The sequence below is a fragment of the Onychostruthus taczanowskii genome, unplaced genomic scaffold (assembly GCF_017590055.1).
Source record: "Onychostruthus taczanowskii isolate IOZ18803 unplaced genomic scaffold, ASM1759005v1 scaffold46, whole genome shotgun sequence".
Taxonomy (NCBI): domain Eukaryota; kingdom Metazoa; phylum Chordata; class Aves; order Passeriformes; family Passeridae; genus Onychostruthus; species Onychostruthus taczanowskii.
Window position 1 is genome coordinate 6,321,522 of NW_024502125.1, and position 121,896 is coordinate 6,443,417.

A 121,896-nucleotide genomic window follows, 5' to 3' on the forward strand; every position below is an offset into this window, starting at 1 on the left:
TATGCCTTTTAACTTCAGGTTCTTGGCTTTTCTTTTTGTCGTTTAATACAAGTTACTATTTGGTTCTGAGGTTCCGTTAGTTAATTATTAGTTTTTAAAAAGAGAAGCCTCAGAGATGAGAAGTATCATAACAATAATTTTTTTAAATGTTATCACTTGAATTGCTTACACCAAATAACAGAATAATGGCAATATTGTTTGTGGAGGACCTCTAGAAGATATCTAGGGTAGCCACTGGCTTATAGTAGGACTATTCCCAGCTTTAGGGCAGGATAGCTGTGAGTGCTTACAGCCAGGTTTGGAAAATCTGTCAGGACAGAGATTCCACAAACTCCCCATGGCAAGCTGTTCTAGTGTGTCATTAGGGTGAAAAAAATGATTCCTAATGCATAACCTGAATCTCGCATGCAGTAATTTGCGGTCATTTCTCCTTGTTAGGCAAGGTGCTGCTATCAACAAGAATTTGGATTCATCTTTCAAACTTCCCTTCATGGGGTTGAAAGCTGCCTCTTATCTTCCTATTCAAGCTGAACAAGCTCTAGTTCCTCCATTTCCATCCATGAATCAAAGTATTCTAGGACACTGTCCATCCTTGCTGCACTCTGCTGGACCTTTCTCCTGCATCTGTTTTGAACAGGGCATTCAGAAACAGGTAGAGTATTCCAGAAGGTCCAATCTTACTGCAAAGATACAGCAATTTCCCTCAGTTCCTTGGCAACATGCTTCTTAATGCAGCTTGGTGTACAACTTGAGACTTATTTGGACTATGAGCATGCTTGTGGCTTAATTAAATTTATTTGGCATTAGTGGTGTAACTGATTTGGGCTATTACATACAGCCTACACATACACCAGATACAGAACTTTGCACTTCTTTTCTTGGAATTTCATGAGAGTTCTGTTAATCCAAACTTAAGGACTGTAGCTCTATCATTAGATATTGAGGCCACTCCCAGCTGGTATATGTTACACATGTGTTTTATCTCATCATCCAGGTCAATAGGGAGGAACTAGTCTCAGCATATTGGTTCCAATATACTCTCCTTGAGACTTTCTGGCTGCCAATCAGATATCAAGCCATTGTCTACAATTGTCCAGTCTATTTTCAATTCATCTGGCTGCCATTCATCCAGATACACTTTGTCAACTTCCAGACAATAATGCTATGGATATTGATGTCACAAGTCTTATTAAATACAAATATTTTTGTAATTCTGGATGTCACTTGGAAATATCAAAAGAATATCCAAGTTTGGAGCCAAAAATTGACTGGTTTGGGTATTATAATGTCACATTTGTGGTTGTCTCAAGATCTAATCATATTACAGGCGTAACTGCTTGTGACTATATGCTTGTTGCTCAACCAGTATAAAGATATTTCAAAGCTGGTAACAATAATCCATACATAAACAAGTTGTACCATAGTGCCACAATTACATGACATTTGGGATCATGAAGCTGCTATTTGTCTATTCTTGTACTTGATTTGGATGGCAAGGTTTGGGGTACTAGGGGGTTGGAAGGGGTGGGGAATGAAGCTACAAGGATAGCCAACAAAGCCTGTGGCAGCCAGCTGCTGCTGCCCAAGGCCCAGCCCATCAGTGACAGGGGAAGCACCTGTGGGATAACATATGTAAGAAAGGCAGGAAAAAACTGTGCAGCAGCAACTGCAGCCCAAGGGGAAGGTGAGAATATGCAAGATGAACAGCTCTGAAACACCAAAGTCAGTGAAGAAGGAGGGGCAGGAGATGCACCAGGCACCCGAAATGAGGTTCCTCTGCAGCCAGTGGTGAAGGTCATGGGGAGACAGCTGTGTCCCTACAGCCCATGGAGGACCACGGTGCAGCAGAGATTCACATGGAGGACCCTGTGCCAGAGCAGGTGGATCTCTTTGAAGGAGGTTGTGACCCCATGGAAAACAGGAGTCCGGAGGACCCTGGCAGGATATTTGGACCCCTGAGGAGAGGAGCCCATGCTGGAAGAAGTTTGCTGGCAGATCCCATAGACCTGTGGAAAGAGAAGGGCGTGCTGGAGCAAGTTTTCTGGCAGGACTTGTGACCCCTTGGGGTACCCAGGCTTGAACAATGTATTTCTGAAGGACTGAATTCAGTGGGAGGGACCCACACTGGAGCAGTTTGTGAAGAACTGCAACCCACAGAAAGGAGTCATATTGGAGAGGTTTGTGAAGGCTGTCTCTTGTGGGATGGTCTCCACACAGGAGTAGGAAAAGAGTGTAATGAGTCTTCCCTGTAAGAAGTGTGCTGCAAAGACACGTGAGGAATTAGTCACAAGCCAAATGATCCACTCCTCTGTGCCACTGGTGGGGAGGAGGTACAGAAAATCAGGATTGAGGTTGATTAGGGGATGGTGGTTTTTAGACTTTTCATTACCCTATTCGTAACTGAGTATCAGATAAAAATTATTTGCAATAAGTTAATAAGTTGAGTCTGTTTTTCCCACGACTGTAAGATGTGAATGATCTCTCTTTATCTCAACATGTGAACTTTCATCATATTTTTTCCCCTGTCCAGCTGAAGAGGGTAGTGCTACAAGATTTAGAAGGCATCTGGCAGCCATACAGGGTCAAGTCATCCAATCCAGGTTAGCAGAAGGAATACAGTGTGCTATTTACACCCACCATTTTATCTTAATGCACTTTTATAATGATTTAACAAGTATTTCTCAGCTAAGTGCATAACAATATTACTTCTACTGGCTACACAAATTACTTTTTTCAGGTTCACATCAATAGCTAGCCTTGTAATTTCTTTGATTATTGCAAATTCATCTTGCATTTCACTGTTCCTTCAGATTAGATATTTAAACCACAGAGTCTTAAATCTCTTCTAGCTGTACTACAAAAAACCAGTTCAATTGAATTAATTCAGTTTGTGCCTGTCTTGTTTGATGGACCACACCTGAGTCTCTGGATAAGGGATTTAGTGTTCTTGAAAGGTCAGCATCACCTTCTTTCAATCAGCCCGCAGGAAGAAAGTTGAATTTCGAGTTCATTAGGCTTTTCCTTGACAAAAGATGCAGTCAAACCATTTAACATAATGCACAGTTCATCATCTCTAGCACATATGATTTTTTCTTCTTCATGAGATAACAGAGATACAAACTCTCCTCCTCTCAGAGGTTGACTTCTGCCAAAAAGAAATGTGAATATGTGCCAGAAAAGATCCACAACTCATCTCAGACCATCGGGATTCCAAGGCATGACATAGTATGTACCTATAATTCAGTCAAAATTAATTAATTTTAGCCTCATTTCCTTCTGTTAAAAGCCTAATATTTTCTTTTTTTCTTAAGAATATGCAAATTTACTCCAAAAAAAGGCAGTGCACCACAAAATATGTACTTGAGAAAGGGCTCAGGGATCAACATCTTACTGCAGGTATAACCCTACTGAAATGTTCACTTAGTGCCACCCTTTTCTTTCTTCTGTGCCACAACAGACAGTAATAAGTACGTGGGTGGAAGGAATCACTTGAAGCTGACAATTTGTTGTAGCTCCTTAGAATTGCACAGAGTTTTGTCTTGATTACTGGTATCAGTGCTTCATTTTTCTTTGCCACAGAATTTCTCTCAGCACATTATAGCATTTCCAATCCCATGTACTTCAGGGAAAAAAAAAAAAAAAAGAAAGAAAGAAAAAGAAAAAAACACTCATTCTTGTAAGTGGCTGAGAAAAGAAGAAATTAACATTAAAAAGCTGCTACATTAAAATTACATTTTTCTTTCCAATCTCTTATTGTTCTAAGACCTCTTATGTTTCTTAGATTACAAGAGTACTCTATTCACTTCACACTGTAGTCTTAGAGAAGTTAAAGGAATTTACCTATTTATTTGACACCATGAAGATCCATGCTCAAAATACATCCCTTAAAATTCACTACCTAAACCTAGGGGCCTATAAGTTTTCTCATTATAATTGTCAGGGTTCTACATTTCTGCTACTGGTGAACTACTGAGTCACCTATGGACTGACAGGACCAGTTTATGCCATATTGAACTCAGTCAGGAGCCACACAGAAGAATTTCCCCACATAACTTACCTCTGGAATCCAAATTCTACTAGTACAGCTTAGAAAATTACAAACAGTCCCAGAAAACATTGTCAAAAGGGACAGTACTCTGCTTCCTAATTTCCACTGCTGAATAGAGCATTTATTCAGAAACTGAAAGAAGCTGAAATTTCTTCTGTGTGTATATAAATCTTTCTCCCAGAAATGTAGCCTCAGTGAGGTTTTCCAGACACCATTCCATAAGAAAAGTTTGTGGAGAAAGATTGTTTCATTGAAAAATTGTTTCAGAACAAACCATATGCAACTCTTATGGAGTACATCTGACCCACAGCACCGCTTGATCATCACCAACCATAGTTTGGTTCAAGTGTGGGAAGGTATAACAGCCTCATAAACAAGGGAAACACACTGTGTGGTTTCCTCAGAACTATAGCACTCCATTTCCACATTTCATCTTTTGACTTCATTCATTCTTCTCAGTGACATTTCACTATGTAGTGCTCATATAATTTGGAACTAGAAAATTCATACCTGGAACCCATATCCCCTTTCCACATAGGGAATAAAATTATTTCTTTTAAAATAAATCTACAAAGAAAGCAGGAAAATACTAGCTGGGGGAAAAACCTAAAAGGTAATAAATGCATGAGTTTCAAAGAGGCTTTGTTTTTAGTGGACACATTCAATCATAAAAATGTGAGTAGAAGTCTGAATCTAAAACTTTAGTTCTATTTGTCTGTCCAATAAATTACACAAACACAACTAAATAGAATTAATGACACCACAGAGAACTGTTGCTTAGTACCAAGTTAAAACACTAAGACAGTAATCATGCTTCTTCCTTTCTCAATTCCATGTTTGTAATTCTGTTATTAGTCTTGTTCAATACTCTCACTATCTTAGGTTGTATCATTTCATGATGGCTGAAGCAGAGACTGCCATGACCTTTGCAATCCAAGCCAGTACTTTCTGAGAAGAACAGGTCTGACTATTCTCTAGTCAGCTTATCCATCCAAAAATTTTATTAAATGTACTCCAGGAATCTCCTGGGTTGCTTTGGCCTCAATATCCTTTAGTAGTTGTTAGAGTAATGACACGTCTCTGCCTAGAATCAGACCCTGCACCTGTAAGGCTTCTTCCACTTTTCTAAAGAAAGACTTATCAATTTTTTGCTATTAGGTGGTTTGTAGTCAAAGCCTCTCATGGAGTCATTTTAGTTGATACTGATGCTCCTTTACCCACAGAACACCAATTAGATCTTTGTGCATTTGGCCTTCTGGCCTCTGTGTATAATGCAAGTCCTCCTCCCTGCCTTTCTGATCTGTACACCTAAGGACTCATTTCCCATTCTTTACAGCACTTTATTCAAGAAAATCATATCTGTGATCCCAATGAGACTGAAGATCTGCACGTGGACTTCTGCCCTTGTGATCCCCATGCTGTGTGCACTGATACACAGGTGTCTGAGACAGGCCTCCAGTAACACTGTTTGAAAAACAGTGATGTTACTGATTGAAAATCAGAGACCTTCCTTCATGTTGCATCACCAGGCATTTCCTTACTATCTGTCATGTCTCCTTGCACCTCTCTTCAGGCCTTTGTCACCATTCCCGAACCTAGATAAAAATCTTCCTCACATTTGCCATTGCTGGCAAATGTGTTCATGCCTCCATCTCTTCACTATCATCCTTGTTCTTCAAAGTAAACTAAGGAAAAAACAAATAAAAACCAAATCTTTGCATATGACATGAGCTGTTAACCCAGCATTGCCAGATGCCTTGCTGCTCCACTCGCAATCAGCCTCCCATCATAACCTATCCACAAGAGATCATTTGTCTCCTGAAGTCCAAGTACCCTATGAAAATCAGTACCTAATGTTTCTTAAGTTCAAATGTATATCACTCTTAAGCCATATAACAATGATGGGAAAGCCTGCTTTTACACAGCATAAGAGGCAGCAACATTTGTTTGAGTACTTTATTTTCATATTGCCCACTGCTGATCTTAAATCTAAACTCACTTGCACGAATAGCATGTGAAATTCATGCACACAAAGCAGAGTAGACCAATGTACAGGACACGTGAAGAAAAACATACTTTTCATTATTACAAGTATGGCTTCAGCTGTAGTACCATGTTGCATGCTGTACAGTACCTCAAGAAGGATACAACACTTTCAGAAAATAAAGCTCATAGAAGAGTATCGTGGATGATCAGAGGCTTAGGAAAAATGACATAGGAAAGATGACTGAGAACTGGATTATACAGTTGAGAGAAGACTGACAGAGTCGGGACAAGAGTCTTCAAATACACAAAATGTTTTCCAGAATGGAATCATAATTTCTCCATGGCCCCATAAAACATACAAGAAATACTGGACTAAGTGAGATTACCTTAAGCACCAGGAAAAGTCTTTCAAGGTGAGATAATGAAGTACTGGGACACTTGACCTTGGACTGTAAAATTTTTATGATTGGGGGATTTTTGAAACATATTTTGTTTGCAGACTACTTATGTAGAATTTATCTTGCTTTGAATTCAGAAGATGCAAAAAAATAATATTCTGCGGTCTTTTCCAGTTCTACTTCACAAGATTAGGTATTTTTATTTTATTAAGAAACCAAAGAGCAAACAAGACCAATAAGGAGACAAGCATAAGACATTCAATTTAAGTCTTTAAAATAAATATTTTAAAAATTCGGAAAATCCACTATTTTTTCTACTGTGAGTGTTCTCAAACCCAGTGAGGCTGTGGAGTCTCTGTCCTTGGAGATATTTTGAACTGAGTTAGATACAGCCCTGAGCATCTTGCCCTTGATGGCCCTATTTTGAACTGGGCCTTGGACTCAATATCTCCATAAACCCCTTCCATCACCACCTTATGCATATGACATGAAACAAAATATTTCTAACATATTTAAACTAGTGATTCCCATCTTTCATTCCACCAGCAACCAAGGTCTTGATCCAGCTTTTTAGCTGTAAGTTGTATTACAATTCAATTATTCTAGCCTTTGTTATAACCCAACTTGTTTTGTAGAGAAACTGCAAGAAATTAAGGATTTGACAAATGCCTGAAGTATCAATAATTGCAGTTATTATAAATCACTTCTCACCTTGGTCAGCAGGGAAGAAACCTAAGTATAGGGGTATTCAACCACAAATTTGAGAACTGAGTGTTTATTAGAAGTTGGAAAATATTCATCTGACCTGCTATCAGATACACAAAAAACTGTGCTATAGGGTGCTACTACTGTGCTACAGAAGAATCTTCCCAAAAAAGCACATCTTCGCATATTTTTATTTAGATATTTTTATTATCAGTGCACCTTTCTTCATTAATCTTTTAAATAAATATCTCCTGAAATCTGAACACAGACTGTCATTATCATGGAATAACTACTTAATTAAAAATGCAAATTTAATTCAGTATTTGTCTTTAAATGTTAAGTGTTAGTGCTAGTAAAAGTGTTAGTGTTAAGTGCGTTAGTAAAAAGAAACATAAATATGTCTGTTTGATAACTTGTATATGCAAAAAAAAATATTTTAGGAATATACAACCCTTTTAATTTTCTTAAGACATATTGAATATTAAGACTGATGTTTGAAAATTTTGAAATACATTTATGGTTTTTGTGCAACTATTACAATAACTCATAATAATAGAGAAATTTATAAACTGGGAAACATTTAAATTCAACTTCAATACACTTCATTAACACATGAATGCAAATTCCTTTTCTTTCTTTTTTCAGTGCTGTTTGGTGATATCCATATTTAGATAAATATAAAAAACTGCTGATCATCAGCTTTTTAGCATCTTTCATACTCTAAACTCTAGAGATTCTTATTTTATAAGAGTCTATATGAGAATAGGATTCTTTTTAACAGTGGCATGCCCTACCATAATTCTAGAGTTCTGGATGCAAATTAGTCAGAATTTAAACAATTGCTGTTTTTCTAATCAAAAGTGAAGCCTGTCACTAGCTATGGAAAGGACTAGAAACTGTTTAGGATAAATTTCTGCAAAGACATGAATATTGTGACTCTCACACACAGCAGTAATGAAAATTTGAGAGAAAAGCACATAGAAGTCCTTAAAATGGCAGAAAAAAAAATCTACATCTTCTCAGGAAATGAAATCAATCTTCCATTGAATAGAAAAGCAACATCTACAACAAAAAACCTGATTAATTTTAACATATATGGAGGCAATATGGACCAAAGCCTAAAGCTTCAAAGTAGGTAACATTAGTCAATAGCATTTTAACAGGAAAAATAACTAACAGCTGGAGCAACTTCAAAAACCTAGGCTGGGTGTTTCATCTCTGACATATTCAGGTTAAGCTTAGACATTGTTCTGAGGTTTGCATAGCAATTAATCAAAGGAGGACTCATAACCTGCAGGGTGGAGGCAATCTGTAAATGTAACTACAAAGGTACTGTCTGGCTTCATAAACATGGAACATGTAAACTCTAGTGCCTTTTACTGGAAGTTCTTACTGGAAGTTCAGCCGTAATTGGTTTGTCGGCAAGAATCCATCTAAGGTGGGCTTTACAAAGTGGCAAATCTGCCATGGAGCTTGAGAAAATCAGAATTTCTCTGGGACAGTAGCCTTTGTAGTACTGAAAAAAAAAAAAAAAAAAGCACGTACCTTTGATTGCTTCCCCTAGCCTCTAAAAAGAGGCAATGTAATGGTGGTTATTAAAATGATACACGTTTTATCAAGATATCACAGTACCAGGACAGGGCAGTTTTTTTCCAAAGCAGGATGCTGCCTGCAAGAAACCAGAATTAACACTATTTTCTGTTGACAGCACTGAGAGTCCTGTTACACTTATTACAATTTTCTTTACCTCATAATTTATATTAATTTTTCGTACTTGACTCAGAAATTGGAAATATTCAATAAAACCCATTCAAGCAACATGAAAGATCACATAAATTAAAATAAATAAGCAAAGATAAAGTAGAATTTGAACTAGTTCCAGGCTCCTGAAAGTTTTTCAAGGGTATTAAGTAAACTATTGATCAGATGGACTATTCCTAGCACTTTCTCTCTACTGCGAGGTTTATTTCTCAACATGTTTTCTACATGAAGGCTCTTTCATTTAGACCTGTTACATATTCCTTTAATTATCTAAAGGTGTTACTACCATTTTAAAATCATACCCTAGATACTTCCATCTTCTTTCGCAAATAACAGGAAATATAGGAATGCTGAAATTTCTGACTGGTCCTATCTGTCATGAATTTATTACACTTAATACTAATTGGTTTTTTCAGACACTTCCTTTGTAAGGCATCTGTAGCTTTCTCTTTAACTAAAGATTTAGAAATTTCCATAATTTAATAGAAGACATATGTAGGTTCTAGATTTTTATTTGCTCTTGGGTTATACTTAATAAAACCCCAGTTTTAATGTCAGGTTATGATCTGCTCTTTTTCTGGGCATTCATATGTTACTACCAAATGTATGACTTAACTCTTTTTGTGTTCTTTTGTCATTTTTTGGAGATGATCTTTTGTGGGATTTTACTGAAGGCAATTTCTTTTCATAATGGTTCATTTCTTCTATCATTAGAGTGATGAGAAGAATTTGTGGTCTTTATTTATATGGTGACTGAACCAATGTGCAAAAAAGCTGCATTTTGCTAATGACATGCAATTTGTCTTTTCTTCTTCTTATCTTTTTTTTTTCCTTTAGAAGAGCAGTAAGAGAATGCATTAACATTTGACTATGATATCTGTGTTAAACCTTTCATTTAAGGCTACACTTTTCTGAACTCTGAATATTGAGCCATGAAGAAAGTATTCTTACTGAAAAAATATATGTTTTTCAAAGCACTCCAGCTTAGAAAATGTTTAACTTTCTTTTAATAGTAAGAGAAGCTCATTTTATCATGCTCAAAAATAAGTTGAAAGTATCTCTTTTTCATTTTCCCATTAAAAATTATCACTTTTGATGAAGAACATGAAGGAAAATACCAGGCAAAATAGTAATTTTGGGGAGGTCATAAATCACTGGAAAAACGTTTGCCTGAGCCATAATTATATCCATCTGAGAACAATGTGGTACCAAAATAAATCTCACTGCCAAATTGTGAGGCAAACCTTTTGTTACACTACATCTGAAAACATTCTTTGCTCACTGCCAGCAAGCATAGCATTTTGTTTTCAGCATCCACCCACAGCTACTCAGAAGAGAAAGTATGTGCACTGCAATTGAACCATTAGCCAGTCAGATAGGCTGTGAGAGACTGTTCTGCTCTGCCAGCCAGGCAGAATGGCATTATAAAAACTCCTGTTAAGGTATAAGTTTCCTTTCTCTCCATTTGCTGTGAATCTTCACAAGTCCTCTAATACAACAGAATCAAAAGTCAAAAGTGAAGTTACATTGCAGATTTCTTGCCCTTTAAAGGGCAAGGGGTAGTATCCAGCATTAAACAGACTACTGCAAGGATGGTGATTTGAAGTGGAAATTAACTCAGAGTGGGAATTTACAGTGAGAATTCCCTGCTGTTATTTTTCTGACCATTCATGGGAAGATCTAATGGCATTAATGAAACCAAGTATTTCAAGAAACACTAATTCTGGTAAAGGAACAGATTTTGGTGTCACATACAGGCACAAGACTCTAGAAGATGTGTTGCAATGCCAAAGATGGGAAATGTCTTTAAAATAAACTATGAACCTGAGGAGAAACTCAAAATTAATGACCAGTCTACTCTGTGGAAAAGCCACTTCAAGATCCTGCTTTTTCTGTGTCCCAAAAAGAATGATAAATTTTTCTTTCAAAATACTAGGATTTCCATCTTCCCCTTTCCCTATTCTGCTACAACACAGGTCTATCCTGTGCAAGGCAAAATAGTCAAAAAAGTGCACACTTAGACAGACTACCGACAATGTTGGTTCAAGTCTCGTAATCTGACAGTGCAATGAAGAATTTGTGTCTCCCACCGACAGCCATTCAGTGCTACCAGGTTCTGGGTGCTGTGATCCACATACTAGAGGGCAGTATCTTACTCAAGGAACAGCATAAACTCTCTTAAAATTGGACATCATCATTGAGAACAGATGCGAAATCCGTATTAAATGCCATTCTATAGCCACACAGTGAAGTTACAGCAGGTATTTGTTGACCTAGCTCCATGGCTGAGGTGCTTCCTGTGGTGGATACACTGAACAGAAACAATTATTTTAGAACCAGTTTAAGTTACACTGCCGTTCTTTTCACTGTCTCCCATATGAACATGCCTGCAGTTAAAATATTGTCAGCAGAGCTGGATCTTTTACTGACCGCTGCCAGTCTCCTTACTATGGTATAATATCAAAGAGCAGAAATCTTGTGTAATAAATTCTGTCTTATGCTATTACCTTTGAGAAAGTATTACTATACTTTTAGGTCTCAGTGCAAGTTTCTCTATTATATGTTTGACCACAAATCAGTACACATATAAGACTTTCATTACATTCCATCTGTAGTGCCTCCTATCCCAAATAAAGAGAAGAGAATATAGTGTTGTGCTCATATACAAGGAAATCCTGTTATATTTGTTAAATATTTGCAGGGAAATAAAATTAATTCTTCCAGATTAGTGTTTTCAAGACTCAAAACTGTAGATTATTTTAAAGCAGTAAATAATAAAACTTTAGCAAAACTGAGTAGAAATTCACATTATGTTTCCATGTTTGACATCCATTTTGATGTACCTTACTGACAAAAATGAGGTCTAGTTCACATTGCTTACTGCTCAGTGAATGCTGTACAACATGCTTCTCAGTAATTAGAAGTTTAAAACTCCCAACTTTCAGCTATCTTCTATCCCTTTTTCCTGATCAGATTTGAGTTTCACTGTTACTGAAGTTGAATATGAAGAATAGAATACTAAAAAATATGGGAAAACATATTCTTCCTTCCTTGAAAAGGCCTTCACCCCCTGGAGTGTGCGTTTCGAGGTCTTCTGGGTATTTTTGTGAAGGACTGTATCCAACCCACCTCATTTAAGATATGTCCTTTGACTTCATTTTTGAAAGATGGGACTGTCTGCATGAGAAGAGATGGACAGGATCAAATCCCTGGTATATAAATTTTTCAAACTTTTGAAGCCAGCAATGCTAAATGTATGCATAAGTGTTCAATAACGTCAACAGAGAGAGCTGATGGACTAAGCCCATGTAAACATCTCACAGGCAAATAAATATAAAAGCTCCTTGATGCAGCTTTTAAAAATATAAGGACTACAATGTAACTAGCTACAGTACAGCTGTGATAGCAAAGAGCAGAAAAGGGAGAGAAAGCAAAAAGCAGATCAGAAATTGCACATTGTTTCACTAGCCATCAGGAAAAACAAACAAAAAAACTCCAACAAAACAAAACAAAACAAACAAAAACCCACCCCAAACCAAGCAACCAAACCAAAAAAAAAAAAACAACCTGCATCTAAATATTATTCCAGACCCAATAAGAAAACTGAAAAAATAAAAGGCAAAACTTCAGACATGGCTGGGCACTGATGGCCTCAGTTCTATCTTGCTTCATGCCAGAGGTGGAGTAATAGTTCTCAGGACAAATCACTGAAGGGCAAATAGTCCAAAAAAGACCTCCAGTGATTGGTAGAATGTGTCAAGGGGGACTGTGTTCACTTCAGCAAGGGTGAATGCAAACATCACTACCTAGGACGGAGAACACCCTTGAACCTTTGGAGATGTATGGTTGCATCATGTGCAGGGGTTACTTGGAAGAACAAAAGCCATGACTACAAAGATACCCTTCTTCCTTCTTCCCACAGCTTTATGTGCCAAACATGATATTTTGTAGTCTGGAATATCACTTGGGTCGGCTGGGGTCAGCAGTGCCAGCTGTTTGACCTCCCAGCTCTTTGTGCACCCCCAGCCTTCTCACTGATGGGGTAATGTGAGGAGCAAAAACGCTTCCATGATGCTCTAGTTCTGCTCCACAATAATGAAAACATTCCCGTGTTATCAACACTTTTGTAGCACAAATACAGAACATAGCCCTACACTCTAAAGAAAAGTAACTATCCCATCCAAAATAAATCTGGAGAGACTCTAAATCTGACTGGACACATCCCTGAGCAACACACTCCTCTTTGAGCTGGTGTGAGGATGAACTGTGCAATCTCTCTAAGGTCCTTCAAAACCCAGCTCATTTGTGGTTGTGTGCAATTTTGCTGGATGTTGTGTAGTTTATCACTTGACTGTATAAATTTCTGAACAAGCTAATCTAACCTCACAGCTGCTCCTATTTTGAGCAGGAAATGGACTAAGATCTCCTCAGGTCCCTTCCAAGCTTATTATCTTTTGATGCTATGCTTGGCAGCAGAGCTAGGTACTGCAGTGACAAACACTAACGATGAGCCAGCTAAACAGTTTAGGAAGCAACAGCACAGATAGAATGTAAACGCCTCTCAGAATAAAATGATTTTTTCTGCACCTCTTTAATGATTCTCTAATGCTCAGCTGTAGAAACTCCACAAGTCACTGCAACACTGGAAATAATTTAATGGCACAGTCATGTCTGAACTTCCTTTTAGGTCTACTATTGTCAAAATATAACAAACATCAAATATAAAGCATTATACTTGGACCCACTAAAATCAACTGAAACAAATATATGTATTATCAGCAGACCTCACAGCAGATTTCACAGTAATATTATTTGATGAAATCATATCCGAAATAATGAAGAAAAATAATGAAGCAAATATTTTCTTATTTACTGATCCCATATGCAAGACATCCAATATGAAAGACATGCTTGACAGAAGATGGAAAGATGATGGTAATGTCTAAAGAAATTACTATAAGCAAATTATGAGGTGTACCTTTGGAGGAGTTTTTTATTCTGGGAAATAGCTTTTTTGGCAGACATAAAAATGAATGTCAATAAAACTTTTGTCATGGGTTCAAAAAGAAAAAATCCTGCAATTCCTGTATACATCCTTTGTGCAAAAAGGTATAAGTGGGCTAAGTCTTGCTCAGTTATATACACTCAAACTCCAGATTTTTGAGGTGGGTTGAGTGCTGGCCCAATGCCAGTGCACCCACTAGAATTATTTACTCATTTTCTGCTGCAAGACAAGGATTAGGAGGAGAGGAAAGCAAGAAATCAGAAACCTTCAGAATACTTCTCCTCCCCCCAACTCCTCTTTCCCCACTGAAAACATAGAGACATCTTTGGTATTTTCAGTCAGTCTACCACTTTAAAAATAATCTTTCTTCAATCCACTTAGAGAGAGAAGTCTCTCCTGCCATGCCATGGAGACTTTACCACAAGAAACTCTTCTCTCATGGTCTTAGTTTTCATGAATAGCAACCTCCCAGAAATCTGCCTCTCCCATGATTTAATAATATTCCCACAGTTATACCATGGGTCATTTCAGCTTATTGGAGTACAGTTTTAAGGATGAGCTGTTCAAAAACACAGAAATAGAAATTTTAAAAAGGGAAACAAAAAATAGAAACAAAAGTATTCTTCTTTTATCTCTGGGAACAGAGGTTTTCTTCTTCTATTCCTGGGGCAAGGTTTATCATCTCTCTCATTTCTCTCTTCGAGCTTCTCAATGGATCACAGTTACTTCAATATCGGTTTACTTCAACATGGGTGCCTTTGCTCACGGCTGTGGTTAGAATGTTGCATCCCCCCAGTGCATTCCATGAGTTACAGGGGAAAAAAATCTGGTGTATTAATTATATCTTCACCATAGTCTTACAAAAGAATTTCAGCACAAGACTAAGGCATCTCCTCAAACTCCTCCCATCTAGATTTGGCTCCTTCTTCACTGGCCTCAGTATCTCCAGGTTGTTTTCTCTACATGTCTTTACCCTTTCCTTTTCACTCAATCAACAGGATTGACAATGCTTCATCTGTGCACTACAGGAGTTAATACCTCACCCTGGCCTATAGATGGTTACGTGATCTCTGCCAGGCAGCGGCTGTTCTGGCTGCATGGCTGTTTTCTGGCACCTGCCACATTCAATTCCAGCTGTGAGGTTGCTTTTCTGCACGGGGCTGCAGGGCCACCTCTGTCCTCAGCTGCATGATTTTCCATAGTGCCAGCACGATGGCTGGGCAGCTCATGGCTGGAGTGGGACCCAGCTCAGCTCCACCTGGAGCAGAGCAGAGCCGGCCTGGCGCACCGGCCGTGGTTGGAGCTCAGCGGTAGCAGAATCTCAGCCGAGCCATGCCGCGGGCTGAGCCAGCTAGGCCGCACGGCAGAGCGAGCCCGGCCCGCCACGCAGCTGAGCGGGGCCTGGCCAGCAAGCATCCAGTCACCTGTTCAAAGGCTGGAAGAAAGAGAGCTTTTCCTGAGACCTGTTTGTTTTTAAATGTGATTTCACGGAGGCGTATTCAGCTTTCTTAAGTGGTTTGACAGGGTGCCAATATTCAAAACTAGCCAGCTGACTGGTTCTCTCAGGTCTGAAGGAAGCTGCTAAAATCCTTTCAAGGAATCACTTCCATAGCTTGTGGATTTTTTCCTTAACTAAAAACTAAACTACATTAAACCATTTAATTCTGTAATGTAAAATTTGATGATAGAAACCATCCCTTAAAAAGAAGAACAGAAACAAAACCCAACACAATTGTCTAGTCAAAATGAGAAAGAGACAAATGTGCTCATCAAGTCTAGGTAATTGTTTTAAGGAAAAGAACAGAAAATTTATCAACAAGTCACAAAGTTTCCCTAACTAGGGAACACTGACTGACTAAAAGCTTTGCACAAAAAGAGAAATCACAGTAATAGCTGCCTTTACAGCAAAGTGGTAGATCTACATATTTTAAACATAAGCTTAGGGAAAAACAGTCTGCTTACCCATCTGAACATATCCTACATGAAAAAGGCTTTGGTGAATAAATTCTAAATCCTTGGTTCATCCTCCCTAGAAAGAAAATAGGTTTGCACAAGCTACAGGGGACAATAGGGACCAAATGGTTCTGGGTGCGGGGGAAAAGTCACTAAAATGGATTGATCCAAAAAGATACATAGACTTCAGTCAGTTTCATGTGCCTGTACTAGTACAGCATTTTCTGTGAAGAAAAAATGGAAGGGAAAAACATAACAAAAAAAAAAAAAATCCAAAGAACAAACAAACAAAACCCAACAACAACAAAATAATAAATAATTGGAAGTTATAGCTTACCATCAAAAGAGATGGAACTGCCGAGAGAAGTTGAAAATGAGAAGGAAAACATATTCAAAGTATTCTCCCAAGGTTGGGGAAAATACCAAGCAAACTATTCACTGGAAATATCATTAAGTTCAAAATCCTGAGAGCAGTGATAAATAGGAGGGCTTGCAAGCATGCATGGTTGAAAACATAATCTGAGTGATTCTTACTACCACTACACCTAAATGATGTAGGGGTAGTAAGAGCAAATGATACTCGCTAAGAAACAAAAATATAAAAAGTTGCTGCCATGAACATTGTTTCATGTTAAAATAGAGACAAGCTATCCTTCAAGAGCACAGTAAGCTCTAATTAATGCATAACAAAATAATACATAACAAAATCAAGAATATGGTTTCAATGAATATATATACCTCTTTGAGATGTAAATAGTTAAAAAAATAACAAAAAATCAAGTTTATTTCAACTTTTGAAGTTTAGACAGAAAGTTCAGGTCTGTCTTATTGGATTAACATCATCTCCTCCTCCTGAATGTAGTTTTACTGAGTATGGCTTTTTATCTCCTCTTACATTACTATCATAGTTTCCTTTGGACAATTTCAGAAATACTTTTGGCTTCTATTCTATTTCTATTTTGGTTTCTAAATTAACCTTTCTTTTTGAATCCTCATGGTAATCCATAACAACCATTTGTCCAGATGAAATTTCAGTTTCTGAATAGAGAAAAAGCAATGGCTAAAATTTTCCCACATATTTATCTCCTATTGGAATAGGTACTCTGTCTCGTTGAGTGCAGATGAACAGTGAAAGAATATTTTAAAACCTATTAATACAACTACTGTCAGACAGTATAAACTTCAGCTTCTGCATGGATTTTGAAATCCAGATTTAAAAGCCCCAACAACATAATAAAAAGCCAATCTATTTTTAATGTATTGAAATAAATTAAAGCTGTAACGTTAGTGATTTATTTTGTGAGAAGTCAATAAAACAAAATCAATCAACTGCAGAAAAAAACATCTCATTAAATATCCTGGGTGTCACAGTCATTAGATCTAGGGATCTCATGGTCTAGACAAATCTGACGAGGACCAAGTGTTAAAACATAATAGAACTATCTCATTATTAAAAGATGTCAAAACAGAATAGAATTATTACACTGAACTTCAGTTGAATCAATGCTTCACCGATAAAGAAAATTTTCAGTGAACCAATTCACTGAAGCAGAAGCTACAAACCATGACAAACTTATTTTCTAACAGATTACAAAGTCAGAGCTCATGTACAATTTACTTTTGTATAGCACTTGAAACTACTTTTTTATCTTCTACAGAATTGCGGTACCCTTTCATTTATCTTTAAAATTCCACTGTCTTTCACACAGAAGAATAAATTTTCTAGCAGGACTGTCTGACTTGTCACAAAGCACTGCTGCTATACAGGTTGATTTGGTTGATATTGTTTGAATGAGTAGGCTAACTTGAAAAGGGCTTGGAAAGCCAGGGCATGGTATGAAAAAATGTCCCAATCTACCTGATGGGTAGAAATATTATAAACCTCAGAGTGTGAAGGAATGAAGTAAAATTAGTATGGGTATTTTTTCATCTGTGCTCCCTGTCATATACCTTATGACTTCTTTACATTTCAAAAACCAGATCCATACTCATATTTTTATATCAAAAAACCATCTATCCCCCACTTTCAAATTGTCCCAGTGAAGATTGCTTCTCTACCCCTGGTCCTTTCTTTTTCACTCTGACAGCTTTGAAAAAAACATACAAGCATATAACAGAATAAACAGTCTTTGCATTGTTCCCTACTTAATTAATATTATGGGTCAAGTGCCCAGAGAACATAAGCTGCTCTACAGGTAAAAACCTGGCATTTGCCAGGGCAAATGATCAACAATGGATATTTTTTTTTATGTTCTCTGCAAACATTTATTCTACAGTAGTATTAAATCAACATTCTCTTCTTACTTTGAGGAAACTGTAAGTTATGATCTACTGTAAAATAGGAATCAGTGATTTTAATGAGCAGAGTCAAAACCTTCAAAAAGAGTAAAAACCCTGTGATTTTTCTTCTGAGCCCATTGCTAAAGTTGAATTGTATTTCTTCCATTAAAACATTATTTTTTATTGTTAAATAAACAATTTTCTCTCTGTTGCAAAGAAAAGAAATTACCCTAAATTTCTCCTCACAACAGTTTTTCTCCAAACTAAAAGTCATTCTTTGAGGCTGATATAAGTCATAAAAGTTATGGTATTTCCAAAATGTTCACCTCACTGGCACTTCAATTTACACTAGCAATTCATATAGAATGACTTGGTCTAAAAAATCTGTTTAGTTCTGCTTCTTTATAACAGCATTCAAACACAAAATGGGAGAATTATAAACTTACATGCAACTAATAGGAGTGAAAGAGAGAACTGTTCTCAAAAGCACCATTGGAGACATTTAAAGGAAGTAGAGTGCACAGTAGCATAAAAGCAATTATATTTGTACATGAACTAGAAATACCAAGAACTCATCCTTTTCACCAGTTATGGTTGTTTTTTATTTGAGTTGGACCCCGCAACAGGTACTATTTATGAGGAGATGTCTTTTCTTGTTCTTTAATACTTGCCAGCTTCTGTCACTCTTTTTCCTCTATATAATAATCCTCACAAAAGGAATAACTTCTGCCAATGCATTTCTGATTTAGAGAACACGCACAATTTTTAGTCCTAACCGACAATATTTTTTGGTCCCAATTTTGATCTTCTATTAAACTGATTCTCCTCTGTCATAGATCTGTAAGCCATAAAACTACATAAAAATTTGAAGCATCATTCAATGCATTGTTAATTTGTAGACAAACAAGGGAGCTGTGCAATACAACCAAACGTCCTTATCTATTCTTCTGGGAACAAATATCTAGCCAGTCTCCACTGCAGTCTCAAAGCTAAACCAGTAAAGCCAGTGCAATACTGACCTGCCAAGAGTAGCAGAATACGGCTAATCATAAGGTCAAGTTTGTGCTCTAGCATGGGGGTCAGCCAAGGGTTGCAACTTCCCCTCATTTTTGACTGGTCTCAAAGCTGGAGATTGTTCTAAATTCAGCCAGCTGATTATAATTATAGAAAATCAGAGGAAGCTAGCAAGTAGGACTCCTTGTCCTATCTCTAAACCCATCAGAAATTTCTCAGAGATATGGAAATTGTTATATATCTGTGCATAGGTTTAACATACACCTACAGTCTATAGCTGGAATAGAAGTGAAAGATTTGCACATATTCTTACTATACACTCTCTCTGAATTTTAAGGTCTGCTGAAGAGGGATGGGCATTCATGTGCTTTTCTCCTTGTAAGTACTGTCACAATATTCGACACACAGTGAATATATTTGTGCTCAGAAATACTGTGCCTTTCCATTGCCACAACTCAACATGGAAGTTCTTAACCTTTCATTTTTTTACTTTCTTGGGACAATGATTGTGCTGTTTGTTTATATTTGTGTCCTATACCAACCTCTGTGCACATGTGTGTAGAACTGGAATCACTACAGGTTTATGAGTGAGACAGAAGGTCAATAGCACTAACCCAGCTGAAGAGAAGATAGCCAATGCACTGCCCTCAAAAGTGATTGCTCGTGACGCGGCTGATTTTAGAAACAAGGTTACAAGTAAAACTCTTGATTGATATCTTTAAAATGAAAATACTCCCTATTTCTAATGGGGATTTCTAGCTTTTTTCAAGTATTCTTTGCAAACGTCACATGAAAAATTTAATTAAACAATTTTGCACAGACACAACACATTTTTCTATTTTATTCTTTCTTCTAGCACATAGGTAAAAGAGGAAGCAAATAGCAGAACAGGGGGAAAGAAGAAATAATAAAAATTTCCTGTGCTTAGAAAGATGGAGACATAGGTTAGACACTTTTTAAAGTCACAATCTCGTGCTTTCCTACTTGAAGTCCTTAAATTTTTCATGATAAGGTCTATTTAGAAGCCAATTGTCCTGCAAAAGAATTTTTAAGGCTACTGATTCTGGTGCAGAAACACTGCTTTTGTAGAAAGTGGGAGGATACTGCATTAATAAAATCCTGTTGGAAGCTGATTATATTTGTGATTATAAAATAAATTGCCCTAGAGGTTGTCGTAGGCAGAATTAGCCACCACAAAGGCAGGAAGGTTTAATTATATATTATATATATCTTCTGTGCAATGTAATCTTGACAGGCAGTGACGATTATTGGCAACATTTCTCTACTTTTTGTTTTTTGGTTTTTTTAAATATATTTCTATTATGTGTATATCTCATCTGCCAGGAGCAAGACGCCAAACAACTCCAAAGCTACACTACAGCTAAAGATAAAGGGTAAGAAGGGGATGGGGGTCTGATACTGATGTGCTCCTCTTTCTTGTGTGGTTAAATCTAGGACAGCTGTTGTCTGCTTAGTGTGTGAATACCTTGAAGAACACAATTACTACATAAAATCACAGCCGGTTTCTTTTCTCTCCTCAAAGAGAAACCGTTTATTAGGGAAGAACATAATTCACATCAGAGGTGTGATTTTAAGAAGGTATTTCCATTGCAAGCTGAAATTTCACTCTTTGGCTGGGTGTCCCTTCAACAAGACTTGAGAGCCAGAGGATAGTCCAGAGCATCTGCTTGAGAAAAAAAACCTCAATGGCTTCATAACAAGAATGTATACAGATAGAAATTATTTCAACCATTCTGTTCTCATTGCTTTCACAACAAAAAAAAGAACACAGGATAAAACACTTTATCTGCCACATCACAGTGAAGCATGAACACAAAAAGCCATGACACGAAGTAGCAGTTCACAAAACAAGGACCCATTTAAAAAGTTATTACTGACTTCTATTGGATGCCCAACAGACATGTGAAGAATCAAGTTCTTTCAAACTGAAAAATAGATTCTGACCATCTCTTATGAGTTCCTAGTCCATCACATCACCATTTTCACAATCAACACTGTTTTTTCTAAAATTGCAAAGTCTACCCAGGAGATCTTTGGGAGGAGAGCTGGAAAATACCCTAGCGATCAGACAAAATTATTTGAAGCACATTCTGCAGAGCTCACATACACATTTTGATATACTTTTCCATTCAGAAGTATTGAATCTTCAAAACCAATCTGGTTTGAAATACTCTTTCCTACCGCAGAATGTATATTGTATCAGGGATAGGTGATTAGCTACAGGTGACCTTTTGCAGTACACAGTTCTGAATTGCCTAGGAACATCTTCTAAAAAACATTATTTGATAGCACACAATCGGGCATTATCTTTTTCAGAAAACACTCCTAATTTGACTCTGTATGTTGCACAAACACACATAGTCAAGTCAACACATTTTTGTCTTCTAATCACAGTCCTTAATTTATCCCTAGAAGAAAAGCACAATTTTTAAAATAATGATCTTCTGTGATAGTCTATAGAAATCTTTTGAAACCTGGACATTCATTGATGCATCATGACCAATACTAAAATATTAGAAATAACTGCCACTTGGTTTCAAAATACCCATTTTTGCAGTCCTTAATGATAACTCTTGGGCACAACACTAATAAAAGTAGCTTAAAATTGTCTGCAAATGTGTCTCACAGTTTGTAGATGACATGAAATTTCATCTTCCTTTCATCCTTAAAGATTTCATCAGCTGACTACTTAGTACGAGCACTTAATATCAGAAAGGTAATGCACTCACAGCAACAGAAATGTTACAGTATTAAGACAAAAAGCAGCCAGAAGTAGAGGGCAGGAAAACAATTTATCAGTCTCTGACAAAGGCTAATTTTATTCACAATACTTTTTTTGACATCTGAAATATTATAAATTCCGTGGTCCACACTGGAATATAGCTATTTAATAAAAAATGATAGGACTATTCCTGTTAAATGTGTGATGCCCCAAAGGAGCCTTTGGAAGGGACATCATCACTAGGCAGTTTTCTAGGCTTCTGTAAGGGTAAAATGTTTAAATTTTAGCATTTTATTTCTAGCTACTTCTTACACAGCAATAATTCTATGTAGATAGTTTCTTTTTACTCACATAAATAAAATAATGAATTTTTAAAATTTCCACTGATTTCCACATGAACAAGAATACTCTTGAAATAATCTAAATTTAGTTCTTCACTGACAGAGGCTAGTAGAGTTTGACAAAAGTCTGTTTTTCACATCCTATTAAAATTATTGTGTTTTATATCCCAGAGTTTACTGCTCTAGATTTTATGTGCAAGAAGAAATTAGTTTCATAATCAAAAGAATTTTTAGATTTATATATTATCAAGTTGGCAGGGGACCTGAAGGATCATCTGATCCAACCTTTCTTGGGCCTCAACCAGATGCCCCAGCACCTTGTCTAGCTTGATCTTAAAAGTGTTCAATTTTGAAGAATCCACTATTTCCCTGGGGAGTTTATTCCAATGGCTGATTGTTGTTATTCTGAAAAATATTCCTCTTGCATTCAATCAGAATCTATTCAGGAGTAATCTGTACCCATCATATTTTTCCACGTGACTCCTTGTAGAAAGGGAGACTCTATCTCCTCTGCAGCTGCTCTTTAAATACCAGAACACGGTGATAAAGTCTCCCCAAAGTCTTCCTTGTCTCAAGGCTGAACAAACCCAGTTCTCTCAGTCATTCCTCACAGGTCAGGATTCTCAGGCCTTTGATCATCTTTGTGGTCCTCTCTGGACCCTCTGCAGCCTGTCCACATCTATTTTGTACAGTGGGGACCAAAACTGAACACAAGATTCCAGGTGAGGCAGACAAGCACTGAATGGAGCGGGATAACAGCTTGGTCATCTCTGCTGGTGATGCCCGTGATGCCACCCGGTCTCCTGGCACCTTTCTGTGCCACAGCAGCCCACTGGTCACTCACACTGAACTTTGTCCACCAGGACCCCAGGTCCTTTCCCACAGAGCTGCTCCCCAGATGGGCAGATCCCAGCCCATGCTGCTCTCCCAGATTATGCTTTTCCGGAGACATGACCTTACATATTTTCTTGTTGAGCTTCTTGTTAACCCACTCTTCCAGCCTATCCAATTATTCCTGCAGGATGGATTTCCTTTCCCAAGTGTCCTCTTTCCCACTCAATTTGGTGTCATCAGCAAATTTTACTGAGTCACTCTTGATCCCATCTTCCACATCACTTATGAATACACTAAACTGTCCTGGGCCAAATATCAACCCTGAGGAATTGCAATTGTGACAGGTTGCTGTTTACCAACATCCCCTGGGTACCAACCTGCCAGCCAGGCTCACATGCCTTTTGTCTAGACCATAATACAACAGTTTCTTTAAGAAAAGGCTGTGGGAAACCATACTGAAACTCTTTAAGAAAACCAGATAGGACATGTCTACCCCACATCAACCAAGCAGGTCACTTTGGCATAGAAGGCAATCACGCGTATCAAATGTGATTTGCCTGTGGTGAATCTATCCTGGCTTTTCTCACTCACATGCTTCCTCTGCCTTGTGATAGCCTTCAGGAGGGTTTGTTCCACAACTGTTGCAGAGAGTGAAGTAAGAGTGATGGGTCTATAATTTTCTGGATCCTTTTTTAGGAGCTTGTTGATGGGATGACATTAGTCTTCTTCCAGTTTTCTGAGACATCCCCCAATCTCCACAACATTTCAAAGGCCATGGAGAGTGTCCTCACAATGATGTTAACCTCCTTGTAATGCTCTAGGATAGGTATCTTTAGGGTTCATCAATGTGAAGGGACAAGGCTACTGCAATATCTCACACATCAGCTCTTTTACCTCTGATGGCAGGTTTGTTTTTGTACCCACCTAGATAGCTTTTTCCAAGGCCAGGAGGCCAGCAGGGCCGGTAAAAGCAGAGAAGAAATTTTGAAAAACTCGTCCTGTTCAGTATTGTTGGTGAAGGATTCACTCTGCTGTTCAACAGCAGGCCAGTATTTTCCTTCTATTTTTCCTTGTTGCTTATGTACTTGAAGAACATTTGCTTCTGGTGTTTGACATCTCTGGCCAATTTTAATTTGAGATCATCTTTTTCTTTTCTAACTGCACCTCTGCACAAGACAGAAATGTCCACTTTTCCATATCTCTTATGTTTTCTTCTAGTTTGAACAGGCTCAAGAGCTCACAGTTAAGCCAAAGGGTTTCTTGCTCCCCTTACCTCCCTTGACCATCAGAGGTGATGAGCTGTCTTTGTGCTTGTAGAAGAGCATTCTCAAAAAACTACCAGCAGAACTATTTGCAAGCTCTGCTATCCTACATGGAAGCTTCCCATGAAATAGCTCCCAGGTGAGCTCTGGGTGGCATCAAGTTTGTTCTCCTAAAACCTTTGTGCTATTACTAGCCTTCTGCACCTGGCTGAATTCCAAAGCCCTCAATATTGTGATCACCTCAGCCTAGGCTATCACTAGCCAGGCTATTACAAAGCAGGTCTTTTTCCTTTGTAAGTAGCAAGTCCAGCAGCACTTCACTCCAGGCTGGCACATTCAACATTTTCACCAGGAAGCAGTCCTCTACACATGCCAAGAACTTCATGGATGATATATGGTTACTCTATTGTTCTTCCAACAAATGTTTGGGTAGTTGAACTCACCTATAAGTACCAGGTTCTGTTGATGAATCTTGCTTAAGAAACATCATACAGCCATCCATCACAGTTCTCCATTCAGGTGAGTTGTCCCACCATGCTTCAGTTACTCCTAAGCTGTAATTGTTTTCTGACAAGGCACAGAGCTCCAATTCCTTGTATTGGTTCCCCAGGCTGTGTGCATTGGTAGACACATACTTGAGATGATTGGTCTTCTGATTTTCACTTTGGGAGGCATTTCTCACAGCTCTGGTTAACCTGCCTTACTCCCAGCTGGCTGTAATGGTGTGAGCATTGCCACTTTGGGCCATGCTTCTCTTCTGTGCTTTGGAAGTGCTTCATCTTAGGTCATTTAACTTCCTACAGCTTTTAACATATGAAGCTAAGCAATTATTTCTCACAGGTTTCAGACTTTACTTACAAGTTTTTAAACCTGATGTTTTTCCTTAATGTTTACAGTAAGGTCCAAATCTGTCTGTGCATCCATAATAATATCCATCTAGTTAATGGTGAACAAACTTAATTTTGAATAGAAGACTGTCAAACTTGCAAATGTTTCACTCCAGTATCAAATTTGCAAATATTTTGTTCCTGTACCATAAAAATTATCTCATGTACAATAATTTCAGAGTTTAATCTATGCTATATATAAACTCTACTTGAGTGAAAAAAGTCTGATTATGATGACAACCATATTAATATTTATTAGACGGCTTGCCGTAGAAAGTCCAAGCAAATGAATAGTTCAAAGTTTCAAATAACCTCCCCCTCTATTTATTGATATACTCAGAGGAGTTAAAGACAAATTTATTGCTTCAAAATCAAAAGAAATTAAACCAATTTACTTTCTTCTGAAGAGAGGCCATTGCGTTTAAGAAAGTGAAGAAGACAGTTACCAAGCAACTGTGTTCAGCCTACATACATTGTCTGTTCATAATCCCTAGCACAGTACAGGAAATGACAGGCTGTCACTACAGAAGACAGAAGTGCTGAATTATGCCATTTCTTTCCTGTGCTACCTCCTACAGGAGAGAAAGCAATTATATCCTACATATCCAGATTGATTAGGTCAAATAACTAAATAACTGCAGTAAGTTTGAAATATTTGGATGTCTAAGAGCAGTCACATAATGCAGGGTGAATGCTTCCAAAAATACAGCAAATTACCTCTAGAGTGCTAGTACCAGATAGGTTGGACAAACATCTCCTGCATAGCTGTCTGGGTAAAGACAAGACTCAGTTCCCCCAGGGTTTCAAAGGTAGAATTAGCATTTCAGTTTGGCCCATCAGTGTTTTAATTTACAAGTCATTGTCCTGATCCTACAATTACAGGAGGTGGGCAGATTGTTGTGACAGCATGAAACGCTGTTAACTTCACTCAGGCTCTGCATGCATGTAACCTTCAGCACATACACAGTAAAATAGAGGACCAGGGCCTATGATGACCTTTTCTAGGCTTCTAATAAATGAAAACAGCACTTCCATGAACATCTGACAGAATTGAAGTCTAAACGAAGTCAGTAAAAATTCCACTATTAACTTCTATTAAATTATTATTAAATTTCTTCATAATCTTTATGCCTAGAAGAAGCATGAGAATAGGGGATATTTACTTTCAAAATCAAGCTGGAAAAAATAAAAAAGAAAAATCCTGAAAGCTGGTGTTGCTGCAATTTTATTAGTGTGGCTTGGATAAAAAGAACTGATTCCTCTGCTGCAATGATGATATGAACTCAGGCAGCATGTTTCTCACTGTCAGTAGCAAACAGACACTTTGAAACAGAATTTAAAATTTTGTAAAAACATTTCATTTTATTATATTGTATTTTTCCTCTCTTTTCCCAAATATATTCTTCTTGTCTGGACCAAAAATAAATAAGAAATACAAAACCAGCTTATTAGTTAGTAGTTGAAGGAAAAGAAGACACACACTCTCTTCTGTATTAGAGAAAAACCACAAAAATCCCATGATTAAATAATTAGCAAGGTAATGGAATGAGAATATTGATGTTTGCTCATCTTTACAGCATGGAGTTCATTCTTGGTTTTCTTTCACTTTTTCCTCCACTGACTGTAGGAAAAAATGTTTAGAGCTTATTTACTTCAGTCCCCACATGGGTCATTTATTTTAGAGCTGGACTGGATAATCATCAAGTGATTTTTTGATTCTTATCACTGCATTCATAGAAAGTTTGTCTAGACAGGAAAAAAAATCTTACCTCTCTTCAACGGTAGGAACAGAGGTATTTACCATCTTTTGTACCGAGATCTACAGATCCCACACAGAATTAAGGTTATGCAAACATCACTGTTCAAGGGGTTAGAGAAAGGCCAGCAGTATGCGATCTGTTTAGAGGAGGAACAGAACATTTGAACACAAAATACTATTTGCACAAATAAACAGTATTTGCAAAATACTATTTATTCCCAGGTGGAAATAGTAGCTGCTTTCCAGGACTCCACAAAATGCTGATCAGCTGCTTAGATCAGGCATAGGGAAAAGGCATCTTCTTGGACCCGCACTTTGTTCCAAATAATATAACCTGAAAGCAACTGAAATCTATTTGTCATAAATATTGGGAATATTAAATAAATTTTCCAAGGCTGACAGATCAAGCTAGGAGGATTTGGGGAAAGGGGAAGTTCAACTGCATGAGGAAGCATTACTTTTTGTGGGGCTTCTGAATTAATTGCTAATAGCAAATTATTTCATTTTACCTATTTACTAGTGATCATGTTGTTCTGGAACTAGCAGAATTCATCATTTACACATACAGTGACATCTAAAACATTTAACATACTAAAAACCTAAAAGTAATCTACAGAAGATTAATCCCTAAAAGCAGGTCTGATAAATACCTGGTTTAATTGCAAGTTTTTAACTGAATCATCACAAATCATGAAAGTGAACAACTACAGTAGTTTTAATCACCCTTGTAATCAAAACCAGAGGTGTCTCAAATTTTCGCTTGAGCCATTGACAAATCACAGAAAGTGAATGACAATAAATGAATGACAGTGTCCTTTTTCTTGCAAAGAATAGGGTTAGATCCTAGGGAGGGAAGAATACAAAGGAAAGGCAGTAGAAACAACAGAAGCTGCTTGTTCAAAGGTTGCAAATAAATTATAAAGGACAGTCAGTAACCATTAACCAGAAGACTAGAAACAGATTAACAAGATAAAGAAATTACCAGTTTCTCATGCACAAAAAACTTATCTACTTTTTTTGTACCATTTTTGAGATCAAGTCCACTTCAGAAATTTTAAAAGAAAATAAACCTATTTTAAAATCTTTCATGTAGTGCAAAACTGTTTTCATTCTTTCACTTAAGTGGCACTGCTTCATGGTCAGCTCTTTATTATAGGCATTAAACAGATATTATGTGTATATTATACAAAGTGGAACACAGCCTATGCCCTGGAATGCCTCATCAGCACAATTCATGTTCAGCTTCATTAACTAATTGTACAGATAATCCTAGCTACTCTGAAGAAGCCAAAGAGCCAATTTCTGCTCCTCAGCAGAAATACTTAAAACAGAGAGAGTATAACAAGTGTTGCCTTTAACCTAGACATTCCAAATTTTTTGCTAGTTAGGGTTGCTACTAGGACTATTCAAGAAGAATGTTCTGAGTTAGTTCAGAATATAAAAACTATATAAAATATATATTCAAAATAGAAAAAGTTCCATTATGATAAACACATGGCAAATGTGTTTGTTGTTCTTCTATCATCCACAAGTTGTTCATTCAAATATAACAGAAAGATGTTCTCTTAAGTATCAAAATATCTTTAAAACTGGTCTGAACTCTTTTACAGACAATTGCATAAAATAAAATTTCTTAGATTTACAGACTGAGGCAGATATGTATTCCCAGTAGATAACATCTGGGTAACAGCTGCTGCTATGAAATGACCTGCAGAATAAATTTTTTCACTATTTCTTTAAATAGTGAAAAGTGGAAAAATTCAGAAGGAGTACAAAGAGTTTTAGAAAAAAAAAAAAGGCCAGAGCAACACCAAACAGCAGGAAATGTCTTCATTATCTGTTTTCATTATTATTTTTTAAGTTATTACAGATTTACTGCTTCTGAGAAAGTATTTTTTTCTAATTAGAGATGAGCTAGCAGAGTGAATCAATAGCAGCTGTTGCAGTCAGTCTTACGTTGTCAACCCAGGCAGTGAACTGGAGAAAAAAATAAAACAAAATATCCTGGAAATTGCCTTTCCTGCTTTTCTTTTTTAAGTTTCTGAACACCATTTTTGAAGGGAAAAAATGTGTTACTAGGGTTCAACATTAAACTTGTCTTACCACTGTGGATCTAGGGCTGAAGACAAATTGAGCATTAAGCCTTTTCAGAGTATTAGGTCTCCAGCTTAGAGTTTATTTCACTTGACTTGCAGGGAATCCATTTTATCAATAGACTCCTGAAGGCTAACAGTCCCAGATGGAGCTTGGGATTTCTCCAACATATAATGCAGACTAGAAGATTCATAGAATCAATTTCTCCCTCATTCCCTTTCTCCAGCTTGTTTTGCAAATCTTGGAACCCTGCAGAAGTAGAACTCAAAAGAAGACTGTATGACTAGAGTAATCTAAGAATGATGGACCTCACACATGAGGAGAAAGGAGTAGATTATATTCTTAAAACCTCACAGCTTCACTGATTCTGTATTAATAATAAGCACATATAATAAGCATAAATAATGTTTTAAAATGGCAGCTTCCTAACAGTTTTATTTTTAGTATCATGGCAGTGCTTAAAAAGAGTGAAACGCAATCTAACAATTAGATGTTCTACAAAAATCTACATACTTCTTTAATATTGTGAATGCTGTCCTAATATAAAATCCAATAGAACAGCAAACTCTCCAAAATCTGAAAGAAAGTGACTTCAATACCTGAGGAAAACCCTTATAGAAAGTTAAGTAAAATAGAGTGGCAGTTACCTTTTACTAAATCCTATTTACTGAGTGAAAATGTTGAATCTTTTACAATCATGCAAACTGGGAGAGTGGAGAGGTTTTTTAATAAGACTGTTACAAATAAACAAACAAACAAACCTTTCCTAATTTCTTCTCTAATATGAACTGGTTTTGTTCCACTTCATATGGAAGTGGATGCATAATCAGGTTTGTGGTCTGCTTCTTTTCTAAAAACACATGCTGAAGGTGGCCTTTGGTTCCCTCTCCATCCAAGCCAGACTCCAGCCAAGTTTAATACAGCATTAGAGGTAGAAGCATGAAACTAGACCCAGACAGGATCTTCCAGAGTGATACAACACTTTTTCAAATAACCTGCAGGACTAGAAAGTAAATGGCAAAAAGGAATTCACAGGAAGAAAAAAGCATTCCTTACAAGTGGTCAGTATACACTTTCTCTACCAGATGTACACTAATCATTTAATAAGAAGACCTGATTATCAGATGTGCCTCTTCCCTTCTATAGGTTTGTTAATGTCACGCAATTAAAAGGTCAACCAGTCATCTAGAATGCAAAATAATACACAGGGACAAGGCTGCAAAATGTTATTTGGAAGGCATACACTCCTTTGTTCATAGAAATTAGATGTAAGGTCTACCATCTTTTAAAGTACAAAACATTTTTCCAGCCAGTTTAATCACAGGATGTTATTAATTTGCTCAATAGCATGAAAAAGAATACTACTTTCAAAACAAAGAATAATAAAATATGGAACTATGTAAAAAACCTGAAATATCCAGCTTGTTGGATGGGCTAGGAATAATGCAAAAGTAGACCACACCAAATGTGCAAAACATGTCCAGTCCTGAGTGATGCTTGTCTACCCATGGACTTTTGCAGTCGCAATCCACACTGGGGCAATAGTCAGGCACATATCACTTATCAAGTTCTTCTTGCTTCATTCCCTTGTGCTGAAAGGAGGCCTATATGCAAGGGCTGGCTGGAAGAGAACTGGACTATTTACTGTCTTGTGAGCAGAAAATTGGGACCTCTGCCCTTACATGGTAACAGAAGATTTAGGCACTGGCCACAATGACAGAATGACAGGGACAGAACACAGAGTCATCTTTACATTTAAAGATGACTTTACATTTAAAGATGACATACATCTTTACAGTTTAAGAATACTTCTCTCCAAATAATACCGCAAAACTAGTAGTGTTTGAACAAATCCAACTTTTTAAATAAAATCTAACCTTCCTCTGGATGTTTCACGAAGAGGTAATAACTCAAATAGCATGATGGAGAAGAGTAGTATATCATTACTGCTTTACCTTAAAATCTCCATTATTGACATGAGTTAAATTAATAGCTTATTTGCTATGGCATTTCATTGATCTCAATACACATGAACATTTCTGAAATGAGAGGGGGTAGGAGGGAGTCTTATAATTTTTGTGACAAGCTGGTTCAAATTCTTTTGTGGTGGAACTTAATTTATGTCATTTATGTCATAGAAAGGATAAATTTTGTTTGCTGCACTCTTTCCATTGAGTGAATTGTATCACTCAGAATTTTAAAATGCATTTTCCCAGTTTGTGTCTCTCTGAAGGCCTGAGCCTCAGGCTGAATCAGGTTAGCTTGTTTTACCTCTATGGCCTATATAAAAACACTTAAAACCAACACAAGTAACATGGCAACTAAACAAAAAACACATTTGCTTGGCAGAAAGAAAAGCAAAATACTATCTGTGATACTGCTTGTAGAAATCTAGGCATTGTGCAGAGGGATATATCACAGACAAAAGAAATGCATACTACTGGGAGGCCTGAAAAATCTTACAGCATTTTATAGGTCATATTGGGGTATTTTTGCTAGTAGATTTGCCAACAGGTTCTGGTGTGGGGTTTTTTTTCTGCAGGATTGCAACCATTTGGCAGCTTTGCTCACACTTTCATTGTGATTCAGAAAAATTAAATCCTAAACATATTATTATTTTTTTATTATTGAGGTTAGATAAGGAAGAGCTGTGGGGGAGAAAGCCCAGATTTTACTCTGACTCAATATGTAATGGTCAAAAATTGTCAGGAGAAGAAATCTAGACAAAAAAAATGTGGACCTGTTAAAAGAGTACATCATGCAATGTAATTTCCTGCTCTGCTAGAGGAATCTTATTGCATTACTCAGTACAAGGATGATAGTTATAATACATTTTCTAACTCCCCAAAAAAAGAATATAATTTACAGTGATTGTCTTTTCCATGTTACTCTGCAAGACAGAATTTCCCCAAGGGGGAAAAAATAATTTAACTATGCAGTAAGTAAATATATTGGTTCTTGTCAGTAAGATAGTGTATTAATCAAATTTCCATGGACAATACTACTTATTCTGAATATTTCAAATCTTGAGTCTGTGTAAACCAATTTTTATTTTAGCTACACCCTGACTAATGAGGTCAATCCAACATATCTGAAAAATGGCTCATAAAAATTCAGAAAACAGCAAAAAAGCAAAAGAAGAACCCAGTTTTTAAATTCTGGACACACCAAAGAATTATCAATCCAAACACCAAATTTTGAGCCTAATTCTACCAAAGCTACACTATGAACACAAAGTATTTCTGAAAATTAATTCATATTAATGGATCTGACCAGTCTAATATTAGTGCACCTTGACAGAACACAAAAATAATAATACTGGGAACTGGATAACAGATGTCAGTGTTGTGAAAGAGAGACATATTTGAAAAGGACAGAAGCAGGATCAGATAGCAGCAGAGAACTGGATGACAATAGCAGAACTATCACAAGCACACACTGGTTTTGCTATAGGTGCATCACTACATGGATGGTTTTGGGCCATGTATTTTTTACTTTTTTATACAGAAGGTCATGGGGCAAAATAAGCCTTCTGAAAGTCAGTCTCAAAACAATTAGCTGAACAGGTAATGACTTTTTAAGTAAGACACAGTTTTTACATGTCCATGTATACACTTCACAAGCTGCAACAAATTGCAGTAAACTGAGGTAAAGACCATTCAAAACACGTATACTAAACAACCTAAAACAACAAAATAAGGTGCTTGACATAAATGCAGAGCTCATACTAGTCATAAACAAAATTTCAAGTTGACAAGTTAAGAAGAGGCAGTAAAATTGTCATAGTTGATCTGAGCCTTAGAAAATATTTAATACTACTATGACCATTGAGAGATCAATCACCAACTGCCACTAGGGAAAAGACAGGAAGGAAAATTATCCCTTCCAGTAGCCTTAAATATCACTTTTGAATCTTTCTTTCTCTTGTGGCTTGACTGTCCAGAACTCCCACTTTGATCTGCAGCCCAGTTCCCACCTTTTTCTTTCATTAAACATACCAGAAACTGTTAAGTCCTAATTTAGTTTCAATCTTCCACCATTTTTGTGGCAAAACTGTATTACAGGTACACCACCAAAAAGTTTTTGAGTGGGCATTTCTAAACCTAAACTACAGTGGAAAAATATAAACTTGAAAAAACTCTTCAAGATAGAGTCAAAAATACTCAGTAAGATTTCATATACTTAAAATAAATCTCATATTTAAATTAAAGCATGACATAAGGACTTGTTCAAGTTCTTTCTAAAGTTAGTGATACAAATAATTTGCATTGTGATAATTTTTGAAAATTTCCAACTAGGGCAAGTGATAACAAGGGAGGCAGTGGCTAACTTGATAGACAACATGAGATGTACTTTTACAGGTCCAGAACGTCTGTATGTTCTCCTTTCAGTTTTTCTCATTAGTGCATTCAAATTCTCATCAGATGGAAGACTGGTCACAAACAGGCATATGTAAGCATGCTAGAAGACAAATAAAAACCCTTCCTAAGCATTCATTTTATAATTTATTTAAAGGCTTCAGTCAAGAAATCATCACTTAGAGGGCTTCATATGCTGCAGAACCTGAAAAAGCCAGTTTTGAGAAGACAACTGGGCATCAAGCAATTTTGTTTTCAAAAGCTGTTTGTAGGAAAAACATCAGACAGTTGGCTGCAATGTTAATTTGACCAAAAGGTGTCTGACAGTTCCATCCAAAACCCAAGAAACAAACAAGTTAATTCCTACACAGCCTCACAACAAAGCTTGATTTCTCAACACAAATATTGCAGTTATCACTAGTTAATATTCTGTTTACATGTCCCTTAGAGAAAGAAAAAAACTGCATTACATGACTGAGTTTCACACAGTAAAAATCAGTTTATGGATGGATTTCAAACACCAGTAATATCCCATGAAAAGCTGAAAGCAGCAGGACCTTGAATACTGTTATTTCACCATACCATTTTATCTGTCATTTAAAGCAAAAAAATATCTCTTGGTGTACCCATTACTTTTTTTTTCCTTCTCACCTCTTTCTCCACATCAGGAATGTCAGAGTTTCAGTAAGAAAAGAAACCTGTAAGAAGTACTCTCTATTACACTTCAGGGCTTAAAAAAATCTCTTTCAGGTGCCTTTGTGGAAGTTAAAATGCTGACTATGAGTTCCATAAAAAGTTCATGTATGTGAGTATTAAGAAGGAAAAACTAAACCAGTATACTATTATCCTGCCCAGAATCTGGATGAAAACATCCTTCAGGTATTACTGGCTATATTTTTTCAATTCTTGCCCATCACTTTTGTATTTTAACAAACCCTATAACTATAAATTAAGAATTTCTTGTTAATCTCCTCCAGTATCAGCTGCAAACATAGTCTTCCACCCCAAGCATGGAACAAGACTTTAAACAAAAAAACAGTTGAACTTAAATGCCTATGAAATGAACAATCAGTTCCTTATCTTAATGTCCATAAATATTAAATATTTTGTACTAGCACAAAATTCTCCAACAATATACGAAATGAAGCAGCAAAAATTCATGTATAGCCTTTGAAACTGTCATATTTGAAACTGCCATTTGATTTTCTCACTGCCATGTGATATAATTCACATCTCTAAAGTCTGATTTTGATGCTCCCCTCCAGTTTTCCCCTGATAACTGAAGAGCTGACTCATGGCATTTCTATCTCCACTTTTTCATTCTGGGCCATCAAGCAGAAAACTTCATCAAAAAAGAAAGGAAGAATATATACAGCTTCTTCTCTCTGAGAAGAATTGATGATTTCCTGCATTAGAATAAATTATCTCCTAAGTTAAAAAAAAAAAAAAAAAACAAAACCCAAAAACAAAAACAAAAACAACCCAACATTTCATAGATTTCCAGAAACATAAAATCAGCAGATTATTAAAAATAGAAGTTTCAGGAGCAAAAAAGATTGAGGATTACCTCACACAAAGTTATGGGGAACACATTTATGAAGAAAACTCTTCCTACCTCCATTATGTTTCAAAGTGTGTATATGTGTGCGTGTGAGTATACATGCACACATGCAAGATTAATTCCTGAACAGCAAATGGCAGGGAAAGAAAACAGCTTTTGTTCCCTGGAGCTGGCTCCTGCTGCTGCAATCAGCACAGGCTTTCATAACACACATAAGTATATACACACACTGCTGGAGAAAACCTTTCAGCACTCTGGGCCCTTCTTTAGATTTTCAACCAAAAATGAGTGAGAACTAAGGAAGGGAATAGAGACAAAAAGAAAGGAAAATCTGGAGGCCTAAATTAATGTTTTATTTGCAATTTTTCCCAAATCATGTTTCTCCAAGTCAAAAATAGTGGTGATTTTTTACCAATAGAAACAAAACTTCTGCTTCTGACACATTTTATGGAACTGACCTCAGGTATTAGCCCAGAAGAGAAACAACAACTACCCTGAAAACTTAAGTAGTAACTATTTGGAGATTTCATATTTTAAGGGAAATCTTGCTTACTGTAAAGCTGGCCTAATTTCTTATATGGCTGTTCCCACAAAGTTGGAGAACATGAAGGGGCATTTTGCAGTCTGGATGTCAAAAGTGTGTAGCTGGAAAGCTCATGTCCCTTAGTACCACACTATAGTCCAGCTGTCAATAGCAAATTCATAGTGGTTGCTGTAACTGGATTCAACTTGGAATGGCGCAGCACTTCCTCAGGCAGATCACAACGTAAGGAAGTATTGGGTGTCCTGAGAGAAGAGACAGAAAGAGTAAGTGTCACCTTTCAGCCAGGTGCTCAGAATACAAACAGGAGGGATGACTACCTCATTCAGTATTTATGAAGTAAAATGTAATTGTTTATGTGTATGCAGGAATTTCTTGACAATACAGCACAGTGCAATAGTTCCATACCTCCTGTATTTCCTGATATTAAATGGCTCTATGTGGTTGTTCACAAAAGCTGAAAAATGCCCTTTTGGGTCTTTGAAATACCCTCTGCTGAAGCAATCTATGCCAAGGAACAAACAGGAACTTTGAGTCAGTCAGAATGTCATGGTTTTGCTAATGGTCAGGCTCATTTCAACTTCCAGTACAGTCAGCTGTTGGGATCCCCCTGCCACCTGAGAAATACAGATGGATTCTGCTCCTACATATCTTCATGCCATCAGTTGTGCCATCAGATCCACCTAGTCCAATAGATCAAATTGCCACTTTCCTCCACCTGGCTGGAGGCAGGGATCCTCTAGTTCTGCTTCAAGCACTTGTTGCTCGTGTCTTGTAAATATGATTTGGAGGTCCTTTCAAGAGGATCAGAAGCCCTTCTGTTCTGTCTGAGAATTTGCCCACTGGACACTAGATCAGCTTGTATCCTTGAAGAATTTCCTGTGTGGTTGTTTTTCCCCTCAGCTCATGTACCTGTGCTGCTGGGGCACAGATGGGTTCTCCATCTCACTTCATCATATCCTCTTCATGGCCACACAGGTAAAACCACAGTGTGCACCTTATCTCTTGGGCAGGGGAGAACTTGATCCCAATAGCACTCTGGTCTGTACTAGTAGGGCATAAGACATTTCCTCTCTAGTTTGCTTAAGTATTTCTACTCTGTAGTCTTGGACAGTCTCGACAGTGATCTGGATGGTACAGAACAACTTATATATGCCTACAGTGCTCCAGGCTCTGCCCCCTCATGACTAATGCGAACAATTAGAAAAAAAATAACCTGGTCCTGGCCAAAAACCAGGAAAATCTACCAAAAAAAAAAAAATTCACTTCCCTACTAGACTGAGAACATGCTCATACGTTTGTGAAGTTTATGAAGTAGTTTCAGCTGATATTTTGGTCAATGACTGTCATAGTTTGATAGTCACAAGAGTCCACAGCCACCCACAAGAGTCACTCGCTCACCCTCCCCTGCCACAGTTCAGCAGACAAGAAAAAAATATTAATGAAAAGTTCACAACTTGAGATAAGGACCAGGAGAAGGGCAAAACAGGCTCAACTTAAGGTTGCAAAGTGAATTTATTACTAATCAGAGGAGGATGAGAAGTAAAATAAGCCCTCAAAACATCTTTTTCCCCCCAGCCCCTTCCTCCTTCCCACCAACAGCACAGGGAGACAGGGCGTGGGGATTTTGATCAGCTCATCTCCCAAGGTTTTCTTCTGCTGCTCAGGAAGAGAAGTGCTTCCTCTGTGAGGCGTGGGGTCCCTCCCACAGGACACAGTTCTCTGTGAACTTCCCCAGCATGGTTCCAATCTCATAAGCAGCAGTTCTCCCAAACTGCTGCAAGTCCTCCCAAAACTGCTGTGGCGTGGTCACTCTTCCACGGGGGGGCAGCCCTCCAAGGACCGGCTGATCCAGCCTGGAAGCAGGGCCAAATCTCTCAATAGAGTCTCCCACTGGACCACAGCCTCCTGCAGGCATCCACCTGCTCCAGCATGGGCAGCTCCCCCATGGGCTGTGGGTGGATCTCTGCATCCCCCGTGGATCCCCATGGGCTGCAGAGGCACAGCTGCTTCACCCTGCTCTCACCACAGCCTGCAGAGGAATCTCGGCTCCGGTGCCTGGAGCACCTCCTGCCCTCCTTCCCCACTGCCCTTGGAGTCTCCATGTTGTTTCCCTCACACGTTCTCACCTCCTCCTCTTCTCTGACTAGAAGTAAAAACTTTATGACTTTATTTTGATTTTCTTCTTAAATATGTCACCACAGAGGCATTACCAGCCTCTCTCATTGGCTCAGCCTTGGCCAGCAGCATGTCCATCCTCAGAGCCATCAGGGATTGGTTCTGCCAGACATGGTGGAAGCTTCTGGCAGCTTCTCACAGGTGCCATCTTTGTGGCCCCCCCACTACCAAAACCCAGGCCATGCAAAACCAATACAATGACTACATTTAAGTCCCTATTCATTCATTCATCCAACTCTCCATTCACAGCTGTCTGAATCATATTTTCTAAGATATAAACCCCTATGTCCCTTGGCTTTCACAAAGTACTACCTCAGAGCCAATAAATGAACGGAACAGAGTCCAACTGTCCACTGTATAGCATACATTTGTTTCCTTTCTAGATCCTTTCTGTTTCACCCAAACACACACCAAGTATCACTGGTTTCAAATTGCTATCCAATTTTCAATTAAACAAATTTGTTATACAAAATAGGAAGAACTGGCCAAATAATTACTATGACTATTTCACAGTCAAATAATGCTGCAAAACAAATGCCTTGCAATCAAAGCTTACATTTTAAAGGAGACTGTCTCAATATTTTTATAAAATAGACTTTTCTTTTTCATAATAGAATAAAGAATTGAATACCAACAATGAAATTTATTTCTTCAGCAAATTTCTCTCTTCCCTCCATGCATATACACTGCATGTTTCTGTATGGTTCCTCAGGAATAATAGATTGCTGGCAGATATTCAATTTTTTTAGAAAACACCATTTATTTAGGGAAGAAAAGAAGACATAAATACTGTAGTTTTGATTATGCTTGTTTTTATAAAAAGAGAAACACCTATGGCAACTCACAATACATTATCTTCAGAAGTTTCTTTCTGTTCCGTAATAGCCAATACTCCTCCAAAAGGACTACAGCATTAATTCCAGGCACTCTTAGCTACCTTGTATGGTACCCATCACATTTCCATGAATCCCAGCAGAATAAGGCAGAAAAAGGACACCCAGGGAGTTCTCTTGACCAGTATTTTGCCATTCATATCAGAGGTCTCCCTTGAAATTTGCTGCAATTATTTTTCCATCAAAACACAAATATTTTCTCTTGAATCTGAGACAAAATTAAGGCTGGTTGTAACAGCATTGCATGTATTTAGTGTCTGGCAGATTGAGAAAAAAGCAGCCTGCAGGAAAGACCAAAGACCTCAAGCCACACTTTGCATTTTTTGGACCTACTCGTATGGCTGAGACAGTAAAGCTTAAGGCTATTACCTACAGAACATGTTAGTATCATCACAGCAAAACAACTAAAGATTTGAATTGTATGTGAATTGAAACCTAACCTAACTTGTCCATTGCAAGTCAAATATAGGAATGAGCTGGGGCTAAAGTGCTAACCAGATCAACCTTCCTTGAAACTCATTTTTCAGTATGCATCATTTGAGCAGATTTATCTTACATAGTTAAATAAAGCTCTCCACAGTACACATGGAAAAATACTGGAAATCTTCTACAGCTCTAAACTGCTGTGATCAGTTTGCTCAGATGACATTAATTTTTGAGGTACTTCATTCCTCTATACTGAAAACACATTGAAAATCACATAGGGCTGCAACTTTAATCTAGCATCCTTTATTACTGTATTTTTTATTTAACTTGAATCTGTCAATAAGCTTATGATCTCACACCTGATTTATTACCTCTCTTGCAAAACTCAATGGAGTTAGAGTAGACCAAAACAGGTTTGATCTGGCAGAAAAATATCAAGCTTTCAATCTACAGAGACAGCCTTTTAGATCATGAACTCCATTATCTCTGAAGTCAACATGAAAGACTTTTATTTTTCTGTCTTCTCTTCATGTAGATTAGGTTTGTGATCAAGAACAGTAAAGAATTAATACAGGAAATTTTTTTTCAGATACAGTTTTATGAAAATCTACTCCTCCAGGGTGGGGTTTGTTTGGATGGGGGAGCTGGGGGTGCTTTTCTGGTTTTTTGACTGGGCAAGTGAAACACTTGGTAATTTTTCAGGGAAATTATCACAATTCTAAAGGAAAGGCAAGCATATGTTTTGCCTGGACTGGTAAATCTTTGTGTCACTTTTGCCAGGCACTTGAATATCTTTCTCTCTCTTTCTCTCTCTCTCTCACACACACACAATTACAGTATCACATGTAACTGGGAACAAAGACTACAGGGAACAGAGTTTAATGGACTGTGATTACTGTTCTGGAACAGATTGAGTCTTTTTATAGCCTATGAGAAGATGATGTGAACTGAATTCAAACAAAGAACTGATAATGGATTTTACTGAAAGCTACACAGTTAAAAAGACACTCTCATAATTCATAGCCATAGAAGGTACCTCAAACAAAAAAGGGATTTTAAAAACTAAGAGATAAATTACAAGTAAAACAACAGATTAAAACACTTTATCTCTATATTGCACTTTACTTTCAAGAAAGGAAAATCAATAATTATATTTACTTTTATTTTAAATATTTTCATTAGTAAATAGGGTTATGTTTTGACTGTTTTGCACTAATACAGTAACTGACCCCTTCTTGTTGTTCAGGCAGTTCTGTTCATGTTTCCATCTAACATAAGCCTCTGTTATTACTAAATCAAATCAACTCTACTTCAACCATTGTCTTAAAAACAAAGCATATTTCATGTCAGCCATTCTGTTTCCCCATACTTCTTATTCCAAATCACCTACACAGACATTTTTTCTTATCACAAGAGGAGGAAAGAGGGGATTTTTCAGCTATTTGTAATGATTCTTCTTAACTTGTTCACAGCATGGGGGAGGGAAGCACCTCATCCCTGCATAAATACCTCCCTTTGTGTCATTTCTGATGTGATGTCCTAGGTGTCTGTTTTCTTTAATCTGATATCTCTCCAAGCAGTGGAGGCTGCCTGTTTCTGAGTAAACAGTTTATTAATTTTAGACAGTAGATGAGAAAAGCAATTTAAAATATATTAACTATAGCGCTATCTGCTTCAAATTCTACCTTTTACACGTGAAGGAAAAATACTGTTTCTGTAAATCAGAATATGCCTTATGAAAATTCTTATTAAATGAGATTGAAAGATTAAAACAATGCATAGATATTGCTGGGTTGTTACTAGTAAAATTGATCAGTTAACTAATAAGAATCACCAAACATCCCACTTTCTGATTTCTGAGACACATTTTCAAATGCTGTTTTATTAATGTCTGTCTTAAGAAATGATTCAGTATTAAAACTGGGCCCCAAATCTAGCCCAAACAGATGAATCTTCATGGTCTTTTTCACTAAAGAGGATTAGTTCTGCATATGAACAATCATTTCCATACCTCTAATTACATTGTACAAATATTTTAAAATTGAAATACTGTCAAGTTTGTAATAAGCAAGCTGAAGTTTTTCTAATAGGTAATTTTCTTCTAACTTTGAATCCTCCCACCAGACACCCACATTGTCCTCGTCTTTTTGTACTGCCTGTGCTACAGACATCTCCACTAGAAAAGACTGAAACAATTACCTAATGGTGCAGAACTACCATGACAGCACTTGCTGCTGTGCACCCCATTTCAATGAGAATGTGTTTTGTATGACTCAGAATGCATCAGACTAAGGAAAGAGAACTGCAGTTCCAGAAATAATAAACAGCAGCACACAATTTGAAAGAAAGACCCTATGCTGCTTAATCATTACTGCCCTACAATTAATTGCATTGCATATTATATATTGCATGCCTAAATAGGACAAACTTGTGGATGTATGACTGTGTTTATAATGAGTTGCACAAATATTAATCAAGGCCCTTTGTTGAAAATATCAAGCCCTAATCGCTCATAAACAGATACTGATATAATTCTAGATGCCTTAGCAAAAGACACCAAGACATTAAGAAGTACACTGCCATACCCATGCTTCTTCCCCACAAGCCAGACCAGTGCTGTGAAAGCACCTGTGAAAGGGGTCCAAATAGCTTAGGAGGCCCAAAACCCTTTCTTCTGACTATCCAACACATCAACATGATGAATTGTGGACTCAAGATCCTCCAAAGTGGTGTATGTTTATTCATACAGCCCTTTCACATGGTCACACCCAAAGCTAACAGAATGCTGCATGTTTTTAGAGGATCAGCTGGGCTGTCTACCCAAGTCCTCCAAAGGAACAGGGAGATTGCTACTTGTTTAACAAAGCCCAGCCGCCAGGTCTTCACAGCAAAGCCACATACATGTTATGAGACACCTAATAACATCCATCCTTAGCCATGTGTGTATAGCTGGGGCATGGCATAGATGGGTACTAGCAGACCCATAACTCTGTCAGTGAATCTGACCTCACATGAATCTTCTCTGTGGAAGTACACAACTTATAGACAGTGTTACACCAGAACTTGTCTCTAACCAGTAATCAAGGCTGTATCACTTTCAACATGTTCCCCAAACTGGGTGAGATTCATTTTCTAGAATGGTGATGTTAAATCTCATGTAGGATACACATTCTGAAGGTATGCCTTAACCTAGCCAAAGCTTCTACAGAGTCCTCCAGCTGAGTGCTGCCCTCTCACTCTTCATCACATACTGGTCAGAACTCCACTACCACGTCTTGGGCACCAGATTTGTGACAGCTGTTTTTAATTCAGAAAATCATACTCTCTTTCTTCATAAAAACAAAAAGGAAGTACTCTGTACTATCAGCATAGAGTACTTTCAGAAGAAAAGAAAATTAAAAGCTCTCCTAAAGAATATAAACAACAATAAAATTACTGCACTTCCATGTCATGTTTCATTTCTTCGCTACCTAATCCTCCATTTTTACTTTCTGGTAAACAGGTTTGGTTTGCCTAGACTTTTCCTTCATATATTGATGCTTCTAAGATCAATGGCTATTAGTCTGCTTCATCCTACACAGTAGAAGCCTACATATAGAAGCCTCCCATTATTTGCATAATGTATCTTGTTTTCATGTATTTTTAGACAAATAGATTTTTTAGATCAAATTTTAACAATCCGCTGTGAAGAGCAATTATCCTCAGTAAAGTCACCAAGTCCAGTTCCTTCACTTTTAGGAAGAAGTCCAATATTTAAAATCACTGCACACAGTCAAAAATCCTTGAAATGTTCTGTACTGCACCATTTTATGGTCAACTGCATTTGTTTAAAAGACTTTAAAGTACTGCAGCACTCCTTAACTTTTCAAAAGAGGATTGCCTTTCCTGAGGTAGTGTCTCAGGGGCATCACAGCTGCATAGATTTCCTCAAAAACATTTACTTGTGTTTTCAGTTCATTACCTTTGGCCATGAATTACGTGACTACTTCTTAAATCCCTAGGGCTATAATCTCAGGAAGGGCTTCCTCACAGGATTTCAGCTTTCTCCACAGGATAAAAGGAAGCCAGGAACATGCTGCTTTGCCAATTTTACTCCAACATTTATTTAATTTTAGCAATTTAAATGTCAGCACTTTTTTACTTTCAAAGGTGGAAATACTGAATATACAGGATAAATTATCTCAGCAGTCAGCAACTATGACTGCTTTTCTTTTATACTGTCTTTGGCAACTTTGTTTTCCATCAGAGAGGACTGCCTATTGGTTTTGGTTTCCTATCTAGCTACTATTCTGTACTTCCTTACAAGATAAGAGAAAAGAGCTCTAGGACCATCCCTGATAGATTGATAATGGCTCAGAGGCCACACTCAGAGGGCCCCATTCAGAGGCTGTATTACTAACCTCCAAGACACTCTCTCCCTATGGAAAACAACAACAACAACAACAACAACAACAACAACAACAAAAAGAGGATATTGGAAGGAACTGCAGTTAGTATACAGCTATCTTTACTTCATTTGTTCTTTTTCTTGTCTTTCGCTTTTCTGTCAGGTAATCTCTGGAATATCCAAGAACCAGATTTAGAGAGTGGTTTGGGAAGTGCAGATACATTTTGGCCTTTCCTTGCAGACCTCAACTGAGAGCACCCCACAGCATGCATCACATTAGGCTGCTTCCAGGGAGGCTCTCAGAAGCTCACTTAGGGAGAAAATTAGCAGCAGGGAGGAAATGCAGACCTGGACTGGCCCTGCATTAATCCACTGGACTGTCTGAACACACAGATCCCCTTGAGCATTCAAAACTGAACTAGTATTTGTAGTCTCATTCCTGCACGCCCTTTGAGCAAGGCTTTGACAACAATGCTGAAATTGTTCTGAGAAAAGAGGCTAGACACACACAGAGAAAATAAGTTTATTGGTACGTTTTTCATTTAAAATAAATAAAATAAATTTAAATCTAAGTGATCCCTGTTATTATTGTATTTATTGTAAGACTTTTTTTTTGATCCATATACCCTGTCAAATCAACACTTCTCTGTGACCAGGCCATGAATTTCACAATAACTAATACCAAGAAAAAACAAGTGTGTATTTATTCTGTGCTAAATAAAAAAGCTAAAATAAAAGCTAAATAAAAGAGGTTTCATGACTGAAGGGGACAATTATCATCAGATCTGTTGCTTAAGGCAGTTCACTGAACTTCCCCAGTGAACTTCACCAGCTGAGTTGAGTACAAAACTTCTGTCTGAATCTTGAAAAATATCCAAGTAACCAAGGGAAAATGGAAATATTATCTACTATGCAGATAGCCATAAAAAAAAATTTTAAAAAGAGCTGGACAGATGCAAAATTTAAAAACTATTTTCTGGGTTGAAATTACTGGTGGAATACTGTAGTGGGGTTTTGTGGACAGCAGGGAATACAGGGGTGGCTCCTGTGAGAAGCTGCCAGAAGCCTCTCCCATGTTCAACAGAGCCAGTACCGGCTGGCTCTAGAACAGAGCCAAAGCTAGGCCAGTCAGAGATAATAACCTGTGATAACAGATTTAAAAAGGAAAATAAGTTATTGTGCAGATGTAATTGTGGCCAAAGGAGAGTGGACTTCGAATATGTGAATGGAACAACTGTGCACACACCAAGGTCAGTGGAGAAGGACGGGGACAAGATGATCCAGGCACCAGACGGGGATTCCCCTGCAGCCCACAGTGCAGACCATGGTGGAGCAACTCTGCCCCTGCAGCCCATGGAGACCCATGGTGGAGTAGAGATCCAACTGCAGCCCCGGGAGGAGTCCCTCATCAGGGCAGGTGGATGCCTGAGAGGCGGCTGTGAATCTGTGGGAAGCCCATACTGGAGCTGCCTCCTGGCAGGGGCCTGTAAATTCATGAAAGAGACACCCACGCTGTAGCAGATTTCCTTGTAGGACTTGTGACCCTTTGAAAAACCCATGTGGGAGCAGGCTGAACCTGCAAGACTGCATCCCATGGAAATGGACTCATGCTGGAGCAGTTCATGGAGAACTGCTGCCTGTGGAAGAGACTCACACTGGAAAAGCTTGTGGAGAACTGTCTCCTGCAGGAGCAACCCCCCACTGGAGCAGGGGAAGGACCACTCTCCCTGACCAGAAGTATAAACAACATGTGATGAACTGACCCTAACCCCTACTCCCTGTGTCCCTGTGCCACTGGGGGGAAGGAGGTAGAGCTGTGAAGGAAGGAGGCATGGGAGGGAAGGCGTTTTTAAGATTTGTTTTAGCTCTTATTATCCTGATATTATTTTGATTAGCAATAAATTCAGTTAATATCCCCAATTCAAGACTGTTTTGCCCTTAACAGTATTCAGTGAGTGATCTATCCCAATCCTTATCTTACACATGGTCCTTTGTTATCGCGGCAGTTTTCAGCCAGGCTATGCCCAGTGGGCTGCCTTGGCCAGGATAGCTCAGGTAGGCTCTCAGCACAGCATCCAAATTCCCAAGCAGCTCCCAGCCGCAGGCAACCTAAGCGAGCTTAAGTGATTTCAGCTCTTAGTGATTATCAGCTCTTTGTGATTTCAGCTCTTCAGCTTGCTGGTGCCGCCACAGCAGACGCAGGGAGAGAGATGAGAAACCTGTGTGAGGTTCCCAAGAATCCTTTATTGGTCCACGAAGGTTCTCAGTGACAGCTGTTCTGCCAAAACCAGCAGAATTAGGGGTTTATATACTTTACAGGGGTTTTGGAAATTGTCCAATAGTAAGGGTCGGGGGAAAGTGACCTATAGGCTTACAGAGAGATAAGCAGGGTCTGAAAGGCAGAAGAGGTCTTCTAAGGCCCGAGTCATCATGACTTGGCATTTCCTAGCTCAGGCTTCTGACCGCCAAGGAGGCCTTGCAGGCCCTGGGCCTGCTACACTTTGTGATATTTTCTCTCCCCTTAAAAGGGAATGATTGAGAAGCTCTGGTGAGTGCCTGACATCCAGCCATGGTCAACACACCACAAATACTGAAGAGCATTTCCATGCTCTGGGGTACAGATATTTCAGAGTTCTGCAAAAATATTGTCATCCACATCTTAATTCCATGTGTCATTATATCAGACTATAACTGCTTTTCACTTTAAAGATTTTGTTTATTTAACAGATTAAGTATAATTTATATTGAGAGAAACACTGTGCCACTATCTACATACAATAATGGGGAAAAGATTTATTTGTACTTTAGTAAGTAGACCAACAGTAAGAGTGTTAAAATTTGAAGAACTACACTCAGAAAAAAAACCAATAACCACGGACTAAAGATGCTGTCACTTAGCAGAGTCAATTCAAAAGTGCTGTGAAGTTAATGACTAAAGAATGGGTTTGAAAATGCACATTCTTAAAATTATGAAAAAATATAATTCAGAAAGCCACAGTTCACAAAAGATTTTTGACATCATCTTTATAAGCCTGTGAGACACTGCTCTGTTAATGGTTAATGACTCAATCAATGTTTAACCTCTCAAGTGCAGAGGGCATGCACAGCCATCATCAAAGGCTCACTGTGAAAACTCCCCTCTGGACAAGCACCTCACATGCAGCCTGAAAGTACTCACCCCTGCTGACAGGCCATAATTAATTCAACTTCTCTGATGTCAGAGGCAGCTGTAATGTCTTAGGAGGTGTTACAAACCATCAAAGGCTTCCACGTGTCCTGTGATCCAAAGTATTACATCACCCAGTGTAAAATCCTGAGTTAGGGAAAGCACCTGGGTGTTCCCACCAGAACATAAGTGAATATACACTCAGTGGATTCTTTGTTTCATGGGGTTCCCCCACCCTTGAGAGATCAAGACAATGGCCATCACTTCAACAAGACTGAAACCATCATCACTAAGAAGACCATAAGAAGAGGGCCAAGAGGATCCATGAAGTGGGACTACTAAATCTATCTATCTGAATCTGCCCCCCAGCCTTTTCCTGTTTCTTCCTATCTCTCACTCTCTCCCTCACACTTACTGTTAAATGAAAATCCATATTAACCTTGGCATATGGTTTCATTTGCACATTAATTCAGTCAGAGACATTCTTCTACTAATTTTAATAACTGGATCTTAAAAAAAGCCTTGAGGAGAAAATCTTACATCACTGTTTGAACCAAAACTTCACACTCTCTAAAACTGCCTTTCATGCAAAAGGTGCAGTCTAGAGCTATCAGTCCAGTGTTTCACTAAAGATTAAATTAAGGGATACTTAGAGCAATGTATACACTAATTGTTGTAAATTACGAATTTCAACCACTAAGGGGATGATTTGGTGAACTTTTCATGCTGGGAGTAACATCAAATACAAATTGCCATGGTGCTCATTGAGATCCTGAAGACAAGAACCTTTCAGCATCTATTTGAGATTTAAACCAGAAATTTCCTTGGAAGGTGAAATGCAATTTCCTTAAGGAAAAATATGGGCCTGGAGGAAATTTTCCAGATACAGAAAGACTGTGAGAAACCAGATATATTTCAACATGTCTAAAAATTTCCATTTACAAATATCTAGTGATTAGACAGAAATAAGAACAGAGTCCCTTTCCTAAAAACAAAATGTTCCTGTTTTTCATTACCATACAGTTATAAACTATCTGTCTTATATGCTGTCAACCAAGGATAAAACATTCCTTCAAGCTGATGAAAAATAACCAGTCCCTAAAAACAATAGACTTACTTTATTGTAATGACAATTATTGAAAAAAGGCACTGTAACAGGAAGCCATGTAAATTCCATTTCCTAATTTCACAATATGCTAAAATATGCTTAAAGCACTCAGGGTTATGCTTCCAAGCTTGTGCCCAAGACAATGTTATATTGTCTCTTGATCACAGCAGAAATGTTGACAGAGATTAAAAGCACCACAGCACTTGGTATCTATTTATATTTGCTCTTAAGCATTCTCTGAAATCCATTGAGCAAAAAAAAATCTTCAAACTTTAGATAATCAGATCTGGAAATACTTTCATCAAGTTAGTAATAAGCTATTGACCTTAACAATATCACAGATCTGAAAAACCTCTAACTCAATTTCCATCGTCCACATACAGACCTCCCAAATTTTAGATAACTCCAGTTTCTTATCTAATATACGTGCTGCTATAAATTATATACCTGCTGCTGTTATATTATAGCTGCTAGGTCAAAAGTTATCCCTTTAGGTGTGCTTTTCTGAATAGTCAAAAGTCCTTTCAGCTTGTCATATTTGTAAGTGGTTTCATTCATCAGTTTGAGAGGCAAATATGAAGATTGTAGGGATATTCATCTTCTTTTATAGCCAAAAACAGCAACACAGAAAATAAGAATATACTTCTCTCTGCTTCATTGTGGACACAGACCACAGTTCACCTTTATTGAAGCTGGAGCTTTTTGGTCTCTGGAGGTGAATATGTGCAAAATAGAGCACTGAAGAAGAATCTGGTCCTGTCAAGGTTGCAAGGACCAGAGGAAGCTAGTGCTGTGGAAATGCCTGCAAGTTATACCTTGAAACAGCATTTGGTAGTTACATGGGTTGAAATCTAGAGTTCCATGCATCCCTTGCCTTCTATGAGTTTTCCTTTGTAACGAACATTTAACTCAACTTAAATTTAACATTTAACTGAGCTTTACAGACAAAAAGTACTACTATTATGGTTCATTCTCACATACATATAGTGGCTATAAAACTATACTTTGTAAAATAGCATGAAGCCTCACCCTTTTGTGATATTAATTCAGGTTTTCCTGCTAAGAATCAGCCCTCATCTCAACATCTACTTAAGGTTAAAGAACATTAAAAATATTCAAAATGTTCATACTAATATATTTTTCCTTCTGATTTCCAGTACATGGTCACACTATGTATGACCAAGAGAAATTGTTTGTTCCCTTTTATTTCTTCCAAGTATTGTGATTTTTGGAATCTGCTGAAGATTTTGTCTTAACTACAACCAAAATCCTCCTAAACACTAGAATATACTTGTCCATGTAAACACCTAAAATATTCCCTAGAAGATCTTTGTCCTGTACCTCTTCCAAATATGTCCATGAACAAAATTTGCTAGGCAGACTGTTTCAGGAACTACTCTTAAAAGGCAGCTTGCACTCAAACATCTTTTGGAGGATAAGAGAGTTTGCTCAGTATGTGCACAGTATCACCTGCCAGTTAGTCCAGTGCTTGGGCGAGGTTTTAATCTATTAGTTTAGAAATTGTCTTAACTTACCTGTGGGGTTCTTATAATGAAGGTAGAGGTAGCAACTGACATTGTTCATTTGATGGCAAACATTATTTGGGCAGCTGTTGAAAACATTAATAATGAGTCAGATCCAATGAAGATCCTGTGTAGCTCATAAGAAGTAATGAGTATTCTAAAATCCAGCTTCTAGGGAAAAAAAATTCCCTGCAGCGTCCAAAAATGGAAGACACATGGGATTAGGCATGAATGCTATAATAACATTCAAATGTAATGGTAAGAGAGTTTACTATAGAGTAAACCCTGTATCAGTAAACATAACACACATCACAGAAGCACTGTCAGCAAAAAAAATTAATTGCAAGTAGTCACACTAGAGAAACACACTCAAGGAAGGAGCTGGAGAGATTAATGGGAAAAATAAAGAAAAAAGAGTAAGGACTCATGGCAACTATGTCTCTCTTCCTCCTCATGTTTTGTATCATGTGAAAACCACCTGTAGCAATGATTAAGAAGTTTGCATCTAGTCATGACATTGCAGGGTATACTACATTTTTTTAATTACCATTTTTACAGTTTTTAAAGTGGATGGATTTCACAGCACATTTTCGCTCCTTCCTACTTTTCAATTTGCAGATGTTCCTGCTAGAAAACACTCATGTTTTCTACCAAAAATATCTCTTCAGCAAAATGTCTTTGCATGAGAAAACTTCATTTCTGTGGAAACCCAAATAGATGAAATCATTTTTTTCATTTACTGTTATAAGAAAATTAGAAAATCTTTTTTTTGACTAAAAATATTCCATTTTAAAAAAGTTAAGACCAGAGCATCTTTTTTCATCACTCTTTTGTTAAAATGTTAGACTGAAACAACTAAAAAGTACCCAGCAATTACATCAATTTGGAATAAAAAAGAATCACAAATCTGAGTCTTGTCATAGTCAGATGGTATACATTGTCACAGCCAGATGCCTCACTGCAGATATTCATATCAGCAGAGCTCTGGCTCACTGTCAGAGAAGCTAACAGGAATTGACGATGAACTTGGGCTAGCTAACCTTACTTCTGATGAAAAGCATTGGGATCCTTAAGAATCTTACTGGACAAGCTCTGAAAGTTACGATCCGTTCACACGAGACTTTAAGACTATGTAGAGTGCTTATACTATGTGAGTGAAGGAAAGGGATGGGTTGTGGCTAGTAAACATTTCCAAATATTCAATGATACCAACTGACAAGCAAGTTCACATGTTCTGTTCAGCTCTACGTACAGTGAGCACTTGCAGCTCCTACTGCTTTTGAAAGAACCTGAGTACTCAGCAGGAAAACCAAGATGAAGTCCACCCTCAGTGGAGAACCTTATTATCAAACTCTTGTTTATCTTATAGTCAGCACATTCAAATGGAAATATGCAAAATTACCACCTGATTTGAAAACAGTGAGATTGCAACTCTCTACATTTAAATTTCTTATACTCTTAAAGCCTAGGAACAGTACTGATGAATGATATTTAGCCACTTCATTATTTAATAATATTTGAACATCAAATGATGATTAAGATTTATCAGTTGTAGGAATACAAAGCTTACTCAAAACTTCCTCTTGACCAGACCTGTATTTGTTCCACTGAATCTTTCCTTGTGGGCAATATAATTTCTTTTTTTTTTTTTCATTCATTTCTCTCCTTTTTCAAAATGTGGTACAAGTTTGCTGGAAGAATTTGTTTTGAAATTTTACATACCTTTCCAAGAAAAGCCACATTTCTCTAAATATATCCCAAAACAACATAGAGAAATACTATACCACAAATCTTCACAAAAACTTATATATGTTGGTATGCAAGATAATGTGGAATGAACTGATAAACAGATATATAATTACACAGGCTATCGAAGAAAATAAAAGCTAAAACATCCGAACATTATTCAGTACCACAGTTTCAGGAGCTTACTCATAAGCTATTTTAGGAAGGGAGACAACACAAAGCAAACTACACAAATACTCAGAAGATCTGTATTTGTGTCTACATTCTGAAATCCAAGGAGACCTTGCAGTCCTATTAAGTTATACAGAGAGGGGAGGAGCATGACACACTGTAAAAGTGCTAAGTCTGCAGCACAACATAACTGAAATTCAAGGGCCAATTTTGAAGAGTTCCTAATAATAAATATTGTGTAGTGGAAGCATAAGCAAGATCAGAAAAAAGGATAAATACAGTTGTCCCCCTATATGAATGCTAAAATTCATAAAACTTCTAGGAAAAAAAAATGTAACAAGTATAATCATCGCATTAGTATTGTCTGTTGGGAGAAATTGTATCAGAATATTCTGGACATGGTCTGGCACTACAGAAGGCTTTCCTAAATATGAAATTATCTTCATAAGCATTGCTCTGTTAAGGTAAGACACCACCAGATATTAGTAAAAACAGAAAAATGTAGGTTTTGGAAGATGTATTATAGCAATAAATTAACTACTCAATCAAACAAATTATAGCCCTGGATCTATAAGATTTTAGAAATATTGAATAGGTTAAAAAAGAATAGAAGAGTTAATGCCACTCAAAGACACTAATTAGGAATCCATACACCTTGTAGGTTTCCCAGCCAAGAGCAGTGTCAGTCATTTGCTTGGCTTCCCTAAGCTGTCCTTTCAAATTTACCATTTCTCATTCTGTTTGGCTGCTGGTCTCATTGAATGGTGTTCATGATCTGAATGTAGAAGGAGTAAATAAAAAGACAACAGATGAAAAAGTTTGTTGGATCTGATTACTTGTTAGGAAAAGAGATTCTTTAATAAATAGGGATACTTGGTTGCACATATTAGTATGTTCTCTAGCAAGGTTTCAAAGCACTTTGCAAACATATTACAAGGTCAAGGAGCAACCAGAGCTCCTTAATAATTTTCTCAGTGAGGAACATTAGATCTTTCCTTTTATTAATTACTAGCAAGGATAGGCAGGAGTATCTCTGGAAATCATGATTTTCTGTACATAAAAAAATAAACTATGCCTGTCTAAATAGACATGGTTATGATGTAGAGTCAATTGTAGAGTCTGTATCACTGAGGGGCTGACCTAAACCTCCATCTCTGATTAAATATAAAATAACATACAAACACTTTAATATTTAAAATTGTCCCTTCAGTATTAGGAATAAAATTAACACAGAGCTGACAGTATGATGCATTCAGTATACAGAATTCAAAAAGGACTCTAACAATATCTTAGATGTCATATATTCTTACCATATAATGTAAGTGATGATAACACTTAACTGTTCTGCACTGATGCAATGCTACCTCTGAGAAATCAGGGAAAATAAGGGAAAACTATTTTTTGTATATCACTGAGTTTTCTTAAGGGTTGCCAAGGCCACCAGCTAGTTAGAGTCTTTATGAAATTTACTTCATATCGCATTTCAATTGTTCCTTTTAGAAGTAAAAAAAAAATTATATAGTTCTTTCCAAGACATATCAGTATCTTTGAAGGAGTAAAACTGAAATGTTAAAACTGTAGCATGAGGCAACATAAAGAAGAAAAATAAGATGCAGTCTCGCAAATAATGTCTTAACAACTAAAAATTAATGTATAAGCACAACCATGCTTCACAATTATAGCTAAGACAATGTCTTATTTCCTTAAAGTATGTTAAAAGTCAACACAGATCACAGTCTCTGCTTACTGTACACATAACTCCACAGTTCTTTAACAAAGAACTTCAGGAACAAAATCTATTAGCACATAGTGTTCTAAATGGGGGAGTTTAAATCTTTGAGTCAATTAAAATTGTAATAACATTTTAAAAACTAAAGCCTATGAACTTGCTATATTGAAACATATCTTAACTATGTCATCTAGCTGGAGAAAAACTGATTCCAGTTGTTACTCAATTACGTCTTTTATTTCCAGGGTTCTAATTGAGACTATGTTTTTTGAAGAATCTGTTCACCATAAAACTAAAATGCAGCATTTTCAATAACGTCTCACAGGAAATGTTCTTGGTGCATTAATAATTTCCATCAGCAATGCTAATTCTACTTCCCTTTTCACTCTAGTCATAATGCAGTGACTATGACTTGTCCTTCCTGAACTGTTTCCTAATCCAGCTTCCAGTTTTAAAAGGATTCCCCTCTATCCCTCAAGAACTACTGTCAACTAATACAAAACTGACTCTTACTTATCTTTTCATTGTATCTACAGACAAAATTTTAGAAGTTTCATTGGTAGACATTTAAGACAGTGGCAAGATCTCCCCATATATCCAAACTTGCTTATCACTCAGCTATTAATTTTGCTATTTCTCAACAGCTAAAAGAAAACCCTTGTCCTTTCCTTTCTGTGATGCTGTATTTCACAGCTGTGTTTGCTACATTAACAGTATACCCAGCTCAGAGATATTTTGCTAAACGTGATACATTATCAGAGGGAAAATCAGAATTGAAGCAACTTATTAACATCATGTAATTAGCCATCAATCAGTGATCTCTATATTTAACATTCAGCAATACAAATAAACCACAATATTAGATGCAAGCAAAATGCTAATATACTACAATATTAGATGCATATGAAATGCTTATAATACACACAAACAAAAACTATCTCCTGCAACAACCCACCCAAAATGCTCTAATGACAGACAGAAAAACACAGTTACATGTGCCATCTTTCTCCCAGGACCTCTGAGTAGTAACAAGTGCACACACCTAACCTGGGTGTGCTTGTTGTCCTCCTTGCACATCTCCTGCTAGAGGTGTGGGTGGCCTAGCTTTCCATGGATCTGTTCAGCTCATTACAACCTGCTGAATCACACATTAGTGTGAAAGAACCCCATGACTTCATACATGCACATCGCAAGTGTTGGTGTTGTTGTTGCAGCCTGAACTGACAGTTCACTGGCTGGATGCAGACATTGCATGGCATCCAACACGGAGGATGCTTCTCCCTTGGATGGAGGTTTTCATTCCAGCAGAGCAGTTTCTCACCGTGTCAAATGTCATTCTGACTACTGCTGTTTCCAGCCCAATACCTCTCCTCCTCACAAATTCCCATGTTCCCTTTGTATTGCTTTTCAGGTGTCTTCTTCTTAGAAGAGTCAATACACATAACCACCTTTCTGTTAAGCTAAAGAAACAATAGTGATCTATCTCCCAATGTAACACTCCATGAAAACATGAATATTGTGTCTTTGAACTTGAATCTGAAAAAGAAACTTCTTTTCTCCACATTCATCGTCCTGCAACACAGTACAGTAAGGACACCTTTACCTCAACAAATAATGGAATACTTCTCATTTAGCTTTAGATGCCACCTGCATCCTCTAACAGGTTTAAGATTTCTGCTTTAGGAAAAATAAATCACATATTTTGGCTTCTAGCTCAGATATGTCTGAGCTTTATAACTAAACACATGCAAGCGAAATTCTTATCCCAAATTCTAATCCCTAAATTAATGTCTTCTGAATTAGAATGAAGAACATAGGGGTTTGTTTGTTTGTTTGTTTGTTTTCTGAGTGAGAATTTGTTTGGTTGCATTTGCATTGGCTTCTGCCTTTGTCCGGAGTGAGGGAGTTACCATTTCTAAGGCTTTCTTGTCCTTTGCCGTATCTTCTTCTCCATTGTTATTCCTGCTCCTAACTACAATCCATCAAAGTCAATTTATAATCCAAAAGGAGACCAGCACTAACACACACCAGTACTCCGTGGGTCAGATACATTACTGGAAGCAATTCCGGTTTCCCAGTTTCTGTATTTCAACACAGTAGCTCATCCACTTGAGGCATTCTTTAAAGGTCTGCTTCTTACTAAATCTTCAAGGCACTAAAGACTAAGAACACTTTTTTAAAATTCTCTTGGTATTTTATTTTTGCAGGTTGTCTACTGAGAAGTCTTTTTCAGCTGAATTTTGAGTATTGTATTATGTAAAGGAAAGGAAAGCTGGGAGAGCTGTAATACCTGCCTACAGATGGGTGGTATGTTTCCAAGTTCTGCAAAAAGAAATTTCCACATAGACTTTAGTGACTATGAGCTTGATGGTAAAGAAATTTAATGCCTTTAAAGCTCTTCTAAATTATTTTCTTCGTATTAAAATATATGTATAATTGAATATAAGCATTTTGTCTTCATTTTAATACCAGTTTCATTAAATTAGTTCTGACTTTCTGCATCCAAACAAGTACAAGACTGTTGGACAGGTTGTAATGCTAACTACTTTTATGCTAACTACTTTTATGATCTCACATCCTAAATTATGATCCAATAATTCTGTTGAAATGAAAGCTACATTGAAAGGGTACCTTACCCCCTCACATCTCACATACACAGCCACAACACAAACAAACAGTTGTGTTCCTTTGTTTTCTTCCTACAGGTACAAAGATCCATCTGCATTCACATCACGTGCTGGAAAGTATAACATGCAGTCCTGAAGGAGGGAAGCAGGAAAATGTGAATTACTGCAGCACTTGCCACAGATTTGGCACAGATTTGGCTCTCCTGTAAAAGAAGCACAATGATAACAGTCTAAAATAGGAAGTCAGTGTTCTTGGTTTTGGCACAAATACACTTATTGCTCACTGAAGCAAGTGGGAGATAGGAAACTAAACAAAATCTAGCAAACTGAACCAAAAAGAGAAGCAAGATAGATGCTTTTGAGGAAGACAGCATCAGAGTTGAAACCTAGAAAACAGCATAGTTAATGATAATATGCTCCTTCACCACTTATTCTCCTATTTATAATCTTCACTAGTTTGCTACAGGACTGACATACTCAAAAATTTTCAGCCTTTTTAAGCACACTCCTGAAACTACAATACGGAAAATTGTACTTCACACACAGAATATGAAGGCTCACTCTGCCTCAAATGCAATCTGATAGATTTCATATATTTACCTGAAAAATATCTCAATATAAATTACACACTTTTATTGTAATTCTATTTTAACACTACTGGATAAATCGATTGCTATTTAAAATCTGCTTTGTTTCTAACATAAGGGTGATTCTAGGTCAGGGCAAAGGCTACTGATTCATCAAGCTTAGTAACCATTCTCCAAAAGACCACCCAAAGTAAAAAGGGAACAATGCAGCACATAATGAGACTTCACCAAATAATCTAACCTCAAAAAATTTGCAACATTTGGAATTCCTTAGCCAGGGATAATGTATTTTTTTATTCAATAGGTATTGGTAGGTATTCCTTCTCTAAATTATCCACTATTCTGAAGGCCCATAAAATGTGTAGAGTGAATTTGTGAAGTTTCTTGAAAAAGATATTATAGATGCTAAAATCAGATGACAAACCAAACCTTCTTACCTGATTTGGAAAAGATATTACAGATGAAAAAGACATTGTAGATGCTAAAACAAGATGAAGAACCAAGATTTCTTACTTGCTTTGAATGAAGATTCTGTTAGCTTCAACTGATGCTCAACATTTTTTTTATTGGAAATGAGACTAAACAAGAAATACTTAATGCACAACCTTCATACCATTTGGGGTTCTTTAGCCCTCTTTAACATTTCCATAAAACAGTCTTTTCTCTAGGGTAAAGAACTCAGGTTTCCCTAATTGATATTCCTATTGTAACATCACAATTTAGATCATCCTTTTTATGTTTCTTTGATTTTTTTTTTCAGTTTAATTATAGCATTTTCAAGAGGAAGGGATAACAATCATTAAGAACCAAACTCATGCTCTTATTGCAACCAAAGACCTTGTTCCCAGGTAAAGACGGAAGGTCAAAATCCAACATGGTATGTGCAGAGTTAGGGATGGTTTTATGTACATAATAATACATTTTAGATAACATTGTATTCAGTTACACTTGCCATCTCAACCTTCAATCACTGTCTCAAGGTCTGTTTGTAAAGATAATCAAAGATGGTCTGTGAGTGCTGGCACTGCTAGTAACCTTGAAATAAGAAATTTTTTTGTGTGGTTTCATTATTAGTAAATTCAATAGTTAATGAATTCCAAAAATTAGTAAGTAAAACACAGTTTTTCTTGTGGGATTTCCAGAACAGTAGCCTCTGACTTTGATGACTAATCAACTCATTCTAAAGTAGTCACACACTCACTTATATTTCACCCTGTCACTGGTTCTGTTGGGCTTCACTCCAATGGCAAAGCTTTTGACATTCTGCCCAAAACGCTGTCACTTATCTACATACACACACACCTTCATATCCCTTCCTCTCCTTCTTCTTTCATTTAAGGCTGCAAAAATTTCCATAAGCACTTTTACTCCCTTAATTTCAGCTCACACTCAAGGGTTTGGTTTTGTCTTTATCATTCCTTTCATATGCACTCTATCTTCCTGCTTTCTTTCGTCAGTTTATTTATCTGCATAAATACTTCACAAACTTCTATTTAAGGACAGCTATGTTTTGCTTTTTACAGTTGTTTTACAAATCTTAAAGAATTAGACATTTAAGCCTTTAAAAAATTTTCTTCCCTTACATTGTATTTACTATGTTTTTGTAATGTTCACACAGTGAACTGAAATGGAACAGACACTATCAGACTTATCTCTCACTTGACGTAGTGGGACTTGTGTCTCCTTACTCCAAAAAATTGATAGAATGACTCAGATCAATGTCCAAGCCAGGCTTGTAGAGTCTGGATGCCAAACTGAAAAAAATTTGTCGCTTAATAATCAAATCCTTTGAGAACCTGTAGTTCCATTTGAAGTATAATTACATTCAAAAGATTGGAATCATCTGAGCAAATGCAAATGTCTAAAATGTAGATATCTGAACTAGTTTTCTAGACTCTATAGTCACAACAGACTAATAAGCACTTTTGTGGTATGATTCATCTGATCTTTTAGAAATGTATGAGATCAACTGAACCCTGCAGGCACTTGTTTCTCTGCTAGGAGCACAAAAGACTAGAAGACTTTTGAGATGAGGCTACTTCTGATGTCCCTTAAGCAACTCTAAGGGGAGTCCACAATGAATAGCCCAGAAGATGTCTGCAATAAAAAGGCCTTAGGTTGGCAGTATGAATACCACATGAAACATTTCTGCCTGAATGTCACAGACATCTGATCATTATTTGAAAGACCTTTTAACAGTAACCAAAGTCTTTATTACAGTCTAAATTGAAGGTGCTAGTCCTTCAAGTACTATGAATCTTTCTTTATTAGTGGAGAGTATATTTTAGTAATTAGGTTCCAGAAAATTTAAAAGAAAAAACGGTTGTAACACATACCTTTTTGCATCTTAAAATGAATGCCAACAGCACTCTCTAAAACTTAAAAGGTACCTTTAGTGCATACTCTTACACCATTTATACCATCTCATTTAATTCTTTTCTTCCTTATATTGTCATTTAACCAGTCTTTGTCAGCATTAATAGAATAAGACATAAATGTAATAGCAACACTTAATTTTATTAAAAAAATAGAAGGGTTAGCAGATCAAATCTGTAATGACTGAGTTCCACAGAATGCTGCATATTATAAGCGTTTTTGCGTTTCAAACGAGATCACGAGCAGAGCAGCATGATATGTTGCCACCTGGTGTAGAGGTGATGTAAAAATCCTTGGTGACTCCTGCGTGAGCAAAGGCTGCGTCACTGCAGAGGCACATCTCTGCGTGGCCCATACCGGCAATGCCGTCAGCTCCCCTGCTGCTGACTCACGTCTCGGGAAGAACTTGCTCCGAGGAGAGTGTCCTTCAGCCCGCGGTGAAGCGGGGCAGGCAAGCACAGGGACTGCAGACCTTGCCGGAGAATGGGGAGAGAGGAAGTGACCGCTGCAGGCAAAAGAGCTGAAAGCTTTCAAACCAGAATGCAAATAGACATGTTTACTGCTGTCAACAGCCAACATGCTGATCCTGCCATAAGATGCCGAAGAGATGCTAAAACATCTTGACTGCTATACTATCTCTCAAGTAAATGGGCAGTTCTTGGAGGGAGGCTGACTGTCTGCTGCACATTAACAATTTCAAACGTTTCCTGCGTTTCATTTGCCAAAAGCGTGCTTTATGATGGAAACACCATCCAAAAAAACTGCTTAGTATTCCTTTGTGTAAAGAACCTCTTAAAAGTGGTAAAAGCAAGAACAGTGCGCAGATTTCTTAAAGATAGCAATAAACATCACAGTTGTTATTTATAAAGATTGCATTTTCCTTAGGAACAGATCATTAATACAACCAAGCCTGGAAAACCTTTTAGTTATTTTCAGCAAGAACAGTTTAATTGCTGCCAACTCCCACAAGAAATACATTTCTACCTTTCTGTAAAATCCTGTATGCTGCTGCAAGGAACAATTACAAGTCCAGCATTCATTTTTCATATATGATTTTCAATGGCATTTTTCAGTGGGAAGTCCTAATGCTAGTCTTGGAAGAAAGCTGATGCTTTGCCTTTTACAGTCATTCAATACTCTAGAGCATGGTGGTGTTCTATTGCCCCTGCAGCTAAATATGTCATCACAAATATGTTGTAGATGTGCACCCTGTCACTGAAAGATCTCTAAGGATGTTTTAATATCTTATGAGAAGAGATTTCACCTGTTCTCTACAGTTTAAAAGGAGAAAAAACACAGAAGTATTCCCAGTGCTTTTAGGCAAAACTCTTTGACAGATCTGTTTTGGTATCACACATGAAAAAAGAGAGAAGCTTGAAAACCAGGTGAACATATAGTTACCTAAGGTACTGTAAGAGAAGCATTTTTTTCTGTGTAACTGAAAATCTTCATCTAACATGTCAATAAGTAATTATAGCAGAAAAACCATCCTTGCTATTAATGAAAAATCTCTTCATAAATTCTGTCATGATATGTTGTCATTGATGGGGAAAAGACTGATGACTGACAGATGTCAAAACACTTATTTGAGTGAAAAACACTCAAATGCCCTGGGAGAAACTTTTAAATCCATATGAACATGCTCACTGGGCCTTTCATATTTATAAGCTCTTCAACATTGTCTTGTGACTGTCAAGATATAAGCTGATACACCTGTTAAAAAAGGAGAATATATTTCCAGATAACAGCAAATACCAGACTCGAGACTATTTTCAATCTATAAATAGTGATTACAATTCCCTTGGATATTTTTCTGAAAATCAATATATACCTGATATATGCACTAACCATTATATAAGAAACATCATAATCAGAAGAGTATTTTTACAAGGGAAGAGGGGGGATAACAGATAGAGCCTTTTAACAGTGAGGTGTTCAATATTCACAAGGGAAGTTTGTTTCTACTATCAGCATTATCACAAGAAAAAATGTCAGTAATTTCCAAAATATCTGGAACAGCACTGCCACATTGCCCATATTCACTATGGTTACACATTATTTTTCATACATAATAAGGATTTAAATTGTGTATGAAATAGTGGTATTTTGAAAAACATTTCTTAATGCAGTCAGAACAAAAAATTCATTGTAAGGCTTGAAATGAGTGATCTGTCAATCACAGATTTAATATTTCAGTTCATGTGGTGGAAAAGGAATGGTCCTGGACCACCCAATTACAATGGTCCCACTGCACAAGGCAGTAGCCATAATGTGACAGTCCTTTGAATGTAAAGCCCCAAAAGATGTAGCTTAGTGCCTTCTGCCTGGCTCTCTGCCTCCAGACACTCAGCAGCTCTCTTTGAGACACCTGGAGCCATGGAGCACAAGAGAGATGGTGAGACCACATTGTACAAGGCATAGACCTACCTAGAAGCCAGGGCTGCATCTAGCACTCCACATGAGAGGAGACAGATCTTGTGTTCACACAGCAAACATCAAATAGATAATCTGGTAGAGTCAAACAATAACCACTCCAGTATCCACTCTTAAAGTGTAACAAAATATCTGGTCTTCCATCACATAATCATATAGGGGGAAAATAGAAGACACTGGAAATGTGTTTCAGCAACCTATAGAACTACAGAAAACACTAAAAATTCATTATTGTTTCATATAAACTGGATTATGTTTATTTTTAACTTTGAATTCCTTAAGGAATTCAAGGAAAGAAAAGGTGACTTTTTGACATTAGATATGTTAATGCCATTAAATCAGTTCAAACTCCTGCCTCACTTCTACTTGGTCCCTTCAAAAGCTCAGAACAGCACCTGCTTCAAAACTAATTCTTAGTCTGCGCAGACAACCATACTTTTCCTGACTTCAAGCACTACTGCAGCATTTGCTTGGCTAGAGCAGCAGGTGAACATATGTGGTCATAAATGCATAGAAAAATCTCCTTCCTTCTGTGAAAATAATTGTACATTCTATTGTACAATAGAATCCAACATGAAAGATGGAAGGTATTTTTTAAATACAATTCAAAATCAGAAAGTTTCAACAGAAGGTTTAATCAGATACACCATAAAATCCCCAGCGTGGGAATAGGGTAATTATTGTCATTTCATTGGTCTCTAACTACCTACAATTATCCCTTTATACTAGTAATCAGCTTGATACCATTTGATCTCCGTTGCTTTTTATCCATCTAATTACAAAGTAGCAGTAGATGTTTGCATCACAAAGCACAAAGACTGGTTTGAGTACCAGTTGCAAACTCCTTCAATATTCAAACGTCTGCATTTTTCCAAAGATGGAAGACTGAAAGCTAAACATATATTTAAAGGCTATCTTTCATGTGCCACTGGCAGTCATGTATTTAAAAACTATTTTATGAAGAAAGATTCATAATATTTTTTATACCAGCAGCATACAAAACAAATTAACATGAAAAGCATGATAGAAACATATGCCATCTCTCTATTTTATAAATAAATTATTTGGTCTGAGACCAAATAATGTGCTCTTTTTCACTAACACACACCAGTTCTGCTTTCTTGTGGCCTAAACTGAAACCCACCGCAAAAAAAAAAAAAAAAAAAAAAAAAAGGTAGATTTGGAGGCTGCTTTAGTAGTTAGAAGGCTCAGAAGAGTTTGTCTGGATTCCGTGATTTAAGTTGGTCTTTGGAAGATATTCTCTCTCACTCTTAGCTGAGTGCAGCCTCCTAAAACACCAGATATGCATAGAGGAGATCCTGTGAACAGACATCTTGTCACGGCTACAAATGCCACCGTGCCTTCTGCCCTTTGCTATGAAGGCCAACTCAGTCCAGTCAAAACAGTTTTATGTCTCATGAAGCTTATTTTAGAGTTGAGGGATGAAAATTCATTGCTGCTAGGGTACAGCAACAACTCCACTCCACTTTGTCCAGAAATACTTTGGATTTCTGGTTTATTGCAATATCCTCCCTCAGCTATCATCTTTTGGAAAAGCCAGTTGTGGCAAGGGAAAATAAGGTATGCTTTGCTTTGGTGTGGACATTGGCCGCCAATATGTGATTACAACTGAATGACAGGTTCAGTTCAGCACTCAAAAAAGGGAATGGGACAAAGTCTGAGGCCAGCGCTCCTGCAGTCCTTACAAAATGCACCTCCTTTTTACCCCAGATTTAACCTTAACTGGAACTGAAGATCCTATCATTGATATTTGCAACTAAACTGATATTTAAAAACAGGTATTTCTGAAAATAGGTATTTTTAAAAATAGGTATTTCTATTTTTTAAAAATAGATATTTCATTACCCATGAAATAGGTATTTCATGCTTACTAAAATACATTTGCTAATGCAGCCCGTCCACTATGTTTTTCTGGAAACTAACATGAACCAATGTCATTGTAGGCCTTAATGAAACACAATGACTGCACAGTCAGTGACTTCTCAGGCTGGAATTTTTGCTCATCAGATCATGCTGATCTTATCAGATACTGCAGTTAAAAACAACCCTCCATTGCCACTTTGTCTAAATGAGAACTTCAACAAATGTTGAAGTAGGCTTCTACTGTGTGAAAAGGCTCACTTTAGGAGGTCTTAAATGTCACTAAGAGAGATGAAACTTTTTGGTGGTCCTTACTTTCTCAACTGTTTCACAACGGCAAAAGATTCTGGAATGAGGTACATGTACTGCTGTAAACATTTCTAAAGGGCAAATAACAAGTTATAGTTTTGTGTCTATCTGTGTATTTTATGCCCAACCTGTCTTTCTCATGTTATTAGACAAAATGTTGGTGCTATGTAAGGTAAAATCTCATGTTCTAGAGCTTGACCAGAAGGCTTGGGGCAGTAGCATGCCCAGTGCCATGCTGCAGCCAGAGTTCAGTGCTGTAAATAATTTTGAAATAATACTGCATCATTTTCGGTGTCACAACTTGCATTACAGAAAGATCAATTACGACACTATCAAGTTAAAAGAACGCTGGAAAATGGAAGGACTCTACTCCTTGATGCCCGATGTTAAAATCTTTAAAACCCGCTGTTGTATTTCTTTCTATTACAGCCCAGAGATGGCAGCAAGGAGAGTCATTAGCCTCAGCTGGGGCGTGTGACACACAGCTCTGCCACGCAGCTGGCCGGATTTAGCTCCCGAATCCATTCCGCCTGCCTGCCGACGCAAAGTTTTAGGGAAAGCCTGTCCTGGAGAGAAATGCTAGAAACTACAAGCCAAGACCTCCTTCTGCAGCATTACTGCACAAACAGTTTAAAACCCCTGCTCGGCGACGGCTGATATCTTCATTTTTAGCATGGTTGGAAGCGCTTAAGAATGAAGGAGTTCCACCAAGGAATTAGGAATTCTCTCTCTTCGTTTCTTTTTTTTCTCTTTTTTTTTTTTTTTTAATTTTCATTCTCCACAGGAATGCCCGTCAGCTGCTGCTGTCCAACACGGAGACACCCAGGTCCCCCACCAAAACTTAATCTGACACGGTTCCCTCCGCGGCACCGCCAGGGCCACCACGCACGGCTCTGGCGGCCAGCGCGGGGCGCGGACAGGCAATGTGGGCCCGCGGCACCGGAGCCCGGCATATCCCTGTGCCTGCCCGCCCGCCCGCCGGCCCGGCCCGGCCCGGCCCGGCCGGGTAATGCACGGCACAGAACGGCACAGGACCGCGCCGCGCGCGCCCGCCGGCTTCCAGCCAGCCCCGCCAATCAGCGTGCGGCAGGAGCCTCCCGCGGCCAGGGCGGGGCTGGCGGCGTGCGCGCCCCCGGCCTGGCGACTCGATTGGCTGTTTTGCCGCCAAACGGCCCAATCGAAGAGTGCCTTGCAAAGGAGCCCCGAGCCTATCGCAGAGGCGGTTCCTCTTCCGCTCCGGCAGTTTGAAACCGTCGGGGCCGGCGGGGCGCAGCCGGGCCCGCAGGTGAGCGGGGGGGCCGGGGTCGCGGCCGCGCCGTCCTTCCCACAGCACCCCTGCTCCTGCCCGGGGGCCGCACTGCCGCCCCCAACTCCACCCCGAGTTTCCTGAGGGTGCCAGCGGGCGCTCCCTGCCCACTCTTTGGGCTGGTTGCCTTGAAAGCCCTGTCTCAGGAAAGCAAAGGAGAATCTCCTGTGTGTAATATGTCGTATTCGCGGCTGCCTGACCACCCCTGTGCCTCCCTGGTTTCTGTGGGACTCTCGGCGGATTGTCGCTGTTTGTCCCCGGCTGCCATGGCAGCCGCGGTGTCGGCGCTGCCGGCCCCGGGGCAGCTGCGGAGCCGCTGTGGTGAGGAGTTACAAGCGTGAGCAGCGCTGCCGTGCAAGGGGTACGGGTAAAGGGAAGGAACAGGTCTTGCCTCTGCTGGCAGGAGATGTGTCACTGGCAGTGTTCCCCAAGGCTCAGTACTGGGCCCAGAACTGTTTAGCTTGTTCATCCATGACATGGATGAAGGGGCAGATGCCTGCTCAGCAAATTCACTGAGAACACAAAGCTGGAAGGAATGGCAAACACTCTGGAGTGCTGTGCAGCCCTTCAGGGACCACGGCAGGTTGGAGAGATGGGCAGAGGAGAACCATCTGAAAGTCAACAAAGGCAAATGAAGGGTCCTGTACCTGGGGAGGAAGAGCCTCAGGCACCTGGGGCTGACCTGCTGGGGAGCAGCTCTGCAGAGAAGGACCTGCGGGTCCTGGTGGACAACAAGCTGTCCATGAGCCAGCAGCGTGTCCTCGTGACCAAGAATGCCAGTGGTATCCCAGGGGGCATTAGGAAGAACATTGCCAGCAGGTCACGGAAGGTGATCCTGCCCCTGTACTCAGCCCTGCTGAGTCCTCACCTGGAGTGCTCACTCCAGTTCTGGGCTCCTCAGGACATGAGAGACCTGGAGGTCCTGGAATGGGGGAGCAGAGGCTACAAAGATGATGAGGGAGCTTTTCCATAAGAGGAAAATCTGAGGGAGCTGAGCCTGTTCAGTCTAAGGAAGAGACAACTGAGAGGAGACCTCATCAATGTCTATAATTATCTGAAGGGAGAGTGCCAAGGCAATGGGGCCAGGCTCTTCCCAGTGGTGCCAAGCAGTAGGACAAGAGGTAATGGGCAGAAACTGATGCACAGGAAGTTCCACCTGAATGTGAGGGGGAACTTCTATATTGTGCAGCTGACTGTGTTCTGGAACTTCTGGATTGCTTAGAGAGATTGTGGAGTTTCTCTCATTGGAAATATTCAAAAACCACCTGGATGCAATCCTGTACCATGTGCTCTAGGATGACCTTGCTTAAGCAGGAGGTCTGGACTGGATGACCTACTGTAGTCTGTTCCGACCTTAGTAGTCAGGATCCATGATTTTCTTTCCTAGGTGTTTAGTCGTCTGATCTAAGTGAAACACTAAATTATTTGGAAAACATCACCTTTAGTTAAAAACAAAGCCAAACGCACAAAAACCTGAGCACAGCTTAATTAATTCAAAATTAAGGAGGAGAGCAACGATGCTGAGTCACACCAAGGTCTTTATAGTTGCATCCTGTTTCTTAAAAGTAGCCGTGTTACTACTGCAGTTGTATGCTTATGGTTTGGAAGAAACTGCTGCTGTTAGCAGCAATCTTTCTTTAATGAAGTCAGAAATACATTTTGGCAGATGCTCGGGTCAGTTTAGAAGAACCTGGTAAGCTTGAGGATGTTCTTCTCACATGTCTTTCCCTTTAAAATGATTTGCAGCTTAGCAAATTAGCTTGTTGACCCAGAGGTGGTCTCTTAATAACCCTTGGTTTGTCTTTTAGGAACTTATCTGGTATTTTGTGCTACTTAGTGCTCGTTCACTGAGATCAAAGCTGACAAGTTATTCTTAGGCTGGCTTGGCTGAGCAGGGATCTTCTGAAGCTAAGGGAAAAAAGGAAAGCGTATGCCCAGTGGAAGCAAAGTCAGATTACATGGGAGCAATACAGAAACTCAGCTCTCCATGACAGACAAGAAATTAATGTGGCCAGACCTCAGTTAGACTTGAAGCTGTGGGGAACAGAAAAAGTAGTTTTTAAAAATATGTCAATAATAAAAGGCAGTCCAGAAATAACATGAGCCTGTTACATGATGAGGATGGTCACCTTACAAACGGGGACATAAACAAGGCAGAGATGAGTTCTTTGTTTTGGTCTGCAACATTGGTGCAGTCATTGATCACTGCCAGCATGGGTTCATGAGAAGATCCTGCCTGAGAAACTTAATTCCCTTTTGTGGCAAGGTGACCCACGTACTTGATCAAGAGAAACCAGTTGATGTGATCTTTTTGGATTTCAGTAGAGCTTTTGGTACTCTCACAGTATCCTTCTGGAGAAAATGACCAGCACACAGCTGGATAACACATTATGTAATGGGTGAGTAACTGGCTCATGAGGTGGGCACAGAGGGTTACAGTGAATAGGGACACAGGACCTGTCCCTAGGGCATTCCACAGGGTTCCATCTTAGGCCTGGTGCTTTTCAACATCTCCTTAATTGACTTGGATGCAGGCATTGAAGTAAGTTTGACAATACTAAATTAGGTAGGGCTGTTGATTTCCTCAAAGGCAGAAAAGCCACCTGGGACAGGGAGACCCTGGATGTAAGAACAAACTGGAAAATCAGAGGCTGGGAAACAGCCCCGCTGAAGTGGTCTGGTGAATCCTGATCAGTGGCAAGTTGCCCTGGCAGCCAGCAGGGCCAGTTGTGTCCTGTGGGGCATCAGGCCCAGCATCACCAGCCAGGCAGGGGAGGGATTGTCCTGCTCTGCTCTGCACTGGGGCAGCCTCACCTCGAGTGCTGGGGGCAGTTCTGGGTGCCACAGTGTAAGAGAGAAATTCTGCTATTTGAGAGCATCCAGAGGAGGGCAGTGAAGATGGTGGAGGGCCTTGAGGGGAAGCTGTATGAGTGACTGAGCTCACTTTGCTTTGTCACTTGTGACGAAGGAACCTTTTGAGTTTTGGAAGACCAGAGAGTAGTTTCAGTGATAAATAGAGCGCTAGATCCACTTGATTGCTTGGAAGAGGCATGATCTTAAAGACCCGAAAACAGAATTCTGGACAGTGGTTTTAAGTTATTGAACAAACTTTTCAGTAAAAACCATTCTTTTTGACTTCCTTGGACTTGTCTGTGTTCACATTGAACTCAATTTGCTATCCTATTTCTCAGAAAAATCAACAGATGCGTTCTTTTGAAGTGTACTGAGAAGGGAAGGTATGACAATATTTGGAACTTTTGGCTGCAAATACACATATAGTTCCTGTAAGTGCTAGATAGTTGGTTCTTTGTGGTCTTCACTAATGCACACACATCTTAGAATAGATCCACAGTTTTTAGAATAGTCGGGATCCACAATTTAAGAAACTATGTAGGAAAGCATATGAAGTTGAAGTTGACTTTTTAGAATTGAAGAAGTATTTTTTGGTATTGAAAGACTTTATCAGCTAAAAGAAGGTAGAGTGCTAGTATAGAGCTATTTCATTATGTGGAGAGGCTAAAACCAAGGATTTGGTATATAAGGAATAATTAATGTGAGTGAGGAAAGAAGAAAATTATCAGACCAGGAAGCAATGAAAATGGTGGAGCTGACAAAGTTAGTGTTTCTTCTGTCATTTGCACATAGATATACAGGAATAAAAAGTACAAAGTAAACCTTCATTAGACTGCATTTTTTGTACTTAAAAAATGTGGTTGGTATATGAGGGCTCAGCAAGAGGTAGGAAGATGGTAATCACATCTTTTGAACCTTGAGCTACAGGAAATCTCAGCATTTGAAACTGTCTTTATACTGTTTTTTAAACATCCATTGTCGGCACAGAAATGAGCTTCTGAAAGGTGTAAAAATATCCATGGCAAAGAGACCTATTGTGGTGCAGGAACAATCAGTGTATAGAACAGCTCAGAGAGCAAAAGGATAATTAATTTATATCTGTATTCCTATGTAGGGGGTTTGATACTTTGAGAAACATTGATGGTGTTTAAGTAGGGTATTCCTGCCAGTTTTATGACAGTACAACTAACAATTTAAAATTTACATTTCTGTCAGAAAATGCATCTGTTTAAAAAACAAGAGTATTATAATTGACAGTTGTAAAGATCTCTCTAAAAATAAATTTTCCTTGCAAGTTGTTTGCTGCATTGTACAGTCAGTCAGTTCCTCTGGTTATTTATGGTGGTATGCCTTCTCTCCTGACAACTCCTTAGTCAGTGTGTCTAATTGTCTTTCATGTGCGTCAGGCACCTATATCACACTGCCATTCATTCATTAACAAACTCACCTTGCTTTATACTCAGTTTCCCCTCCTTTTGTAATTCCTTGCATCATTCCTTCTCCTGCCATATCCGTTAGAGCCCTTTTCCCTTTATTCTGTCAAATCTCATCACAAGAGCTTCAGTTCTTCACTGAAGGACCTATAAAAAGCTGTAGTAGATTAAAAGATACATATAACTTTCACAAGGTCTTCAAGCTTCTTATCAATTCTTCAACATTGCCTACTTCCTAAATAGTCAAAGAATGCCTTACTGTCTTGCTAAGAAGTTGCTGGAATGATTGATACTTATTGAACCTAAGTTATTACTTGTCCTTCCATATCTGTTCATCTTCCTAGACCTGAAACTCAAAAAAGTGACGGGAGACTGATGTTGACCAGTAAGATTCAGGGTATTGAAAAGGAGTGTTCAGGGTACTATCTTATCTTGGGCTTTGGTTGAGGTCATGTAGTGGGTGGGCACAGTGTAGCTTATACATTCTTATGTTGCTCTGTTGGAATTTTGTACTGAAACACCCTGATAAACTAAAAGGCAATACAGTGTGAATAAAAATGAGAGATTGACACAGGAGTATGTCTGTAACTGCAACAACTGACATTGTTGCTTTGTTTTCTTATAAGATCGTGAAAATATTTCCATTATTTTGAGTGTGGATCAGACAGTTTCCAGCATTATATTGTGAGACTGTTCAGTCAGTTTAGTGCAGAGAAGGGCATTGATCCAGTTGTTACAGCAGAATCTGTTTCTGGGGAAAATGTTGATGAATATATGTTTACGTACTGAAACTGAAAAATGAAGTTCAGCTTCTACTGTTTTATAGACTTACTTTGTGCAGAATGTCATCTGATGAGGAGAAAAGCACAAGTCCAGTTTTCCCAAATGACTTTGTTCAGGACAGTTCTCTTTCTTCAGATGCTCAGGTAGGACAGAGGCAATATAATTTGATTTACTGTCATGGCATTTTATTTGGCGAACAGTAACTATGAGGAAATCTAATTAAATGTGCATCTTTTTTGTATTTTGCATATACAGGAAAATAATAAAAATACTAGTGAAAAGAAACAGAGTAGACTGCAAAAAATGCTGATACTAAAATATGTTCAGTTATATTCCACTTCTGTTTATTTCACAAGAAATTTAGGTAAAAATTATTACCTGAACTTTAGAGTTTGATCAGCTGCAAGTAAAATAGGTTGTTTTCTTACCTTTTTTTCTCCCTAGTGTTATTGTTTATTTGTGTTAAGTCTTATCAAGAAGCCAGAATTTGACACAGTAGGATAGAAACCCATAACTTGTGAGAGATGAAGAGTAACTATATTTTAGGCTTTCACTATGATTCAGTTTTGTAAAAATTGATTTTTTAATGGATTTATTTCCTCTGGAGTAGTATTATGCCCAAGTTTATCACAGAATTGCTTTTTGTTTTGTTTTGGTGTTTTTGGGGTTTTTTTACTTTCTGCATCAAATACATTAGGACATTCTGTAACTGTAATACTGGGGGTTGCCTTTTCTGTGCTCATCATGCTTTCAAGAGGATGCAATGGTACTGGATTAAGTCTTTGTACCATTCTTTTGAAAGCAGCAGATTTTCACAATTTAATAATTAGTTATTCCTGTTTGCATAGTAGATTGTGTGGCTTTTTCCTTTGGTAGGGTACAGTCCAAGCCAGGATAGTTTTGGTAATAACATGTTTTGCTAGTTGCCTGGTAGAAGTGCATCTCCACATTTGTCACGTGGTGAAATGGGCATATCAGCAGCAGCCCTGTTTAAGGGGTTTTCTTCTTTCTTTTTTTTTACCATTTGGATTGACTTCTACCTTTTAAACGACATTTTATGGGGCAGTTCATTTCTGCAGTTCATGTACTTCTCTATTTGTGCTTGTATCTCATGGATAAGTTTTCATAATCTTTGTTTAGGAATAGTAATGCATCTATGTTTCCAATGCTTTTTGTAGTCAGAGAACAAAAAAAAAAAAAAGGCATCATGCTACAAATTTTGAAGGACCAGAATTTTCTGTTATGAGCTGGTTGATAGTCAAGGAGCTGTAAGGCCACCCGGTAGAGAATGGTAAAATTATACTAAGAGCAACTGTTTTGTGAATGGGAACGTGTCTAGAGAAGAATAATTCCAGTTGGAGGTGATGTACATCAGTCGTTGGCCAAACTGCCGTTTTGGGGCTGAGCAAAAGTTAAAGCACATTATTAGAGGGCATTGTTCAAATGCCTCTTAAAGGGTGACATGCGGGTGGCATCAAACGCTCTCCCTAGGGCGGGAAGCCCATTCCCGTGTTTGGTTGCCTACTCAGTAAAGAAATGCTCCCTAATGTCAAATCTGATCCTCCCCAACACAATTTTGAAGCATTCCCACTTATTCCATCCCTGGGTCCCAGGGAGATGAGATGGACATCTCTTCTCACTTCCCCTGCTCAGCAAGCTGTACAGAGCAACAAGGCCTCTCAGCCTCCTTTTCTCCAAACTGGACAAGCCCAAAGCTACCCCTGGTAGGAGTTTGCTGCTGTTGAAAAAGAACAACACTGAGGTCACAGCTGATGAACAGGAATGTTGACAGGGAAGTGCTCTACTCCATTTAGATAATTTTGGAAGGTCTGTTCTGTTTTGTTTGTTTGGGCCTTTTTGATAATGTGTTGCTTTTAACTAGAGACCAGCTTATTACTTTTTCCTTACAAAGACATCCACTGGCTCTTAGAGAATTTCCATAACTTATAATTATTACTTATAATATTTCCATACCTATTACTTTATCCATTCAATCTATTCTTGTTATATTGTCTAATTACCTTGACTACAATCCTCTGCAGTGTCTGTAGATTTTTATTTTAAAAATAGAAAAAAATTATCAAAAAAGCATCTGGTTTTTTTTTGGTGCCATTTGTTCATTGCATCACTACATTTTCTTCTACAAAATCACGGCATTAAATAGTCAAAACTCCACAGACTTCAGGTCATAGAATTATATTCCTCTAGTTTTATACATTAATAGAATTGTTTGCAGTTGACGAAACAGCTTGAAAGTTCTGTTTAAAGCAGAACGACAATAATAAACCAAAGACATATTGTTAAATTTATTATGGTTTTATTTTAAATGTACTGGTCAATATTGCATTCCAGTTGCAGCATACTTGTTATGGAGTATTTAATGTGGAGGTAATACACTTAATCACTCAGTGTTTCCATACATAGTCCCACTGCTGTCTCCAGGATTTTTTTTTCCCATGTGTCTAAGTTTCTGATTACAACTGGGATACTGTGCTTTCTTTAATATTTGCCTTTCAACTTCAGTCCAACAGTGTTGTAATATTGTGATTTATAAACATTTATTTCCAGATTTGTCACTGGATGCTGTCTATTGACACTTTCTGTTGGCGCGTGAGTGTGCGTATTCCTGTACAGATTGGATTCTTTGAGTTTGAATAAAAGAATTAGAACTTGAAAGAAATTTCCTGACGTAACTTGATATGCATATTTTGAATGCTAGGCATGACTATAATAGGACATATTGCATGATAATGAATAAGTTGGGTGACTCAACGTGAGACACCCACTTGCATCTGACATCTAGCCTACTAGGTCCTTTGAACTGACTGACATCATCATGGAAGCAGCTGGATCAGCTCTGTCTGAGAACTAACTTGTTTGTTGGGAAGAATTAAATTGCTATTTGGTTACATGATGTCTTATAAGAAGACAGAGGTGTGATCTAACATCTGCAGAATCACTGAATTTTTATTAGTTAAGGCTAATATTGGCTTTTTTACTCAGCTGAGATTTTGCTGCAGGGAGTTTTGTATGGTTCCATGTAGTTCCTGACTGAGTAACAGATCTAAAGGTATCTGTTTTCTTCTTTTGATATCTTATAAAATTTAAACTGTATATATTTAGAAAGATATGGCTGTGGAAAAATTGATAGCTTGTTGATTTGCAGCTAACTATACATTTTACATGGATTGTGACACACTTCCATGTCCAAAAGATACATCGTGTATTCATAATTCTGTAGCTTCGTATACATTTATTTAGGCTTTTACTTTGAATGTGATAGATTAGAAGATGGGAAATAGACATTTAAATGGAAACTAGAATTCAGATTAAATGTACCAAACCTAACTTCTTAAATTCTCTAATTAGTTGAAACACACAAAAATATACAAGTTACACTGGGTGTTTTGAAGTATTATCCTTCTCAGTTGTTAGATTCAAAAACATATTGCATGTAATTGGTACCTTTCATTGACTGTTTTCACTCTAACTTTCCCCAGGTTTAAGAGGAAATTAATTTTTGAATTCACACTTGGTTTCTGAGGTTTGACCTCATTAGGATACTGAACAGAACTAATGTGATAACACCAAATGAAGAAAAAATAACTGCTAGTGACCTGGTTTAGTATTTTCCAATGGGCATTGTTTTCCAAATCTTTAATTAGTAGATTTTATTTGTTTTAGTAAGCAACTGTTTTACTAAAAAAAGTTTTACTAAAACTTTGTTTTAGTAAGCAATTGTTTAATTAATTACTAGATGGTATGTTTAAGCTATAATGCAGATTGTTTAAGGTTTCACAATGAACTCTGAATACATTCATCCTGAAAATCTGTTTCATCAGGAGGTTTAAAAAAAAATTGACTTAGTTTGGTGTGTAGCATAATGTCACATACCAGTTAGATAGGTTTATAGCTTCTTAATAGGAAAGCTGCTTTCTAAGTTATATATACATATTCCTTATAGCTGTATAATTTTAAGAATAAATAATATAAGGTGAGAGTTATTATATCCACTCAAAACTGTGTATAATCAAATCTCTTTTGATGATTTGCTTTACAACTTCCACCAAGGAAATCGTAATGATACAGAGTGTGAAGTGTGACTGTGTTCAGTAGCATCGTTGTCATGGCTATAAAAATACATGTTTTTCTTTGAAGCACTAGTAGTAGTGATTAGAAATAATAATGGCCGATTAATAACTTACATGATCAGGGACTGGAGTTTTTTTACCAGTTCTTATTTTAGATGCCTATTATAGTATCCAATGCTGGAATCTCACAGAGTCTTTCTGTGCAACTATTACAGTGCATATAGTTGTAATCAGAAGGAATGTGAACATTAAACAAGAGAAAGTTAAATTATTATAGTCACTGTAGGAAAACAGCTCACTTTTGCAGCTTTAGGGGAAATCCCCTTATTTAGACCATAATAATAAAAAACAAACCTCTCAAAATGACAGAAAATAATATGCACTTCTTTTTACATATGTTTAATTTTTAAAAATGTAGTTGTAGTTTTATAATTCTTTGTCACCACTTTGCAACAGGATGAATATGAAGAGCTGTTTCGTTATACTGCAATGAGTCCGAAGTTTGAGCAGTGTGTCTCAAAGTTGCCAGAACCTGCCTCAGAACAGAGACCACCTGAAAGAGTTTCCAGGTTAACAGATTATGCCAGTCACCATTATACTCCAGGTAGTATGCCCAAGGCTATGTGTTGAGCTTATGAGAATGATGACACAACTTTGATGACTTAAATTTTTAATAGCTTTAGTTTGAAAAATACATGTACCTCATTTGTAGTACATTTGCATTTTGCACAACAAGAAACATAGGAAGGCATATTCCCTGAAGGGTTCTCTCTCTGGCGTCACTTTCAGATGACAGTGTTGATGTGCTGACAGTACTGTGTGTTTTGTGGTGCAGATGTTTAAAGGTGATTGGGGTAATAACAGAAAAAGGGATACCCTTACAGTATACTTCATTGAAATTTGATGGGTCACAGCTGGTTTGCTCAAACTGGTATGGTTGTGATAGAGAAATGCATATAGAAACAATGATTCAGTGTAAAGGAGGATTACCTTAAAAGGGCTTTTTGTAGTGTTGAATCATGTCACTACATGAATGTCATTCTTACTTTTTTAGTTCAATCCTTTTATTCTACTTTTAATTTATTGCTTGGTATTTTATTTATCCATGTTACTGATGCATCACAAGACACCAAACTTAGTGTCTTGTGATGCATTAGTAACACAGATATTTTTGATTGTGTTATTTGCTTCTGTCACTAGTGTTTAGATTGAGAATTTTGCTTTGCTGATAATTTTGCTTCAGAAGAAATAGTAAACAAATACACCTGCATTATTTCTTTGCTAGGAAGTTAAGCATAATCAGAAAAAACGGAGTGTAAACTAACTTCTATTCTTTATCATTCTATTTAATTATAAAATATTTAGCTATCTTTATGTCTTCACTTTTATAACCTTTATGGATGGCTTTATGTCTACTGTTTAGAGGAGCAAGTGACATATTTATACCTTCCAATTTGGAAGTTTGGTCAATACTATTTTTTTTAAGTTTTTAGATTCTAAAGCAACGGCTAGACAATCTGTGTGGAAGGATTAAGGCTGCAGGAGCTAGCAAGTGGTAGGTGATGACAGCGGCATAATGACCTTTAGCCCTTCTGTCCATCATATCTTGCCTCCATCCTGCTCTCGCCTTGAACTCATGGCACACTTCTGGGATACACGAGGCCTTAGCACGAGCTGTGAGTTAGCCAAAATCTGAGCAGGACTTAGGTGAACAGTTACAGCACAAGCAGAATGTCTGCAGTACACAGATCACAGTGCAGCTGTGACTCCTGTTGCCAGTCTCTGTATATGAACTTATCATGACACAAGCTGTCCCCAGTTGCTGTGACAGTTTGTCTGGGTTAAAGCCAGCTCAAGTCTATTGATATGTTGAAATTTCATTTTGCTCGTTGCTTAGTTTTTATACTGTGCTGGCTCAAGCCATGCTTGTCTGGGTAGCACAGAAATGTGTTCAGCATTCACAGGTAACTGTTAAGGCCACTTACACAACCAGTTGATCCTCTCAACTGGTGCAGCCTTTTGTGAGAAACAAAAGCCACCCAGACCCCTTCCTGTGTTGAGATAACTTCAGCTTCCTTTAAAACAGCTGTGATCACTCCCTGTATTCTTCCCAGAGCTCCATGAGCAGAGTACTTATCTCCTCTGGATGTTCTTCCATTGTTGATCGGTCACATTATAAGTCACCCATTATCAGGATTCAAGTACACTTGCAAAACTCTTGATTTGTAGAGCAGTTAATGTCAGCTGCTGGAACTGTTTCTCAGCCTGAGCTGATGTTCTTAAAACAGTAGAAAATTTCGAACCCAGCTATGTGGAACTATATTATGGAGCATAACAATTCTAATTTGGGTATTGTCCTCAGTGCTCTGTGCTTAGCATTTTGTCTCCCAGATTGAGTGGAATATTGTTTTCCAAGGGATTTTTTTGTGACGTATAATACTGCTGTTCATAAGAAAGAATATCAAAATCAAAGCACTAGACACTTGTGCTTTTTTGGTACATGACTGTATACTCTATTTTCTGTCATATTTGTCTGAAGAGAAAATTGTAGCCAGCCACCCAGTCTCCTGTCTCTCTGTAACTCTTTCGGGTTATGCGCTTACTTTTTAATTTTTTTTCTGGGCTGTATTGGGTTTGCATGGCCAAACTTTAGTAGTGAGGGTGCTACAGGGGTGCCTTCTGTGAAAAGCTGCCAGAAGCTTCTTCCATGTCTGACAGAGCCAGTCCCTGGAAGCCCCAAAGGATGGGAGTGCAGCTGGCTAAAACTGAGGTAATTTGAAACGGTGGTAATGCCTCTGTGATAAGAGATTTGAGAAGAAAATGAAGTTTTGCATAGTTGTAATTGTGACCAAGAAGAACAGAGTGAGAATATGTGAGAGGAACAGCTCTGTACACACCAAGGTCAGTGGAGAAGCAGGAACATGGTGTGCTCCAGGCATTGGAGCTGGGATGCCCCTGCAGCCCAGGGTGAGACAGCTGTGCCCTTGCAGCCCATGGAGGTCAGGGGGGTGCAGGGATCCACCTGCAGCCCATGGAGGAGACCCACGCTGGAGCAGGTGGATGTCTGAGAGGGGGCTGTGACCTCATGGGAAGCTCACACTGGAGCAGGGACCTGCAGACCTGTGGAGAGAGGAGCCCATGATGCAGCAGGTTTCCTGGCAGGACTTGTGACACCGTGGGAGACCCACACTGGAGCAGCCTGTCCTTGCAGGACGGCACCCCATGGAAGAGTGACCCACACTGCAACAGCTCAGAGATCTGTTGCCCACGGGATGGACTCATGTTGGAGAAGCTCATGGAGAATTGTCTCCCATATATGAGGGACCTCTTATATTGGAGCAGGGAAAGATTCCTCTCTGTGAGCAGGAACAATGTGTGAGGAGCTGACCATAGCCTCCATTCCCTGTGTGCAACTGGGGAGGAGGAAGAGCTGGAAAGGAGAGATGGATGTGGGAAAGGTGGTTTTAGGTTCTTATGTTACTTCTCATCCTGCTCTCATTTTTTTTTAGTGATAAATTCAATTCATATCTCCAATTAGAGCCTGCTTAGCCCATGATGGTATTTAATGAGTGATCTCTCCCAGTCTTTATCTCAACCCATGAACCCTTCATTACATTTTTTCTCCCCTGTCCGCAGAGGTGAGTGGGAGCAGCTTTGGTGGCTGCAATTTAGCATTCAGCCAATGTCAAACAACTTCATGGGGCTAATTATGCAAACATGTAGTCTGTCAGGTCTTTGTTCCTTTTTATGGCCATAGAAGTGAGAGGACAAAATTCTATTTCCTTGGTTGCTTCTCCTGAAATATTTGAACAGTGTTATCTTCTAATATGCCTGGTGTTGTCAAATTATAATAGTCATTTGCAAGCTCTTGTTAATTGTCATGGAACAGGGAAAAGAAATAATATTATACTTGATGGTGATCAAAATTTTGCATTGTAGTTCTCATTAAAAGAGTTGTATTGCTCGTTACAAGGAACCACTCAGATATTTATTATCCTTGCAAAAGGCAGCACCCTGCAAAATACACTTTGTCTGTTATTTTCAAAATGGGAAAAAAGTGATTAAAGACAGTAAAAAATGTGCTTATGAACTTCCCAGAGAACACAAGAGACAAGAAGAATATTTACACAGACTTCTTCTGCTTCTGTCAATTAAAATGCTATAAACAAGTTTCCTTTGCTTTGCTACTTTATCAAAATATGTTTGCTGTTCAGAATATCACTAGGTCTTCTCAGTCTGGGAGAGAGATGGGTCATACCTTCTAGAGATAGAGCTGGAAACAATCTAGTTGTAAAAAGGTTATTTCAACTTCTAGGAAAAGATCTGATCAAAATCTTGAACTCTTCTGTGTAATCACTACTATTGATTGATGGTCATTACGTATTAAAGTAGTGTTGGCCACAGTGTTAATGCCCTTAGAATATCTTCTTTTTTTCATGATGGTAATAACATGACCTTGAATGAACAGTGAGAAAACTGTTAAGTTCAAGATTAATACTATACCTCTAATGCTTAAATTCAAGCTTAATAGTCTACCTCTAATGCTGATCCAGTGGGATTGTTTACCAGGCTTTTTCCTAAAGGACAATTAACTTTTTTGTTAAACTCCATTCTTTTGGCACTGCTTGCTTGCTCACACTAAAAATCAGGCTTTTTGAAATTTGGCTCTAATGCTGCTACTATGTTAAAATAACTAAATCATAGATTATTAGGTTAGTGTTCTATAACTGTAAAACAAAATGAATGAATGAATGTACTGAGCATGCAGTTAAAATCTGAAAGTTTGCTCTTCTGCAGAGCTTCTCAAATTTACAATGTATTTTGCCCTTCTCCATATGATGGTATTGGGACCAATAGAGTTTCCAATGCCATGTGATGCCTTCTGAAATGAATTTCTGGTTATGAAGTGTTCTTTGGTCTGGATGCTACCGTTATGGTTGTAGAATTCTGATTACTGGTAATCTCTATTCGTTGCAGAAAATTTAAGTATACATGGTATCTTCCCTAATAGCTTTCAGTCAAATAAGAAAAGTAATTTGAATAAACATGCTCTACTATTCAATTCAGTTTGATGTCCAAGTGTTTTTAAACTTTGACGCATAAAACTTCATTTCCTGTTCTTGTTATCAGTTTAGTTGATTAAATTTGAAAATTACTAAGACTGGAGCAGTAAATTATTTGTTGCAGAGATGTGCAATGATGACTCATACCAAAGAGTGGAAAAAAATCCTTCTCTTTGAGCCTGCCAGTCCTCAATATATATCCATTAAACTTCTTAGAACATTTTAGCAAATTGCTGTGCTCAGCTTGGGCCATTAATAACATGTAATGTGGGAGAGCAGTGTCAGAGCTTATTTACTTAATAAAAGCAGAAAAAGTCAGATACTAGAACACAGAAAAGCTCAACAGTAGTAACAGACATCTGGATAAACAGCTAATTACCTCCATCTAGAGATTTGTTGCAGTAAATGCATGCAGAGATTATTTAATAAAGTACATTTATATACTTATCATATCCAAATGGTTCCAGTATCATTGATAGCTCAGCACACTGTAACTGAATCATCAACTGAATGACATCATATAATTCTATGGAAGGAATAGAGGTGACAGAAGGAGACCATTAGAAATAAGAATTAAATTAATATGTGTACAACTAGAAAATTATGGCAATGCTGGAAGGCCAAGATGAATTTCATAAGATGATGTTATAAACATGTAACAGATACACGTGGTGGATTCAGTGAAGATAAACATCCTGTGGTAAATGAGAGAAATGAAAGCTGTGTTAGTATAATCTGTTCATAGGGAGAATTAAGGGGAAGGGAGTGATGAACTAGTAATACTGCAATTCTCACACTATGGCAGTTGTCAGTCTATTTTAATATCCTGCTTTGATTGGTTATATTTTGTTCTGTTGGGTATTGTTTTTTGGGTTTTCTTTGGAAAGTATCTTACAAACCATGCTGTGTAAGATACCTTTGTAATCTAACCAAGTAGTAGAAGTTTAAAAATAAAAACAAAGCCTCATGCATTTCATGTCACAACTGAAGGAAGGAGTGACATGCAAGAATAAGGAAAAGTGGTGAAGATCAGAACAGTGAATATTTGACAATAGTCACAGTGCCAGATAATTTTATTGTGAGATGCCAGCCAGATTTTTCATCACAGAAATTAGATGTATTTTAAGTATTCTGGGTCATTTGTCTGGTATGTCATGTATTTTGGACATTTTTACAAGCAACAAGTATTCAAATTCAGCTACTATAGCAATACTTCTGTCATTTGCAAGAGAATCAATGACAAAAAACTAAAGCCTGATTTTAATATACTCTGTGATGGGAATAATCTCTTTATGCCTCTGTAATAGGGTACAACAGTCTATAGAAATGGTGTTAGATAGCACTCCTTTAGCTCTAGCTGGTGTTAATTTTACGATGTGTGGTTGTGTATTACCTTGAGAGAAATATCAATTTCCTCATTATTTCCCTTTTGTTTTAGAGCATGAGTGTAATAGTTTTGTGGCAGGGAATATTAGCTCTTCTCATTTCCTTAGGAAAGAAAACCTAACAGTAAAAATAACTGTAAAAGAATATCAACCATCAGGCTCTGCCTTAAATAAATTAGAAATACACTTTTCTAGTGTCCACTGAAGATAGTGCTTTGTGACAGATAAGCTTATTGCTTCTAGGTTGAATCAAAAAATAGTATCCATCAGACAATACTTGTTTTCAGAAGTGAAGACTAAAATGTTGGAGGTTTTCTGTGTTTATGAACTTTTTTGAAGTTGTTGTGTTTGTTGTTATTAGCAGGAATCTGCTAATACCTCTTCTAATTTTCTTTTATTCAGTTGTCAACTGATATAATAAACTTTCTGTAAGGAATAACTAAATATAAAACAATATTTTACTTCCCAAGTTTACTTAAATATTGACTTTATTCTCAGCTCAAATGCATGCAAACTAGCTTTTGGGCAGGGATTAACTTTTCTTGCAGTGGAACCTAGCCACAGATCCTGAAGGTGAGGATTTCTTGTATAAGGCATTATATAAATTCATGGTAGATACATTCTTTCTCAAATTGTTTGAACACTAATTAGATGAACAAATTTAAGGCTTTAAGAAAAATGGATGCAGGTACATATAAGCATTAAAATATATCCACAGGTTACTTTGTGAATTTGTAAAGGAACACCACAGACCTCAGGTGTTTACAGGCTCGTTGAGAAAAAAACCAGAAGTTAGTAGATTGTTGACCTGAGTTGTTAATTGTCAAGAAGCTTTTATTTATACAGCCTTACTCTTTCTGGCTGTATTTTTAGTCCTTGCTGTGATCATTCTCTTTCAAATTAAGATACTGTATTATTAAGATACTGCATTTTAAGGGAGCACTACTTTTGAATTTACTAATGTTACAATAGGGTTGTCAGTTTAAATATATGTGTCCAGGAAGCATGTATTAGAATTGGATTGGTTTTTCTTACATGGGGAAAGGACGTTTCTGATGTCATAAATATTTTGTTTCCTTTTACCAGTGTCTGTCTTCTGACTTCCACCTATAGTGTGGACCAGTGAGCCTTTCCAGAGTGTCAGTTCTTATTCTCTTGTTTCATTTTCAGTATCAACATCAGTGAAGCAGGCTGGTATGGAACAACCTACTCTTCCAGAAGCAACTTCATCCACGCATAGTCCAAGAGAAGTCAGCAAAACGACAGTGACTGAATTAACTTCACCAGATGGAAAAGTCACTCAAATAGAAAATATAGTTGATCTCTGGAGTGGAAATCTTAAGGTATTTCTATTGTATGGAATCCTTAAAAATCATTCACAGATATCATTGCTTTGTAGAGTTAGTGCAGGAGATTGCAGTGTGATTGCTGGGAGAATGGTATTTGTTGTTGTTGCATATTGCACATAAGCATATGTAGCACAGACTGTGGTTTTTCAGAAACTTTGGAATAACTGTCTCCATTAGGAATGTTCAGATATCATGATTCAATAGTTAATTGTGTCTGGTAGTACAGCAGTACACAGGTTGTATAATGAAGGTATCACTGCAAATATTTGTGTCTCCTTAATTGCTAAGTGTTTTAAGATAAAAATAATAGAGAGGAGGGAATAGTTTAAACTCATTGCATTACTGTCATCTTTTTACCTTTTCAGACAAATATTCTGACTGAACTGAAAAACTGGGAACTTAATTTGATTCAACATCACAAGCTTCAAATGAAACAAGAGAAAGAGAAACATGCCACTCAAGTGAAACAACTGCAGAATGAGATGGAAAACCTGAAAGAGTTACTTCATACTTATGAAATCTCTATTAGCAGGAAAGATGAGGTAGTAACTCCATTTCATATATTATCAGATCCACTTTGTTTAAAAATATCTACACTAAATTTTTTGGTCCATCTCTTTGAATAACATTTTTTTTTAAAGTAAGTAACATAGAGACGTAAATAATGCATTCAGACAGTATAATAGAAAAATAATAATGGTTGGTAATAGAGTTGTCTATATTAACAATGAAAACGCATCATATGTGCATACTTTGCATTCTTTGCTTCTTAAATCTAGAATCTACTCTTGTTTCTCATTTATTTAATGAAGATCACACAGGCATAGGTGAGTCTATTAGCTCTTACGCTTCAAAAGCCTCTAAATTTTCAAATATTAGACTGGTTTCCCTCAACTGAAATGGGCAGCAGTCTCATAAAGTTGAGAAGCCTCTATTTTAAGATTCTTAGGAATTCTACATTTGTACATATTCATAAGATTGGACATTTGAACTCTCTGGTTTACACTTTCCTGCTGGCAACAGTGCAAATAACTTGAAAATTAACCAGAACTGTGAAAGCGGATATAAAATCTTGGCAGTTTTAGAATCACACAACATAATTGAGTCTTCTTACTGCTACCCTGAACATATAACCTAGTACTTGAGAACACTAAATGGAGTTTGGGTTTCTAAATCCTACTTATATTAAAAAAAACCATACATTACAGGAGTTAAAATGTGAATGTATATGGTGTTCTCTGTCCATTTGGAAAACAGACTAATTTTACAGAGCAAGCAAATATAAATGTTGTAACATTAAAATAACTGGATTAGTCTTGTACCATGTAACTAGTACCTTGTGCATGGTTATTTCAGCCTATACCTTTCAAACATCTAGTTCTGTTGAATATCATTGTATGTCAGTCATATTTAATGTGCCATAATTCTCAATGACACTTTGAAAGCCCTATTTTGTTTCTGCTGCCAAAGAAATTATTTCTTCAGCCAATTTTATAGTTCTGCTTCTAAGAAAAAAAAAAAAAAAAAAAAAACCTAACATTTGAATAGAAAATTACTCTTGTTGCTGCCTGAATGGAAGGTGGCAGTGCTTTCATGCTGCTGCGTATCATTCCATAGTTATGAAATCTGCTGTATCCTGATATGGACATAAACCAAGAATCCATCAGCCTCACAAATAGTACAAGTATTATATTCTTATTTCACATTGTAAATCTTAAATGCTTTTTATTTGCAAAAATATGCTAATTAACAAAAACAGACTTAGGCTAAGACTTCTAGTGTGTAGCAGTATGTATGCAGCTTTGAAATTTGATTTTTATGACACTTTTTCAACAAAAGTAATTAATATATCAATTTAATTTGTTTTCTTTTTTATTTCAGGTATCATTCATTAAATTGATGCATGTTCAATAATTATTGAACATGCATCAATACTTGTAATAAATGCAATATAATGTTGACATATGCTAGCATGTATTGTCATAAAATACTGTTCTCAACAATATTTATGCAGAGTTAAAATAACTGCATTATTCCCCAAAGTCCCAAGATAGGTCACTGTTGATCACTGAAGTTGCTCATATATGGCTGATGGCAGGATCTAGCTTAAGAAGTTAGGCAGAAGTAGGGAGTAATATTCAGATTTGGTCTACCAAATTTGCATCATACCTGTCTTAATTTTTAGTTGGGGAACCTCAGCTATTACTCATTAAATTTAGAGATTGCTGGTAGAAGTCTCCAGTTGAAGTCTCTGTCCAGTAGGACATCCTGCCTCTCAAATGTTTAATTGCTATAAGCTTATATAGTATCTTTCAAGAGAACTTCTAAAGAGAGTAACAATTTCTAATAAGGTTTTTCTGGTTTATAGCAACTACTTAGCTTGTTTATTCTGTTCAGACAAGTGAAACAAACTTCTAATATAAATGGTTTTGATTTATTAAAATTTTCTTTGAAATAAGAGGTTCTGATGTTAAGCTACGGTAACATTTAATTATGAGCAGGTAGCTCAGAAACCACCAAATGTAGAAGAAAATAACAATTCAGTTGAACTTTTCCTAAAATTACACAATGGAAATGCCACAATCTGAGTGTCAAAGCCACAGGAATTTTACTTCTCATTTGAACTCTGATTATTGCTTCTTACTTGATTACAGTGAGGAGAAGTTTCAATAGAAAGCATCTGTTAAAAGCAAGTGCTTTAAGTGAAATAACTGAGACATAAAGACATTCTCTTTGATCTTACAGTGATCATAGATACTGAAATAGTGTTAATGAATATTTTTGCAGGTAATTACAAACTTGACCCAAGCATTAGAAAAGCAAAAGGAGAGAGTAGTGTTGATGAGAAAGTTTACACTGTGGCGGATTCAGCATGTTAAAGCCAAACAAGAGGTATGTGCACAAAGTCAAAATGCAGTGAAAATTAAACCTCTGAACTCCAAAGAGTCAGAGCTGCTGCAGTTCCTGTTACAGTTTGAAGAAATCATGGTGTTTCTGTTCTGATGTGTTTGACAATGTCAAATAACAGTTTGAAAATATAACTTCTAAAAGGAATGTTTCTGTCAGAATGCTCTCTGGAATGGGAAAAAAACTGTTGTCTGCTGACTATTTTGAAATACAGAGTTGTTTTAAAGTAGTTTTTAAACAATCCTGAAGTCTAAATTTATTCAAAAGGTAAGTGTTTTACAGTAACTATCTGCAATCTTTGTGACTGCAGGTTTTATATGATTCCTGCAGTGAATCCAAATGTGCCACATACCCAACAAATGGCTTCATATGTCTCTTTACACTGTGTATGTGAGGTTGTTTTTTGAGTGTCTTTAAACAAAGAATAACACCACTGTTGTGTGTGGCCTAGGAGTTCACAATACGGTTTCTCATGGTGAGGACAGTAATGCACCATGGCGTGTGCAGAGGCAACTCTGAGCTGCTGACGCTGCTTGTGTAACACTTCACTGCAGGAACTTAACTTAAGGGGTTCCTTAATAAGCTGTAAAACAATCATCCACAGTAGAGTACTGAACTTTTTATCAACTCTCAACTTTTGTATGATGTGATTGTATTTACTTCCTAAGGAATATGCAATTAGAATGGCAGATACACATTTCCAAACAGCTTTGATGAAGAAAGTGTGGGCTGCATGGCGCTCTGTTAGTGAAGGAAGATGGAAAGACAAAGTAGCAAGAGCCTGTCAGTTAAGGGCAGAAGATGTGTGTGTTCAGCTCACCAATGATTATGAAGAGAAAATTGCAGAGGTAAAATCAATTTTTCTTTCCTTCTTTTGCTCCTTGCCTCCCATCCCGTTCCTCCAAAGTATGTCTTTCTCAACAAACCTAACAAACATGAGTATTTTCAAGTAGAACAGAGCTCCCAAGTATGCAAGAAGATCTGAATGGATCTAAGATCTGTTATGTTTTTAGACATGCCTTTTTTTCCCTGCATCTGATAGAAAATGTTGCCAATCAGAAGGCACAGGTGAAAAAAATTTTAATAAATTTTCCTTAAATAAGGCAAGTATTTGTTTGCCTACTAATGGGAATGCCATTTGTTTTCTAACAGCATTCTGTTAGTATGGGCTATGCATTTTGAGGTCTTAATGAAGGAGACAATGGAAATAGAAGACCATTATTTCTTTGAATGATCATGATGAGTACAATATTTTTTTTCAGTAATAGCTATTCTGTTGAAGGCTGAAATTAAGTTTGATTTTTCTTTAGCTCACTAAATAAGTTTGTTAAAGAATTTTCAGAGCTTAAGGTGAAATTGTCAACCTGTGCATTGGTGTGTACTAAGTAATCAGTTTTAAAATATTACTTTCAAGAGCTTTGTATTTCAGCAAGAAATTAAACCTAGAATTGTAAGAACAGGATTACCAAATGTGTCTTAACAGCACAAAAACCGTAAGTAGCAACTTGCTCTGATATTTTCTCAGCATTTTTAGTTTTTTACAGTATCTAGAGAAGTGAGACTGGTGATGAAAATTTACCCTTCAATAATTTTCAGGGAAGACTTACTCTTCTGTTGAATGAACCCATGTTTCTGCAGAGATCTGGGTTGTGCCAGCTTCTAAAAGACAAAAGCTTGCAAGATATATTTCTGCTTAGGTAGAGTCTGACAGTCCTTTGGAATAGTCTTGTCCTTGATATGCTCTATTATTAATATTGTGCTGTGCTACAACAAAACTAAAATGAGCTGTTCATCTCTAGTGAAGCAGAGATTTTCAAGTGAAAATCTCTATCTTTGTAAATATAGTAAATTATTTTTTAAGTTAATTGATTAGCGTGTTTGTAGTTTGCATTGAGAAGTAAGAGAGACCTGTTTCCTCGTTCTGTTCCGTAGTTAACTGCTGCTTTGGAACTGAAAAGAGCTGAGATTCTGCGACTGCATACTGAAAGAGATCATTATGAAGACACCATGAAGAAAGCCTTTATGCGTGGTGTATGTGCTTTGAATCTGGAAGCCATGACTATGTTTCAAAGCAAGGACAATAGCCCAGATCCTGGTTAGTATGAGCAGCTTGTTTAATCTGCTAGTGTGTGTGCATTTTTGTTGGATTTGTTTGGGAATTTTTGTTTGTTTTTTTCAATGGAGTTCCTTTTCTCTTTTTCTTTTAATTTGAGATTTTTTGGCAATACAGAGTTTATTAAACTTTTATTGCTTTAATACGTCCTGTTGAATATGTTGAGAAGTACTCCGATGCTGGACTTCATACTGCTGTACCTGAAGGAAGAACATGTTCTCTTTATCCCGCATTGCTGGGAGAATGGTAGCCTGCAGCTGAAGGCAGAAAAGGAAGTCAAAGGTGGCAAACTTCTTAAAACACCAGGTTATGGAGCAGTGAAGACCAAATCTTGAAAATTCCTTTATACTCTGGAATCTCAGTGTGCCATGAATCAGCTTTTCCCAGACAGCTCTCCCTTCTTTCTTAATCCTGCTTTTGAATGTAAAAAGGGCAAGCAAATCTCTCAGGTTCTGTATTTAGTTGTATCTCCATGCCAGAACAGGAAACACCAGTCTATTTTTATCAGCAGCATACCTGTAAAACCTGTGCAGCTACACAGGGTAGAGCTGCACATGCTTACAGACGTAATGAAATCACTCTCTCAGACTGAGACAATCCATAGCTGTGGGAACATAATCATGCTGGTGCAGTAACCTAGGTTAAAGAGAAAATAGCTGTGCCAGCACGAGTGCCACAGCTATACATGTGACTCAACAATTATCTGTACTGGCAGCAGTGGTTAATAGCCTTAGACAAGTAACTTCAGTTGCTAAATTTAACAGTCTTACACAGAAGTTGCTGAACTACTTTAGAGAAATTCTTCACCAAAAAAGGTAGATAGAAAGAGGAAATAAAAACCTGAAGATGTAAGCAGATGCATACCTGAGCAGCTGTCTAAACTTGTTAAACATAAGTGGTGTTTGTGCAGTTGCTTAGGAAATTAATATGACATTAGCGAAGTGTAGTAGCTGTGTGCTAGTAAAAATTTACGATCAGTATTTGTAGGAGGTTAAGAATGAATGATTTCTTGAAGATACTGGGTTTGGGAACAAAATTACAGGGCATTTCCCAAGTACTTTATTTTTCACTATGTTACTAATTAATAATTATTGTATCTGGAAGCATTATCTTTTATTTGTTTGTCCGTTGTTTTCAAAAAACATGCAACAGACTCCCTAATAATGAAGGTTAATTGACTGGTGTGAAACATTGTTTCTGTAAACCTATAAAAATGAGAGTAAGTAGTAAGGAAATAAAGAAGACTGAGCTCTATAGGAGTTGTGACCAACCCTTAATTTTCATGGACCAGAGATTTTGCTTGATTTTTACTAAGCTGGAACTGATACTCTACACCAGCACAACAGCTAAAGATTTTGTTGTGCTGAGTACCTGTAACTCATTTCTTTGTGTGTCCACTATTGTGCTTTTTAATCAGGCTTCATAACATTTCACAGACTCTGTTGTCCTCAGTCCCGAGCAGGTCATCAGCTTCCACCACCTCTGGTACCACCTCCTCCCCTGCCCCAGGCATACTATCTTTTGCTTACAGCCAGATGGTGGTTTTAATGAAGTCAGTTACATAATTGTTTAATATGGTTGAGCAACTGTTGCTCTGCATTCTTAATCAGTTAGAACAGTAATCAGGACACTGGAGGACTGCAAACACTAGGGAAGATGATTGTGATTTGTTTCTAGTCTTTTGATCTGTGGACAAAAAAAAAAAATCAAAAAATGTGTCAGAATCAGTCAGCAATTATAAATTTATATGAACACTGCAGTGCCACCTACTGTCACTGGACATAAAATGCAGAATTTCACCCTTTTACAAATTTATTATTAGGTTATTTTAATATACATGTAATATACACAAAATCTAAAGGTAAAATACATATCATTATAGTATTTATTAATAGTGTGCATGTATCACAAACTTGATGGTTTCATAATATTTAGTGTCAGTGTTGATGGTGTTAAAGTTACCTCTCTAATTTGCTGACTTTTTTTAGTTAGCAGTATATTAAGATTATTTTAACCTCTTCATGTACTTTAAGGAACACTGATGCCACAGGAATTCATAACTTCTTGCTTATAAAAGTCCTAATACTGTTTTTCTTCAGTAAAATAGATCAGATCTTACTGAGCTATAACTGTGAATTGGTCCTGTCTGTGCTTAAGCTTAATGTGTGTACACACTTAGATATGTACAAAATTCACATTCTGGTATCCTTTTACTCTTGACATCTACAAGTAGTGCACAGATTTGAAGAACCTTTGTTTTATTTTTCCTACTTATTTCAGCTAATTAAAAAAACCAAACACAACTACCACATGGTGTCACTCTAGTTCCTGGAATGAGCAAATGACCTTTGTGTTTTACTATCTAAACTGGATTTTGTCTCTTAGGATAAGAGCACCTCTTGCACGCTGATTTTAGTTTTGGCAAGCAGTAGGAAGAACCTCAATTCTTTGCACTACAAGTAGGTGACGTGCCACAGGGATGCTGAGACATAGAGAAACAAGCTCCATGAAAAACATTTATAAGCATCTCAAAAGAGGTTAAAACACAAGAATGTTTGTTTATATCTGTCTACCTACCTCTATAAAGAACAGCCTGCTCCTTTTTAATAGATTATACATAAATCCCAAAGAAATACTAAATTTTTTGTTGTAGCTTATCTTCCCCCATATCCCCACCCCTTAGGGTTAGCTAGATTATGTGCTTATCCCATTACTTTGTGTTTCTAATAATAGATACAGGAAGCAGGAGAAATGATCATGATGCCACTGGTGCAGGAAGACCACCTCCTTCACAATATAATCAACCCTCACCACCACCTCCACCAGCAGCTGCTCTTCAGATGGAAAACATGGTAAGCATGTAGCTGGAAAACTGGAACAGAATTTTATTTCCTAGTGACAAAAGAGAAATTCCTTGATTGGGGCTTTTTTGAAGAGAGTCCAGATCTAAAAGGAAACCTGTAGGTGTGTTCAGACTGCATTGTAAATGGGGCACAGCTGCTGCGGCTTACTGTACTTTCATTAAGCTCTTTTTTTTTTATTTTAGTGAAAATGCATTAAAACAATGAAGACAAGGTCACTACAATAAGTATAATTTGCTCTCTAAGTTTCTCTCTGGAAAAAAGCTGCTAAGAGAGTTTTTTTAAAAAAAAACTTGAATTTAGTATAGTCTTGAAAGATGAAAAGCTGGCTTGTCTTCAGACTTCTTTTTTAGTGGGGGGTAACACATACAGACATTGAGGGAACTCAGCTTATTGTCCTTCATACCAGCTTAGCAAGATCATCTAGTAGCATGGTTGTTTTGGACCTGCCCTGGAGTCATCCTGAAAACTTTGCCACTGTAAAACAGTATCATGCTAGAGAGTAGGTTAGAGCAGAGATGATGTACATGCCTCTCTCCTGACTTTTCATTCTAATAGTGATAAATATCATTCACACCATTTCTACAATTTTTAGACAAGTAATTTTATATTAGACAATAAACAGTAACACTAGAGGTAAAATATCTGCAAAGACAACACAATTAAGAGGGTAATTGGGATAGTCAAAAAACTGGCTATCTAAGGAGTAAAACTGTATTTTCTCAAAAGTAGTACTCATTCTGTATAAACTCTGGTTTCATTTCAGTTTTGTTGCCACCTGGCCCATGCAAGCACTCCTGAGACCAGGCTGGATTCTGATTCTCCAGTTATCGTCACTAGCACAACATCAGGATCTGGTGTAACATCATCACAAAAACTGGTAACATGCTAAAGTTAACTTTTTTCCTTCTTTTAGGACATAATCATAACAAATACTAGTTTGGGTATTGTTATTTGTGCATTTCTCAAAGCAGCACAGGTATGTAGTTGAGGACACTGCCACAGAGTTTACATAGCAGTACGAAGATGTTACATTTTAGTTAAATGGTATGCTCTGTCTGATCCCTCGAAAATGTAGGGTTTATTCCAAGTCTGTGATCCTCCCCTGAAGTATCATGAGTCTGTAATCCCATTGGCCCGAATCTTATTCCACTCCCACCTTGGATCTCCCTGTTAAGCTGTGCGAGGGAGAAGAGACCCTCTCTTGGCCCTTTTCTCCCTGGGCTCTCCCCCTTCCCCCCTTTCTCCCTCAGTAACCATGCTGCTGCCGGGGGTGGGACCCCCAATAAACACCCATCTAATCAGCACCCTCAGAAGGCATGTGGAGTCTCCTTGCCTGCCTGCAGCGAACTCACAGCTATGGGGACCCCCCCCAGGGACTCCCAGACGAACTGCAACATGAAGACACTAGCTTGAAGATGCTTATTTATGTTATATAAACTCATTTAAGCTAGGAGCAGTTTTAAATTCTTTTTGTAGGTAGGGCAGTGTGGCAAAGTGGAAAAAAGAGTGCACTCAGGTATAGTGCAACAGGAACAATCTGTGTTTGACTTGATAACCTTTTGTTATGCAAAGTGCTTTGTCTCATTATCCTGCTCTTTGAAATTTCTCCCTCATTCTCTTTTCTGTGCTTCGTGCTAAACTGCCCTCCTTTCTTTTCCACATTTGGCACGGTCTGCTATCAGCTGTCAGAGAAAGATGCGTTTTGGTATGCATGGGAGCGTTTCTATTACCTGCTCTGTCATTGCTAGAAAGGATTTCCACAATGATGGAAGTACCCTCAGCTGTCACTCAAGCATGCAGTCAGCAAGCAAACCTAAACTATCCATGCTTCATGACTAATTTTTGTCAAATTAATCTTACTTCCCTCAGGACAGAAGACATTTACTTGAAATGCTATCACATAAATAGAAAAAATGGAGTAATCCTGGTTGCAGCCAGGTGGAGCAAATTCAGTCCTGTGTAGTGTAACTGGACTACCTACAACATCACATGTTCCATTTAGGCATGTAGCAGATAAAACTGAGTAGAAACACCTAGCATGGTAAATATTATGTTTAGAATATTTTACTAATTAATATTTAATTTATTTATAGCCCATGCCAAAAGTAATAACATCTGCACAACAGAAAGCAGGAAGAACAATCACTGCTCGAATCACAGGCCGAGCTGATATGGGACAAAAATCCAGAGCTTCTGGGGGTTTAGCAGTGATGGGAGTTGCTCCACCCATGAGTTCAGTTATTGTTGAGAAGCATCATCCAGTCACTCAGGTAAATCAGATTGTGTATTTATGTTCTTAAAGTATTTTTATTACAGCACATCTGGTAATGATTTAAAGAAAAATTACCTTGTGAAGAGGTATTAGACAAAGGTCAGACTTGAGGCCTGTTGAAAACAGCAAACGGTACTTACTGTCTTTGTGTAGAAGGCACCGGTGCGGAAACGCCATGGTTTAACCCCAGGCAGCAGCCAAGCCCCACACAGCCACTCACTCATTCCCCCACCAGAGAGTTTGGGAAGAGAATCAGAAGGGTGAAAGCTGGAGAAATCATGGGCTGAGAAAAAGACAGTTTAATAGGGAAAGCAAAGGGTGTGCACACAAGCAAAGCGAAACAAAGAATTAATTCAGTGCTACCCATGCACAGGCCATCTCCAGGAGAGCCAGGCCCCATCATGCAAAATGGTTACTTGGGAAGAAATGACATCGCCACAAATGTCCCCCCCATTTCTGCTTCTTTCCCCCACTTTCTACACTAAGCTTGGTGCCACATGGTCTGGAATATCCCTTTGGTCACTTTGGGTCACCTGTCCTCGTTGTCTGTTCCCAACTTCCCAAGCACCCTCAATCTCCTCACCATCACGGCAGTACCAAAAGCAGAAAAGGCCCCCATTTCCTGCTATGACTCACAGCCATAGCAGCAATTCTTGCTGCTTTCAAGAATTGGGTTCCTAAGCAGAAATTAATATTTAAATTTTATGTTCTTAGGAGTTTAGAGATTCAGTGTGGTAATTATTTCATGAAGAACAGTTTCTGGCTTCAGATTTTGTGACTAGTATGACAAGGAAAGCACCTGAACTACTGTAACAAAAGCTGACTTCTGAAAATGTAATAACTGTGAAAGCCCTGGAGATACATTCTGTATACCCATTCAGCAAATAAAAATCTTAAGTCAAGTATTTGTCTTGAGTTAATTTGAGAGGGAAGAGAGTTTACCTTGATTAAAAGCAGAATGAATACTGTTTATTACACTAAGGTGGCTGGTTTTATGGGCAGAAAATTAATTCTTGATAAAATTGCAAATCTTTTATTTTCAAAGATTTTTCAGGGACTGCCTCATAGCAAATACTTCAAAAGGAAAGTTGGCATGATTAAATTAGCACTACAGGGGAAAATTGTGAACAGTATAGTAAAAAACTAAAACAAACCAACCTTGAAATAAGACTGAGGTGATAAAAGCCCAAAATACTTAGGTAACTGGAAGTTTAGCACTTTGTATTCTAAAACTCTATTACAGATAAGAAAGGAAAAAAAACTTACTCTTTCTGTTAAATGACCATTTATTTTTTCCTTCTTGATAAGTGTATTTCAGTTTGCTAGGTTGCAGGTCTTTCTTTTTAAACAACAGCTCACCAAGAGCTATTTTAATGTGATTTTTTATGTCATTAAGTGTTTTGATGTATCTGATTACTTTTCAGCAAACCATATCACAAGCCACTGCTGCTAAGTATCCTCGAACTGTGCTTCATTCTTCTGGCTCTACCACTTCGAGACCTGCAGGACAAGCTGGGCGAGTGCTTCAGAGCCAAACTCATACCAGTGTTCAGTCAATAAAAGTTGTTGACTGACTATCTTTCTCACCAGTAGGGGTTTTTAATCAAGGTACCACTTCCCAGTCTTTTCAGATTCGATGCAGTAAGGCCTAAAGTACATATCATGTTTTTACCCTTTTCTAAAAAAAGAAGGTTTTTTAAGTAAAAGTGCTTTTATAATAAAACCTGGAGGAGAAAAAAGGACTTGAACTGTTTTTCTACCTCCAAACTTTTATTATTAGGACAAATACTTTCTATTTAAGGAATCTTTAGCACACTTTTTAAATAAAGGATACAATGTGATTTTTGTCTGAATCTCTTGTTTAATCCCAATGATACTAACATCTGTGTTCAAGAGAAAATTAATTTTTTTTTCTTACTTTTAGTTTTTTATGCATGTAAGTATAGCTGGCTTGAACTTTAATTATATCCTGCAACACTCTATTTAAATGGAGAACAGCAGGGTAGCATCCTCCTCACCCAGGGTCCAGTTTAAGCTAGGTGAGGTGCCCAGTCCATCAAATTCTTAAACATTTTCATTTTGCAAGCTAATGTTGTAGAACTTGATGAATACTGTAGGTTTCCAAGCATTTGTACTTTAGCTCCCTAATTCCAAAACTTTATGATTTACTGGTCTGTTCTTCATATTCCTGGAATGCTCTGCAGCAGAGTCAAAGAAGCATGCAAACAGGAGGGCAGTTTGGAATAAGACTTCAGACTAAGATACAGATGACTTTTTAGTACAAACAGTAGGATTCAGCTCAAAATAATACTAGCCATATGCAAACAGAAAAGGCAATTCAATTCCTACATCATACTATATAAAACTATTTCTGTGTTATAAAGAAGATCACTAAGATAGACATTTACATAATTTTTCAGATATTAAACATACTCAGTAATAAGCCTTTAAACATAGTCAGCAGGATACTGCCAAGTATTAATTCAAGATATAAATAAGTAAATAATTGCTAGATGTGTGAAGTATTAAATATCAAATGCTTTTTTGAGGGTATGTATACAGTGTTATGCCATGATAGAACATTCTGCAGCCAGCCACATGTGGTATTTACATATGACATTTTTGTTTCTTCACTACATAAATCAAATGTTGCAGTAGAAAGACTTGTCATAATCCTAGCAAGACTTTATAAAACCTGAATCCCAAGTAAGGCCAGATGCCAACTTATTTGCCAAGTGTTAATTGATTTATACACATAACTTTCACTTAACTAAATTTAATTTTTTTTCATGTAGAAAACATCTTATTTACATTTCATATCAAACATAGAGTAGTTTATTTTGCAGTTCCAATACAGAATAGCTTTATCAGTGTTAGGTCAGATGTAGAAATTGTAAGTGGTGAATCTTGCTTAGCAGTTATAAGCTACCACTCAGCCATTCATTCTTAAATTTTTTACATTTCTGTTTAGCAAGCATTTGAGAAAAAAGTAACCATTTCAGGAATGCAAGTTCTAGGGTGGAAAAAGTTGTACAACTTCAAAAAATGGGTTTTGTTTCCCAAAAAGATATTTGAAAGCCACTTTCCTTCTGGCATGTAATTCCATCATATATGCCATGTTTTGCTGATGAACTCATGAAATGACACATTTCCTGGAGTCCATGCCAATGCTAATTGAAGCTCTGATCTTCTCTGTAAAGTAAAAGAAAACACTTGATTGGTGTGCTTTGCTTTGCACAAGGTCAGACTAACTGAAGGATGGCCAGTCACAATTTAAGTGTGTGTACAGATGAGGGAAGCAAAGTTTGCACATCTTCCTTTAGAAGCCTTAATTCTGACATAAATGCTTTTTCTCAAGCAGCCTCACCCCTCAGGGAGGGCAGTCCCAGAAAAGAAGAACGTGTCCTCCACCCCTGCCCTGGCCACAGCTTCCCAGCACCAGCAGGGACCTCAGCATGGTGCTGCAGTCTCGTAGGTGACACTGTAATGTGCTCTGTATCAACTTACCAGCTAAAGGCTGAAGTCCTGCTTCCACCAGATCTTCATATAGATGTTTAACAGGATTCTGATGAGCCAGCAATGTACCATGTAACCAGATGAGCAACATCCTATTCCCGTGCTCCTTGTAACTTTTTTTCCCTATGCAATACATAGAGTATTTGTTCAATATGTTGGAAACAGTGTGCTTTTGCACTTTAAAAGTTCCAAGAGGTTTTAAAATTACTCCTTACTCTTAACTACATTTTTCATCTAGAAGAAAAATGAAGACTGAAGCTTACAAAAGTTTAAAAAAAAATCTAATTTTATCCTAACACTACTGTTAAGACATAAAAAACACCTAATACATCTTAAAATTAAATTTTCCTTTCATTTTTCCCCAAGCTGTGGCAATACACCCTGGAGTAGTAGTAATAAGTACAGTATGTGCTGCAGAAGTACTGTCTTCCCACCACTTAAGAGGCCTGAAACCAGGAACTCGTGTTTCATGGCAGCTGTGCAGACAGCACATGAGCAGAATTTCTTTGTGTCATGAGGTTCCCCAGGTCCTCACTTGCAGCACGACCCCCAAGAACTTTCTATGATGCTCATGGCTTCTAGGTGTGATCTCCAAAGAGGAAGGTTTCTTCAGGCCAAGAGGGAGAGCAGAATGTCCTGTACTGCTACAGCACTGCTTCCCAGGAACCAGGGACAAGGCTGGTACCCCTTCACTATGGGATAGTCAGATAGTTTAAAAAGCAACACTTCCTTGTGAGGGCTTTTTATCCTATATATTGTGTCTGGCCACTCAGATATTGTTACCTGTCCACTGTTCTTCAATAGCTTTAATTTGTTCATCTGTGAACTTCCAGAACAAAGCCAGTTTTCTCCACTCGTAGGGTTTTAACTGGTTGTATGCTAGATTCCAAAGGGAGGAACGGATTTGCTTGGTCTGTGTGCTGTGATCTTGTTTGAAGGACACATTGAAGTCTGACCCATTACCACCATGAGCTAGATGTGTCTAAAAAAGAAAGCAGATGATAAATTGCGTAACAGAGCTGGGAACCTTTGCTCCGTGAGGTCCTGTACAGATGTATCTGCTGACAGATGCTTTACTCAGTGCCTGTAAAGGAACTGTGTATTGCCCATAGAAACAGAACTGAAACAAAGAGTTCCAGTGTTTGTTGTATGTATTACTAAATTAATTGCAAAATAAGCCACTTTCTCTGGTACTTGATACACAAAAGCAAAGTAACAGCAACTGTTGTGTCAGCACTGCTGTGCTGCTTGGTTCTGTCTGTGTCATGTTTAGAACACAGCTGAGTTTCAGGCACAATTCTTAACCCTTTCTCTTGCTTCTCAAAGCACTAATCTTTCCCTGGGGAGAGGGTAGGCACCATGGGCACAGCGCCTGCTCAACCTGTTCCTGCCTCTGCCCTGTCAGCTTCACTTGGCTGAAGTGGGGACTTCCAGATCCTTTGCTGGTACCATCAGCCATTAGGTTTAACACAGGGTTTAACATTAGGTTTAACATTCAGCAAAGTGTCTAAACACCAGTGGGCACATGTGTGTTGAGCATGGATCTAGTTTCATTCTTGCATAAGTAAAATCAGACAGAAACCAAAATCACATGGATTTTACCCTCCCAATTAAAAGTGATGTTCCTACTGTATGCATGGATCACCTGGAACAGGAGTGATGGGGTTACCTCTTGTTTGAGCACCTTGGCAAAAACCATGTCAAGTGATTTCAGTTCTAGCTAAGCTGTGCCCAGGAACATTCCTAAGTAGTTAAGCTCCAGATATTTCTGTATTTCATTACATTTATGTATTAGTCCTGTTTCAAATAAATCTTCAAAGGGAAAAAATTCCTTTACAAATTTGATAGAGGATGACAAAGTAGCTACTAAGCAAAAAAGGAAACAGCAGTAGGCCACATTTTAAAAATACTAAGCATAAAGTGCTTCATTCCAAATTAAATTCAGAAAAATACAGCAGGGTTATTTCCTAGCCTTACAAGGGACTTAGAGAAAAAAAGTCACAGTTCAGTAACTAAGCACCGCATTTTTGGTTCTGTTCATCTGATGCAGACTTTATTTCATGCTTCTTAACACATGCAAGGTAAAGTTTGAACATCCAGCAGGACAGCTTCAGGGTCTCTCTGATTAGATCAGTTGCTTATGATGTTTAATTAAAAAAAAAAAAAAAAAAAAAAGCCACCGGAAAAAAAAACTCAAGCAAAAAAAAAAAAAACCTCTTTACAGTAGCACAGCTTCCCTTTGCTGCTGTATTTTGAGGCAACAGCAAGGTGGGACAGTAACAGCTGCCCTCAAATCCAGTTAAACCCAGCCTAGACAGTGATAGGGAAGGGTTGTGTAGAAGTGATAAATAGAGAAGAGGGCAAACAGAGATGACAGTCAGACTTTAGTATCATGTGCCCTTCCTCTCAGCTACATGATATTTCCTTTTGTAATTAATGCTTTGTCACAAATGACAAGTCAGCTGAATGTAACTAAAAGACAATCCTTAAAATAATGTTTCAAAATGCTGTAGTTCCAGTATGGTAACGCCACCAGCATCATATTCCATAGCCGTAAGATTTAAGCTGTTCCAAAGGCTGCACTCTCAGCTTCAGGCAACAGGATACAAACACTTACGTTTGTATTTCCCAACATCTCTGGTGCTTGTGCAAAAAGGCATCTGATTAACACCTTTTCTTCAGAAAAGTGAACAATGTTCAGTGAACAATGCCAAAATGTTGAGAATATTATGGGCTTACTGCTGTCAGACTTGTTATGTCTTCTGTGGCAACAGACTGCTTCTAATTCCTCTTTGAAGCAAAAGAAACAGTAATGGGGAAAAGTAACAGTACCTGACAATTCCAGCTGAACTGGTGCAAATCAAATGCTCAATACAGAGTGTTCATGGAGGCGTTTTTTGCAATAATTAATCTAGATCTGTGACTTACCAGCCCTGTAACATTAGTGTCATGGATTTGGCCACTCAGGACAGGAGTGGGGTGATAAAACCAGCTAATCTTGTACGTGCACTGAGACAGGATCTGTATGCTGATACACTTGGCTAACTCAGCAGGAAGCAGGAGTGAGAACAAAATCACGTATCGATATGGCAGTTACTGCTAGCCCATTAGAGTAGCCCATCACTATGCAGTGTACTTTAAGTAACAAGGGAAAGAAGGTGAGAAATTCAGACAACCTAAGCTATGTCCTTCTCACTTATTGTGAAGTTCTTTTCCTTCTCATTGCTTTAATTTTATAATAAACACACAAGGGACAGAAGAGGGAGTTTCTGTTGAAGTAGCTGAGCTCTTGCTAAGATCTGCTTACAGTTTTACAGCTAGTCAGGAATAAAGCCTGGATGGGCTTTCCCATTCCCATTTCCCAGTCCTAACTTTTGTTCATCAAGGCCAGTCTTACTGCCTGCCAAAAGGAACCACCTCAGCCAAAAGGCATCTCAAAATCAGAAGTGGCTTTTCCCTTAGGTATCTTGTGTCTAATGAAAGATGACTCTTACCTGTTTCATGGCAAAATACCTTTCTGCTTTAATGATCATATCTACAATGAGGGCATGATGGCTCCTTGATGCTGTGGCTAGTGCATTTTTCCCATGCTGCAAGCAGAGACAGTGAATCAGAACATTATCCTGGGTGTGTCATAGAAGAAAAACACAGGGACTGTTTACAGAACCCATCCCTTTTTCATGGCTTTTGGGTAGCTGCAATCAAAGTCCTATGCTCTGCATAAGCTGTATCACCTCAGCTCAGAGGTGGTCAGTTTTCTCACATACTAAACTCCCCAGTAAAAAATTCTGATGAGGTACTGCTGCTTTCAGAAACATGCACTCAAACTTGAATACTTCATATTAGCTTGCAGCTCCAGTCACTGCGTCCACATTCAAGCTACCACAAATACAGTAAATTCCCATGCTATGGTTAAACTGGCATTTCAGATGGATAGGCTAGCAAAGTTGGAAATCTCCAACTTAAAAGGCAAACTGTGCCTTGTTTTAGATGGTAAGCTGGCTCACAGAATAAAAAGAAAATTACTTTTTCATTAGACCTGAAAGGAGCACAACTGCAGGATGATGCTTCATGGGTATAGGAAGGAGCCACAGTTGCTCAAAGCCATTGCTGCAACACCAGCTGCAGAGGTTTGCTCAGTCTACCTGAACCCATCTCTCCTATCAGCACTTAGATGCACAGGCATCATGGTGGCTCTAAAAGGATTTCTCTGCAATTGTCTATTTTCAGCAGATCTGCACTGAGTGCAACTGCCTGGATTTAAATATTATGATTATTCTCCACATAACAAGTGCTAGGCATTACTAGAAAACTAGATCTAAAAGAAGCCAATCCCTTAATTAGAAGGTTCATTAATTAAATTATAAGGTATTTCAGTTCTTCAGATAGTATAAAGTTCCCTAATATATACCTTTTGAGTTCTAGCTCCTGGCTGTGCTCAAGATCATTCTAATTAACCTGTTTTTAGAAGAGCATCACATTGAAAGCCATGAACATACATTTCATTAAATCTTTTAGGCATAGGCATGTTTTATATGTGAAGAGTCCAGAGACCACAAGAACTCCTTGGGCTCTGGTCTGGAGAGGTGCTTTGCATTTCACAGAGGAAGAGAGATGCAGTGGATAAGGGGGGTATTTCTGTAACCCTGTGCTAGTGTAGACACTGCTGGCATTCTGCATGCACATGCAGCACAGCAGTCTGCACATGGGGAGCTCTGCACTCACAACAACAGACGGAGTGCATTTCCTGACCTCTGACAGGAGCAGATGCATGGCATTCTCTAGAGACTGAGTACTGCTGCCAGGGCTTGGAGGCCAGAAAAATACTGTGCAATCAAAGCAGGCTCCCTTTCTTCCTGTCTACTGTTCAGCAAGGACAGTAACAACTTTGGCATCTCAGCACCAATTCAGTTCAAAGGGTGCTGTACTTGCATATGTTCCCAGCAGTGGCATGGTCTCAGGGGCCATCCAGCAAATAGGCAGGGAAAAAGCTACTCCAAGAAATAAAACAGAATGCAGAAAGGTGACCTGTACCAGAACTTCTACTGTTTCAGAGACAAATTCTCATAAACAGCTCTATCAGTGTTGCTGTAATACAAGGGCACTGCCTCGCCCAAAGACTTGCAGGTGCTTAAGGTCATAGGCAATAAGTAATTTTTTGTGTCTGCCTTTGGAATATGAGTATGTTGAAAACAATTCCCAGTAGCAAAGGTGTTGTTTAAAGTGGACAAGATTTCATTCTGGGTTTATCCCTACAATATTGTATGCAGGACGACCCCAGCTTGGTGAATGATTGGCGTCTGACTCCATTGATTCAGAAGGCTGAACAATTGCTTTATTAGAACTACACTGTATTACATTAATACTATATTATAACTATACTAAAGAGGTACTAAAAAAATACTAAAGAAAAATCTGTGACTGTCTGAGACAGCCAGTTCACAGCTTTGAGTGATTGGCCAAGGGATCAAAACAATCCTCAGCAGAATCCAACTGACAAATCCCTTCAAGTAAACAATCTTCCTAACACATTCCACATGTGCAAAACAACAGGAGCAGCGAGCACAGATAAGAATTTCTCTAAGGTTCCTCACTGCAATTCCCAGGAAATACCCGTGGGAAGTTGTGCCTGTCTGCTCTCTGTGAAGAGAGCTGTGGCTACACTACAAGAACTGCAGCCCTTTGGCAAGTGTAGGTGTGATTCTAAATGGAAAGGCTTAACTACAATGCAGCATCTTACCTCAGCATCCCAAAAACATACCAACCATGCAACCCACACTCAGAGCCCCACGCCTCATATCAGGCTAGGTCAAAACAAGACAATTCTAGTCTGCAAAGCTTCATTTCTCATCAGGACAGTTTTGTGCAGGAAAGTTACTTTTTAAAGTTACAAAAAGGCAAGATTTTGCTCATAATAAACATCAAATCCTTCAACTCATACAGAATATCAAGTGGTAACACTGTAAAAGGGAATACTCAATCTTGCAGTAATTTAGCAAAATATGTAAATACTGGGTTTGGTACTCTGTCCTTTCAAAAGCACTTCCCCTGTAACTTTACTTTGGTACTTCTTCCAGCCATTACCATTTTTGTTTCTATTTTTCAGGCAGAACATCATCTCAGGGTTTAAGTATCCATCTGAATGGATCTGGAATATCAACATGATTCTCAGATGACCTGGAGTGATAAAGGGCAAACTCTCCATCACTGCACCTGTAAAGCTGCATCTCTCCGGGCACTGAGCCTGGCTGCAGATACACAGTTACAAGGAGCCACAAGCCATTTTCCCCTCTGCAAGCCATATTTTCCATGAAAAATTGCTGGAATGTCTCTGTCTCCCTGGGAGCCCCGGCTCGGCAGACAGCGGGGGGGCAGCCCCGACATGGCCGACAGTGGGGGACACTCTCTGGTGCCCCGAGGGTACTGAGGGCAGCTAGGCTAGTCACTTTGCAGCACAGGAGACACTGGAGACATCGCCAGAGGATAAAAGGGCTGACTCTTAGCAGGGGTTAATCCAAGGTTTTATTTGGAGCTCATGGATGCTCCCACACCTCAGGGGGCCTCCTGCTCAGAGGGTCCAGGAGAGGTGCCAAGGTTACATTTAAAGAGAAGTGTAAACCAAAAAAGCAGATAAATTTGCTGGCCAATAAAGAAACTTCAGGGGTGAAAACTTAGGGAAGGGACATTTGGGAAGCGTATCAGGTAGCACTTGGGGGGTTGACCCCTGGTCTCTGACTATTCACTCAATGACCTGGACCGAAAGTTCTAGAGAGAAAGGATGGGATGCTGAGTGACTAACAGAGAGCCAGAGTGGGGATTTGGGGATGATCTCAACAAAGGAGGGGGAATACAGAGGTAGAGGGAGGGGGTACAATCAGAAGTAAACCATTTGGGCAAAATAAGGAGATACAAAAGCAAAACCATTAAAAAGTATAAACACACTACAACACTGGCAGTGTTTGTCCTTCAAACCACAGAGCCTGGGAGCTTTACAGCTCTTCACCAAAACCATCAGATCTCTACAAGCTGCAGGTATAGCAATATTAAGACTTCCTTTGTAGTTAGCTTTACTTAGCAAACAAAATTCGCAATATGTGCTTTATCCACCTGTGTAAGGAAGATTATAGAACAAAAAATAAAATCATGTAATCCTTACATGTGTGAGGAATGCAATTTACCTTATCCATGGTCTTGAGATTGCAGCCTGACTTCAGCAGCACTTCCACCAACTCCACATTGCCAAGATCAGCTGCCAGATGTAGAGGGGTTTCCTGCCTCTGGAATTGAAGACACCAAAAAAGTGCATTGAGTCAAACTTTCTCCTAAAAGTAGCATGCTCATGGGCTGAATCTAAAATAGATTCACAACAAGAGGGGTGACCTTGGTGAGAAAATACTGAGCAGAGGGAAATCATTTAACTTCTGCATGATCTGCCGGTTTTGTTTCAGGCAGACAAGACAGCATATGGGATCTCTGCAGGAAAACCAGGCAGAAGTTCCAGCTGGCTCAGGAAAGGGTTGCTGTTATGCCTCTCTAATGTACTGTAAACTAACAAGCTGAGTCTTTCTCTTCCCTCTTAAAGCAAGGTACTTTGGACAGAGGGCTTCATGTGTCTGGCAACCCACACCCATATCATCCTCTCAAGTAACCTTTTCCCTGCTGAAATTCATGCCAAGAAAACTGGATAGCCACAGTTCTCAACAGTACATTATGCCGCGTCCACAATAGAACTTTTTAGTCAGCCCTGCCACTAAATTATGATATACAGCAGAAATCTACCTGCTCCATAATGGGTTCAGTGAACCTTAAACAACACACATATAAAAAACCCCAAAATAAAATCATTAAACAAGGCCAAATCATTAACAAGAAATACAGCCAAAATTGCATTCACCTTCAAGTAAATCTTTGAGTCTGAAAGGAGGGTATAGTCTCTACATAGCTATATATACCCCAACATGTATTTATTTATTTTTTACAGAAATTACAGTAAGAAAATTCAGACATCTGTGGGTGAAACGCAGCAGCAAATAATGGTGTAATTGGGGAAGCCCTGCATATATGGCAATGTTCCTTAGTATGTTTCTTGGGACACATTATCCTTCTAAGTTGAATGTTTTGTGCCTGTGCTTCTCTGACATTGCAAGTTTACATTCTGTAGGTCTGGTCAGAGAACTTCTTTGGCCTTTAGATCTTAATTATAGTTCGCACCCTAAGAAACACCAGGCTCAGTGTTCCACATTAAAAGTCTCATCACTTATTTTTACAGTTTACACTATGATCACACAATCTCATGTATTCACCTTACTTTTTTATTCCCATAAATAAAAAGGGTTTTTTTATTCATATAGCCTACTTTCTTTCCCGCAGAAATTTAGCGATACATAAGTACCTACTGTAGGCAACTTCTGGCATGCTAGAGACAGAGTGCAAGATATTTCTAAAAGATGTGTTGAAGAAATTTACAGAATTCTCTGTTTTATGTGACCAGAAAGTCTTGTCATCACTCCAACCACAAATGACAGCCTCTGTCTTCCACAAAAATGTGTATATATTAATCGCTAGCAATAAATGAACAATGGGAAGGGGTGAACCACTGATTTCTCAAAGACTCATCCTTGTTGTTATTGTGGGGAGCACCTCCACATGTCATGAGGGAGACCAGGCTGCATTTTCTCAGCAGTGAGCCACAGTGCACCAAATGGTACTTGACAGGCCTGCTGGGACAATCTTTCCACTGAGATGGATGGCTGAGATATCTGTAGGGCTGATGGGGAGGGGGAAGAGAGATTCTCCTTGAAGTGCCACAGGTGTTAGGGCTGTCTGTACACAGCTGGACCACTGGAGTCTGTCATGCTCAAGAGCCAGTGTATGTGAGCTCTGTACAATCTTCTGCCACATGAACCACGGGCACTGGATATCACTGAGATATCTGGAGTGATATCACTCCAGATATCAACTGCAGACCTAGTTGTTGTCAGGTCACTGTAGTCCACTCTACTACCACTCCCTCAGAGACTGGATACCTTCTGTGGTAGTTTACTTGCCTTGCTGGTTTGCAGTATCTTTGAGGAGACATTTTGCATTCATGCTCAGTAAGAGCCACCTTCAGAGTCTTGTGAGTGGCTACCTCTATTATGATCCCTTTGTCAATCCCTTAGTCCCTAGAAGTGGACTCCCCTGAGCTTCCCTATCTTCCCAACACTGGAGCAGTCAGGTGGGTTCACCTTGCTGACAGATGAATACTTGCTGCCTACCTAAGAGATCATTCAGAGATGGACACCAGGTAGTTTTGCTTCTGTTGTCGTTCTTGTATTTTCCCTTTACTGTCCTGCTACAGGCCAGGCTGCCTCTTTTGAGTCTTCCCCCTTTTGCCCCACAGCAGGAGCTGCTATTTCTCTTCCTAACCAAATCAACATCTATTTCAACCATCTTTCCTTGAGTTGAAGCACATATTATAGTTGAGGGCTGGGTCTCCAGTTAAACAAACGTGTGACACCTCCAACTAAGTGAGTTTTCACTTATGGTGGCTTCAGAGCTTCTCAGTGTCCCTTTGGATGCTCTTTGATCAGGAAACACTTGTTCCCTTTTGAGGGCACTGGATGGCAGCTCAGTAGGCAAGGGCCAGACCCAACACAGCACTGGAAATCCCTGTGTTTCATAAGGGCAGGCAAGGATCCCCTCCTTCATTCAGATGGTGTATTAATTACTTGGGACTACATTCATGCAAAGGCATGAAATCCTAAACTGTTGGAGGCAGTAAGAGCCTCAGGTACCTGTCCACTTCCTTTCTCACATGATACCACCTGAGAATTGATTCCTCTGTGCAAATCCCTGTGTGGCATTCCCGATTAGTTGTTAATTGTTACTCACAATAATGTAAACCTGCTCACAACACACACTAGTATGAACTAGTATGAAGAGTGTGATTATGCAAGGATATTCAAGGAACTGAGTAGTGTTACAAGAAGGTGGGAGAGACTGTCATGGGGGAGAAGAAGGGGCAAATGCCATTCTTTTATCTTTCAACAAAGTGCCTCTCCAAGGAGGGAAATGAAAAGGTGTAATTGTTGATTTTCTCCATGAGATGGTCACCTGAGTAGACCTGAGTGGCATTGTAAGGCCCAAAACCACCAGATCAGGCAAAGCCAGTGCTTCTATCATCAGTCTACCAGGCAAAGCAACACAAAGTGATATGCAACATAGCAGAAGGAGAAATGGACATTAACAATTACAGGTGGTTTTGTACAGCAAAGAAGGGATCAAGCATGACAGCACCAAAGTACGATACACATCAGTGGTGGATCTAATCCACAGCGATCTGATTTACAGTCAACTGGCCAACAACTAACCAGGCCTCCAAGGACCGCTGACACCAAGCAGGGTGAAAGAATCCTGGTTAAGGTAAGGAAGACAGGTGTAGCTGTCCGTGCATGGGCTCAAACCAGCATCCTTTCAGTTAACAGCTGCTCACTGATTGCATCACAGAGACCTGTGACCTTGTCATTCGGTGTTGCTGTGTTGCTGGGCTCTGCTCAGCTCTGCCCCCTCCCAGCTCCCTGAGCACCCCAGCTGATTAAGGTGTGGGCACAGAGCATGAAACAGAAAAGGCTTTGATGCTGTGCAAGCATTGCTCAGCAAAGCTTTAAGAGCATTGTCTTACCAGCCCTGTTTTGGTCACAGATCTAAAACACTGCACATGGTAGATTACTTTAAGGAAAAATTAACTTCTTTCCAGCCAAATGACATTCTGCACTGGGATTCCCTCTGAAACCAATACCATTAGGCATTTCTGTCATTTATTACACATAACACTTGAACAATACATTACCCAATCATTTTCTGAGTATACAGCATTGTGCTAGCCTTATCTTGCTCAAACAATATTAGCACAGCATGTACCAGTGACTAATACATATGTACACACACAAAAAGATTAGGAGGGAACTGCCTCTTCCTTTCTGTTTTTTTGTACCCTGAGCTCATAAGGAAAAAAAAATTCAAGCAAAACCCACATAATCTCCCCTTTCCCAATAAAGCTGTGTAAATTCCCAGCTTTTCTTACGTGATTTAAGGAGTTTATCTCGTGATTGGCATCCAAAAGGCTTTTTACTACCAGTAGGTTATTACTGAGAACTGCTAAATGGAGAGGGGAATTCTTCTGCTGCGGAGGGAAAATAATAAATTATTATATTTGGGAATATTATGAACAAGAAAGAGGTTCTAACTGAAGCCCACCACTTGCAAAGGCGGCATGCTCTAGCAGAGGCTCAACACTGCAGAAAACACACCTGAATGTGTGGAGTTATACCAGAGGTGGTAGCCTGCTCCCACCTAGAAGCAGGTAAACAGAAGAAAACTGGAAATGCTGAGTGTATGGGGTGTGTATCAGTGTGCCACCACTTAGCAATGCAGCAAGGCACTGCTCTTAAGTGTTCCTGCCTGGGATGTACTGCTATCCTGACAACAGAGAGATCAGGATAATGTTCCTGCTTCCTCAGAAAAGTGGATTTGCCCTTTGTTGAACGGCCTGGAGACAGACTCATTCTGTATTCAGTAAACTGATTCTGATATCTACTTTCCAGGAACCAACTCTTGTCATGTGTTGCTGCTGGAAATGCTCTTCATATTAAAGTGACTTACTGTCATATTTATAAAATACGACAAATTACAATTAGTAAGACAGAGGTTTTATTTGAGTGATTATTTATTAGGATAACCAGGGCACAGATTCAATACCAGTCAAAATCCACACTAGGCTGGTAAGATCACTTTGTATGTTGGACCTGTGACTGATCAGTTTCTTGTGAAATACAACTAAAGAATAATTCCATACCAGTATTATTCATGGTGCCAGGCACCAGTTCAGTGTCTTTATAAAACATAGCCATTCCTTCTGGGCTACAGAAAAATAAAGCAAATTCTTATGCAACATTATGATGGAAATATTTGCAAAATGTAAGTTAAAATTTTTTTAGTTGCTTCTGCTACAGAAAGCCAAGGAGAACAAGCAGCACGACAACTGCCTGACCTTTAAATCATTTCAAGCACAACATAAATTGTTATTCTTTGATAACTTTCTGCAAGAGGCCAGTGATATGGCATAAGTCATGAAACTCAGATTCTATTTTCATCCTGTACTGCAGAAGTGGAAAATAATTTCCTGTTCATAGACAATCTCAAATATCCATAATATTTAAACTGAGAGAGGATTTGGATAATATAAATATGTCTTTCTTTTTAAATCACAAAGAATGTTGGCATGCAGATTTTGAAGGCACTGACGGTTCATTTACCTGCAGAGGGTAAAAGCACTGAAGTGTTTATTTACATTTTAGTTATCTTTATTCAAAATCATGTGACTCTTACCTATGACATTACTACTGCTAAGTTCAAGCTGTGCACTTTGCTCTTCTTCTCCACATGCCTGGTCCTTGGCGTAGCCTGGCCATGTCTATTCTGCCCTGAACCAGCCGCTCAGGCACTCACTGGGCTGGCAAGAGGATCCTGTCTCTATTTGTCTGTGTGTTGGGTGTGACCAACACCTAGAAACCAAGTAATAGTGTGTCTAGGAAAAACTTCAAGGAACTACTCAATCTCATTCAGCTGTCTGAATTCCCACAGAAAGACAAGACAGGCTGAGCAGCAGCAGAAGAGTTATTCTGATAAACACTCACCTCAGGTTTAGGAACCAGGTCAATATTCTTATCAATAAGAAAAGTAACCAAGGATAGATGTCCATTTTGAATTGCAACCTGCAAAGCACTGCTATTGTTCTGAAAGAAATTTGATAGACAGAAAAACTTACATTTTTATTTCTGAAAAAAAACCCCAGTATTAAAGAGAGGTATAAATATAGGATAATCTTGCATTTAAATTTGTCTTATTATCCCCTCCATCAATAAAATCTTTTGACAAAATGACACAAAATGAAGCACATCAGCAGCTGGCATGATGTTTTTGTCAGCAGTGAAGGAAATTCTCATTTTTGCTATATCACAACAAACATACTAAAGAACACATGTATCCTATGGCCCCATCCAACTTCTCTTAGAAAAGAGACAGATCAGCATCATCATCTATACTATGCCACGGACAACAACAGTGCCAACATGTCTCCTATTCTGTTAGTTATTCTGTTAGACCCTTACCAAGCAAGTATGGCCACATCAACCAGTAAATCCATAGAATAGTTAATAAATCAATAGAAAAATGAATTAATAGAAAATAAAATTTAAAAACTAATTTTTACAAAATAGTTCTGCTTAAACAAACAAGTTCTCATTCTGCTGGAATCATAAACTTCTTGCAGCAGGCTAGCCAAGGCCATTCAGCAGATATGAGTTGGACTGCAGTTCAGGAATCACACATAGAGAACAAGTTTGTCATCAGATCAGTCACATACACTGCCAAAAAGGAGGATTTTCAGTTATCCTTGTTGGTAACATTTTCTAGTCACATGTGGTACTAGTGGGCATACAGGAAATAAAAAGCTCCACCACAGTACTCCATCAAATAAAGCCAATGGTATTTTACTTCCAGATTGGTTTTATTCTGTTAGTACTCTCTACATTCCTCGTTCTATTTTTTTAACTGGTTTCACTAAAAAAACAAAACAAAACAAAACAAAACAAAACAAAACAAAACAAAACAAAACAAAACAAAACAAAACAAAACAAAAAAAAAAAAAAAAAAAAACCACCCAGAGCAAATATCCTTTGCTAGTAAGGTCCTTTTCACAGTCTAGTATGCCCCACTAAGAGGGATACTGTGTACATACTTGAGTTGAAACATTGATCTCACTCCCTGCCTCCAGTAAGAGTTCAGCACATTTTTCATGACCTCCTTCAACAGCCAAGTAAAATGGAGTTTCTCCATTCTAGACCAAAAGAGACAAAATGTGTGTTCCAATTTAAGAGATGTGACTACAACACTGAGAACACCTCCAGTAGGCTCCATCAGGCTCATCCAACTCTTGAATGACATGGCTACTCATCAGCAGTTAAGTGACAGATGATGTTTATCTGTACAGATGTATAGTAAGGTTTACAATACAGAAAACTATTTCAAAAATATTAATCACGCTCTTTTTGGTGAGCAGCAATTGTTGCCATTCGACACTAGGAAACATCACTAGTATGCTAGTACATACAGTAATTCCAATTTTTGTCAGTGCAATGCCATGGATTTCTGACAAATTCACAACCCCAAGTGCTAGCTATAAGGAGAACTTTAAGCAGAAATAATCCTGTTTCAGATTTATTTCAAATATTTTCACAATGAAGGAGTCTCCACGTCTCCACAGTAAGTCTATAAAATGGGATATATCAGCTACACAATTACCTAATTCCTGCTTCTCAATTCATTTGTGTAAAATACACAAAGGTTTAATGAAAGTTACTCTGGTGTTTCAACAATCACAAAAGGATCAATAAATCCTAATTTTTCTTTGTTTAAAAGCCTGATGTTATTCTCGTAAACTTAAAACATTTTAGTACTTTGCTCATGCTGTAGGAAGAGAGATCTATTTGTACACAGATCACAACATCTCCAGCTGGATGGCAAGGTCACACCATTAGCCATGCCAAGAGAGGGGCACAAGCAGCACAAGATCTGTGTGCAGAAACAACATTCTTAGACAAGCCTTGGAAACACAAGGGCTCCACATTTTGAAGAGGCTCATGAGCCTCACAACAGCTGAAAACAGCAGACAAGTTGGATAAGAGGGAACTTCTCAACTCATCAGTCTGTCACTGATAAAGGAAGAGGAGGGCCTTGGGTAGGAGTGATTCATTTTGCCACCTAGCCCAGCAGAACAAATGATCAGCCACATGGCAGATTCCCACAGTGGGCATTCCAGCCCACAACAAAGGATATTACCTTGCCCAGGTTGTTCCAGCTGCCCCATAGAAGAAACAGAAGAGAACAAAAGAACGCTGAGAGGAGCAGTTAGTGTGCATTTCCTTCCTCCACTCCTTGTTTAAGCCTCAAAATGAACCTCAAGAGTGCCTTAACTCAGGGATACAATCTTCCCAGCTAATATACAATTGATGAATATGCTGGTTGAGCTCACCAACACTAAACCAGGAAAGCAAATTGGGTAGGCAATGTCTGCAGCCAGTTTTGTGCAAGTGAGGTCAGACGGACCAGATACAAATTACCTCTGCTGAGGTGCCTGTGATGGTATGTGCTTGGTATCCAAGTCAAACTGGCTCAATGAATAGGCTGAAAAAGTGAGATGTTACAAGGAATGGGATCATATGGCTAAAAATGCTGGATGACAGAAAGCAAGGGGGAAGGCCTTCCTCTGTTGTCTTCTGCCAGCAGTTATGCAACAGCTTGCCAAATGCAGGGGAGGACCTGCTTAAGGGATAAAGGACAGAGGAAGACACCAAAGGGGTTAAGGGAGGTTAATTCATTGGACAAAGAACAAGGAAACAGGATGCAAAGTTACTAGGAAACCAGCAAGACTAATGAAATCTCCTCAGTGCCACATCTCTTCCTTTCAAATTTGATTTTTTTAGAAAATTTTTCAAATCTCTAACTTTATTTCTTTCAATAGCTTAGTGTACTTACCTGATTGAAGTCATTTATTTCCTCCCATTGTTCAAGCAGAATTTCCACAACTTCACTGTGACCATTTTTGGCTGCTAAATGCAATGCTGTGTTTCCCTCCTTGAAATTAAAATGTCAAATAATATATTTTAAAATGCAGAATAAAGACATTAACTAAAACCAATACAATGCTTTTGGTCTTTTACCTACAAGTCTTTCTTACATACAAGGAGAGGGAGGCAACTGCATACAGCATGTGCCAAGATTCAGGCTAATTTTGATCTAGTCTGATCTAGTTAGTTGTCTGAAAACTTTAGTGTATACCACCAAAAAGATCTGAAATTCTAACTCCTAACAAATGAACCAGAAGAAAACTTCAGGTATTGGTTCCCACAAGGGTGGGTACTACACTGAGCCCCCAAGACCACTGATTTAAAGAGTAAAAAACCCTAGGTCAGAGTACAGAAGTTTGTCATGGTTTTGATATCAACATCATGATCTTTGATCTCTGTCACCATCAGTGCAATTTCTTTCCAGGAAATTAAGAAGCACAAAACAGAAACAAAACCAAAACAAAAACACCACACCACCAAGCAAAAAAAAGTAACTAATAACTTCAGGCAGAGCAGCAGCTTTTGAACTAAATGAAAATGCAAGCATACAAAATAGTATAAAAATGACTAAAAATTTTAGAAGAATCCTAACTCTTATAAAAATGAGAGTCCAGAACAGTTTTTCATTCACAGCATTGAGTGGGAAGATGTGGGAATCCTTTTTACCTTTTATGGTTACAGTGTGATTTGGTTTAGTGACCCAGGAAATGAATTTCTATCCTGGCTCCTTACCTAATTTGCAGGACCACAGCATTTACCTCCTGACGCTGTCGACACATTTAACCTGCTGGATACCTGGGACAACACTTTCTTTCAACCTCTGCTGGTAAACTGCTTAGCACAGCAGAGCTCTGGGGGGCACTTCATCTTTTAAACTATTACCAGAAAACCAAAAAATCCAACATCACTTCCTGAGTGCTTACTTATGTGGTTCTGTAGATACAGTATCTGACATATTCACAATTTTTAATGTATTTGTCCTTACAATGCCTCAGATGCAGAGAAATACTAACTTGCTCATTCCAAAAATAGTAAAGCAAGGAAAAATAAATTTAAGAGCAGACATTGAAAATTACTAAGATACCTTTAAATACAGTCTCAAAGCAAACTCAATCAGATTGAAGTGTTAAGGTACTGCTGCAAAAGAATTTATAGGTGTTTATTTTCATCTGGAGCTTTTAAACACCTTTGAAAAATTGGTCACACAGTGGCACACAGACACAGACAAACAGAGTGAAATACTAAGAAATATGATCTCCCAGAAGAGGCTGACACCTTTATCACCAGGCTTCCCCACTTCTCTCAACAGACATCATATGCTAGTCTTGCTTTGCATAAATTATGAATGTGTACGGAAAAGTCTCCTGGCAATCATCCCACTGCCTTCCCTTTATCACTAAAAAATCGTAATATGTTTGTTGGTCCCTTATACTACTGTAACACCTGTGCAGCACACACAGATATTTGAATATATAATAATCACAGTGAAACAAAATAATTTTTCATAAGCACATTTGTAGTTGTATATCTGTGGAAAAGAAACATTTACCTCATCTTTTTCAGATGTAAATAGCTTCAGAGCAATAAAAGTTTTTATCATGTCAACATGGCCTTTTTCAGAGGCCAGAAGAAATGGCTTTTTACCTTTCTAGAAAACAATTACGGAAAGAAACACAGTGTTAAAAGTAGAAATACTTTATTTCTAGTTACTAGATATATGGCATGCATATGTATATGTGTATCCTACATAAAAATTTACATATCATATGACTAAGGAGATTAACACAAGAGTAGATACATAGAAGAACAGTAATTAAAATTACACTTAGTGTATACAAACAGATCATACATCTTTCATATCCTGAATAAAATATATAAAAACCGTTTAGAAATGGTGAAAAAGTGGAAAACACACTCAAAATATTTTAATCTTACTTTTTGTCAGTATGAAAATATTAATTAAAATAACTGTGTCATTAAAAGTCTGAGGATGCTCAGAAACAGACAGCAAAGAAATTGCAAAATTTATTTCCATGGGTGAATTTGTTTGATCCAAATTCTTGAAACAGAGACCAAAACTAACGTATCTCAGAAGTTTCATCCAGGGGGCCCGAATTTAACACTGTACATTGCAGGGGATTTTTGTAGTGTTGAAACTAACAAGAAGTTTTCAAACTACTTACAAACTCAACTGCAGAAAGTTATCTTGACACAAAACCTAAAAATCTTGACTCTGTTCAAGACAGTAGGCATGTAACCAGCTAGGTAAAATGGCTTCATATCATGTCTGGTAGTGCCTATAAAAATGTCTAGAAAAAATGCATGCACCAAGTAGAGAATTATGATGCAGCCTCAACAGGTCATTGAGCTCCTTCCTCACCTTTCCTCTCCCGGGGCCTAAACCTTCAAAGGTATGTTTTGTTAAATTAACTCTGTTTTGTCAGACTTATTCAGAATTTGCACCCTTGGGTCAATAAAATTCAAGAAACTCAGAGGAAAAAAAAAGGGGGAAGATTTGTACTTTGGATGTCAGATCTCAAAGGAATAAGTTTTCCTCATGTAACGCTAACATATCTGACTTATCTACATAGCATTTCAAAACAAGATCCCAACACTGTGGAAATTAAAAACACAGAAAACCTGATGAGGACAAGGCACTGTTGGAGAGTCAGTGCCCCTGTGTAGGATAACTGCACAGAGTTCTATGTTCTACATTGATGAAACATGGCCATGTTGGCCATAACTGGCATGTTTTCGTAAGGGCAGGAGTCTGTGAAGATGAGCTGTGTGAGAAATTACAGAGGCTGCCCTTTGCTGGTCACAGACATTTCCAGCTGGTTCCACAGTGGACCAAACTGCCCCACAACGTGCCAACACTTAACCCACCATGGAACCAAACAATGCCTCTATGAAAATGTGGGAAGGATGCACCAGGGGAGATGCAACAGGAGACACAAGAAGATGCAAGGGAGGAGACACAGAAGAAGCTATACCCCCAGGTGACTGCAGCCCATGCAAGAAACTTTCTGGAGCAGAGGAGAATAGTGAGAAGCAAAAGGTAGAAAAAAAGGGAATCAACTGGGGACTGAATCCAACCTCCTCTGCCTTCCATTGCCTCACCACGACTGAGAGTCACATGCAGCAAAAGCAAGGACAGCAGAGGGTGTCTGCAGTCCAACTGAAACAGGCAAAGAGGGAGGAAAGGTGTTGCCCCCATAAGGTCTCGTCTGGCTGTTTCTTTTACCTGTTTCTCAGTATGAAGTCAGTCATTAAAAGTATATGTAACTGTCAATAAACTAAAATTCATTGAAATTCCCCCAGTCAAGATTGTTTTCCCCAAAACATCAAAGAAATAAACAGAAACACACTGTACCCCATCAGGTTTGTTCAAGTCATTCAGATGAAGATCTTGGAGGAAATAATCAACTATTTTAATGCTGTTGCTCTGAGCTGCAAAATGCAGTACGTTCATTCCTTCCTGAAAAATGGTAAGTCAATCTGTAAGAATGTTTATTTTTTCCCAACATAAACATGTTTCGGGTTGATAAAAATTTTTCCCCAACAAACCTCATTTTTAGCTTTTTGATCAGCACCTGCTTTAACTAGTTTTCGTATTATATCCAGATTTCCAGTCCAGGCTGCAAGATGAATCACTGTCAGGCCATGCTTCAAATAAAATGACAAAGGCAGAAATTACCACCAAAATACCTCAAGCCAAATTTCTTTAAATCTTTTTGATTGATTCAGTGTATTAATGGGTTCCAATCTGTAGGCTTTTAGAAAAGTAATATGAACACCTGACTGTGGGTGGGATTCATCTCATTTAAATTAAGCTAAATGCAATAGAGCAAGACCTAGATAAATGTTTGACTTCTTCACAGAAGGTCTAGCAACTCTAGGAAAGGACTGATCCCATTTTATGACAGCGGGATTAAGTCCTACCTGGAAATTATTTTCTCTCTCCAGAAACCATGCAGATAGATAGTCTTGGGTGCAGTGGATGACATTTCAAATGACAATATGCAATGACTGTACCCCCATGAGTCACCATAATTTTCCATTTAGACCTCTTTCTAATGCTCTCACCTCTCAAATTCTCTAAAACCGTTTTCTCTTATAGGAAAAAAATGAACCCTGTTTTGAACATCTTAAAAACAAAAGGACTAGCTCAACTCTGGGCTGCTGTGACCTTATCTCAAGTACTGGGGACAGTTTTGGGTGCCACAATACAGGCATATAAAGATAGTAGAGTGTGTCCAAAGGAGGAACACAAAGATGGTGAAGGACTTGAAGAGAAACCATATGAGAAGCAAATGAGGTCACTTGGTCTGTTCAGCCTGCAGGAGACAGAGGGGAGCCCTCACTGCATTTATAACCTCCTTGTGAGGGGAAGAGAAGGGGCAGGCATTGACCTGGCAGGACCAGAGAAAACGGCATGGAGTTGTATAAGGGGAAGCTTAGGCTGGACACCTCCTGATATACCCTGTTCTACACTTCTAATCATTCTAGAGTCTCTGCATGGGACTCACTCCACTTTACCAGTCTTTCCCGTATTTCAAAAAATTACAATAGAAAACAGTGGAAGGTAATATGGAATATGTACCTGGTATGCAGGCAATAAGATAAATCTAAGCTTCAGCAAAATTTGTGGCTGTGGCCTAAAAGTCTGCCCTGAAGAACCTTCCAAGCTATGAACAGCTGGAGGCCAGCCACTAGGCATCCATCCTGGGAATGCTATCTAACATCTGCATTAATGACCTGAATGATGGGCAGAATGTACCCGCAGCAAACTTCACATTAAACTGGGATGAATGGCTGATAGACTGTATTGGTGTGCTGCCATCCAGGAAAACCTTGACCTGGCCAAGGGAGGTGCCTTGTGCTCATTCAGGTATTCAAGTTTCCAATACTTTAGGCATTGTGTTTTTCCTCTAAAAATGCTGGTTTTGTACAAATATGTGTAGTTCTAAGACAAACCAGGTTTTTACTGCAAGCTCTTAATTTTTGCATAATTGGGAGTACAAGAAAATGATCTGCTTTTATTCAAAGGAGTTCCTACATATGTGAATCAAAACAAGTAAGCCAGCTTACCTGATCTGCCATGTCAAGTCTAGCTTTGTGATGAAGAAGAAAATCCACCACCGACACATGGCCTCCCGCAACGGCAAAATGGAATGCTGTGCGCTTCAGCTGGAATAAACAAAGCTTTGTTTGTCAGGTCTCTAATACAGGTCTTTCCCTGCACAGATGGTCAAGATTTTGGAATTCTCTGATTGTTACCAAATGTACCTGATAATATACATTATTTCATATTTCTCCTTTAACAGTCACACTTGAACTTTATCTATATATTTTGGTTTTTTTCCTTCGATAGAATTTAGATGTTGATCTTAGAGAATTCTTGTAAAAACAGAATGATTTTCTTAGTCTACTTAGTATTGTCCTTTCATTGAAATGTCAAAATGGGATTAACACTGCATAGGGGAGGTACATGCAGTACAAGAAGCATCCTTGTTTATTATTTTATTGCATGGTGTAGTTTGAATAGCTGAGGTCTATATGTAGATAGACTTGCTTTTGGTATCCTCCTTGCTTTTGACTAAACCTCTGCAATGCAAGCCAAGATTTCTCCCTCACTCAGTGTTAGTCACCTTCCCATACTGAGTCATCATCTACGTAAATGAAAGCTACCACCTTGCAAAGAGTAATTTTACAGAGGTGAATGGGCTCAGTGCTCCTCAAGAAGACTTCCATAAAGTAATATAGTGGTATATACATAGTGGTATACATATAGTGGTATATATTTTAAAGGGATTTGTTAAATTGAATCAAATTTTACTGGAGAGAGTTTTGCTTTCAGTTAAAGTAGGCATAACTGGGTTTAACATTAGTGACTAATAGCTTCCATACAAAGATGTCTAGGAGATTTAATCAACTAATTTTAAAAGTCAGTTTGAATTTGCTTTCTTAGCTTCTCTGAAGATCACCTGACTTGTAAAAATTTAAATTCACAAATCACATGCATCAAAAAGAATGAAAAAGTAGGATTTATGACATGTATTTATGTCAGAAAAAAGCCTCTTGTAATATAGAAAGAGCACTATCCAAAAACTCGTCTTTTGACAGCCTTCCTTATTTGGCCTAAGAGTAAAGGGGCAGGAATGATCAACATTAACAAAACTAATGGCTTTGCCAGCATAACCTACATCCCTACTAGGATAATCAAAGCACAACACCTCCTAGTAACTCTCTCATACTATAGATCTAATTTAAGGATGACAGAGAAAAGTTTTAAACTACTGAACTGAAAATGTATTTAGTTTAACTTCCTGAATTCTGGGAAGCAAGAAGGAAGAAAGAACTATTTTAAAGTGACCTTTAGAGTGTAATGCAATTGATAATCTCAGTACTCAAGAGGAGTGTGCTCAGATGAAATGTTTATCTCCTTGTTTCATAAACAAATCAAGGAATGCACTATACTATCTTCTAAATTCCCCAGTGAGTGAAAATGCATGCGAGCATGGGAGGTAATTTTTTTCAGAACCCAGAGTAAGCAACATTGGATACTCAGGGGTGGATGATTTATATGTAGCCATTGAGAGGACACTTACAGAAAACTCCCAGATTAATATCATGACTGCTTGGTTCCTATTGAACTACCTCTCATGTGGAACAGAGTGCTATATTTAGCTGCTGTGAAGTATACATCCTCATTTTTAAGGATGTAAGGCCTGGTGTTGAAGTCAGAATAGGAAATGCATTTTCGTACATCTAGGGTAAATCTGAACTCTGAGCTCAGGCTGGAGCCAAAGAATGTTGTAGAATGCTCCCACAGTTCCATGCAAACCAAAGAGTAATACTTCTTTCTAGAAATTTGTAATGCTAGCAGCATGAATCCACTCTTAAAGTGACTGTGAGGTGAAGTCATCCCACTGAGAAAGGTGGAGAACTTGAGGAATTAGTCACCAAAGAGCTCTCAGGAAACACTAGAGCAGGGGCACAATTGAGATGTCCTTTGTTCCCAATGTGATACACTGACTACTGCGAAACCTGAGAGTTAAGCTGTACAGCTTCCAGTGTCCATAATGGCTATATGAAATTATTTCTTCATCAAGTCCTAGAGGGCACTTCTGCAGCCTCACTCCTGCAGCTGAGGGGACATGCTGGCATTCCCCCATGCAACCCCAAGGAGTCACCCTTCACATCAGTGATCTGTCAGGCACCTTATACTCACAGTATCTACAGCATTTATGTTAACATTCTTTTTAAACAGCTTTTCCATGGTATCCAAATTGTTCATTTTAGCAGCATGTTGAAATTCTCTCTCATCTGGCAGTACTGTGGGAAAACATGATGAAAAACTCCATATTATTAAAAAAGTAGCCGCCATAACCAACGTAAGGGATGATGATACTGTTTACACTTTCTGTTCTTTGTACTGATTTAATGTTATGAGAATCACTTGCTTCTCATCATCAAAGCATTTAAAGACTAGGTTTTTCTCCTTTAGAGACATCTGGTTATATTTCTAGTTTCAACTTTTAAGTGCAAATAAAGGGAGACCTTTCACAACACAGATTACCAGAGCTAACACTCACAGGAACAGTTTATGAAGCTCTTACTACCTAACTGCATCTCAAATTACTGCATAGGCATAGCAGTGAATTCTACAAACTTCAGCATTTATTTCCTATTCTTTGAGAAATTTCTCTTTTTTAAAACACACCACCAAAACACAAAATATGTAAAGCAGTAACCAAACAGTGTGACATGACTGGAAAAACAAACCAAAATAAACAAAACCCACTTCTAAATTAAGACCTTCCTTTAACGTCTCAATCCAAAAATTAGCATCAATCAGCTTAAGTAGCAAGACATATTCAGTAACTCTGAAAACTAAAATTCCGGTGTCTGATAGCAACTCTGAGAAGTAAAATTCCAGTGTCTGACCTCCTTTAACTGGAGGTCAGAATATTTTTCATGTTTATACTGTAGCATTTCATTAATCACTTAAAAGAAAATTGTGTAGCAGTTACACCAGTTGCAGAAACATTAGTACATACTTTTAATCAAATAGCATGTCACACTTAAAATACTATTAGTTAGATGTCTTCTGTCTAGACTATTTTGGGCTGAAGGCCACTTGTCCAGTGATATCACCAAGGAGGCACCAGTCTGTTGGACCGGAACTACAGGAATTATCTTATTCTTGAGAGCCCAGGCAAGTTCATCCCACCACAGTATATCTAAGTTCATTAATGCCTGATCAGGACACAGCCTGAGGCACTATGACTGCAGAGTATACTAAGGAAAATCAGGATGGCATTCACTTAATTGTGTTTATATGTTCCCTGCGGCTATCATCTCAGGGAGAATAATCACATTTTTACTGTACAAAATGAATCAGAAATTAAACTGGATTCTTGCAAAGGTGTTTCCAGTTTCCCTAAGAAATTATCCAAGTGCCTCAAATAAAAGAATCATCCTTCCAAACTTCTCTGGGAATCACAGTATATGTGTTATTTGCATTACAACGGGCAGGCACAAGGAAGGGGAAAAAAAAATAATAAAAAAAAAATTTGCAAATAAAAATGCTCTCCTGGCATTTGGGACAAGGAGCATGGCTGACAGCAAAATCATCATTAGGAACAGTGATCTTTGAAGAATAAATCCCTCAGTCCCAATTTTCACAGTTATTACCTTAGGAAGGAAGTATCCAAGAGAGCTTTCTACTAACTTGATTTCAAGCTCAGGTGAACCAATGGTTAAAGGGTATGTTGCTCAAGGCAAATTTATGTCAAACGTGGAAAAAAAGATACAGCACTAATTAGCAGCAATTAATTACAATAAGGCAACATTCATTCCTGCTGACGGCTGTCTTACATGAGGATGCAAAGATAAATGCATATCAGGACAATCAGGAACAACCCTAAGACTTTATGCAACACTGCCTTCAAAACAAGATAAAATTATGTTTCGTTACTGTATATGCATCAGAAAGGACAGTTTTGCAGTTCTAACAAAAAATAACAAAAAATAAATTCTCTCTTGTCCAGAAGCCATGAATTGGCCATGTGCTGCCAAAAAAAGCTTTTCCTCTATGCATTATATTTCTGAATAATCTCTCCCTCTTCACACTTAGTGATGCAGGAGTTGAGAACTCTGACAATGTAGACACACCATGACTCAGATTTGTTGCCCAAACTTTTGCTATCTTTGCAAAATATTTTTTTCATGTATGAAATTACAAGAGTACAGAGCTGTCAGACTAAGCTTTATGGAAATCTTCTATCCAAGCAGGGGTCTCCAGGATTTAACACTCCTCCTGTAACTAGCAATTACTCTTATTTTCAAGTAACAGCAGCAATCAATTATCTATGTGTGACTTCCAGGTTTTTTAGGAGGTATTTTCTTCGGCACCATACAAAAGTCTGGTTTATATAATAAATATATAATTCATATTGTAACAATTTAGTAGTTATATTCTGTTTTTCTTTTGAGCTAACTGAAATTAGTACTTTGATTTCTTCTTCCAATACAGATAAAGAAGAGAGAGAGAGTTTCGTAGAGAGCTCTGCCAGCAGTATATTGAACATCCCAAGATTTTTCATCTCTTGGAAGAGCAAGGAAGTAATTAAAAGTGAAGAAAAGTAAATTGCTTAGTTGACCTCAAAACAAAAAGTGAGGTATCTTCAATCATTTTTTTCCTCTTTTTTATGTCTTACTTTAGAGGCTTAATTCTTTCTTTCAGGAATACCACAAATAAAGATGATTTGCAATGAATTAAAAAAATGCAGCTGAGGTTTCAGTACTTATAGAACAGCAAAAATCCCTGCATGTATGTATCCCTACCTCCCTGGTCTGCTTTTAACTTCCTGGTGTGATGTCCACAAGATGAAATCCACAACTATCTTAATACATGGGAAAACAACCCCTGAATCTGAATTGGCTGAAGAGGTCCAAGAAGGTAAAATTTTTAAAAATCAACAATATTTGGATTCAAATGGCAATATAAGTACTTTTACTCTATTGTTTCTAAAAATTAAATAATCTATTTAATGATCTGGGAACATTTTCAAAGTTTTCTCTGGGCTTTCTTTTTACTGGAAATAAATTTACTAGACCAATGTAGGGAACTCCTTAAGTCACTAAGTTTTTTTTTCTAAAATAGTAATCCTCCATTTCAAAGAAGTCATGGGAAAAACTACTTATTGGGTCCAATGGCATAATTTCATTAGTTATTTTTCTTTTTCTGCCCTCTTTGCCAGCCTGGGAGCAAGAACCACAGCCCAAGATAATGGCTCCTGGTTGTCACACTGTGATCACTGGGACGAAGCAGGGTTTGGCAGCTACCACTTAATTTCCACAAATCACCTGTTTTCACTAACTACAGCTCACGCCAGAGCAGTCTGTCCTTTCACAGACTGGTTTGCAGGTTGAAGGCTGGAGACCCCATCACTGGGTTGTGTTTCTGAGTGCAAGATCCTCTGGTTTCTGTGTGCCTCTCAAAACTGGGTGATTGTCTGTGAAACTGGTGGCGGACACTCTGCTCCAGGGATGTGACTAATACCTCTCAGAGCAGTTCAAAGCGAAAGTTAAAGCACGGCAGTGGGCAATTTGCAGGACTTGCCCCTGGGAACACCACATGCTAAAGCCCAGCTCCCAGTCCCACATCCACACATTTGCTGATATCTTTTACTACATGTAAACAGCTCATGTTCATTGTTGTCCTTTCCAACCCCCACCGCTCATTTTGTTCTCCCGTCAAGGCAAAAAGGACGTTTGGGTGGGTCCCAGCAGCCCGAACGGGGCCCGACACGCTGCCTCCAGGGAAGGCCCCGGGGGCTGTGCCGGGCCTGCGCTGCCTTCCTCGCCTGCACCCCCTGCGGACTCACGGCTCTCGTGGCTCACGGCCACGGCTCCCTGCGCGGCGTCCTCCCCGGCGCGGAGCAGGCGGCTCAGGCCCTTCATTGCTGCCCACTGGGCTCCTCTTCCTCCTCAGCCAAGGGAAAGGGCCCCAGGCCGGTGTGCCGAGGGAGGTGTCTTGCGCTGGCCCCGACAAACCGGTTCCCAGGACGCCAGCACACGCAGCCGGGCCAAACACACCCTGCAGGCACACCTGCACAGCACCCCGCTGGTGCCAGGACACCACCGTGCAAAGGGGCAGAGTTGTGGAGCAGCTTTAGGAGTTTGTTCTAAGAGAAACCAAGCACTAAATACACT

The 121,896-nt window shown here is 38.3% G+C and overlaps 2 protein-coding genes across 2 annotated transcripts; one reads left to right on the plus strand and one right to left on the minus strand.

Annotated features, from left to right (window-relative positions):
- The first annotated feature begins 64,274 nt into the window (after positions 1–64,274).
- On the plus strand, positions 64,275–93,169 carry POC5 (POC5 centriolar protein). The gene is made up of 12 exons (XM_041414642.1): positions 64,275–64,355; positions 69,489–69,588; positions 73,993–74,140; positions 81,155–81,327; positions 81,699–81,875; positions 84,121–84,225; positions 84,909–85,088; positions 86,173–86,335; positions 89,087–89,205; positions 89,981–90,094; positions 91,311–91,487; positions 92,914–93,169. Exons 2-12 carry the CDS (start codon positions 69,505–69,507, stop codon positions 93,061–93,063), a joined length of 1,590 nt encoding a protein of 529 aa, XP_041270576.1. The 5' UTR covers positions 64,275–64,355; positions 69,489–69,504; the 3' UTR covers positions 93,064–93,169.
- A 1,453-nt stretch (positions 93,170–94,622) lies between these two features.
- Positions 94,623–121,644, minus strand: ANKDD1B (ankyrin repeat and death domain containing 1B). The gene is made up of 16 exons (XM_041414595.1): positions 121,569–121,644; positions 117,908–118,011; positions 115,765–115,863; positions 114,241–114,339; positions 114,047–114,151; positions 112,223–112,321; positions 110,582–110,680; positions 108,775–108,884; positions 108,051–108,054; positions 107,683–107,781; positions 106,071–106,169; positions 102,184–102,282; positions 98,500–98,595; positions 95,789–95,987; positions 94,997–95,128; positions 94,623–94,681 (listed from the first exon to the last, which is right to left on the minus strand). The coding sequence occupies exons 1-16, from the start codon at positions 121,642–121,644 to the stop codon at positions 94,623–94,625; spliced, it is 1,578 nt and encodes a 525-aa protein (XP_041270529.1).
- Between the last annotated feature and the right edge of the window lie 252 nt (positions 121,645–121,896).

Bases quoted from the DNA above. Each gene is read 5' to 3' on its own strand.
- POC5 (XM_041414642.1), top strand. From the start codon at position 69,505: ATGTCATCTGATGAGGAGAAAAGCACAAGTCCAGTTTTCCCAAATGAC. The intron at 69,589-73,992 runs GTAGGACAGAGG...ACTTTGCAACAG, and splicing joins CTCTTTCTTCAGATGCTCAG to GATGAATATGAAGAGCTGTT. The intron at 89,206-89,980 runs GTAAGCATGTAG...GTTTCATTTCAG, and splicing joins CTCTTCAGATGGAAAACATG to TTTTGTTGCCACCTGGCCCA.
- ANKDD1B (XM_041414595.1), bottom strand. From the start codon at position 121,644: ATGAAGGGCCTGAGCCGCCTGCTCCGCGCCGGGGAGGACGCCGCGCAG. The intron at 115,864-117,907 runs GTGAGTATAAGG...TGTTTATTCCAG, and splicing joins ACATAAATGCTGTAGATACT to CTGAAGCGCACAGCATTCCA. The intron at 95,129-95,788 runs GTAACAATATCT...TGTATTGCATAG, and splicing joins TATTGAAGAACAGTGGACAG to GGAAAAAAAGTTACAAGGAG.